Consider the following 144,179-nt stretch of genomic DNA (forward strand, 5'->3'; position numbering starts at 1 on the left):
CCGGAAGTACAATGAACGTCTCCTTTTTCCAGATGAGAAAACTAGAGCTCAGAGACACCGAGACATTTGCCCATATCACATGGCCTGTAAATGGCAAAGCCAGGATTTGATCCCAGCCCATCTGCCTTCAGATCCCTACAGGATGGGGCCTTTGCTTTGCTACAGGGGGCTGCTTTTGCAAAGGAGAGACTCTTGGGTCGTAGCCAATTACCCCACTTACACCTCCACCCCTGCCCCATTCCACAGACCTGAAAAGTGGGGGGTAGGCCACCAGGAGATATCGCCTAGGACTCGCAGCCCAGTGGTGGCTGAGCTGGGGATACACCAGGACTCTGCACAGGTGTTGATGGATGCCCGGAACAGGGCTGCCCTCTCTCTGCACAGCAGAAAGAAAAGATATCCACCCCCAAAGTAAGGCAGCAAATCCAAAAGCCACCAAAGTCTGATGGTCTGAAGTCTTTTCAAGCTCTGATTCTTTCCCCACAAGGGAGAAACATAGGAATTTAAAAAGCGATAGTGAAAGAAAATCAATATTATACATCCAGGAAGGGGAGGCTGGGTACTGTCCTGTGTGTTATAACAGCAAGCTACATTATTATTAAGAAACAGTCATTTACTTAATATTGTATAAATTATATTCCACATTAGATCGAGTGTTATATATTGTTTTTATTATAACGACAGGGTAAAATCTTGACTATGATGTAAATGCCTATTTGACTACTATGTCCCAATCTTTCTAATATATGACCTATACATTTGTGAAGCGGTTTGTGGGTACAGGTGGAAAAGCAGGATTATAGCATCAGGCTGAAGCACATTTGAATCTCACATGGAAGGTATACTTATCTGTCACCTAAACACATCATGCATTTTAATAGTTAACAAAGGACTAGCTTCCTTTACTGAGGCTGCTCCTTCAATCGCGAAGTGACACATACACACATACACACACCCCTGGAAAACTATGCATTTTTCAAGGTCATGCTCAAGTGTAATGTGTTTCAGAAGTCCTGCCAGACACACTTAGGGAAAATTAATTACTTCCTCTGCATACTCATAGATCTTTGTACATACTCCTGCTGTGCTTTTTTCACACTGTGTCATGGTTACATACCTCTACTCCTAGACCAAGAAACCAACAAGAGTAGGAACTGTGTCGACATCTCTGTATTCTCAGAGCCTACCTCAGTGCTAAGCATACAATAGATGCTCAGTAAATGATGAACAGGACTGACTACCTGAAAGGAAATGTTCATTGCCCTTTACACCCTCGTTTCACCACTAGAGGGCAATATGATCAAGATTATAAACATCACTCATGCAGTTCCAGCTGAATAAGAAAAGTAGCTTTTGAAAAGATGTATCTTATTTCTCAGATTCAATGTATATTTTTTGACATGTCTTTTATTCAATTTTGTATCTGAATTTGAGGAAACATTCCAAAAATGTAAAAAGAACACTTGAAACAGAGGGTAAATGCCAGAGTGCCAAGAAGTCAAGGAATTAATTGCCTGGCATAGAGAGAAGAAGCCATAAGCTATCAAGGAGACTGAAGGCGCCCCTTGCTCCTCTCAGATGTGAGAAGCAGCTGTCTTAATAGTAGTGCTGTATCTTTTCACATTTTAAAGTATTTGACCCTTCACATTAACCCCAGGGTGAATGAAGCATCATGGCATTTAAGAAAATGCCGAGAGACAAGAGAATAAGGATTTATGGGGTGAGTGCTGAGAGAATACAAACCAAGCACAGGTTCGTCTAAAACGTTTCTGCCTGTCTATTTCTGAGGCATAGCAACTCTGCACCACAGCTGGTTTTCCTTCTGTCTAGATTTCAGGTCCTTGATGGGACAAGAATTCAAGGGTCAAGTTTCTAATGAGGCATCTCCTTCATAAATGTAAATGAGCCTCAGAAGAGACTCCAGTGATCACCGCCAAGGTGCCAGAGGGTGCCTCCTCTGTGACATTCTCCCCAACCCTGCAGCTACGGCTCTCCACAGGGCTCACTCCCACAGTCCTTTGTGCCTCCCCGACCCCCTACCTCCGTGTCACGTGTATGTCCGTGTGCGCCTTTACTCTCCTCCCCGACCGGCCCTCCTACAAGATCAGCGCATGTTTGTCCATCCTCATCATCCAGAGAGTGTCTATCAGTATCTCACACAGAGTAGGTGTTGAGTACATGTTTCATGAAACTGAGTGGAATTGGGTTTGTGTTCCAACACCTGTGAATCTCAATACTGCTTTATTTTCTTAGTCTGTTTCCACTTTCTCTTCACACACAGCTGATGGAGCAATAGCACTTATCCGCTTTAAACTTCGGTAGATTCTTGTGCCACCAAGAACTTGCCTATCATAAACACTTAAAGCCCATGCCACTGCTTAGCTCCCAGTGACACACAGACACACACCTCAGCGACGCCTCGAGTTGGGCTCCTGGCCCCCATTTGGTAGCAAGTAGTATCACGATGAAGTGAGTTGTAATCTTTTTTGCTGATAGAGGGTCTTTTGTCTATAATTTGTAAAAAACACAACACCGGTGAAGCGCAATAAAATAAAGTGTGCTTGTGCCTTTTTAACCTAACTAGTTTCCTCATCTGTATTTTCAGGGGTAGGGTGTCTAGAAAAATAATGATTTTTTGGAAACAAATTAAAAGCTAGTATCCCTTTTATTACTTCCCTCTGCCTCTGAAGCCTATGTTTTGAATGATTTGGCCGATCTAACTGTATTTATACATACAAATAAGTGTATTATTATCTCTCCAATGAATTCAAAACATAAATAATTGGAAACAGTTGAATATGAAACAGTTGTTGGGAATCACCCTACCTGATTTCAGAAGCTGTAACCACCCCCATGGCTAAGGCTGAGGGAGCGACCTTAGGACCATAGGCCACTAAGGAGACAAAGCTTGTCTCCCTGGCAGGAGCACTGCTTCTGCTCCCTTTTTTCATAACTGGCCCCCAATGCTTGATCAGTTAGCCAATGACAGGTAAGATTCCCCAAGCAGGGAATGACCTAAGACAGGCACGATCATGAGGAAGCCCCAGGGAAGGACTTGGGGAGCTATAGCAAAAGGGGGTGATGGACCCTCACCCCTCAGCTTTGACATAGCCTGAGTCCTCATTCTGTCTGCAAGAAGTCTCTTAAATCTCTTGGCGGCCTTACTTCCCCTGCCTGACTTAAGCCTGAAACAATGCTGGTGGTGGGTGCAGCCCTGTGCTGGAAAGGGCAGGTGCTCTAGGGCGATCAGACCTAGAAAGAACATGAAAAATTCTGGGAAACCTGCTTTGTTTAGAATCCTCTCACTTAAATGATAAAGGTCCAAGCAAGAAGTGAGTTTGTTCTTCAAAGTTTTATGGCTCTTTAGCTATCTGACCCTGACTCAAAATAAGCCCTCAGAGTTCTTTGTATGTTTGATTCTCACTGCCTGACTATGATTCTTGAGCTTTACCTGTATTCCTGTGCAAAACTAACACAATAGAAGCTTGTCAAGGCAAGGGTTGGGGCGCTCTCCCCTTGAGAGAGTAGCCGTGCCATCCCTTTTCCTCCACCAGACTCAGCAGTCCGTGTGAATTTGTCTCACGTCTCATCCCTGATGCCATGGGCACTTCGGACTGGTGTCTGCATCAGTTGGTATCATTCTACCCAAATCATTTATTTGGTTTTTTTTTTTTTCAATAAACCTTGAAGTGCCTACTGGGTATCAGGTTCTGTTCTTGGTGTTGGGGGTAAAGTTAAATAAAGAGAGTGGTACCTGCCCACATGGTCCTGAAGCTTCAGTGGGGTTGAAAACAGTGAAACTTGATGGTTATCAAGACTGAGTGAATCTGTGTAGCAGTGTTTGATCATAAACGGTATGGCTTAACGTGGGCCTTTGAAAGTGCGAAATAGCCCATAGTTTCATACTTCCCTGTGTCTACACCCCCTCCTCTGTCTAGGGAACTGGTGGACTTGAAGCATTCTGAGGACCTTTTTACCTTGAATATTTCAGTTGCATTTTTCCTGAGTATCAGTTTTCTATTGTGGTCTAAAAAAATTAGCACTGCTACAGATACCACCCACTTATATCCTACTGTTTTGTAGGTCCGAGGGCTAGGCAGCCTTGGCTGGGGTCTCTGCTGAGGGTCTCACAAGCTGAGGCCAAGGTGTTGGCCAGCCAGCTCTTACATGGAAGCTCCGGGAAGACCTCATTTATAAGCTCATTCAAGCAGTTGGCAGACCCAGTTCCTTGCAGTTGTACGCTGAGGTCCAGTTCCTGGTTGGCAGTCACTGGGGACCCTCTCTCACTCCCCACCTTTTCATGGCCTCCTCCCTCATCAAAGCCAGCAATGGCGTCTGGAGTCCCTCCCACACTGTGAGTCTTTCTGACTCCACTGCGGGCCAGAGAAGCCACTCCACCTTTCAGGCCCATGTGGTTAGAGTAGGTCCACCTGGGCAATTGTCCCAACTCCAGGTCAGCTGTGCCACCTAACACAGTCAGGGGGTGAGCTCTCCTCACACTCATGGGGGCCTGGATAGCAGGGCGGAGCATCTCTGGGGATCATTCAGAAATCCTGCCTACCCTACAACCCGTGACATTTCTACTTCAAGGGATCAGTCATTCAGAGACCTCTGCTGCCAGACAGGAAGGAAGGTTTCAGACCCCTGACGCAGGGAAGGTTTTGGAATCATATGAGACCATTTTACTTAAGCAAATGGGGGTCTTCTCCACACACACACACACACACACACACACCCTCACCAAATGGAGGTCTTTAAAAAGTGCATGTTGGAATTTGACAGAAACCTTTTTCAGAGTGTTTGGTCCCTTTTCCTTCATGTCCTTTCCTTCGAAAACATTATCATTATAGACTGATCACAGATACAATAAGCATGTTCGAGTACAAAGAATATTACCATCAATGAGCTGTCATTTACTGAAAACTTTTTATGCCTAAACTTCTAAGATGTAGATTGATAAAGGATGTAATTTTTTGGCCATTTTTACCTGCCATTCATTAAATTTTAGTATTTCACTATTTCATCGACAGAGTAAGTTATGGGGAGCTGATAGCTGAAAGGCCAAGATGACATAAGGGTGCATATCAGCTTTTAGAGGACATTATTCTTTTACCTTTTATGGAGCTGAAGAATAAAGGAACTATAAGTTTTGTTTAAACTTTCTGATCTATTGACTATTTGAGGTGACAGGTCCATTTTCACTAAGAAATGATTACTTAAAGCCCATTTTCTTCACTTCACCACATAAGAATCTTAACAAGTTGTCGTGTCTGCAGTGACATCATTTCTATGATAGCAAAGCAGAAAACATATGATTTTAAATTTCAGGAGCATTTATCTATGGCCAAATATATTGACCTTGGCAAATATATTATGAACAAATGACCCAACCCTTCAAAATATAATTCGTTAAATATGACTTAAACATTTCTTATTAAACTACATATTTTCTTTTTTATTATTAAAGATTTTATTTATTTGTCTTTAGAGAGGAAGGGAAGGAGAGAAGGAGAGAAATATCAACGTATGGTTGCTTCTTGTGAGTCGCTTTCTGGGAACTGGCTTGCAACCCAGGCATGTGCCCTGACTGGGAATTGAACTGCGATCCTCTGGTTTGGAGGCCCTCACTCAGTCCACTGAGCTACACCAGCTAGGCCTAAACTACATATTTTCCTCAGGAGTTTTCCAAACTAAGTTTACGAAGCAACACTTCTACCCTCCGAAGGTGATGTCTCCCCAAACATTAGACTAGGCCCATCCCCACCTGCTTTGGAATCACCTGGAATAGCTTGTTCAAAATGAGGATTTTTGCACCCTCCTCAAAGTCACGTAAGAGCAAGGACTTATTTCACTGTAAATAACACAAAACAAACAGATAAATGCAAATGTACACACAAACTTTTTCTCAAAAGAAACAGGAGTTTATGTCAAAGGGGTTGAGTGGGTTGCCAGTGTCATTAAGTACTGGGTTCTTTTTCTTTCTTTCCAGATTCCACGGTGTCAGCTTCATTCTGCAGAGAGGCACCCCCAGCTCCCTGCAGAGAGGTATTCCTATCTCCTCACAGGTTGGCAGAGAAAGGAGCTTGTTCCCCAAAGTTCCCTATGTAACAAAGCATCCTCCCCTAAAAGTCCCCAGAAAACATTTGTTCACCTCTTGTTAAACCGACTTGGGTCATGTGCCCATTCCTGAGCCAACACTGTGATCAAGAGATGGGTTTGTGCTGATGCACCCTGAGCTGTGTGCCAACTCCTGCAACCAGACATGAAGACATGGTTCCACAAGCACATTGGGTGGCCGTGGGGGGTTTGTAGTCAGCAGAAGAAAGGGAGATGGGTGTTGGGAAGACACCACAGTGCCCACTCTACTTTCCAGACTCTACAGTCCCAGGGATGGTGCAGTCACATTCCAGACAGTACCAGTTTCACAGAAGACAAGGTGAGGACCTACTCTCCCCTCCCCGGCCCCAGCACCTGATGATTTTGCGACATGACAGCCCTAATCTCTGGGGGGTCTGAAAGTCTGCATTTCAAGAAGCTACCCAGAGAGTCCACTGCACTGCACTGTGAACTTCCTGGGGGATGGTTTCATCCTTCTGGTATCCTGAGCACCCGGTCCAATCTGTTGCCTGCTACACAGTAATTAACAATGCTGGTTAGTTGGTGATGGAGTTACTGATTCTGTCGCCCAGATAGAGGTGGTCAGGAAGGCCTCCTAGCATGAAAACTTCCAGCGGCACAGAACCTACAGCAGGAGCACTGAGGGTGTCAACACTGGGTCTGGCTTCTCCGGGCTTACAGACAAAGGTCTCAGCAGCAGCCATTGACGACGGAATCTGCCAAGATAATAGAGCCATGGCTGGGAATCCAGACTGGTCTTTAGAAACGGATTTCCAAAAGAGCTTTGTAATGAGTATGATTACAAAAGCCCACGGTTTTCAAGGTAGTCGTGGAGCTTCACGACTTCCACTATGCACTTCTTTGTTGGTGGCATTTTTTTCAAGAAGTAGGTGTTTTAGTGCCATTTAGTGTTCTGCCCCTAAGCGGAGGTCCTTCGTCATGATGTCCAGATCAGAGGTAAGAAACACCGGTCCACGATCATCAGAATGCATCGGTGAGGACTCTGAAGCCAGGAACTTGTACACGTTCCGGGAGGTGTCCGCATGCTGGCAATCCCCATCGCCCAGGACACCCTTTCGTGTGAAGAAAAATGTGACAGACATAGAGTTGCCCCAGCCCTGGCCAGTGTGGCTCCACTGGTGGGGCATCATCCCACAAAGCAAAAGTTGCCAGTTCGATTCCTGGTCAGAGCACATGCCTGGGTTGTGGGCTCAGTCCCAGTTTGTCAGGGTGCATAGGAGATGTAACCAATGGATGTTTCTCTCCTTTCTTCCCCTCTCTCCACCAACAAATAAATAAAGTTTAAAATAATAAAAGTAGAGCTGGCCCAGGAAGTTCTGATGCACCTGCTTTGTTTCAGGAGGAGATTTGCCGTGTATATGCAGCCCATTAGCGCTAACACCTATTGCCTAACAAGTGAAACTGGGAACCCTGATTTCATATTTGCCTGCCCTTTAAAAATCAGCTCTGTGTTTCAGGAACACAGGATTTACTCAAATCTTTCCCGAAGGTCCTCTGTTGCTCTCCTAATCACAATAGGACTGTCACATAGTAACATTCGCAGATTCCCAAACAGCGGGCTCTTGGAAGCATTGAACAGTCAACCATTCAATAACATTTTTTCAGCCTGTGGGCCAGGAGTTTGCAAAAGATGAGGGATCTTCTGTATCAGTTATCAAAACCCTCTGGCGCCAAAGGAATCATTAGCCAAAGATTATTTACTTGGATCGCAACCTTAATAAAGGGTGATTATTTCAGTATCTCCAGGAGAAAACATTCTATCAGGATATTGGGCAACAGGGAGGTGCTGGACAAGCCTTCATGCAGTAACAGGCCTTTGTTGGGACCACATCTGCTGGTTTATAACATCCTGATTGGCATACAATTACAGCTCCTCAAGAATGAAATGCCCATCTATTCCTACCGTCAACAATTTTTAGCAACTATTCTGTGTTTTGTGTGATGAATCTGCACCGTTTACTATGTATCATCCCTTGATTTCCCCATTTTTAAAAGGGGGGTAAATCCCTACTCTACAGCAATATTGAAAGTAGGTTCCTGACAAGAATACGTGAACCAGTCCTTAGAAAGTGCTTGCACTTACTCGGTAAGTGCGCATCAAATTAAATTTATTAAAATGCATCCTAATCTGCAAAGCACTTTTGTGTTTTTTTTCAATTTGTTTCATAACACCTATGCACGAATAAGGAAGCTAACTCAAAGACACAGCGATGCTACCAGGGCCTCATTAATTAGTTAAAAATGGAAGGACCAGAATTAAAAGCCGATTTTCACAACTACTAATTTTACTTTTCAAATATCTTGAGTTGAAATACTGGAGCCTCTTTTCTAATTCTGAGGAAGTTCATATGCTTTTACAGAGGTTATTATAATTTCTCAACTATTAATCCTAGAATTAAGATGACACATTTGATTGCGGTTGTGTCTTAACAGCTGAAACAACAGGGTAAACCAGGCAAAACTCAACCACTTGACCAGTTCTGGGGCTTGTGTGCATACACACTGTGTAACAGGAACGTGTTTGGCTGCAAATGATAGAAAGACCAATAAACATGGATTTAAACAAGATCAGAATTTGTCTAACAAGAAACCCAGAGCTAGGCCGTCCCAGCTGGTGTATCAGTTCCATAACTTCAGAAATGTCCTGGATTCCTTCAGGCTTCCACTATACGCTCCTCCGTGTTTTGGCATCTGACACTGTCTCCAGAGACCCTTAGAAGCCACATCAAGAAAACATCTGGTTCCGTTTTCTCTGAGCTTACTGCGTGCCTCCTGGACAGCACACTCTAGGTACTGCGCTGTAAGTGCAGATTCGAGGAATGGCTAGACACGGCCCTTCCTGTGTATGTGGTGACCTGTTGTGGGTAACAGACAGCTGAGATGTAACGTGATAGGTGTACGAAGGTGTGTGCGGTGTGCTCTGGCAGTAGAAACAATCGATTCTCACTGGGACATTAAGACAATGGCTTTTTTTAAAAAAAAGAATTCAAGTGAATGCTATACTGGGTATTTCAGAGTTTTGCTTTGAAAGATTATCGAAGTGTTTTTAAACAAAGGACTGTCAACAAGTTATGTACTTTGAAAAGGTCATTCTGTTAACAACCGCAGCAGACAAAACACTGAAGGCAAGACCAGCTGGCAGGCTACGCAAACAACCTGGGCTAGAGATTTGAGGGCCTTGAGATCAATGGCTATGGGAATCCGAAGAAAAAGAATCGATTCAAGAGAGGTCTCATTCAAAATATAAATCTTCATGATCACCTGTTCGTCAGTCTTGGCTATATATAACATTGTGCAATTAAAGAAAATCATTCTCTAAAGTCAGATTTTTCACACCACTGGGGGTATTCTAAAGAATGAGTTGTACAGATTCAAACAGTAGGTCAGTAGGTTCTGCTTTCATAAAAACAAACCAAGAAGCATTATGTGTGGATGGACAGATGGACAGATCATACAGATAACAGATTTTGTAAAGCTGTGAACCAAGGTCTTAGTGATTATCTGACATTGGACAGGATCCAGAGTTTATTTTCTTCACTTTGGCCAATCTGTATTTTCTAACTTTTTATATAACAACAATGAATTGTTTATGTAATAAGGAAAAGCTATTTTTAGCAGTAATTTCAAAAAGCTACAGTCATTAAACCTGAGGAACTATAACAATGTTTTTAACAACATCGACATGGCTAAAATAAGTTTATTTCCCCAAGTTCACTACTGTGGGACAATGCTCAAGTTGAAATGTGAGATGTTTCCTTTAAAAAAACAAGTTCACTATTTCATTGCTATTCCTTCTACAGTTATTAGTTATAAAGCACTCCTAAAAGACCTGTCAGAACTTACTCTGCTATCGTTCACTAGATTGGTATCACTGTACATAATTACAATAGAATGTTATCTATAACTTAGACCTTCCATTACCTTGTAATTTGACCCCTCCTTTTCTTCCACGGAAATAACTAGCTCTCTAACTTTCCCACACCTGCCTTCCAAACCCACCTTCCCCACAGGGATAATGGACGAGCGCAGGTCTTCCATCTGGACTCCGGAAAGGTGAAAGGTCTGTCCTGCCTCACCCCCGTGGATGCTTTGATGCCATCACCACTGCACTTCTCGCCGACACCTGGCATAGCCGGAAAGTGTGTTCTCTACACTCTGTATAGCACTTCTGTCTGTCCCGCTCCACAACCCTCTCTCTCCCACCTGGGCCCCCAGGAGCATGTTGGTGGCCAGCTGGGAACACGTCTTTCCAACTCACTATTCCCTGGAGCCATCGCTGCAGCTTCCAGAGCCCCTTCCCGCCCTCCGGCTCCCACACTGGGGAGCATGGGCATGAAGGAAGGATGGGGTGACCCACTGAGAGCAACACGTCTAACAGGGTGTAAAAAATCAACAAACCACTTATTTTTGGTATGTAACTCACAAGCTGGATTCTCTCCTCTGGGGCAGTAGCAGAAATTAAAATTTCTGATTTACCTTATTTTGCCAATATTTAAGTATTTTTTCTACTGAATGTGACTACATATGCAGACAGACACACTTTTATTTTGTCTCACATATGAAAAGAGAAAGCATAAGGCATATAATTCTCATCCAAACATTATAATACGAATTAGTACATCCAGTTGAAAACAATAGGAAAGAGAATACTTTCTCCCCTAGGATCCTATGAACCTAGTTCGGCAGCACAAAATGCCTTCAATTGTTAAAATAGGGGCTTTTATTTACAAAATAGCATTTGAGTTATCACTGTCCTAAAAGATCAGCAAACTGACCTGCTAAACGTGTGAAATAAGTGTACACTTCTCTGTCTAGGATGAGTATTTCTGAGGCTTAAGGAGGAAAGAAAATCCTGAAAAAGAATTTCTAAAAATAGTAAGAAGGAGAAAGCTTCAAAGTAGCTTATGGATACATAACTTCCCTCCAAGACTAATTAGCAACAAAATACCTTTTTGATGACTATTTGGCACTTACTCCCTACTAATTAACATTTTAAAAATTTTGACAGCAACTACATGGAAACAAAAGCTTTATTAGTAAAAGTCAGAATTTTAATTTACAAGGTAATCTTGAATGCTAATTATTATTATATTCATCACATTGTTTGCTTCAGATTTGCTTGTTTCAAATTCCGCGTTTGAAAAACACACAACCTCATCTCATGATGCACTGTAACTAGTATTTAGTTATGCTAGTAACAGAATTACGTAACCCAATAGATTAACATCATCCTTCAGTTTGTTTCAGGTACATTTTTGGTTCTTATATTTGGATCCGGGTATCCTTGATCTGAAAATTCACTCAACCTTGCTTGGAGCGGAGGGTAGGGGAAAAGGACTGAGCAAAAAGGAAAAAAAGACTCATGGACATGGACAACAGTGTAGTGATGGGCGGGGGGACATAAGGAGATGGAATGGTGATGGAATGGTAATGGAAAAAAGAAAAAAACCTCATCCAACCTTGAATCAAATAACAAAGCCACAATCTAAAAATCTGGAGTTTTGGTCTAGAGATTTCTTATTTTTAATAGGGAACACGGCCTATTCCTACTCTCTCCCTTTGCTTAGATCAGCAGGTGTCTCAGCCCCTCCTACAGATTGAGAAAAGGAAAGGAGGTGGCAATAAAAAAGGGAAGGAAATTGTCTTGGGGGCTTGGGGTTGGGGATTTGCTTTAATTTCATGATTAAAAGCTTTCCTCTTGAATTTTAAAGTTCTTACCCATGTGAATGATCTGACATTAAGAATTACGCAGCAGAGTTTGGGTCTGTCCATCTGTAACTTACAAAAAGGAAAGGAATAAGGGATACGACGTAGCAAAGGGATGCAGGAGAGAACAAGACGTAGGCGCGTGGGAACGGGAAGAGAGAGGCGGACTTGGCAGTCAAACGGGCTCCAGAGGAACAGAAATGGAAAGTGTGGCCGGGCCGTCAGGCCCTGTGGTGGAGAAGGTGGAGCCCAGGACGTCTCAGTCTCCCTCCCCCTGCTTTTCTTTTGTAGATGGGGGTACCCTCGGAGCCTCCAAACTGGGCCGGTCGCTTACGAAAAGGAAGACTGTCTCCTGAGGATGGGCAGGCGGGCAGACAGGGACGGCAGAACGCGCAGCCGCCCCTCGCAGACCGCTGGGCGCTGGGGAGGAGAAGACCCCCATCCCAGATCCCGCCGGTCTGGACGCCCTGTGCCCCGGCGTTCGGAGTGGGGGAGGCTGCCACGCTCGCCCCGCCCTACAGGCGCCCCTAGGGCGCGCTCCCTCCCCGTCCGATCTTCCACAGGCTTCGGCTTGCCCCCCGAGTGCAGACCCTCCAATGTGGACCCTCCGCCCCGTTTTCCCCGAATGACGGCAAAGCACAAGGCGGCGCTGCGCCTGCCGCGAGGCCTCGTACCCAGGCCGCCGCGAGGGCGGCGGCACCCCGCGCCCCACACCTTGGAGCGCGGAGCCCGGAGCTGGCGGGGGTGGGCGCGGGGCGGGGGAGCGGCCGGAGCGGCGTCAGCGGCCCGGGCGCGCGCGGGGGCGGGGCGGGGCGGGGCATCCGGGCGCGCGCGGGGCCGGAGCGCGGCGGGGGCGGCGCGGCGCGGCGCTGCGGTGGAAGCGGCGGCCCAGAGCCCTCTCGCGGTCGCGGCGGCAGCAGCGCCCGCCCCAGCCGGAGCCTGGCCGCCGCTGCCGCTTCGCGCTCCCGCCGCCCGGCCCGACATGAGCGAAGCGGATCGGGTGCCCTCGCCCGCCGCGCCGCCGGCGGGTGCGGTGGTGGCGCCGGAGGAGAAGAAAGGGAAGGAGCCGGAGCGCCAGAGGCTGCCGCCTTTCGTGTCGGCGGACGTCGGCGCGACAGCGGTAGGTGCTGGGCGGGAGCCGCGGGGCGCCCCGACGGCGGGCATCGTCAGGGAGGACGAGGGGCACCCGGGGGCCCGAGTCTCCTCCGGGGATCCCCGGGCTACGCACGGCGAAGCGCGCAGTCTCCCAGGAAAGAGTTGTGCCTCTTGGACAGCGGCGGTCACTTGGCCAGCTGCACCTTCCACCCTAGGAAAACCAGGTGGCCGCGTCCACTGGTTGTTTTTTGGTTATTTTCTGGTTTGGGGGCAGTGCGTTTTCTCTAAGGAATTGACCAGCGTCTCGGAGTTGGCGTTATCCGTGGGATGAGGATAAGGTGTCAGGCAGGCGGGAGTGGGTTTTCCGCCGAGCTGCCTGCCTGCCTGCCTGCCTGCCTTTGAAGAGCGGAGACTCTGCCTTTTTTTTTTCTGCTTTTCTCTCCTTCCTCCTCCAAATTGAACGGACTCCGCAGCGAGTTTCCACTTGTGACCCTCCGTTGCTGTCAGGGTAGTGGGAGGTAGATGCCTGGGGTGATGGTTTTATTAATATTTTTTCATATGGTACAGACATGTGACGTAAGGTGGGGAGGCTTTTTTAACCTTTTTATTTAAATTCAAGATATCTAAGCTTGACAGGGCTATTTCCCAGCCGGATTTTCTTGAAGATTATTTGATGAACACTCTCAGGCTTCAAACTACATATTGCCAGATGATGTAATGGCCCCCTTCCCTATATTTGCTGGTGGATATGACTGGTTACTTTGGAAAACACACAAAAAATTAACCTCTGATATTTTGAGATTTTTTTGAAATAATATTTAAATACTGAGAGTTTGCTCTGGTACATTTAAAGACCACTTTGTCAGGCAGCTGTGAGTGACAAAATAATAAAAGTTAGAGAGCATGATATGTCTTCTTTATTTCTATGTGCAATTCATTTCTTAAAACCGCCCTCTTACATGACTAAAAACTTATGAAAATAAGTCGTTCTTCTTTAAAGTATCGGGAATAATGTTTTGATTTGATTTTTCAAAAATAGCTAAGGACTGGTAACTGGAAATCGTTAGAACGAGCTCTTTATGTTGCATCAGTGCAGCAAAGTGGACAGTAATAAAATTAAAATATAGCATTTTAAAATATAGCTACAGTTGATTGGAAAGTTGGGGTTATGGTTAGGAATTACTTTGGCAAATCCTTTAAAGGAATTTGTCACCCATCTGCTGGCAGAACCAGTTTCTTCTGTTAGTCCCCTGGGCTTCCAGAGCTCATCCAGGGAGTTCTTAACTTGCCAATAGCTAGTGTTTCAACAGTAGCTATTCTAAGTCAGTTGTTTTCGACAGTGGAATGCATGCCATTTCAGAAACAGTAGTATGAATGGGTTTAGGTCCTCAAGTGAGCACCTCCTCGAAACATTTATTTGCTGCAGTGTAATTGAAAAATTGAAGGTTTGGCATAAAAGCTTGGAGAAATTGGTACAGTGTGGGCACAGGTCCATATAGACTGTTATCTGAAACCTTTGGGGCTTTGGAGTTAAGAGTTTTTCAGATTTTAGAAAGGCAATTCATATTACCTTTCAGTACATTCATGTAATATCCACAGTGAGGTCCTGTCTAGTTCTCCATAATCAAGTGTATTAATAGCTCTTCAGTGAAATATATGTGTGTTCACACTAAATGAAGTCAGATTATAAATAGCTTAATATCAGTTCAAATCAGGTTGGACTGTCACCAGATGAGCTGTGAAAACTTTCCAGCTTCAAGAGCTTATAGAGTTTGGGACTGTGAATAAAGGATTATGGACTTGTACTACTAGAAGAAGAGAATTTAAGTTTTTTTAAATCTTAAGTCTTGAAAAGACACAGGTTTAACTAGAGAAGGAGGATGGATAGAAAAACTTGAGATTTTGAAGGCAATTTCTGGTGCCTAGAAGGTCTTATGGGGTTGGTAGCTGTTTTGTTCTTTTTTTTTTTTTAAATAAGACATTAAGAATGTATGGCTCTTTGAGTTGACAGGTTTGTCACTAGCACTAGGTTCTGAATCATGACAGGAAGGAAGAGGACTTTTTCTCAGGTTTTGCAGCATGAGTTAGAAGAGCAAGGGAGCCTTGCGTGAGCAGCTCAGCTGTTGGAGCGGAGCATCATCCGTCTGTGCCAAGGTTGCCTTGGATCCCAGTCCGGGCACACGCAGGAAGCAACCAATTAGTGAGTGGATGGGTGGAGCAATGACTGATGTTTCTCCTATTTGACGTGTCTCTGTCTCCATCTCCAAGATGAATTTTAAAAAAAGAGCAAGGGGAAGGTGATGATGATGATGTGTGTACATGTGAATGTGTATATGTACAATATTTGTCAAAGAGAGATGTCTAGATCTGGAATTCTGAGTTATAGCAGTAAAAAGCGCAGGTCAGGGAAGTATGTACTTGGTCCTGTAGAGCGAGGGTGTCAGACTCATTTTCACCAGGGGGCCACATCAGCCTCACAGTTGCCTTCAAAGGGCTGAATGTAATTTTAGGACTGTATAAGTGTAACTACTTCTTAACCACTAAGTGAGAGCTTGACACTGCTGCTGGGTAGAAACAAGGCGGCCAGATGAAACAAGGTGGGGGCCCTTGTGTTTGCCACCTGTGCTCCAGAGGGTGAGAAAGCCAGGATACTGGGATGACGACTGACTTCACTCTAGGGTCGGAAGGCCTTGGTGTGGGGGCAAGGAAAGACAGCTAGTGGCTCCTTCGGTTGTTTTTCAGCCTTCACGTGGATTAGAGTGTCTGGAGGTTTGCTTAGGAACCTGACTGTCCTCAATAACTTTTTTCTTTCATCCAGTTTAGTGATTCCTCCTTTTTACCCCAAGTTAACAGCTCTGTATAGACAGGGTTTGTGACTCAGATAACGCACCGGCCCTAGTCTTCTCCCCAAAACTATTGTGTCACATTTTTATGAGAATTCGAAAATAATTTAAAGTGATAGCTCTCCACAATTACTAGAAGGCCAGGTTATGACGTTTAAAGACAGGTACAGGGGTGAGATTGAGGGTGCTGGAAAGAGGAGACCCAAAATATTTGATCCTAAGATCGCCAAAGTGTGAAGGGAAGTCCATTCTAGCCAGGAGGTATCTAACACAGTGGTCTTAAATCTGACGGACCACAGAGTTACCTTGATAGCCTGTTATAGTCTTAATTTACAGATCTCTCCCCAGAGAACCATTCTTTTCAACCTTTGATGCACAATAGAATCATCAAGGGGAACTTCTAAAGCCATATTTGGCCAGGCTCAAATGCAGGCCCATTACACCAATTTCTGGGCATGGGGCTCAGGCATATTTTTTTCAATTGGCAGGTGTAGCCCAGATTGAAAATTGATGCTCTGTGTACTGAAGAGAAGAATCTCTGTGGAATCTGCATTTTAACCAGCCTGCCCCAAGTCGGTACTTAGTTTAGGGAGCAGCGTTTGAACTGGACTAGCGAAAGCTGTGGAGGCACAGCAGAGAGAGCAGGTGTGGCCGGGGAATGGGGAGAAACGCAGCCTCAGTGGTTCTGTTGGAGATGCCCAAGAGGCTTCAGATAGAGCCCTCGAGGACTGTCAGTGTTTGGGTTTGGCCTCTCAGCTGCGGAGAGGTGGTGCGAGCCCACAGAGTTGAGGGTAAGGCGTTCGAAGTAGTGCATGGGTGCGAAGGTCTAATGATCGAATATGAATCTACTGAGGTTGACAGATTGGAGTGGAGCAGAATATTATAAATTCGTTGCTGATGTAATACAGGAGTTAGAAAAATTTGTGAATGGGGAAGGAGAAAAATAGTCAAAGGAAGAGCAGGAATAACAGTGACAAGTGAGGATGGGTAAATAGGAAAAAGGGAGGTTTTCCATGGGAGAGGGTAGCAAGGAGTGAAGTTGGGTTCAAGGAGGAGCCAGATTTTAACTTAGGTCAGGGAGGTAAAGGGAAACAGAAGAAACCAGTCTCAGATTTTAAAGAGAAATTTGCCCCCAGTGAAGGCTGGGAGACTTACCAAGCAGGTGGAAGGTGAGAGGGAATAGTTGAGGGAAAGCATAAGGTGTGTGGAGAAATGTGACAGGGAGTCAGTAATAAGAATGAGAAGTCTGCCCTGGCTGGTGTAGCTCAGTGGATTGAGCACAGGCCTGCGAACCAGATGATCACAGTTCGATTCCCAGTCAGGGCACATGCCTGGGTTGCAGGCCAGTTCCCAGCGGGGGACACATGAGAAGCAACCATACATTGATATTTCTCTTGCTCTCTCCTTCCTTTCCCCTCTAAACATAAATGAATAAAAGCTTTAAAAATTAAAAAAAAACAATGAGAAGTCTGTATATGTTATGTCAGACATACAGAAATGGGCTGTGAAGTCACTGTGCCAAAACTTAACTACCAATTATGGAACATCCATTATGTTTAGCTTCAGGGTAGATGTTACAGAAAACACAAGGACCAGAGATTTTTGTTTTTTTGTTTTTTGTTTTTTTAGAAAAAGGTTCCAGCTTCAGGGTAGGCAGGGCTAACACATGAAAACATCACAAAGCAAAGCAGTGTGTAAAAGCCACATTGAGCCCCAGAAACAATTTACGCTATAGGAGATCAGAGAAAGGAAGTCAGTGTTCGCAGAATTGTGCAGAAAGGCCTTGAAGTTAAAGTAGTTATTTAAGCTGGCTGGCCATTGAAGGATGATAGGACTTGGATGGGCAAAGGAAAGTGGGTAAAGCAATCCAGTGGGGAAAACAACATGAACAAAGCTGAAAGGGAAGAACTGGGGAGTAATAAGGCAGGCCCAATGGAGGCATGCTGGGAATGTGTGGGAGGTGAGTACGATTGCATGGGGTTGGAGCCAGATCACTAGGCAGAGAAATTTGGACATTTTTTTCTGCAGTTAGTGGGAAGCCATTGGAGTTTCTTAAATAAACAACATAATGAAATCAGTGGTAGTGATTGGAGGTACCTGGACTGGAGGAAAGAGGAGGAAGAGAGCAAAGGGAAGAGCTTTTAGTTCATTCCAGAGATGAAGGGTGCATTCACTAGGGTGGCGGCCAGGTGTTAACACGTAAGGGACGGAAGAATCTACATGACGTGGCATCTAGATAGATCACAGGAATGAAAGAGAAGAAAGTTTTCAGAGAAAGGAGTCTAGCGTTTTCAGACGAGTTCTCTTACAGAAAAATGTTTACATAAAAAGGCAATTCAGCCAACACCACTGCGAATAAACACATGCCTGTGTGAACTCACGTAAACCATGCCCATCTAAGTGCCTGGAACAACCTCCTACGTGGAAAATCCTGTGTGCTTTGTCCATTATGTTCTCAACAGGAGCTGAGACAGCAGAGCATAAAAGCTGTGCTGGCAGAGGTGTTTTAAGCAGTTAAGTAAATCACAGATTATTACAAAAATACATCTATATGTGTATTTCCCTGCTTTTTCTCCTGCTTTCCCCCCCTAGTATTGTAACTTAGTTCTGTGGGTGAGGTAACACTTCTCACATTGCAGAAATGTTAGACGTCTAAGCCTTATGTTAATAACTTCTTGTTCTTCAGTTGATATTTGGCACTTGGTGACATTTTCTAAGCTATCAGAAAACATTTTGGGGGAATAAGTGAACATGCCTCTTAAAAATAGAAATTACTGACATTTTACTAATGGAGTTTAATTGAAGGCAATCTAAAGTTTGAGCCTAATCATTAAGAAAGCTATATTTCAAATAAACTTGGTTCGAACCATATGTTTTTATTAAAGAATAAGAAATTGGTCAAGGAATTGTGACTGCATCAAATCACGCATTTTAAAAATAGTCTTTTCCTGCATATGGTTAGTCTATTGATGCCGTTTCTTCTTTTCCTATGTCGTAAAGTAAGTGACTAAAACTTCCCATGTCACCTTGCCTTCCTGATAAATCCTGAAATTTCTGAGGTCAGACCAACATTTCTTGTATACTAAGTCGGGTTAATTTTCAGTTATTTCTGAGACCAGTTGTATTGTGATTTCTTTTGGTGTCAAGATTTTGCTTCAGAAGCCACTTCCTCATCTCCTAGTCTCCTGTGACAGATGTGATTTATATCACCTAAAGGAAGCAGTTTCACTGGGATTGGTGTTATTTGGTTTGGGAGGGAAGTTCTTACCTTGAAAGTAGCTAATTTTTCACATCTTACTAGAAAGATGTAGAACAAAGTTAGCACTTCTAAATTTATAACCCAGCATCCTAACAGGGAACTGTGAAAAGAAAAAAAAACATACAAGAAAGAAAAACAAAATAACTTTACCCAGTAACGGGGCCTAAAATACCTCCTTTGTAGACAGACTCTCAGTGCCGTTGAGGCCTCTCGTCTGATGTGTCCCTAAATGGTGGTTTAGGTCAGTTTATTTAAAAAGTTGGTAAGGCAGAGTGTCTTAAATGCTTTTTATTTTAACTTACAACATAGAAGGATGTATATTTTTTTCACCAATCTTTTGACACAATAGCCTTTACCCAGCATCTCAGGAAGCCACTCAGTCTTTTGTAAAGTAGTTTTTCGGTGCATTATAGATGGTCCCTGGCCTCAATGAGACTGAAACAATTAACCTACCACTGAAATATTCAAATCTGGATTCAAAAAATAAATTTCAGTGAGGTGTGGCCAGCGGTGTTCAGATTGTCATTGTTACCTTTCTAGCAAGCCCTTCCTAAACACTGCAGGGAAATAGTGAATTGGGTTAATAATTCTCTTTTTTTTTCCTGAGGGTGCATGTTGGGTTGGATCTAGTTTAGGAAAATCTAGATCAGCTCTGTCTAGTTAGAATATAATGTGAACCGCATCAGTAATTTAAAATTTTCTAATGGCCGCATTAAAAGAAATAGTAATAAAGAGATAAAGTTCACTTTAATAATATATTTAATCCAGCATATCCAGAAATGCATCATCTCAACACTTAATCAATATAGATGCTTAATGAGACTTTTGTCTCTTTTTAATACTAAGTCTTTGAAAATTGTGTATTTGACACTTACTAGAGATCTGAGTTTGGACTGGCGCGTCTCACGTGCTCCATAGCGACATGCAGCAAATGACCGTGGTACACGGTGAGCATTTAGATGATGTCTTTTCTTGTCCTTCCAAGATTCTCAGATCCATCCTTTGTTCTAACTAACCTTGATCCGTGTGTGGCAGTCCTCACAGTGGGGTCCTCTACTTCCTTGTAGAGGTCTACAAGGTCACAACTGTTTTTCCCATGATAGGAAGATGTTACTTGTCTTGTCTCCTTCCTGCCTGTTGTCTCATTGTTGGTGATGTCACTTCTGGAGGCCACGTGACACCTGAGATCGCAGAAAAGCTGAGTGCAGAAGCAGGTGTCAGAATCTAGCTGTCTTCCATTAAAGCAAGATACTAAAAATTGATTTGCAAAATGTGGAACAGTACCATTCTTCTCACTAGTTTCGTGTGTTTTTGTTTGTGTTTTGGTTTGGGAAAATAGTTACTTTTCCATAAATGGTTTTGTTATTCTGAAAGGAATTAGTACAGATATACAGTAATTTTAAGATCGAAAAGGAGTCCTGAGACCAGAAAGGGGTACAAACCCCTACCCTAACGTGTGTTGAATTTCCTTTCTGCTGTTACCTTTAATGCTTTTTACTTGGTGTTAATAACAATAGGTATTATATATAAGTGAGTTTTCCAACTAACCAAGTGCTGTTGGACATTTTGGAGCACCCCATTGCTATTTATCACATGGAACATTCTCCAAAGTGCATTGCAGACATTCCTCTCAAACTGAACACATCCTGGGGACTGGATCCCCTGGGATACTTTGCTGGCAGAGCTAGCGGAACCGAAGGGTGGCCCCTCTGCTTATGTGCTTGCTGTATGCTGTCTCTTAAATAAATAAATAAGTAAATAAAACCTCTTTCAGCCTGACCTGTCCAGATAGCTAGAATGCAACATAGTTTTCGCTTCATCTAGTTTAAAATGCAAGCATTTCCATCTTGTTTGCAAAGTAAGTACTTTAAAATGTTACAAATAATGAATTTCATAGACATAGAAATTCCACTCAAAGTATTTTCATTCAGAGACTAATGTAGTGAGAGAGTATGACTTTGTAAAGTTTCATTATGAAACAGAATCAACAATTATTCTTTTATCAAATTTGTTTGAGAATGTGAACAGAAATGTTTATCTCCTAAGATGGCTTTTGGGGATAGAAGGTGAACAAATTAAGTCTTACCAGAGTTTGAATATAATAGAACCTGATGTTCAATACAAAAGCTGTCATGGAAAACCATGAATATTCTCCTTATTGGCATTTGATAGAAAAATATGACAAAACTCACTCCTACTTAAAATGTAACTCAGATGTAGAATATCCCTCAGTAAAGGTTGAAAGTAGGAACTCATGTATTACAATGAAATTTTAAACAAAGTCCATAATATTTAATTATGTGTTAACAGGAACAAAACAGGTACTCTTAAGTATTTGCCTACTTAAATTCTTTGATATTATTTTATATATAATCCATGTGATTATATAGTCAACAGGACTGTTGAGGTCTGTGTTAGGTGCTTGTGAGATATGAACATGAAATTTTTCTGATGTTTACTAAACCCGTGGTCAGCCTTTGATGAGAGTCAAGTGTATTGTTTATTGTGCTGGGTTTAAATATTCTGAGGTTTTTTTCTCAGTGAGTCCTGAAAGTGTCTCCCCCACTGTGTTCCTTGTTTGTACTTATCTTCGATCTGTAACAGCTGGTTGGGTACCCTGCTACTATCTGTTCTCCAGCGCAACCAGCCCGTATCTGTAGACTGGCCACGTTCCAGGACTTCGTCTGTAGTGTTCTTCTTCTGTAGGACTCAGAGATGACGCTTCCCAAACTCCCGGGAAACGAGATGTAGTAACTGGTAGACACAATTCTTAGAAGACTTAATGTTCTCTAGCCTTTAATGCAGTCTGAAGTTTGATGCCATATGAATACCCAATAAATTCTTGATTTGATTCTCTAATTTTTAGTTGGTCAGTTTACTGTCGCACCACATACTGCCCCGCTTTTCCTCACGAAAGTCTCAGGTTATGTGTGAGGTTTCTCCTGGGTGTGCTAGCATGGGGCAGCTGTATTCGGGGGGGGGATGCTCTTACTAATCTGTAATGCACTGTCAGCCTATTAAATTGGGCACGATTAATTTCATGTCATCTCAAGTATAAAGGTATCAAGAGCACAGTCACTTGACAAACAAGAGACTTAGTGGATGAAGGTTTTTATTTCGTGTTGTTTCAGCTTTTTTGATCACAAGGAGCAGAAAATCAGGCCGTTTATGCCTCCTTCTGGAAGAATGAGGTTTAGTGGAATGGTGCACACAGCTTAGAACCAGAAAGCAAGCAAGAACAAAAACCAGCTGCTCTCTGCGCCTGAGCTGTTCTCTCACCCTTGGTCAGTCACTCTTTTCCATGTACCTCCACCTAAAATTTGGGGAGACCTCCTCTAATTGACAGCCTAGGAAGTACCATTGTCCTTCATGCCAGGCCGCCTGTGTGGCCTGCAGAGGGCTGCCTTTCAGCCGAGCGCCCGTCTCTGCTCCGGTCCACGGCCGTTCCTGCACAAAGAGCAGCAGCAGTGATGTTCTGGAAACCAGAGAAGCAAGCTTTGGATTCGGCAGCTGGGTATCTTCCCCCAGACCTTTTCCCCTTCCAGCCACTGGCCTCTCTCCCTTTCCGCAAAGCTTCAGGGCAGAGCGGCCCTGCTCCTTGCTTTCATCTTCTAGGTCCCCGTTCGTTTGCCCGTCCATTTCAGGAGAGTTTCTGCCACCCTATTCCTCTGCATCTGTTGTCTCCACTGTCCCCGTGGTTCCTTAGTTGCTTATTCCCGTAGGCTCATTTGAGAGCCCACTCTTCCTCATTGGACATTGTCGACTGCTATTTTTCTTGAAACTTTATCCTCCCTTAGCTTTTAACAGAGTACCTTCTCGGATACCTTATGTCTTTGGCCATTCATTCTTCATCTTTGTCAGTTCCAATTATACATGCCAATATTTCCCGTAGTTCTGACCTTGTATTAGTTCTGCGTAACAACTGATACATAACAGTAACATGATGACCCTATCAATTAGAAGACTATTGTTATTTTGGTACGAGAAACATGGCTTTGCCTCATGAACATTAGTGCCTTTCTAGTCACTCACAAATCATATATTTATATAATCCACTCTAGAGTTTTCTTCAAGTTTTTACACATTCTAAAATTATCTCTGCCCTCTTTTGGGGGGGATATCTGGTATGTCTATTCTCCTGAAATTTGAAATAAGTCATTTTACTTGGTTTTTTGCAGTTTATGGAAGGGTTCTCTGGTTCTCAGTATGCTTCACACTTGGACCTGAACTAGCTGTTACCATTTGCCATTGCTCTGGTCCCGGCGGTTGTTCTTCATTCCCCGTTACTGTTGTCTCAGTTCAGGCTTCATTTCTTTCAGGACACCTGGTTTAGCTTCTCGTACGAACTCCCCTTCAGTCTGTTCCCTACACCGCTGCCAGAGGAGTTTTTCTGAGGTGTAGATGTGATCACACCGTGCCCTGTTTTATGAGTCCTCACCGATTTTTCTCTGTCCCCTCCCAGGATAAGCCTTCAGGAAAGGTCCCTGCTTGCCTTTCTAGTCTCATCTCACTGGGCCATTTTCGGTTTCTGATTCTATATTCCAACTACACTGTTTCCTGAATCTTATTGTTGATCAGTCTCAGGTAACATCCAGGGTGTTTCTCAATGAAAAAAATGCCCTTGATATATTAAGTTATTGTAGATATTTACAGCAAAGAACAAAGCTCTATTACTGAGGGGGACACTCATCAACCTTGTTTTACACATTGGTTCCTTTTATTAATTAGCACATACAAAGGAATAATTCAGTGTATCTAATCTGGCATTTGTTCCCACTATTATTTAAGACATTTTAATAGAACAAAACATACAAATGAGCAAACTTGGCCCAGTAGTTAAAATCCTTCCTTAAATGTTCTAGTATTTATGGCAAGGAATGATGTACTCTTTCAAATGTATAATTTATTTTGGTTTTATTTACTAGTCAACATTCTAGTTCTGTGAACTTGAGCATATTGCTTCAGTTCACGAAGATTGTGCAAATTATGTTATTACTAAGGCTGTTTTAGAGAAAGGTATTGCTCATCATTGTCTTATTTATCTCTTTCTCCAATTTTCCCTGTTCTCTTTGGGAATCTACGTTCTAAATCTACTAAAGACTAGAACTAATGCTTGTTAAATGGCTTTGTTGATTCAGTCAGTTACTTGTTATTTTTTATCATTGGAGCTTTCACAGGTGAGCTAAGCAATGCTCTTTGGGACCTCCTCTTATTAAGAAGGGGTAGCAGGAGGGGGAGGAAAATGAAATTCTGAGCCTTTCCTAGATTGCTAGGACATCAAAGTTTCCCTGATGTACACTTAGTTTTTCTGCTTCTGTTCATTTTCTCTGGTAAGGTGAGTTGCTCCTAAAGCTATTAGAGTACATTCAGTATATATCTACAAGAGTGTAAAAGATAATATCGGCCACAAAGGTTGCTGTGAAAATAGGCCGATATGTGCAGTACACCAGGTATCCGTGATACACCCTAACGTGTGAGAGTTACTAGAGTGAGAGACCCTGAGATTTCATTGTTTGAGCGCAGATGTCAGGGCCATTCTGACTCCAGTTTGAATTCCCACCTACCAGCTCTGTGGACTTGGACATGGAACTTTCATTTTCTCATTGTTAAAATGGGGTGGGAATACATATCTCATAGAATGTTCTATTAAAGCACCTAATAGGCGACTAGGCATACACCAAGTACTCAGTGAATGACTCGCTTTACTGTGTCATTACCGCAGGAGTGAGCAGCTAGCGACTGCCCGTTGTGTGGCAGGTTCTGTATGAGAACCTGGGTAGGAGATACCGTCTATGATTCTGAAACTTCAGGCTTGTAACTAAAGTCTACTAGAAGACTACTTAATTTCAGTTAGGCACTATGTTTAACTTTTATAGGCTGGATCACGTAGGCTAACCCTAACAGAAATATTAACTCAGATTTCGTTGAGCCTAAATTTACCCAAGAAGCAAGCAGAAGTGAATAAAGCTAACAAAAAACCCCCCAACAAATCCTATGAACAGGCAAAGATGTCACACACACACACAAAATTGTATATAGTATTTTCCTCACGGAAGTATTCCTCAAGTTCTCATCTAATATCCGTCACATCTCTGTTGCTTGTTAGTTGAATGACTTTAGGTGAGTCTCAGATGATCCCAGTTTCCTCATCTGTGAAATAAAGGACTTAGGTAATCAATCTCTAACTTTTTCATTCTGTGTGTACAATATTTGAAATTTATTCTTAATGCTTCTTTTCTATACTAATCTCTGTTATAAAAAGGAAAACATAATAAATTTTCTCTGAAGTGCAGGATCAGTGCATAAGACCCACTGGATGTCATGCTCTGTGATGAGTAAGGAATTCCTGTCCAGCATGAAGGACCAGTATGAGAACAGTTATAATTTCAGTGGAATAGTTTAAATGAATTACAAGCAATAAATAAGAGTAGTTGATTTTTGTGGAAATGGGGACCATAGAAAAGGCCTTGCAGAGGAGTTGCGATAGGACCGTTTATGCTGCATTTACAAAGTAGCCCCAAGTTGCAGTGTTTGAAAACTTTAAATATTCATTGTTAATGGTGTACTCTAACATCGGTCAGAGTGGCAGAGACCCTGGCCAGTGGATGCTCTGACACCTCAGCTTGCGTCCTCCATGGTGTCACAGTGGGGAGAGGGGGTGCTCAGGGTTTTCCCACCTACATGCCTTACATGCATTAGTATTTCCTTGTTCCCAAAAGTTATTTCTGTTTGTGGCCTATTAGAATTAAGCAGATGGCTCCACCTGTCTGGAAGAGAGTGGGGAATGTGGGAGAGCGACTGTTTGGTGAGGGTAAATGTGTTTGATACACAGCACGTGAACTGACTCTAAAAAGACAAGTGGAAATCAAGCTTGTGAATGGGGAAGGAGGAGATGAAAAAGAAAGTCCATCCTATTAAAGCAAAGAAATTACACCAGCAGTAAACAAGTGGATGCTGAGGAGTTAATTACTGTATTCTATTAAGCATCTGGAAGTTAGAACGTACCATAATCTGGAAAGAGCTGAGAGCTGAGAATACGCATAAGGTAACTCTGAAGCTAAAGTACAGATCAGTTTTACCCTATGAGTTTGATAGTTATTTTGTGGAAAGTGTGTTGATGAATAGATTCTATGCTATAGGAAGATTGCTCCATGTTTTTTTAATCCTGGTCTACCCAAAGTATAATCACAGTGCTTAGAAAGAAATGAACTCTTATGGGTTTATCTTTTTATCTGAACTTTTAAAATTGCATCAGAAGGCAAGAAACCTTCAACGAGTTGACCTGAGAAGTATCTCATGTACGTTTTTATTGAAAATATTTGTGGAGGTCAGAGGAATAGTGTTTTCTAAATACATAGTGAGGATGGCAGTCGACTGGAGTGGGTACTTTGTGCAAGGAGCTCTGCTAATTATTTTACACGCATTATCCCAGTTAAACCTCACAATGACCTGTGAGGAAGGTACTGTTATTATCCCCATTTCCAAACTTCATTAATTTGTAAGCAGCTAGAGTATATTATTTTTTCATTTTGTACCTAAAATTATTTGGTCCTAGGAAAGGTAAGTCAATATTATATACCTGTTTTGTCTGCCCTATGTCTACCCTGTTTTGTCTATCTACCCTCTATCTACCGTGAAATTAAAATCTATTATAAATGTTTATGATTTCTACAGTAAAATAATTTAAGTATAGCTGATAGGAATTATGCTGCAATGTTAACTTTTCTGCTTTTAGGGTTTGGACAGAGGATCCAAAGGCCAGATTTCCACTCTCAGCAGTTCTATTTCAACTGTTGGCCAGAAGAAAGAAGCCGCTGAAAACAGAAGTTCACCTACACATCCTGTTTTCCCTAACATCAAGAATGGTAAAAGAAATAAATAAATAATGTGGTCATAGTCATTAGAAGTACACATAATCTGTATATCTTGACTGAAAGTGTACTTGCAAACTATTGAAAAAGTAAATTTTGCTCTGACCAGTATGTCTCAGTTGGTTGGAGCATTCTCTTGTAATCAAAAGGTTGCGGGTTCAATTCCCAGGCTTGGTGCGTACGGGAGGCAAGCAATGTTTCTTTCTCACACGGATGTTTCTCTCTCTCTCTCCTCGCTCTCTGAAAGCAATGAAAAAAATGTCCTCCAGTGAGGATAAGAAAAAAAAGAAAAAGTAGATTTTAATTTTCCAACATTGCCATAATTATTTATGGTAGATCAAGATAATTCATACAATGAAAAAAGAAATAAACTGTGTAAGTATCTACAGAAAGCAGCAAAGTCATTTTAGGTGACTGTTATGTAGAGTAAGAATGAAATACAAAGCTCATGAATAATAAGAAAGTGAGGTTAGGGAGCCAGACACAATGCAAATACATGAGCACTCAGTAGATTCCTTATTTGAGCAGCAGTTAGCAGGCTTAATGGAACATATATTAAACACTTAGAAATAAACCTAAAAGAAAGGGAGCAATACATATGTGAGAAAAACTATAAAACTATCAAAGACTAAAAGGTGGCATGAATGGAAAAACTTAACATAAGTATTATAGCCATGCGAGGTACACTCAGTTTGCTCTCTACCTTTAATAAATTTCAACAGCTTTGGGAGGGAAAACTTAAGAAAATGATTCTGTATTTAATCTATAAGAATAAATGTCCTGGAGGACTCAAAAACAGGAGTTCATTTCTCCATGGTACCATATATTGTAAAGCTGCATAATGATAACACTACACCAAGATAACCAAATAGGTGGAAATGAATAACTAAAGAATACTGGGACTTCCGCCAAGATGGGGGCATAGGTGGAAACATTGTGCCTTCTCCCACAGCCAAGTTTGAATACAACAAAGGTTTGGAGAACAAGCACACACCCAAAGACAAGAAAATTGAATTATACGGAAGTCCGACAACTACGAACCGTTCAACGGGGATGGTAAGAGAGGCGGAGCCAGCAACGAGCAGGGTCGGGCAGGACAGATCCCCTGACCTAGGCGCACAGGCAGCCTGGAACCAGTCAGGGTGTGGGGCAGACTGACCCCGGTCGCACATTCGCGCACAGTGAGAAGGACCACACAGGCCCCAGGGGGCGAACCCAGTGGTGGAGGGCTGACAGCGGTGGCACACTCGCATGCAGTGGAACGAAACGCGTGGGCCTGGTGACGGTGGGGGCCGCGGCGGCAGGCGGCAGACGGGACACAATTGTTCCTCTTTGACCCTGCCCCCACATACAGTGTCACAACCCAGCGACTTAGTTGCCCTGCTCTAGTGAACCCTTTAGGGCTCCGATCCTCTACGGAACAGGCATGAAGGGCCCAAAAGATGGCGCAAGAAGAACTCAAAGTCCCAGAGCCAGTAACTCTAAGCGACCAACAGATTGCCCGCCTCTCAGAAGCACAATTCAAGACACTATTTATCAGGATGCTCACAGAACTGGTTGACTATAGTCACAAATTAGAGGAACATATGAAGGCTAAACTAATTGAAATGAAGGGAGATGTCCAGGAAACCAATAGTGATGGAAAGGAAACTGGGACTCAAATCAATGGAATGGACCAGAAGGAAGAACAAAACATCCGACCAGAAAGGAATGAAGAAATGAGAATTCAAAAAAATGAGGAGAGGTTTAGGAACCTCCAGGACATCTTTAAACGTTCCAACATCCAGATTATAGGGGTACCAGAAGGGGGGAAGAAAGAGCCACGAGTGGAAAACTTATTTGAACAAATAATAAAGGAGAACTTCCCCAGTCTGGCAAAGGAAATAGACTTCCAGGAAATCCAGGAAGCCCAGAGAGTCCCAAAGAAGGTGGACCCAAGAAGGAACACACCAAGGCACATCATAATTACATTAGCCAAGACTAAAATGAAGGAGAGAATCCTAGAAGCAGCAAGGGATAAGGGGACAGTCACCTACAAAGGAGTACCCATCAGACTGTCAGCGGATTTCTCAAAAGAGACCTTACAGGCAAGAAGGGGCTGGAAAGAAGTATTCCAAGTCATGAAATCCAAAGACCTACAGCCAAGATTGCTTTATCCAGCAAAACTTTCATTTAGAATGGAAGGACAGATAAAGTGCTTCTCAGATAAGGTCAAGTTCAAGGAGTTCATCATCACCAAGCCCTTATTATATGAAATGCTAAAGGGACTTATATAAGAAAAAGAAGATGAAAAATATGAACAGTGAAAGGACAGCAAACACACAGTTATTAACAACCACACCTAAAACAAAAGCAAACCAAGAGGACAGCTAGATCAGGAGTGGAACCATAGAAATGAAGAACACATGGAGGGTTAGAAACGGGGTGGGAGGAGGAGAAGGGGGGAGAAGGCACAGAAAATAGCATAGATGGTAGGTAGAAAATAGATAGGGGGGAGAGCGAGAATAGTGGGGGAAATATAGAATCTAAAGAACTTGAGACAGGTGGTTATAAACTAAGGGGGGGAGAATGGTGGAGGAGGGAGTGTGTGGGTGGAGGGGAATGAAGGGGGGAATAGAACAACTGTAATGGTATAATCAATAAAATATATTTAAAAAAATAAAATAAATGTTAATCTCAGCCAGAAACACACACACACACACACACACACACACACACAGAATGATGTTTAGCCAGGAAAAAAAAAGAATATTGGGTACAAATGGTATTAAGTTATTCAAAAAATGGAATTCGGCCAACTGGCTAAACTGTTGAAAACAATAGTTTTAGATTTTAAAACTCCGTAAAAGTACTAAAAGAAAACTTAAGGATATTCTTTTTGTAATAAAATTCTTGGAATAACAATGCCAACAGCCATAAAACAAAAGTTCAGTCAGTTTGAATGTAAAAGAAAAGTTGAAACTTATATAGGAATTTAAAAAAAATCATAAACAGAGTTCAAGAACAAGCATCTCATTGGTAGGAAACACGTCCTTGACTCATTAAGCTCATTAATAGATCTGTAAAATGAACATTCCAGTAGAGAAAAAGCAAAGGATGTGAACAGATGAATCAAAAAAGGAAATATGAACAATTAATACACATGTGAAAGGAAGGTCAGTCTCACCAGCATTTAAAGAAATACAAATTAAAACAAGGAATTAACATTTCCCAACGCAGTTGCAGAAAATAAAAGGATTTGTATTTGCACTGTTTTGTAAAGAGTGTGAAAATTGCCACTTTTATGAGTGAAGGGTTTGAAAATTGATAAAACCTTTCTGGAGGGCAAATTATTGACATATATTCAAATTTTTAAATGTTTATATAGTCAGTGACTCAATAATTCCATTTCTAGGAATGTATTCTAAGGAAATAACAGGTACAAAGATAATATGGGAAGAATGTACATTATGCATAATTGTTATAGTGAAAGCAATCTCAGTGAATAGGTTAACTAAATTATGGCAATCTTATTGTAAATACTATGCCTCTATCAAGAAAAACGTGGTATGTTTATTAAGTATCAAAGAGAAATGCCCACAATACATTGTAAAATGAAAAATGCAAGTTACACACTAGTAGGTACAAAATGATTCCAGTTTTTTCAAGTGTGGGCAAACCTTTTTTACCTTTTTTGAGCACATCAAGAGGTAGCAGAAAACATTCTGTCACTGGCTTCCTCAGGAAGGTATGTTATTAATGTGTTCTGTTTCTACATACTACTCTATATCGTTTTATCACAGGAAATGTACATTGCTTGCATAATTTCAAGTGCCTCCCACTCTGTAACAAAACAAAACAAATCTGTGAAAGTTTAAATGTCCCTTACATCGAAGCAGACCAAAACAAGCCTAGAGAAGTTTAAGGATGTAGTTTCTGGTAAATTGACAGTGTCCGCAGACTGCGTGTGGCATCAGTTATTTCTGCACAGGTTTCCCCTTGACATCCCAAGTGAGCACTAGACCTATGGTCCACTCTCTCGGGCAAGCACGTACATTCTCTCATTTACCAACCTTTGCCTTTGATAACTTCTTCCTTCCTTCATGTGCACACACAGGCGCGCACACTTACTCCATCACCTCAGTCTTACCCCAATGAGGCACCAGCACGGACATGTCACGGTCCCCGAGCAATACACCCTGCAGTTGGGGTACCATCATAGAAATAAAGAAAATGAGCCTGAGGTAGAAATTATTTCCTCATTTTAAGGGTAAGGAAATGAGAGCCACGGAGAGTTTTAAGGGACTTGCCCTGCATGAATTTACAAAGCTAATGAGTGGCAGAGATGGAAAAAAGACAGGAGAACCAGAGGTCATTCTGGGTAATGCCTTCATGGGAAGGAGAGTTGGTGAAAGAAGAAGAAGTGAGCTCTGAAGGAGATAAGAGAACTAGGTCGTCCTGTGACTTGGAAATCGAGGAAAAAGAAAATTCCAAAAAGAGGATTTGGTCAAGAGTGTCATTGCCAAGAGAGGACAAGATGAGTAGGCCATGAGACAAAATAAGGATTCGTCACTGAAGAGAACAGTAACAGGGTGTTATGAGGAGAACTCAGACTGTAAGGAGTTAAAGGGTAGATTAGTGGTGAGGATCTAGCAATAATGCAAGACTCCTTTAGAGCAGCTAGAACTGAGAGGAAGAAGAGAACGGTGGAGTCTTGCAGAGTAGTGTGGTCAAGGGAACGGATCTGATAGAGGGGGCGTGGCCCAAGTTGCGTTAGGAAGGAACATAGAATGGTAAAGTGAACGGATGGAATAAAGAAGTGTTATGAGGATGAGCTCAAGGAAGAATGCGTGCAGTGGAGCTGAGGTGCTGGCTCCAGCAGGAGAAAAGCGCACTTCGTACTCAGACTGCGGAATAGAGAGAAGAGAGGCGGTAGGCGGAGGAAAGGGAGGCCGGAGACCCACTGCTCGCCTTGAATTCAATCATCTCCTTGGAGAGTGTGTTAGTTTCCTGGGGCTGCCCCGTACCACAAACCTGGTGGCTTGAAACAGCAGAAATGTTTTGTCTCATGGTTCAGGATGCTAGAAGTCTGAAATCCAGATGTTGGCAGGATTGGATTCTTTTGAAGGTTCTGGGGGAGAATCTGTTCATGCCTCTCTTCTAGCTTCTGGTGGTTGCCAGAAATCCCTGGTATCCCTTGGCGTTTAGATGCCTCACTCTGATCTCCACCTCTTTTTTCACAAGGCATTCGTTCTCTCCTGTATGTCTTTTGTGTCCAAACTTCTTTCTTCTTACAGAACACCAGTCATTGGATGAGGGCCCACCCCAATCCACTATAACCTCGTCTTAAATTGATTATGTCTACATCTACTCCCTAATAAGGCCACATTCACAGGTCTAGGACTGGGTCTAGGACCGTAACATATCTTTTTGGCAGACACAGTTCAGCCCACAACAGAGGGTTAGGAACCTTAAGAACACTGAGATGTCTGGTGTGCATAAGAATAAGGAGGCAAGAAGAAGGGATGGATAGCATAACCTTCCTTGTTTGGACTGTTCATTCAGATTCCTTAGCCTTTGATTCCACACGGATTCCTGTTCTCCCTATACTGATTTCTTGACCTCTGAGCCCAGCTTGCTATCTTGTATGCACACAACCTGCCTGCTTCCTCCTTGAGTGGATGTATTGACTGAATATGGTCCACTTACCTGAGCTCCCACCATGCGTCTGCTTCCCTCTCATCCGTGCTGCTCCTGTGGAGCTGGGTCTCAGTCCCAACCTGAAATCGGAGCACTGATATACACCAGTCTAGAGGAATAGACCTCTTAGCAGACTTCCTTTACCTCATTGGAACTCCTAGTGCAGACTTCTCCTAGCTGTTCTGTCTGGATGCCACCTGAATTCAGGTGTGGCATGGAATTCATGTGTCAGGGCTACTGTAGCAGGCATTCTTTCTTTGAATGGGAATTAGTCGACTGAGTCTTCCAAATGTAAGCATGTTTATAATTCTTTGATCTTTTGGGAAGCCTCTTTTACTTGCCAATATGATGGCTTTCTCAACGATGCATCATTCTTGGCAGTTAGTACAGTTTTCCTCCCTCTTCTCTAGTAGCAAGACCTATGCTGGGTATTCTCTAACAGCTTGTCTCCCCGTCTGATCTTCAAGTGGTATTAGAGAAGCTTCAGAAGCCCGGCGTGGGCTTGCCTAACAGCTGAGGGATGCCTTTCCTCCCTGTACATCACGTGACTTGGTATGCCTGTGGAGTTGGCTGTCCTTTTCAAGATCAGCGCAGTGTAGGAGTTTTACCTACTATAACAGCTGCTGGAGATGAGGCATCTCCAGAGAAACAATATACATGATAAGTAATGGTGGGGGGAGGGGAGCACTATGTTCTCTTACTGTTTAGTATCCTCCTTGCTAAGTGATTATGCTCCTTTCAGACTTATTTAACACATCTTTAAACAGCGCAGAACATCTTTAAAAGAAATGAAGTGATTTTCCCCCAACCCTTTTAAAATGTCTGCACTCCTGGTAATCTGGGAAAGAGTTGACAGGGCCCTGGCTCCTCTCCCAGCTCAGTCCCTTCCGTGAGTCCCCCCCCGGAGAGCCCCGCTGTGACACGGTGACAGTGCAGTTCTTGCACCCTCTGGGCAAATGCGTCCTTCATCTCCGCCACTCTGAAGTAGCCCAGGGGGGACAGACCAGTCTGGCTCAAACAGTGACTGGATCTGTGTCTGGGGGCCTGTCATCTGTTCGCAGGTGAAGTACCTCAGACTTCTCACAGTTTCTCCAAGACCAGCTTGAAAGGCAGACAGGGAAGAAACCCAGCACAGGACTTGCCACCTGGGGAGAGGAAGGGAATTGGCAATAGTTGCTTTAAGAGTCCTGTCCCGGAAGGATTGTCTCCAGGGCCTCAAATGACCCCATCTCCAGGTTTCCTTGGAGAATGAACTGGTTTTGGACTAAATCTCTAAGATGCTTCCCTAGGTCAGAGTGAGTACCTTGCCCTTGGCTTTTCTTTTTTTAAAATATTTTTTTTTATTTTATTGTTGTTCAAGTACAGTTTTCTCTTTTACTCCCATCCCAGCCCACCCCTCCAGTGCTCCCCACCTCCCTCCCATTTCCACCCGCCCCTAGTTTTTGTCCATGTGTCCTTTACACTTGTTCCTGTAAACCCTTCCCCTTTTCCCCTGAAATTCCCTCCCTTCTCCCCTCTGGTCACTGTCAGCCTGTTCTGAAGCCTGTACTTACTGCATTTTGATGAGAAAAAAATGTTTCAGTACTCTGTGTTTGCTCACCCCCCAGCATCCCTCTTGGGATGAAGCGGAGGTAGATGTTAGTCTCATGGTAGCTCACAAACAGTTTAGTACCCATTGGTTTCAGCACTCATCACGAGTTCTAGAACAAATTAATGACGAGTACCGAGATACCACTGTATTTATTTACTTACCCGTCTCTACTGGTCTGTAAGCTCCTTAAGCTTTTCTTTTGGGGAGGGAAAGGGCTATCCTTTTTATTTTTTATGTTAGTTAATTTTTTGAATAGGTAATGTAGTTACATGTTTCAAATATCAAAACCATAAAACTATGTTTCAGATGTCTCAATTTCATTTCACCCTCTTCCTTGCTGTCTTTTGTATTCTTTCCTGTGTTTTTTATGCACATAAAAACAGTTATATATATATACTCTCATTTTTCACCTTTTCTTAAAGAAAAGATAACTATATACACATTGCCCAGTGCCTTGTTTTTTTAGTTAATGTATCCTGTACATATTTCCGCATCAGTACATAAAGGAGCTTCCTTATTTTTTTCACAACCATGTTACACTGTATTGGACATACTATAACTTCTTTGGTAAGATCCTTTTCAAAGAGTGGTGTTCATTCTTTTGCTATTGTAAACTAAGTCACAGTGAATGACTCTATACATGTGTCATTTTTTTCATATGTAGATGTATCTATAGGGTATTCCTAGAAGTGGGATTTTGGGGTCCAAGAGTAAATGTATTAACAATCTACTTGAGTCTTGAATTCATCTCTGTGTCTTCAGGATCCAGCTCCCATAGTACTTGGACTCTTTACTCAGTAAGTGATTTACTCTATGAGGAAATATTTGGGAGGTACTTTCTCTGCGTTTCTGGCCAGTTTGCCCTGTTGGAATATCAAACCTATCTCAAGGCTGTAATAAATTCTCTAAGATGTACGCAGTATAAGGCATCTATTCCATTAGAGAAAACCTTCTATGAAAAGGACTTGGGATGTTTTTATAACTAGACCCATACACACACACACACACACACACACACATTTAACTCTGTAAGAAAAAATACGTCTTCAGAAACCAGTGAATGCACCACTTTATTCGGCTCTGGTGGCTGACGTCCGATGAGTCAGAGTTTTGTCCTCCCTCTTTCTTCCTTTCTCTCCCACCTCAATTTTATTTCTTTCCAAATGTTAAAAAAAGTCATCCTATAGCCCATGATGTAAACACCACCTGTTATGACTAATTCCCTCCGGTCTCTCCCTGTTTCAGCTCCCCACTGCGACCGAAGTAGCCAAACGCAGTGCCCAAGTGCTGGGATAACTGCTACCAACAACTGTCGTTGTTGCCTTAGACAAACTCAGCTCTCATGAGCTTTCATTCACTCATTTGTAGAAGCAGGGAATGGGGCATTAAAGTTGTAAAGTATCTTCTACACCTAAGGTTTATGATTTAAAGGATTGATTTTTCAACATACTGATTTCGTTTGATCCCTGTTGAGTTTTGTTTTGTTTTGTTTGACATTTCATAATTCACTAGCTCTTACTTCCGTGTAAATTTAGGGTTCAGTTTTACTACTTGTCTTTATATGTGGTAGGTTTTGCATTATTTGATAGTGGAAATAACATGGGTTTTATAACTTAACAGGGTGGGTTTGAACCCTGGCTCTGTAATTTACCAGCTCGATGATCCTGGGAAAGGCATTTGACCTCTCTGTGCCAGTTTTCCCATCTGTAAAACAGGATAGTAATAACTACATCATGAGGTGTGAGGATAAATGAAAAAAACCACTCAGGAGTATTCAGTGTCAGGCCTCATGAGACTCAGCAAATGAGTGACAGTACGCACGCTGAGCAGTGACATTGCAGAGGGAAGGGAGGGTAACAGCAGGCTTTTCCATTACTCTTCACCCATGAGCAGCTGCACAAATTAAAAAATTTGGAACATCCCTGGCTGGCGTAGCTCAGTGGATTGAGTGCGGGCCTGCAAACCAGAGGATCGCGGTTCGATTCCCAGTCAGGGCACATGCCTGGGTTGCAGGCTGGTTCCTTGCAGGCTAACTCCCAGCAGGGGACGCACGAAAGGCAACCGTACATTGATGTTTCTCTCCCTCTCTCCTTCCCCTCTAAAGATAAATAAATAAATAAAGTCTTAAAAAAAAATTTGGAACATGTCACACATAGAATGAACGTAACACTTTTATGTGGTTTTAATAATAATAAAAGTGAAAACTCATAAACTCAGCACTCAAATCAGGAAAAAGAGTGCTACCAGCCTCTTAAAAGCCCCAGTGAATTCATCCCAGGAGCATCACCCTGCCTTTCTGTCCAGAGGTAACTTCTGCTCCCTTGATTTGTTAAAGAGGCTTGGTGTAGTGAACACACAATGCAGTGTGCAGATGACGTGTTGTAGAACTGTGCACCTGAAACCTGGATAATCTTGTTAACCAGTGTCCCCCCAATGCATTCAATAAAAAGGACAAAACAGTTTGTCACCAACTACTAGACACAGATAATAGGAGGATGGTGACCAGGAGGAGAGAGTGGTGGTTAGAGGGGAGGGAGGAAGGGAGGATGAGGAAGGTCGGGGTGTCTAATACATGGCGACGGAAGGAGACTAGACTAGGGTGGTGAATGCACAATTCAACATACTGATAATATATAATGGAATTGTACACTTGAAACTTAATACAATGTTAATAACCAATGTTCCCCAATACATTTAATTTAATAAAAAATAGTTGTGTTACCTTTGTATATTTCCATGAACAAATACGACTGGTTTTGAAAACCTGAAAAGCAAGCACAAACCTGGATATGTAAGATTCAGTACTTGCCACTATTAGGTGAAGATGCCCAGGAAATGACCATCTAAAAAGCATCTCAGGATGAAACGTGGCTCCGTCTTATATGTAGTCCATTCTGCAGAGGTCAGTGGACAAGGTCACAAGTGAGTCATGGGACTCGAGGACAGCGACTGGGATAGCTGACACACTCATGATCTGGACTATGTCTGCAGTAGACGTCTGGCAGAAATGTGGCCTCTCCAGCTGTCAGAGAACCCTGCAGGGTTAAAGCAGTGAAGTGAACTGAGTGTCCTCAGCCGATTCAGATAGCAGAGCAAAAAAATGATTTCCTCGCCCACTGACTAGACAAGCCGAGATGCAGATAATGTGGGGTAGGCTCACCTTTCATTCTATCTTCAGTTAAAAAAGAAGAGTACAAAGGTAGTCAGAATCTTGGTGATGACAGGCATCAAAATTATTCTGTTCTAGTCTATGCAGAGTGTAGCTCTTATCGAAGGCCTTTCCGACCCTAGTTCTTTGTATCTCTCCACTTTTTAGCTGTGTCTCTATGTCTCTGGAAGCTTGTAGAACCATCTCTTTGACTTGGGGCTTTGCGGTTGCACAGTGCTGCGCCTGCGTCTGTTTTCATCCCATGTGCTGTGTGTTTGGTGGGCCCCTTCCACCCAGCAGCTCATGTCCCTGAATTCCAGTAAATTTTCTAGAAATTCTGTATTGATGACTTCCTCCCATCTGCTTTTTCTGTCCTTTTTCCCTCTAGGTCTTCTATTACTCAAAAGCCAGACTTTGTGAACTCCCAATTTTTTTTAATAATTTTTTTTGCATTCCTACTTTTCATTTCTTTGTCCTTTTTCTCTATATTTTAGAGAATTTCCTCAAAACCCTTCTACTGACCTTATGTTGAGGATTTTATTTCTAATACACTTTTAATTAATAAGAATTCTTTCCTCTAAATATTTATTTTTTAGAGCACATCTTATTTCCTGATTGTACTGTCATCTCTCTGAGTAAATTAATGATAGTTTTTTTTTTCTTTCCATTGCATGATTTCTGATTCTTCCAAGTCATTTCCGTGTATTTGTTTTGGTTTCCATCTTCCATACTGAAATCACCTGGCGGCTCGTTCATCGCATACTCTCTGTAGGCCTGGACTTTAGGTGGGTTTTAGTTGGAACACCAATGCCTGGCCTTTTCATTGGCTGTTTGGCTTCCTCACAGCATGGTGGCTGGACCCCAAGGGTGAGCATCCCCCCGGAGATGGACAGGCAAGCAGATTGTATTGCCTTTCATCCCCAGTCAGATAGCATCACTTCTGCAACTTTTATTAGCAGGGAGCCACTATGTCTGGCCCATAGTCAAAGGTAGGAGAATTAGACTCCATCTTTTAATGAGAGGAATACCCCAGAATTTATGGACATATTTTAAAACCATATAATGTGAATGTAAAATGTACATTCAGGAAGAGGAGCCAGGTCTTTGATTCTTAAGAATTTTTTTCTGATACAAAAAGGCGTAACTAAAATCAGGTGCATAGATGGTAAATGCGTGTTAAGTTCCCACGCTTCTGCAGTCTGATAGGTCGTTACATAGTTCACCCCAATGGGTAGCTTTTTAACTTTTTGGTTGGTTTGTAAGTCCCTTGTCTGTTTTTTCTTCAATAGTTGTAGAAGTAGAAGTTAGAAATTATTAAACCTGGTTTTGTTATTTTTTATTTTCATAAAAATAAAAAATATTTATTTATTTTTTATTTCCCATCTGGGAAAATAGTATTTGAAAAGCAAGCGTTTTCTTTGAGCATCATTACATTAAGCTGCTCTGAGTAAACACATCCATACAGCACCATTTCCCTGAGGTGACCCTTGAGGTTCTCCGGAACCTTGGGAGTGACGGGTTTGGGTCATTTCTTTCCTTTTATCACGTCAGAACTGAGGCCTCGGGGGTTCCAGAGATCATGACTGGTCTGAGGCTATGAAAGTTAGTGACTTGTGCACCAGTAGGACCCAGTCCCTTAGGACCCACTTCCAAGGCTGGTGCTTTTTTCAGACAAGATCAGGCGCGTTCAAGTTGGTATGGCCATAGACTGGTGCTTTTCTTCATTACTTATTTAATTACAAATTATTTGAGATGAAATTTAAGGCAAAGCGTTTTGCAAGAGTGTGTCAGCAGCAGCAAACCTTTCCTGTCAGCATTTCCTTTCCGGCAGTGAGGGGATGAGGAGCAGAGGCCCAGGTTCCTGTTCCTGAACACCCAGCCGACACAGAGACTCTCGTTTTCCTCTGATGCTGCTGCTATCACCTGTGCTGGTGACAGGAACAGTCCTCAGTCTCCTAACCATGTGGCCCGTTTCAAATGTCTGTCTTCATTGAAGGCTACAGTGTGGAGAGCTACGTATTACTAGTTTTCAACTAGAGTCAGCCTATAATGTGGCGCCTTGAAAACACTGAGCTGGCAAATGTGCCTGATCATCTCAGACCCTTATGCATAGTTGTATTATGATTGTCACGTTTTTAAAAATATATAGCCAGGCCCCAGCATAACTTTACTCTTCTTGCACTGGCTCCAAGTGTTTTACTTAATGTTTCTAAGCAACCAACTAAAATTGGCAACACTATATTAAAAGACAGGGAAAGTGATTACTGCTTATCACTTTAGCACAGAGCATTCCCATGTATTGGCTGAATGAAAACTAAATGACAGGTTTTCACTGATAAATATATTTCGGCCTTTTTCAGTGTGTTACAATATTCTATATTGCAGAAAAAGCTCATATGGTGGAACAAAGATTTGCCTGTTCTATTTATAATGTTACTTTGAGATTTAATTAATCTCTCACCACCACAGTTATTGATTTTCTCTTTTGAATTAGAGTTTAATAACCATCTGGGAGAACAAGCTGAAAGCCTGTCTCTGGAAACAATGCCTTGATATTCAGGAACATAGAGCAGCTGTGAGCTGTTATTCTTCCTCTCTTAATGGCTGAATGTCACATCCTGTAGTTTGGCTTTCATTCAGTAATGTGAGCAAAGGATTCTGCTTTATGTCTGACTCAGGTTCCATTAACAGAGTACATTAGCACTTTACATTACTCTTCAGTCCAAGTTACCTTCCGAACTGAAGCTAAATCCCATCTGGCCCTGTGGGTCTAACCTCGTCCGGAATCCTCTTGGTGTGGCATCACTATTTCCCCTGTGTGAGAATTTCACCACTCTAAGGCTTTGCCAAAATCCAGTTCTCTTCCTAATTAGATTTCACTCTTCCACCTCAACATGGTATTAATAAAAACGAGTGGGTATAGAAAGGTGCATATATGGTCTGTGAGTGAATAAGGTCATTTCCATTTGAATGAGTCTGCTTGTATCTAATCGTGGGTGTTTCTAGCCAGGTTGGGGAAGGCGTGTGCGGGAAGGTACAGGAAAGGGTAAGTCTGCTGAAGAGGAAGAGGAACTGTAGAGGAACCTCAAAAGACCGTTGTAACGGGGCTGGTTGGGGTTGGGGAGAGGGGGCTGTCCTCTGTGTCTTCCCCATTAATAAAGATCTTCAAACACAATGCGTAAGAAATCAGTTGTTGAAATAGCTAATTGAGCTGAGCCGTCCAATTTGTGCTTAAGGTACAAATTACTAAAAATTGGGCATTTTCATGTTTATTGCATTTCCATGTAACGAAGGTATAAAAACCAATTATAGAACTGAATTAAAGAAATTTAATTATCTGTTTTATATCGTCAGCTCATTGCTGTCTCCTAAAACTGGTGAACAGTGAACCTCAGTGTGATCCCCAGACTAGCAGCGTCAGCGTCATCTGGGAACAGATGCAGATGAATGAGAAATGCAGTGAGAAATGCAGATTCTGGGGCCCCAACCCAGCTCTACTGAATCATAAACTTTGGGGGGAGGGGGCTAGTAATCTGTTTTAACAAGCTATCCAGGTGATTCTGTCCTAAGGTTTGAAAACCATTGCTGTTGAGTATAAGAAATTGGCATCTCTGTACTGTCTTATAATATGAAATTTACTGTACTATATATCCCAACACCAAGGAAGTGTATTAGTCTATCGAAGTCAGTGACAGACCCTAAGGACAGATGCCTGACTGCAAGAGTGGATAAGAAGGGAAGGAAGACCGGGCAGTGATGTTACTGCTGTGATGATTGGAACGGGTGTGCTTGCTTACTCGACAAAACATCCTGATTATATTAGAGTGGAATTAAATTTTGGATATGTACGTTTCATTATTGTAGAGTTTAGAATCCATAAGACATTAATCTATTCTATCGATTTGGAAGTACTGATACTTCAGGAACTATGATAACCAATGCAATAAAATGCTTAGAGGATTTGGGGCTTACCAGCGCAATGAGAGGATAGGAATTAGTGAACTGGAATAGAGAGCAATGGAAATTACCCACTCTGAACAATGGAGAGAAAGTAGATTAGGAAGGAAAACTGAACCGCTTGGAGACCTGCGGGACTGTAATGAAAGATGGTACATTCTTTGGAAGCAGAGGAAAAAGAAAGCAGGCTGCCCAGGCACTCACAGGCAGGACGGGAAGCTTCCTGTGTTTGTCCAAGGGACACACACCGACAGGTTCGGGAAGCTGAGCAAACCCCGTACGGCATAGACCCAAAGAAAGCCACATCAGGACATATAATTAAATCTCTGAAAACTGAAGACAAGAAAAACACTGAAAAATAGCCAGAGAAATATGACACCTTATCTTAAAGGGAAAAACCATTCAGATAACAGCAGATTTCTCATCAGGAACCGTGGAGGCCAGAAGGAAGTGGCTGAAAGAACTCCAGGCCTAGAAGAATCCTATACTAGCAAAAATGTTTTCAGGCAGGAAGGGGATATCAAGATAGTCTTGACGAAAGAAAAGTAAGAACTGGTTGCCAGTAGACCTATGCTAAAAGAATGCATTTAGAAGTTCTCTAAACAGAAAGGAAACTGTAAAAGAAGGAACTTTGAAACATCTAGAAGAGCAAGATAAGCAAAAATTAGGTAAATGCAATAGACTTTCCTTTTCTTTTCATGTCTTTTAAGTGATGGTTAACCGTGGAAACAATATTATAACACTGCTGTGGTTCTACATGTATTAAAGGAAATATTTATCCAGCCAAGATGGAGGCGTAGGTGGACACACTGTGCCTCCTAGCACAACCAAAATTAAGGACAATAAAAATTTAGAAACAAAAAAACAACCAACAGACAGAAAATTGAACTGTACGGAAGTCCGGCAACCATTCATCCAGACTGGTAAGAGGGGCGGAGTCAGTGGCGGGTGGAGAGGCATCACAGCAGGAAAAAGCGGAGGCTGGCAGACCCCAGCGCACATGCGGCTTGGGGCTAGCAGACCCTGGGTGCCGGGAGGAAAAGAGCAGACCCAGTGAGGCATGCAGGGTGGCTGGCGGACCATGATCACACATTTGTGCACAGATAAACCAGGCAAAAATGGGCAGCGAGAGAAATCATGGAACACAGGGCCCCAGCACCAGGAGATAAAGCCTAAAAGCACCGATCGAAAAGACTTGTGGGTGTTGAGGTGCCGAGAGAGACTCCCAGCCTCGCAGGAGAGTTTGTTGGAGAGACCCACAGGGTCCTCAAGAATGTGCACAAGCCCACCCACCTGGGAACCAGCACCAGAAGAGCCCAATTTGCTTGTGGGAAGCAGCAGAGGGGACCGAAATCCGAGAGAGAGCTGAGCAAGCAGCGTTGTTCTCTCTGCCCCAGCCCCCACCTGCAGAGTCACAACTCAGCCATTGGGTTGCCCCGCCCTGGTGAACACCTAAGGCTCTGCCCCTCAAACATAACAGGCCAGGCCAGACAAAAAACAAAAAAGGCTCAAACGGAAGAACAAATCAAAGCCCCAGAGCCAATACTTTTAAGTGACCAAGAGATAGCCAACCTATCAGATGCACAGTTCAAAGCACTGGTGATCAGGATGCTCACAGAATTGGTTGATTTAGGTCACAAATTAGATGAACAAATGAAGGCTACACTAAGTGAAATGAAAGAAAATGCACAGGCAACCAATAGTGATGGGAAGGAAACTGGGACTCAAATCAATTGAGTGGACCAGAAGAAAGGAAGAAATGAACAACCAAACAGAAAAGAATGAAGAAAAATGAGGAAAGGCTTAGGAACCTCCAGGACATCTTTAAACGTTCCAACATCTGAATTACAGGGGCACCAGAAGGGGAAGAGCAACAAGTGGAAAACTTATTTGAACAAATAATAAAGGAGAACTTCCCCAATCTGACAAAGGAAATAGATTTCCAGGAAGTCCAGGAAGCTCAGAGAGTCCCAAAGAAGTTGGACCCAAGAAGGAACACACCAAGGCACATCATAATTACATTACCCAAGATTAAAATGAAAGAATTCTAGAAGCAGCAAGAGATAAGGGGACAGTCAACCTACAAAGGTGTTCCCATCAGACTGTCAGCTGATTTCTCAAAAAAGACCTTACAGGCAAGAAGGGACTGGAAAGAAGTATTCCAAGTCATGAAAGACAAGGACCTACATCCAAGATTGCTCTATCCAGCAAAGCTTTCATTTAGAATGGAAGGGCAAATCGCTTCTCAGATAAGGTCAAATTCAAGGAGTTCATCACCACCAAGCCCTTGTTATATGAAATGTTAAAGGGACTTATCTAAGAAAAAGAAGATAAAAAACATGAACAGTAAAAAGACAGCAAATTCACAGTTATTAACAACCACACCTAAAAGAAAAGCATACCAAGCAAACAACTAGAACAGGAACAGAACCACAGAAATGGAGATCACATGGACGGTTAGCAACAGGGGAGTGGGAGGAGGAGAGGGGGAAAAGGTACAGAGAATAAGTAGCATAGATGGTAGGGAGAAAATAGTCAGCAGGAGGGCAAGCATAGTATGGGAAATGTAAAAGCTAAAGAACTTAAGACACATGGACCTGGACTAGATGGGAGCGAATGTGGGTGTGAGGGCCTGTGTAGAGTGGAGGGGAATGAAGAGAAATGGGACAACTGTAATAGCATAATTAATAAAATACTTTTAAAAAGAAAATATTTAAGATGGTTCTAAACAGACAACAGTAAAGAGATATAAAAGGAGATATGATTTCAACTGATAAAATGATGGCACCAGTAGACTATGATAAGTTAATGTGTATATAATGTAGTATGTGGAGCAGCTTTTCAGAAACACTGCAGATGAATCAAAATGGAATTCTAAAGTGTTCAAGTAACCCACCAGAAGGCAGGAAAAGTAAGAGAAAACCAAAATAGAAATGAAAGACTTAAGTCCTAACATATCAGTAATTATCAAATGGTCTAAAAGGATAAGTGGGACAAATCACCAAAACCATAAGGTCTCCATGGTGTTAGCGCTAGGCAGGTGCGAGCAGAAGGGAGCGTCTGAGAACAGGAGACTGCAACCTGAGCAGCAGGCACTCTTGGAGAGCTCAGGAGGCTGGTCTGACAGCAAAGACTGACCCTGGAGGGGTTCTGCGGAGAGCAGAGGAATGCAGAGGGCCCGTGCTAAAGCAGAAGGGAGCTGGTGAATTCTCAAAACTGACTAACTAGAGCCCTCCTCCAGGCCGGGGTCCCATACTGAGATTAAATTTGATTAATTTAAGAGGCATTGGAACAGTAGAGACTAAGGAATGAGGGAGGATACCTGAATTAGAAGTGGAGCCAGGGGAACGGGGCCTGTAAATTTCAAAAAGCAGGCTATCATGTTTATGGGTTCCACATGAAAACAGAAAGTGGGGCTATATCTCCTTCTACAAGTTTGGGAAAAGTAATTTCAAATAATACTGGCAACAGACAAATCATGGAAAAATTCTATAATTTTTAATTACAAAATTGTGATAAAAGAGAAAATAAGAAACAGCAACAGCCCCTTGAACAATAACCACACATCAGAAACAGCCACAAAAAAACAGATAAAACCCTACTTCAAGAGGGGCTAAAATTCATTAAGAAAATATGGCACCTGAAACAGCACAGAATTGCAAAAACTGAGAAGTGAGGTGATGATAAAAGAATTAGAAACATTTTAAAAAGTAAATTAGTAGGAACACAAAAGTAAACAAACAGAAGTGCCTTAAAGGAATTAGATGAAAAGGAGGAAGTGTTTAATGTGTAAAAAGAAACAAAGAAAGAGATAAGAATTCCAGGAAATTAAAATCGAGACGGGCAGAGTCTGTCCGACCCACCAGTAGTTGGAACAGGGAAGGCCGGCGACCCTGTTTCTTGACTAATCAGTGGTTTCAGAAGGGTTTGCCTTGTGGTAGTTCACTAAGCCGCACATTTGTGTTCTGAGGTTTTTATATATTTGTCTTATTTTATAATTAAAAGGTTATGAAGTACAACAAAAAGATAATGAACTGGCAACTGTTTCCAAAAATTAAAATAAAAATGCATCAAAATTTCATGCAAATTGAAAAATATTTAAAATGCTAAAACTCCCATAAAGAATTACTGAGAATGCTAATAAGTGATTTGAGCATGTTCAAAGAGCTAATGAACATTAAAAACACTGAACCTCAGAAAAATATTCCCTGAAAGACAGCTTTTGGGAAAAAAGAAAGGGTAAGAAACCCTGTATTACATCTGTGGATAACTTTCCCTACACGGTACAGCCTAGTGTCTGTTGTGAGAGCAGTCGGGGTGGGTGGAACAGACCTCCGTGTAAGTGCCCTTCACTATGGTAGGTTTTTCTGTCATGGGGCCCCAAGGTGAATGCAATACAAAATAATTTGGTTTTTATTCATGTTGAATTAGCCTGGCACTTTATAATTTGAAAAATGTTTATGATTAATTACATCAAATACTTTTTTTTATCCTTCACAGTGAAAGACCCACCACCGATTTGCCTTGATGTTAGACAAAAACAGCGCCTCTCTACAGATGATGCGGTCTCATCTGAAATGAAGGCCCCAGCTCCTCCAGAACCTGCCCTTCCTATCCAGCCCAAAACTATGAAGGACTTTCAGTAAGTTTCGGCTCGCTATTACATAAAGATGTATAGTCATCTGCATGTTAGTACTTCATGTTAGTACTTCATAACAATATTTTGTGTAATATTTTGTATGAGAAATTGAATCTGTGGATCATTACAAGGTACTAGCCAAGCGTGAATACACAAAAGACTAGCTGTCTCAAGTGGAAGGCGAAAACAAATGTATAAATAACAGGTATGGGGTAAATAATGTTACAACCAAAGAAGCATTAAATAAGCGAGTGTGATCACAACAGGGAAAGCAGGAGGTAAAGGCAGTGGTAAAATAATGGCGTGCTTCCTTTTTAAAAAGCTAGATTTCAGCTACTGTGTGACACATTAAACTGTTAAAGCCGTGTCGCTACCAAAAAAAGAATCCAGCTGCATGTTTGAAGGACCAAGGCACAGTGAGAAAACTGAGGCAGAATGTAAATACGATCTCTCAAGAAGTTTGGCTCTGAAGTGAAGGAAAGTGTGAATTTTAAGGAGCATGTCAGGAAAGAGCTTCTTAAAAAGCAAGTGAAAGAGCAAGTTGAAGCTGAGTGAATATCCTAATCTAATTAAGTATTATAAGTCCATAGCCCTGGCTGGTGTAGCTCAGTAGATTGAGCACAGGCCTGCGAACCAGAGGATCGAGGTTCGATTCCCAGTCAGGGCACATGCCTGGGCTGCAGGCCAGTTCCCTGCAGGCCAACTCCCAGCAGGGGATGCATGAAAGGCAACCATACATTGATGTTTCTCTCCCTCTCTCCTTCCCCTCCAAAGATAAATAAAGAAATAAAAATTTTAAAAAAATAAATAAATAAAATAAAAAATAAAAAAAAGAATTGTAAGTCCATAAACCATGTTTACATTAACTGGAACATATTTCTGTATTCAGCGCCTGTATTTCAAATTGCATGTTTGGTGACATTTACTTTTGAGGAAGTCATGCTATTTTATCTAAATAATATTTCCTTCCATTAAGGTTAGTGTATGTTTTCATTGCAGGGAAGATGTAGAAAAAGCGAAGTCATCAGGAGATTGGAAAGTGGTACATGATTTTTACCTAAAAACATTCGACTCTTTCCCAGAACTAAATGCTGCATTTAAGGTAATAATACGTAAATGTGTTTTTAATTTTTAATTTTACCCAATACTTTTTCTACCCAATACCAACTTAAGCAGCTGTTTACAAGTATATGTATGTATTACTTTATGAAATTACTTGTATCATAAATAAATATTACTTAAGTGGTATCTCAAAGATAGATTTTAATTGTACTAAATATTAATGTTTAATTCCATTATTTCAGTTTTAAAAGAATGTTATTAAAGTAATTCTTATACATTCATTTTGACTTTTAGCAGTTTTGCTCTAAAAGTTCTTTTTACCATCACACTAAATATTAGAAATTATTAAGGAGCAGGTTCATATATTACTATAAATAGTCCTTAAAATGTTTTATACACTTAATTCTTTGACTGACTTTGCAGAAAGATGCCACCACCTCACTTAATACCACTGAAGACTCTGGGATTAATGCTAAATTTGTGAATGCTGTATATGATGCCTTACTTAATACTGTAAGTATGATTTCTGAACATAAGCAAATAGTATCATTCTTTGTCTCGTGCATTTCAAAAACAGCTACACAGATATAAAAATCACTGATACAAATATTATAAAAATCATTCTGATATAATTTTATAGTAAATCTAGTTAGAATTGTCAGAAAGTTAGATTGTTTTGAGTTTTATAACTAAATGAGAGTTAAGTAGAAAACACATTTATGTCCAGTCCTGGTTTAGGAAGGCTTCCTAAAGTAAAATTATGCTTTACTTAAGCAAAAGGAAGTAAGTTATTTGACTGTATTGGCATTGCACTGACTCTAAAGAGGAGTGTTTGTCAAACTTTATCATCTATCAGAATCACAGGAAGGGCTTCTTAAGTACAGAGTCCCAGATTCAGAAGGTCCGGGATAGAGCCCAAGAATCTGTGCTCCTAACAAGCTCCCGGGATATGTTGATGCTCCTGTTGCAGGGACCCCGTTCTGAGAGCCCCACTGCTAGAGACCAGTGTGTGAGGAACTCACGTCCTTTCAGTCCCTGTGCGTGGTGCTGCCCTCAGTTACGTAGATCTTGTTTAATTTCACTTGGTAATGCTTTGTACTCTTCTGAGTAAAGGTTTGACATCTTGTTACATATATTTCTAAGTATTTGATTTTTTTGCTGCTATTATAACTTCATTTTCTAATTGTAATTAGTATATGGAAATACTTTTGTGTATTTATCTTTATTAACCTTGCTAAATTCATTCATGAATTCTTAAACTATATCACTGGATTTATTTGGAATTCTTATGTAGACAATCATGTTGTTTGTGTAAATGAGAGCTTTATCTTTTCCAATCCTTGAATGTATATACATTCGTATGTATGGTTATAAGTATTTGCCTTATTGCACTGGTTAGAATCTGTTGTACAATTCTGAATAAAGTAAATAATAGCACAGACATCTTTGCTTATTCCTGATCTCAGTACTTCACTATTAAATATATGAAAGGGTAGTTAATAACCTTTGTCATCAGAGAAATAAAGATAATATTGCACACCCATTCAGAATTAGTTAAAAAAAATGTTAAGAACCTTACCAGAGGAGTTCCAGCCAAGATGGAGGCATAGGTAGAAATGCTTCGCTTCTTTGCACAACCAAAAGAAGGAAAACAACCTATTTAAAAACAATAAACAACCAGAAGTACCAGAAAATCAAACTGCATGGAACTCCAACAACCAAGGAGTTAAAGAAATGTTCACATAGACCGGCAGGAAGGGCGGAGATAAGAGACGGGCAGCGAGCAGTGAGGATGCACAGCAAGGAGGTGAACCAAGCAGGCAAGGCAGGGCTGGCTGAATGGGAAACTAGAGACTGAAAACTAGCTGTAACATACTGCAGGGGTTTCCACGGCAGGAGAAACTCTCAGTCTCACAGGAGAGTTTGTTGGAAAGTGGGGCTAGAGCGGAGCAAGTGCGTGGCATTATTGCTTCTCTGGCCCCTCCCCCACAGACAGCAACACAATGCAGCAAAGAGGGTTGCCCCTTCCTGGTGAACACCTAAGGCCCCACCCCCTTACAACTTAATAAGCGCTCTGAGAAACGAAATATGGTCCAAATGAGAGCACAGATCAAAACTCCAGAAAAAGAGCTAAGTGATGAGGAGACTGACAACCTATCTCATGCGGAATTCTAAACACTGGTAATCAGGATGCTCACAGAAATGACTGAGCTCCGCCACAAAATGAAGGAAGAAATGAAGGCTACCCAAAGTGAAACAAAGCAAAATATACAGGGAACCAATAATGAAGGGAAGGAAACCAGGACTCAAATCAACAATTTGGACCAGAAGGAATAAACATTCAACCAGAACAGAATGAAGGAATAAGAATTTTAAAAAATGAAGAGAAGTTTAGGAACCTCTGAGAAAACTTTAAATGTTCCGACATCTGAATCACAGGGGTACCAGAAGGGTAAGAGGAACAGCAACAAGTAAAAAACTTATGTGAACAAATAATAAAGGAGAACTTCCTCAATCTGGCAAAGGAAATATAGACTTCCAGGAAGTCCAGGAAGCTTAGGAGTACCAAAGAAGGTGGATCCAAGGAGGAACAAACCAAGACACATCATAATTACATTACCCAAGATTAAAGATAAGGAGAGAATCCTAAAAGCAGCAAGAGAAAGGGAGAGAGTTAACTACAAAGAAGTTACCATAAGACTATTAGCTGTTCTCAAAAGAAACCTTACAGGCAAGAAGGGGCCAGAAAGAAGTATTCCAAGTCATGAGAGGCAAGGACCTCCATCCAAGATTACTCTATCCAGCAAAGGTATTATTTAGAATGAAAGGCCAGGTAAAGTGCTTCCCTGATAAGGTCAAGTTAAAGTAATTCATCATCACCAAGCCCTTATTATATGAAATGTTAAAGGGATTTATCTAAGAAATAGAAGAAGATCAAAAACTATGAACAATAAAATGACAACAAACATAATTATCAACAATTAAACCTAAAAAACAAAAACTAAAACTAAGAAAACACCTAGAACAGGAACAGAATCAGAGAAATGGAGATCACATGGAGGGTTTTCAGTGGGGGGTGCTGGGGGAAGAACAAGGGGGAAGTACAGGAAATAAGCATAATTGGTAGGCATAGAATAAACGGGGAGGTTAAGAATAGTATAGGAAGTAGAGAGGCCAAAGAACTTACATGTATAACCCATGGACATGAACTAAGGTGGGGGGGTGGGGGGAGTGCTGGAGGGTGAGGGGTCCAGAGTGGAGGGGAGATAAAGGGGAGAAAAAAATTGGAACAACTGTAATAGCATAGTCAATCAAATATATTTTTTAACAACGGAGGGGGAAAAAAGAACCTTACCAGAATTGGCAATATTGTGGAGCAACTAGAACTTTCGTGGCCGGATTAGGGTGGTATAAACTAGAGCAATCACTTTGGAAAACTGCTTGGCATTATTGCTAAAACTTAGCATGTGTGTACTTGTGTCTGGAAAGTTCCACTCCTGGGGCACTTCTCTGACTTCTGACTTGGAATGGTATTAATGTTTTATAGGCACTACAAAACTAAAAATCTATAGCATGAGGGAAAATGGTATACAAACAGAAAAAACCTAGCTGTACTTCACATGAATACTATAACCACACTTAAAAAAAAAAGAAAACTAAGCCAAGTAACTTTTATACATAGTGGTACTTTATATAGCTTCGGTGTAAAGATTTTTAAAAATCTGTAAACAGATCTTCAATTTTTCTTAGTTTTTTGTATTAAGGCATCATAATAATGGGATTTTAGTAGGTGGACATGCGAGTGTGTGTGTGTGTGTGTGTGTGTATTTTCTGACCCTATTCACTCACTGAAAGGGCCTAGAAGCAATAACACCCAGTAGCAATGAGCACTTGAGCGTACATGATTTCTAAACACCATTCCTCACAGAAAGGAATAAGAGCTCCCTGGAAAAATGGCTCATTCCAGGACTGAGGGAAAATACAAGATGAACACATCTAGTTTTTACCGTTAAAACGATGTTGGCTGTCGGGGGTTTTTTTTGTAGATTTTTTAAATCGGATTTAGGAAATTCCCCTGTATTCCTAGTTTTTCTTTATCATGAATGGGCTTTAGATTTTGTCAAATACTTACGCATCTATTGATATGATGGTATGATTATTCTTCTTTGGCCTATTGATGTGGTGAATTACATTAGTTATTGTCAAATGTTGAGCCAACCAGCCTTGCATACATGGAATAAATACCACTTGGTCGTGGTGTATAGTTCTTTTTATACATTGTTGGATTTGATTTACTAATGCTTTGTTGAGGATTTTTACATCTGTGTTCAGGAGAGGTACTGATCTGTAATTTGTTTCTTGTAATAGTATCTTTGGATTGTTGTTAGGATAACGTTGACCTCATAGAATGAGTTAGGAAATATTCTGTCTGCTTCTGTCTTTTGGAAGAAACTGTAAAGAATTGGTATCCTTCCGTTCTTAAATTTTCAGTAGAACCCACCAGTAAAATCTCCTGGGCCTAATATTTTCTGTTTTGGAAGGTTATTAATTACTGATTTCATTCCTTTTATAGACATAGTCCTATTCAAATTATCTACTTTTCCCTGTGTGAGTTTTGGGAGATTGTATCAACCAAAGGCTTGGTCCATTTTATGGACCAAGGTTTTCAAATTGTGGGCATAGAGTTGTACATCATAGTCCTTTGTTACTCTTTTAATTTCCATGGGATCAGTAGTGATGATCCCACTTTCATTTATGATATTAGTAATTATTGTCTTTTATCTTCCTTTCTCGATTAGCCTGGCTACAGGTTCATCAACTTTATTAACCTTTTCCAACTTTATTAACCTTTTCCAAAAACCAGCATTGGTTTCATTGATTTTTCTCTATCAGTTTTCTGTTTCCAATTTTATTGATTTCTGCTCTAACCTTTATTATGTATTTTCTTCTGCTTCCTTTGGATTTGCTTTCTTGTTTTGTTTTAATTTCCTACAGTTGAATGCTTAAATTGTCGATTTTAGATCTTTTTTTCCCTAAAATACGTATTCACTGTGTCTGCTGTACCCCACAAATTTCTGTGAGTTGTGTTTTCACTTTTTACATAGCTAAACATAGGTTTACAATATGACCCACCAGTCGCACCCTAGTTATTTACCCAAATGATTTGAAAACTTAGGTCCACCAAAAACCTGCACACAAATTTTATAGCAGCCTTATTCAAAACTGCCAAAAATTCGAAGCAACCCAGATCTCCTTCAATAGGTGAATGGGTAAACAGTCTTTAAAAAGTCACACAAGTAGTTAATCCTGATTATCTTACGATTTTCTTTTGCCTACAGCCTCAAGACATTCAGAAGACGGTATTAAAGGGGATCATTAACAGCCTGTTACGAGAATGGAAAGGGTAATTTTAGCTAGTCGATATAAATGGTTAATTTACACATCTCGTGCATGTTTTAATACATATGTATGTATTTTATTCTGAGTCAATTTTAGTTGTAATAAAAACATAGAAGAGAAAGAAGTTATAAACCATGTTTTACAGTTTTTTAATTTTCGATTTGTGACTTCTCAGGAGAATCCATAGGTGGGCTTCAGATCTGAACCCTTTAAAATTGTGAATAAAGTCTGTTGTGTACAGACGGATGTGTTAGATAAGCCATGGGTAGTCACATGCAGCCCAGGGTGAAGTAACATGGGCATTCAGTTTAGCCTTGGACTTCCTGGTGGAGCAAATTTTTTTTCTCTTTTTAAAAAAATCCTCACCTGAGGATATGTTTACTGATTTTAGAGAGACAGGAAAGGAAAGAGAGAAAAAGAAAGAGAAACATTGATATGAGAGAGAAGTACCGATTGGTGCCTCCCATCTACACCCTGACCTTGGATCGAACCCGTGGCCTTTGGTGTGTGGGACAGTGCTCCAACCAGCTGAGCCACCGGCCAGGGCCAGAGCAAGTTTTTTTGTTTCTAATATAAGGAAGTGTAAGTTGAGCTACCGAGATTTTTTTTTTGGAACTAAATACTGAATCATCTTATAAGGAATGATGGGCAGTGCAACTGATAATGTTTTGAACTGTGAGTATGTAGAAAACAAAAATATACTTTTGAGAGTCCATATTATTTACATTGATATTATTTAAACAGCATTGTAATTTAAATAATAGCATCTATTAAAGCCATATGAATACCATTAAATTATAATTCAAACATTTATTTTAAGCTACTTTAAAAATATTACCAAACTAAGAATAATGTCAACTGTACCCTATATATTTTAGTAACATTGTTCGGATTTTCAAAGAAATTCCAGATTACAGAAAATGTTAAAAAGAGTAGTATAAAAAAAAAGAAAAAATGTTTACATTTTGCAGATTTTGTCTAGTCATCTTTTAAAATAATTGAAATCATAACATAAAATTTAATGTGATTTGTTTAACTTAAACAGTATTTTTCCTAATTTATCATTCCAGTAATATATTTGCATTTTCCTGGAATTTTATATTTTTGGTTGAACAAATACAAATGAAGAGAGAAATTTAGACTGTAAAGAGAATTCTTAGGAGAATGAGGAAGTCTGGTGGCCTGAAACTCCTGGGCTGTGAGGCCCCTCTAACAGGCAAACCCACAACACTTCCTTTCTCTGCTCTTCAAAAGTGTCCCAGACAGATGAAAGTGATTTGATTTGACTTGTGTATCAGAGGAGCAGGTAGCTTTTACCTAAAAATCTTGTTCTATTTTGGATTTATTATAACAACAACAAGATCTAGTTTATTGAACTATCATGGGCTAGGCACCTTCCTAACAACTTTACATGTATTTCTCGTTGAATCTTTACTACAATACTGTGAAATAGGAAATAGGATTATTTTCATTTAACACTTGAGAAAATTTAATTTATAGAGAAGTTAAGTTAAAATTGCCAAAGTTAACCCAGTAAGTGCCTCAGTCAGGATTAGAACCTAGGCAACTTGGCAAAGAGCCTGTGGTCTTAAGCACAATTCTGTACCCAGAGTTGTGTACTGTACTGAAATACTAGTGCATGGACCAGAAAATTGGAAATTGTAAAGGCACAGCTACTAAATGGAAAAAAGTAGGACTCTCCAATCACTGGGAGTTTTAATCTTTATGAATTGCCTTGAGCTTTTTAATATATTTTCAAATATCATTTCTAAAACAAAGCATTAGTTCCATTGAGAAAGTAGTCTGCACATTATATAGACTATTATGGACAGAAATAGTTTAGATTTGGTTTAAACTTAAATAATTTAAATCGTTATGCAGTTCAGGTAATTCCTCCACAAAGAAATATTACTAATAAAAAATGTTTAGATATAGAAATACGTATGTATTTTTTCTAATTTTAATATATGTAACATATATTTATATTTCAGATTATGTCAATGTTTACATTGTAGTTGTGTTTTGTAAAGGTCATCTAGTATATTGTGGATAGTGATTTATGTTTTCGTGTTTGTTTTATAACTATAGAAGAAAAGGAGATCAATACTTGGCCATTTTATTTTCTTAAGGGGAATTCAAGGAGATACTTCGAGGTGAACCATTTTTTCCCCAACATTTAATATTGGAAAATTTCAAACTACAGAAAAGTTAAAGAAAATGAAAATTCATTCACCCTTTACCTGGATTCACTAGTTGTTAATTTTTGCTCTGTTTTCCCTCCCTCTGTGCATAATTTTTTTAAAGATTTTATTTATTTATCTTTAGAGGGGAAGGGAAGGAGAGTACGAGAGAAGTATCAATGTATGGTTGCCTCTTATGAGTCCCCTGCTGGGAACTGGCCTGCAACCCAGGCATGTGCCCTGACTGGGAATCGAACCGTGATCGTGTGGTTCGCAGGCCCGCGCTCAATCTACTGAGCTACGCTAGCCAGGGCTGTGCATAATTTTTTTAAAGTAAATGAAAGATGTCATAACTCCTTCACCCCTCATTACTTCAGCACGTGTTTCCTAATAATGTTTTTTTCTGCAACCATCATACCGTATCACACCAGACACATTGAATATTCAGTTAATAATAAATACTCTTTAAAATGTAGTCCACGTTTCCATTTCCCCCATTTTCTCAACACTGTTCTTTATTATCTGGGTTTTATTTTTCAATCCAGGATCCAGTCAAGGATCATGAATTGCATCTGGTTATTTATCGTACAGGTGAACCATCTGTTACCAAGAAGTTACCTCCGAGTATTTGCAAGTGTATTTAATAGCTCTTGAGAGAACAAGTAACACTCATCAGCTTTTGGGAATAACAAAACCTAGCTCAAGTGTGAAAATGTGAAAATCCAAATTGACATGGAAAAATCAAAATTTAGGTGTTTTTCAGAAGTATTCAAAATATGATTTTTAAAAATTTTTTTCAATCTCTATTTTTAGAGAGAGGGAAAGGGAGAGAGAGAAAGGGGGAGAAACATCAAAGTGAGAGAGAAACATCAACCAGTGGCCTCTCACAAGCACCCAAACTGGGGACTGAACCTGCAACCCAGATCCATGCCCTGACGTGGAATCCACCTGGTCGACTTTCAGTTTGCAGGACGACACCCGTCTGGGTCACACCAGTCAGGGCCAAAACATGATTCTTTTAATTAGAAACACACTAGATGTATTCAAAGGGTGGTTTGGTTTGCAGGCGTTTCTACATCTGTCCCTTCAGTAATAGACCTATAAACACAAGCATATTTCTTCTTCCAATGCACAAATATTTTTGAGATCTCCGCTACCCTTTGTTAAAACAAAATCATAAGTACTAGAATTGTTCATTATTTTTCAGACTCTTAACCATCTCCAGTTAGTCATGATACTTATCTCATAAAATATAATAGCCTACTCAGTTTGTAGGTATCTTCAGAACCAGCCTAAAGTAGGCACAAAGGACCCTATATTCTCAGCATATTATGGATATGTTACTCTCTGAATAGCAATACATACTAATTTATGTCTAGTTTTTGCCTTTTATCAATTCAATTCTCACAGAAACATTTATTGATCATTTTGATTATATACTGTAACCTCTAATCAATTATGCTTCTTTTTCAGTCCACGAACAAAAGATGATCTTAGAGCATATTTTATACTTTTACAGGTAAGAAGCAAAAATTTCATTGTCTAATTTAGATCTCAATCTATGCATGTGTAAGTGAAATATATCAAATATTAAGTATTATTTGGAGCAACATTACTGATACATTCTAGGTTATAGTTACATGTAACCAGAGAATTAAAGCTATAATAGATAGACAGGTAGACTTCTGGCCTCACTGCTATAGTGTTCAGGAACAAGAAGGTGGATGTATATCTTCCTCTTCCAGTCAGGCTCCTTTCTTGTAATTAGAATCAGTCAGTGGGCTCCAAAACTTTCTTGTACTGAATATTTTCTGTGTATTTTCACTAAATGCTTACATTAAAATATGAATGGAAAAATCAAAATGGTTGTTTGTATTTGTGAAAGCAAACGTGATGAACTTTTTCTTTTTGAGAGCTACAGATTCATAGATAGAAAAAATAAGTTAAGGTCTATACAAATGAAAAGCAATTTTTAGTTCTCTTTTTAAGAATTATATTACCATAGCTAACATACTACATTTGTGTCATTATTTACAATTTACACAAGATGTTCATTATATATTATTATCTCATTTAAAGAAAAAATACTAAGTAAGATATAGTGTTTAGTTCAATATTGTGTCCAATAAAAGGAAACATGCAGGACAGGGATAGAGAAGGGGGGAGAGAGAGGAAAAAATAAAGTGTGGGGGAGGGGAAATAGACAAGAGGTAGTTGAGAGACATAAGGAGGGCAAATAGGAGGAGAAAGACAAAATTAGAAGAAAAAAAAAAGGCAGTGTGTGTGTGGAGACTGTGAGTGCTCAGAAACAACCTGTGGCTCAAGAGCTTGCGTCCTGGATGCCGGCCGTTAGCTCCGCTCTCCCAGACCCACACCTGTCTTAACTCCCGAGCCCGTGCTCTTCCCACTCTACCACAGCGGGCGTCCCAGTCTCCCTGGGTAGTTAAATAATTAAACAAATAGATGATTATTTTAAAGGACTTCACCTAGTTTTTCATAACCTCAAATTTCGTTTTCTGAACTTATCACTTAGCTCATTAAATTCAGTGTTTTTCCTTCACGTGCTAGCTAGCACAATTTTAACACAATTATCTTTAATATCTTTTTCAGAATCCTCAGTTTAATAACACATCTACATATGTCATCTACGCTCACTTGCTGCGACAGATAGCCGCTTTAGTGGAAGCTGACCATCATTTCTTAGTCCTCTGGTCTAAAAAGTAAATCATTCTCTCATATTAAGAACTTTTATAATCTTACAAGTTTTAAGTGTGATGTTAGTAAAATGTATGAAATGTGTTTGGTCTTTAGAAGTGATACTCCTACTTCACAGTGCCTCAAAGGGCACACATAAGTACTTATATTTTAGTACTACGTAGAGGCTAATTAAAAATCTGTTTCTAATGGACATTTTGCTTGTGCAAGCTATTCTTGAGCTTTCCGTCCACTGCTTTTGCTTTTGCACGTTCCTGTCACTGGTTTTTCGTGTATCTCAACAATGGTGACTGCATTCATTCAGACATTAGTATTTTAATTTTTGTCTTCCTATGTCCTCGCTGCGTATCAATAAGAATTTCACAGTTACCACCTGGGGCCTTTTCCTTCCCCAAAGCATCATTGTAAGGTGTCAGTTAGCTATCAATATCAATTTATAAAGGTACTTGTACTTTTATCATAGAACTATACTCACATTAACAATTACTTTTCTCCACGATTGGTAAAAGTTAAAGAGGCAAAATATTTTCAAACTTTAATTTAAAAATGCAGTCAACAAATGCAGTGAATAATTTCATTATTCATAACGGCACGTTCTATAAAATTACTGCGAACAGGGAAGTAGCGAATCCTAAACTTGCTCCTGAAGGAAATGAGGGTGTGGCTTCTGTGAGCTTTACATCACCATTTTCATCAACTAATACAAAACCTTGCTTTATTTGTATTTCTATGGAAAGACACTTATTTAATATGAGTTGTTGTTTCATTAACACTGAATTTATAGCCAACAGCACTACAGCTCATATCTGAATGAGTTTTATCTAATACAACTGTATTTTCTTGGTGGCATATGACAACCTTTTTAGACTTAGGAAGACTAGACAAAACTTCAGCACTGCTTTTGGGCACCACTTTAAAATGATAAAATCATGAAGGAAAAGCACAAAAATTGAAAACATGATTCCAAGAAAGAAAAAACACACACTAAGTGGATTGTGTACAAGTAACTTGCGTACAGCGTGAGTGCTGCCTCCTTCGAGTTCAGCGGGGAATGTGCACGTTGGCAACTACGATTTCCTCCCACTGTTTGCCCATCCACAAATGGCCACAAAAGTGCCACGGTTACTGATTTGGGGGTTACAACTAATTTTAGCAAGTAGGCAAATTTGCAAACAAGAGTCTGCAAATGATAGGGTTGACTGAATGTGGACAGCTTTAAAAGAGGAATGTTTTATACTAACTTTATAGTAATGTTAATGTTTATTTTGTATTCAGTTAAGAAACAATGTTCCAGGTAAGATTTTTCCATCTTTTCAAATGTTTCTAATTTAAGAAATAGAATTGGGGGGAATATTCTAAAAGTTGATGCATGTAGAATGCACTTTACTACCTAACGAATATATTGCCAAAATAGACAATGTGAATTTTGACTGGAATCATTTCAAAATCTTTACCAGATTATCCCAGAAGAGATTCAAACAATTGGTTGAAAGATTGCTACAATTTATTTCTTTACGGCTGTTTCCTGCAAAGCCTGAAGAATTTCCACCTATAACAAAATGTTCCTGGTGGATCCCATCAGCATCTAAAGTGTTGGCTTTACTTAGTAGGTTTTATTCTATCCTCTTTACTTTTCTTTTGTTAAATATTAGAGACATTTCCATTAAGAACTCAAAGTACTATAGAGGCATTTTTACATTTTAAGCCCTTTCTTTGATGAGAAGAGTTGTAATTTAGTTTGATAGAGGAGTTCCTGGTTAATTAATAAGCATGACAAAGCTTTACACTTTTTACTGGGCAGTGTTTTGGGCTGTGGCTGTCGACTGCATATAACCTGCCAAATAGTGGGAGACAAGAACCTCCATGAATTCCCCGGGGGGGTCCTGAGGGGAGAACACTCCTACCAGGGACAGGATGACCAGAAACCCACCTGTGCATTCCCTTTACTACACTGTTACCACCCCCACCACAGGTTCTTTTGGACAGAACAAGAAATTGTTGGCTCCATTTTGACCACAATTATAAAACTGCCTTTTCTGTTGGGAGCTACAATTGCTTAAAATAGGAGTAGATAAAAGCTACCGGGGAGATATTAAAATGTTCTTATTATTAGAGTGACTCCTGTGCATATTGGAAAAGATCATTATGCTAGAATTTACCTTTACAGATACTGCAAACAATTTGGTTCACCCTCCCCTTATTCCTTATACTGATTTCTATAATTCTACATTGGATCACATTGACCTCATGGAGGAGTACCACACCTGGCAGAGCTTTGGAAACTCTCACAGGTACAGATGCGCATCTGGTTACTCACCTACATGAAATACTATTTAAAATAATGACTGGGTTTTAAGTTTGTGTAAATAAATTCAAATATACCATACCTTTACATATAAACTTACAGTTTAAATATTCAGCCTTGAAATCCTGTGTTTGTTAAAGCATTTTCTTTTTCTGTTACATTTTGAATTCATGTGCATGTTAATTTGGTTTTGGTTTTGTTAATAACATCCTTTTACAAAAAGAAAGGTACTGTGTTACTATGCAGGTTCTTAAGGCTTCCTATTCTATATGCTAATGTCCAGGGCAGGGATTAACAAACTTTTTCTGTAAAGTAGTACACAGTAAATATTTTTGGTTCTTTGGGCTATACAACCTCTGGTCTGTAGTAGCACAAAAATGCCTCAGGTGACATACAGTCTTAGGCAACCTTGGATCATAGTATTGTGTCTTTACAAACACATCTCATTGCATATTTACTGCACCAATAAGTATAGTACTAACAGCAACATACTTCTCCCTGACTTTTATTTTATATATTTTTAAGATTTTATTTATTTATTTTTAGAGAGAGGGGAAGGGAGGGAGAGAGGGAGAGGAACATTAATGTGGTTGCCTCTCATGTGGCCCCCACTGGGGACCTGGCCTGCAACCCAGGCATGTGTCCTGAGTGGGAATTGAACTAGCAAGCCTTTGGTTCACAGCCCATGCTCAATCCACTGAGCTATACCAGCCAGGGCTCCCTGACTTTTATTTATTGGTTTAAATTTATTACTTTGCTTTTTATAGTTCTTATAAGATTTCCTCACTTCTGAAGCTCACACATCAGAAATATTCATATAATAATAGATTCTTCCATTAATTTCTGTACTTGGACTTTCCGTCCTGATCCTCCCTCACCAACACTTTTGCCTCTGGGTTTTGGTGCTGGCCGTATTTTTCACAGGTAATAACGCACAGGTGACTAGACAAGAAAGGAAATTATGTTTATGAACACTATGAGTGATTAGCAGGTAGTTCGGAACATTAGATGTAACCTCCTCTAGAAAATATAAGTACTGGACACCTATTAATGATACATACTTCACAGGGTTGTGGTGTTAAAAGAAATAAAGTAAATAAGCTCATTTCGTAAATGGTAAGACACAGTTCAAAGGTAATGTTTGATATTGTTAGAAGGGATACCTTAGATTCCCTTAGTCTAATTTTGCTAAAAATACGCAATTTTGCTTTTTCTGTTTTCACTTGTTGGGCAGGTTTTCCTTCTGTCAGTACCCATTCGTTATTTCTATAGCTGCAAAAAAAATCATTATTCAGAGAGACTCAGAACAACAGATGATAAGCATCGCAAGGGTAAGCCAGCTACATAAGCATATTTATGCTGACTATGAGCAATATAGTAAATACTTTAATGAATAAATTAAATGTTTTGTGACTTGTTGTAGTGTAATTAGGAAATGTTAAAAGTTAAATTCACATTATATTCCCCCCAAAGGGCTTATGATACAAGATAAAGATACCCCTCATCACCTTCTCATTCTGTTACAAATACAGGAGGAAGAGTAAACACCTTTCTTGCACCCAAAGTACTGGGAGCTCTTGGACATCACTTTGTAGGTCCTTTGCTCCGGCATCAGTAGCTAGCAGAACACTCAGTGGCGTAGACTAGAGGGCAAGGAGTGTCCTTAAGAGCAAAGTCCTCAAGCCACTGAAAGATTTTCTTGGTTTTATGAGAATCAAATAGAAACAACCCCAAAATTAAGAGATGTAATAAAAGGTATAATCTTGGAAAACTGAGAAATATGTTCAAAGAAGATAAAAGATATTTTATCACTGCTTAGGAAACCAAAATGCACAGAGTCCCATGGAAAACCAAGGCCGTGGTCAGGCTGGCTTTGGGCAGGTTACGGAGCAAGAGTTGGTCTCCGAGCCACCCATACCCCTGCCTGCCACTCAAGTTTCAGCACAGCATGGTCATGTTATGCCCTTTATCTACTAGGTATCGGATTGAATGAGCCTTTTAATTGAGCTCTGGGCCGTACATACAAATGCACATATATTTTGAGTGTCTGATTTTGTGACATGGTTACTCACAACTTTCAATATTAGAAGGAAGGTTGGTTGTATTCTTTTTAAAATAAAGAGACACACAAACAGAAATGATTTCCATGTCTTGCCCAAGAAGGTAAAAAGAATGCTAAAGCATACATTATATTACTTGTAAATAGCATCACAAATAAGAATTATTTATTCTTTGCTAATTCAGTTTCCAGAAGGTGAGTATTTTTTTCTGTCACAATGCTGGACAAAAGATCCAAGTGACAGTTGACATCCCAGTCAGCTGATATCAAGTATGGGAATATGAGAAGAAACTTCATTGCCTACGTGGACCAAGGGAGTTCCATAGCCACACTACCCTCCCCTCCAAAAAAAAGTACATTTTAACAGGTATATTTAGTACCAGAATTATTAATCTTGGGTAGATATTGGCTCAAAAATTATTCTATATAGCTAGTCATTTTGACTTTTACTATTAGTTGCATTTATGCAGTTTCATATGTGTTTTTAGTATTTTTTTACATTTGTAAGAAAATATCCAAAGAGCTAGAAGTTTTTATGTAAGTTCCTCTGAGCAGTTTTCTGCTGTCACTCTTTACAAGAGACCAACGTCGTCTTTGGTGGAACTTCTCATCACAAGAGGGCGAGTGGCAGCTGTAGCTTGTCAGGGGCTGCCCTCCCCGGAGCGTGGGCATAAATTAGTAGGGGCTGAAGAGTCCATGGCCTCATCAGTTCTTACAGGTGTTTTCCCATCATTTTTAACTTCTAAACTGCCAAACCACTTGGAATTAATGACTGGTGAATGTGTTTACATGAGGACAGCCTTACCGGTAGTTACTGTAAGCAAGAGCTTATATGGTATATGAGGAGGGAACCCCCCAAACCCCCCAATTTTTTATTTATAAAAAATTGTGTATTTTTTCTTACATGTTTAAAATTTAGTCGCCTTCAAAGTACTCTCCATTTGGTACAGTACACCTATTGAGGCATACTTTTTTCCATTGCCCAAAACAGTTTTCGAACTCATCGATTTTGATGTCTTTACCACTTCTGCCATTTTTTTGTTTCACCTCTCCCATATCAGCAAAATGTTTCCCTCTGAGGACTTTTTGATCTGGGGAAACAAATAAATGTCACCCACGGTGAGATCAGGTGAATAGGGAGGGTGGGCACGGGCATATCATGCCATTTATGGTCGGAAACTGCTGAACACTCACTCACACAGCGCGGTGTGGGCAGGTGTGTCATAAATCACCCGTCGTGAAACGGGCAAACACGTTGAGTCTTCAGCGACAATTCACTGGAGCCCAACGCAGCCTCCTATGACAACATCAGCTGCTACACTGACGCAGATGGGTTCCTGGAGCACTCACACAGCAGGGGAAGCCTGTGCTACAAGGGCCCGTCCTCCAGAAGATAATTCCAGTTCTTGTCGGGAGAATGCGCCCTCATAATCTGAAGTTGCAAAAGAGATCCTTAAAATGACTTCCTCAACAGACTATATCTAAAACTCTTCCATTGTTGAGTTCTTTCTTTCATTTGAAGCACTTTTTATTAAATATGAGTTCCTGAAAGGAGGAACAGCCACTAAACCTTGTCTTCCATTACCATCCTAGTGTAAATGTGTGTTGGCTGTTTCCAGTGTCATGGCTTCCCAGGAGGCGGCCTGGGACAGAGGACAGGAAAAGGTAGCAAAACAGGCCTATGACACAGAATACTATCCTGGAAATATATATCTGAGCATGAAAGAAAGGACCCAGAGAAGAAAAAAACTGTTGAAAGCCTTTAGAATTAGATATTAGAGAAATGAAGAAGAGCTCTGAGTTAGAGTGTTCATTATAGTAACTACCGAATCATGAAAGAAGGCTTACTAATATAGGGATTTGGGATGCTAAAATGTTACCTACTGAAGCAAATTACTGCATATATTTAAAATGTCTGAAATGATCATCTTTAATCTGCACAATAATTCATTTTCTTTGCTACCAGAGAGGATGAGATAGGCTAAAAACATTTAGATAAGTACATAAGCATATATACTTTATGTGATAAAGGATATGTATATATTTTTATTTTTGTTTTTAAAGATATTGTTTATTTATTTTTAGAGAAATGGGAAGGGAGGGAGGAAGAGAGGGAGAGAAACATCAATGTGCAAGAGAAACATCGATTCCTTGCCTCTCGCATCCCCCCCAACCAGGGACCTGGCCCACAACCCAGGTGTGTGCCCAGACTGGAAATCAAGCCAGCAAACTTTCAGTTTGCAGAACAACATCCCACCCACTGAGCCACACCCAGTCAGTGGCAATTCCTTATATTTTTGATGTGTTATTTTTTACATACTCAATTGCGTATATATTTTTAAAAACATTAATTTTTAATCATCCATGTTTTCATTACCCAAACATAATTATTGATAATGTCATAGATAATAAAAATTATCTATTATAATAAAAAGTATAGATAATATTTATATTATCTTTTAAGGGTGACAGAGTTCATTATTATATTCACAGTTTTGTTCCCTGCTTTTTTTTGGTTGTGTCCTCCTCAGACATTTTCCATGTTATTCATTGTACATAGTTTTTATGACCATCATTTTTGATAGCTATATTTTATAGAGATACGAGTTTAGGATATTTCTAAAGTTTTGCTCTTATAGTAATGCTATGATGGACATCTCACTATATGCAATATTTTCTAACTTTAGAATTTCTAGAAATGGAATTATTGGGACAAAGGATATGAGAACATCATTACTGTTTCTGATAAATACTGATAAACTGCTTTCTAAAGTAGACTAATTATGCTGATTGAGAGTAATTCTGTATCTAAAACAACTTAAGCCAAATTTATCATCAAAATATAAGCCTTGTTTCAAATGTTCCTACTCTACATTTATATTTATTAAACAGAAAACCTTGCTACTTAAGAGATGAGATGTATGGAAACTGAAATATAACATTCTTTTCTATAGAAAGTGAATTAGTTTGTTCCCCATTTTGGCTCCCCTCTGGGTTACCATTGTTCCAAAATGACATAATTAGGCATTTTCATAAGTCAGAATCTGTATAATTGAGTTTTTAAAATTGTTTATATGAGATACGGCATAGAGGAGAATATGTGATTTTTACTAGTGTCTTTAAATGTTTTAAATAAAATTACAGTTTAAGTAAAAGTGAAAATGTTTGCTTATTTTTAATTAGCAAAGTCTGGTGGACAAAGTATCTCGAAGACAGAGACCTGATATGAATATGTTGTTCCTAAATATGAAAGTGAGGAGGACACATCTGGTTAGCGATTCTCTTGACGAGGTATAGATCATTTATTCCAAAGTGTGATAGTAGTTGATTAAAGCTCTAAATAAAGTCTAAAATCTTAGTGAGCTGTCTTTTATTTCTTTATGCTAGTGAGTGTGCTTCCCTATGTTTTGATACCATAATTAAAATCAGTTCTGAATTCCCATTAAGTTAAGTTAAGTCTCATGCTCATTTGTATATGTTCATTAATGGTTTGCCCTTAATTCTCCAGAAAGGGGTTTTATATAGAACAACTTAAGTAATTCATGTGTGTGTATGACTCTGGAACCTAGATTGCACTCCTACTTGTTTTACTGGCTGGGTGTGTAACAAGTCATTTTAACTTCTCCAAGCCTCAGATTACTCATCTAATAAAATTAGAAGTCTAATCTGCAGTGTATATTGGTCTGTCTAGGGTCAAGCATACATCATATGTATATGTATTACAGAGTTTCATGCATGTCCAGTTTTCAGCCAGATCTGCACATGGCTATTACAAGATAAAGGCTGATTTAGCTTTGTGATTTTTTTTAAGTTTAGTATTGAAGGCAACTTAAAGAAAAGGAAATGAACTACTTTATATTGTAAACTGCTAACTTAAAACCTGGGAGACAATATGAACCTGGGAGGCAGTAACCTTGGGCCAGTACCTGACCTCTCTAATTCTGTTTCTTGCTCTAGAACAGCAAGCAAACGTAATACCTAGTTCACGCAGCGTCTGGCAGATGTATTGGGTGGATGAATGGGTGGGTGTTTTGTGACATTGTAAGTAAGATTCTGACTGCCTAACACATTTCCAAGAATTAAAAAAAGTTAATTTCCCTTTTCTGCCATTTGTTCTCCTCGACCGTATAATTTCCTTAAATAGTTAACCCGGAAAAGAGCAGACTTGAAAAAGAAGTTGAAAGTTACATTTGTAGGGGAAGCTGGTTTGGATATGGGCGGCCTGACTAAAGAATGGTTCCTTCTTCTGATTCGCCAGATTTTCCATCCGGATTATGGTGAGTATTTAATTTTTACAGACAGTATTTCTTTGTAATTGTTAGATTCAAGTAGTTACTCTTATTTTTACTTTGCCCTATGGTTTTACAGAGGTTTTGTCAATCATAAATCTTGAATAATTTTTTTAAGACTGTTATTTCTACTTTAAAAACTGACCAAATTGATGATCAAAAATGTTCATTATTTTATTGGGAATCCTACACAAAATACATAAAGACTTAAAAGTATACATTTGTAGGGGAGCACCCACTTCTTCCCTGAATAAGCTAAATGCATGAAAATATGTCATTGAAATAAAGAACATTTAAAGTTAAAAAAGCTATAGTTTATCTGAAGTTTCTTTCATTAAATTAAAAGCCCTTTTAATAAATGAGTTCATTCATTGTTAAGACAAAACTAAACCTCTGAAATTTAAATTTGGTTTTATTTTATTTAGAGAAAACATCTATCTGATCATTAACTTTGGTTGTTTTTCTTCAGAGGAGAGTTTTAAGTGTTATTCTTTATTTGTCTATACTTTGTTTATGTATGTGTGTATATTATATATATCACGCTTCTTGTAGTGGGAATTAGGGATGACATGGAGAAATTGAAATCTCCACAAAATCCTTAAAATTAATTTTGGTCATAGCTAGTAAATTATAAAACTGTATTTTTATAGGAGAAAATCAACTGATTTTCTGAGTTTCTGTCTTCTTACTCTATGGTTCCACCCTTGGTTTAGGGTACCACTGAACAGTAAAGTGCGCCTACATGGTCTCTATACATATAGATGTATATTTTAATATGAAGGATGGTTTGTAACAGATTACTGAACTGTTTTCCTTCTAACAGATAACATGTCATGTATATTTTCACTGCTCTGATTTTCAAATCAGTCACATTAATGGAATTATGTTTCTTTTTTCAGGCATGTTTACATATCACAAAGATTCACACTGCCATTGGTTTAGCAGCTTTAAATGTGACAACTATTCGGAATTCCGATTGGTTGGAATTGTATCCTTTAAACTTTCCACTAGGAGGTGCTAGTGGACTAGAGATTTTTAAAATAATTTTCTGAATTTTAGAAAACTATACTTATTAAAACATTGTATTCAAATTAAACATTCTTGTTAATGACTAAGATTTTCAATAATCTTTCTTATTTGTAATATCATAGCTATATTATGTCAGCAGATTTAATTAATTGAAAGGAATGACCGAATATTTTATATTTCCGAAAACCTTATCTTGAAATAAAAATGTTTATTTTCTATTTCATATATTGTCAAATTTATCAGAAAAGTAGCACTTTTTAGAAATCAATGTATCTTTTCTATTTGTAATGAACTACTTTTCTGTTCATAGTACAAAGTGAAAAGACTAGCAAAAAATAGTTTACTTCACTCTGTTTACTAAATTAAAATTGTGGAAATTAAACCTAGGTCTTTTATATGCCCCCTCAAATTCCAAGGTATTTAATAAAAACTAAAAATTGAAAGCAATTGGATTATTTAAAATACATGGCATTATTTTACAGTGTTTTTAAAATCATATAATTCCCTGTGCCATCCTGTGATCCCTATCAGGTGTATTGGAGAGGCCATGCCTGTATTGGGTGGGGGATTGGACAAGATACCTTCTCCATTAGCCTTTTTAACTCTCCACAGTATGATTGTGGAAGGAAGGGTGAAAGAGGAAATGAGCAAGCACTGGAGACACGTAGATTAAAACAGGAAAGGAAGTATCCACCTTTAAGTCGTTTACCATTTAGATGGGCAGATGACCACTACGCAGGTAGTCTGTTCTCAGTCAAAAGACCATTTGACGTTAAGAGAGACGGGTTCTGAGAAGACAAAGATTCAGTGTAGTCTTCCCACAGGAGGAGGACACGTAAAAGTGAACCATTCCGTCTGATTAACATGGGCTGCAGAGAACGGGACATAGGGTGACAGGACCCCCGGAAAACAGGCTGCATTGTGCTGGACCTGGCACAGTGCAGTGTGGAGGGCCACTTGACTGACGCAGTGGACACACTGGGAGTTTCGAAGACACCTGCAGAAGAGTTTGAATATCTGTCTTTGTTGCATTTGTTGAAATTAATCCTGAAGAACGTATATGGAAATTGAGACACTAGGTGGAAGAAAAGCTTGTAGAGAGAAAACTATACATTGAAAGGATAAATTTGAAATTTTGTGTATATTGTCATGTCTAAAGGTCCAAAGTGCCAAGTTCCACAGTATAAAACACTTAGCAATTCTTAGACTTTTGTTTTTATTGTATTATTTACAGAAGTCATTTGTTACATGTTACTTCACTGAAAGCCTGAGTTACTGATGCTTCTCACTATACTCAGCTGTCTGGATTTTCTGATATATATGATTTCATACTTTACATTCTTATCACAATCTCGATTTGGGTGATATTTTGACTTACTAATATTTGTATTGCACTCTTAGATCTTACTTAGCTATCACATTTTAAACTAGTGTTATACATAAGGTCATGAATTTGCTAATTGTTTTCTTTTGCAATAGACATTAGTTTCTATTCAGTCATTAACCAGAAGAGCATACTAAGCATATTCACATGTTACATATTTCAAGTTAGACAATTACAGTTAAGTTCTCACTTAACATTAACAATAGGTTCTGTGACTTCAAATGAAATGATGTACATGTGATGAAATCACTTCTACTATAGACTAATTGGTAGAAACAAGAGTTAAGTCCCTGCAGCATCTCATCAGCATAGCGAAACAACATTGAATAAAATGTTGTTCAAGGTCCTGCTGTAAATCTAAAACTATTATAGCCACCACGTCACATTGTTGGTGTGCACTTGCTCACAAAAAGTAAGCTGTAGCAAATAAGACCGATGCCCCCACAGCATAACGTCGGAGACATGTGAGGGGATGGGGGTAGTGATGATGGAAGTGGTTGGGAGACCTGCGGAAGGTGAGGAGAACTAAAAGTTGAGGACGGGCAGGCGATGGAAAGAATTTAGTTCATTCTGGACACATCCCCAGTTTTTAAATTTCAGCATTAAGGATGTGTTGTTCTCGTAGTTCCAACAGTCGTGTTTCTAATACTTCATTTTCAAATTGTGAAGGCCTTGGAGTTTCCATGAAATGTTATAGTAAAGCCTGTGATAAGTGTAATTTTTTAAGATTGCACGATAAGACATAAATATAACTCTTACCAAGTACAGTTGCTCGTACCAGAGGGGGCGCTGGGACTGAGAGCAGGAGCAGAACAGTGTCGGCTGGGCTGGCACACTCGGCGCTGTCTGCACCACCCGGCGCCTCAGTGGCTGCGGACGAATTCCTCATCCCCATTTGTGCCTCACCCAGAGCTCGCTGATTTAGTGTGAAACTAAACGATGCAGTCTGCTTCTGGAAGTTTCCTGTAGAAATCCCTGTCTGCCTACGTCCTCACCTGTTAAAAACTCACCTTCACAGTTGTAATTAAAAGAACTTCTCAAAATGAAAAGTGCTCAGAACTATAGCAAATGATCCTAAACGGGAACTACAGTAGTATTGCGGTTGTCATTATGACCATTACACAGTTAGAGCCTCTTTTTAGTGTCTGTCCCTTGAAAACACTGCTCAGTCCCCGTTAATGTGGTTGCCTATAAAATAGCCCATCTGTTTCTTAAATTATTAACCTCACTCTGCTTTAGCAAATGGAAGCGCTGGCTATCTTCTAGTATTAAAAATTGTTTGCAATAGTTTGTGCAGCCCGTATTTTGAGATTTCCCTTTGAGCCTATAAAATTAATGGCTTCTTTAATAACTTGACATAATAATCTTATTTGGTGGTTGAAATATGAAATTTGTTCTTAAATCCCTCTTTCAGCAAATGGATGTAACATTCTGCCATGTAACTGAGAAATAAAATACAGTTGGACAAAGTCTACACGTAAATATTTGTAGCTTGTTAACTGTAGCCCTTTGAGTAAATTCCCAAGCAATAAAGGCCCTTCAGATATTGCCGTAGGAAATTGTCCTGTTAACTTATCAACAGTGTGCATATAACTCTTTGTGTGTCTTCATGTTTATTCAGGTCAGCTCTCTTTATGTAGTCTGTATGTAATTTTAAAATACTTAAAATGGTCCCCCAAATTAGTAGTGTGTTCTGCAGTGAGTTCTGAATGAATTGCTGCTGCTGCTTATAACATCACCATCTTGGTTTAAATTTAAAAATTCATATTTTGAAAATGTTTTATATGTTAAGTAATTTACAGATATGTCTGAAATTATCTGTTGTGATCTTAGCTAAAATTTTTCAGGGAAATCATTAAGTACTATCAACTGAACCCCTCCCTTTTACGTGACTCTTTGTGATCAAGTAATTATATTATGTAAAAAAAGGGGCAGATAAATGAAAGGAATGGAAGTAGGTGGGATTAACTGGAAAGTCAATGTAAGATCTGAAAGAAGTATGCAAGAAATAGACTGATGTATTATTCAAAACTCATTTGTTGTCATGGATTTATGTTAATACTTAACTTTTAGTACGCATAGCTTATGGGATTAGCTGTTTATAACAGCATTACCTTGGATATTCGCTTCCCCCCCTGCTGTTACAAGAAATTATTGAGCCCTCCCATCGTTCCCACGGATCAGAGTACGCCAGTAGGCATCTGCAGTGTCACCACTGACGACTTATGTCAGATTATGCCTGTAAGTATAAAGTTACTAGCATCTTATTCCTTAATGCCAGTCTCTTCTGCCTACACTGTCTTTCTCCTCCTAATGCTATTTTTATTTTTAAATATGATTTCTCTCTACTTTGGTAACCCATCTAGCTTTCTCCTTCCTTGTGGAGACACATCTCCCACTTTGCAGCACTTTTTAGCTCTTACAAATATTGGAGCTTTGAAGTCAGAGACAGAGATTTGAACCCCAGCTCTGCCATTTATCAGCTCCATGACGTTGGCTAAGTTCTTTAAAGTTTCTGAGCTCTACTTTTCTTCTGGGAACAATGAGCAGTAAAACTCATGTATTGGGGGATTGCATGAAATAACGAAGCACTTAGTAATTGATTATTTCTGTCAATCCTCATTAAGATGATATTATGTGATACCATTAACAGTATATGCAACATCATCTCTAAAATCAATACAACATGAATTTCATGGGATTATCTCATATCAGTCCTCAGTTCAAAATTCAGATTTCCAAACAAATTTAATACAGTTAAAATTTAGAGAAATGGAATATACACACATCCTCCTGATAATATACAGGTGTGTATAATAAAATATACACACATCCTCCTGATAATCCCTTATAATAATATTTTCTACTGCTTGCAAAATGGCATAGGCTCTGTTTAAGAAAATGAAAGATTTTCCTTCTGTAGTCTTGTATCTGCAACACACTTAGCTTTGACCCTGAATGATTCACTTAATTTTCTTATCTATAAAACCATGGAAATAGACTAATCTCTGAGTTACCTTCTCATGTTAGATTTTTTTGGTCACATTTTCATTTTTGCTAAATTTCTTACTAATTTCATAATTTTACTATTGATTTTTGTCAGTAAATTGCCTCATTTTGTAATTGAAGCTATTTGAATTTGGCTCACTTAGATCCAGCTGTTTTTAGTTCATAATGGATATTTTATGAATGACTATGAGAATACGCTGTTTTATATTGTGGAGCTGAAGATTTCACTGAGCTAATATTCTTTTATTAGCTCTTTTTGGGGAAGATTATTTATTTACTTCTAGAGAGAAGGGAAGTGGGGGAGAAAGTGAGGGAGAGAAACACCGACGTGAAAGAGAAAACATCTGTTGGTTGCCTCTCACACACGCCCTGACAAGGGACTGAACCCACAGCCCAGGCACATGCCCTGACCAGGAATCGAACCGGCGTCCTTTTGCTTTGCAGAACAGCATCCAACCAACTGAGCCACACTGGTCAGGACTTACTAACTCTTTAATAACGAATGTAGGTTGTGCATATACTATGAGATCAACTATTGAAAATAAGTTTCTGTGTACGTGCATCTATAAAGATTGCAAGGAAGCAGAAAAACTGTTGCTGTGTTAAGATAGTGGAAACTGGGTAATTTTTAAAAACATTTCATAAATAGATTGTTCATTTATTAATAGCATCAGTTGAAAGTTAGCACCTAATTTTCACTTCATATATGTGAAGAACATATCCAAAAATTGTTAAATGCTTTTTTATTTAGTTCTTTACTATATGTATTTGTATAGTAAAGGAAAGTGAACAGGAAAGTGAAGAGAAGCATATAGTAAATGTCTTTCTTAAAGATAAAATCTGTGAATATGGGACAGAAAGTACAGAAATTAATCAAAATATTCCTCCATGGTGCGTTCAATTTTGTGTTAATAAATGCAGTAATTTCCCACGACCACTCTCTGAGAGGTGGTCTGTGACTCAGAGCATCAGAATTGTCCAGTAATAGCATTAAGAAACCTTCCCGGCAGTGTGAAAATTACACTTGAGGGTTTTTGTTGAAAGTGGAGGAGAGGCAGGTATAACCTGGAATCGGTAACGATACGGTCTCTTAGTTCTGCTTAAGCCACTCTCAGTTATGCTCTGTGAAATATAACCAGGGTGTATAAACCGTGCAAAAACACCATTCTGTATTTTCACCTACTCCTTATAGGTTTACAAAATCATTTAAAAAGTTGAACTGTATCAGTAACAAATAAAATTTGAGATAGCATCTTACAGTTAAGAGTCTAAAATTGACAGTATCAGTGAAGACAATTCTCAATAAAAATTGGGGTTTGAAACTACAAGGTCTGAGGGGAAAGGTCTGCAGTCCTGAATGAGGCAGATCTGAGTATCTGACTTCATGACTTCCTGACACTGTGTTTTGTCACTGAAAATTTAATTTTTGAGAGATGGTAAGCCCTTTACCTTGGACTCCTTCCCTTGAAATTCTTAATAAAAATCACGAATCTCCTAATTTCAGTTTTCAGCATCCATAATTTTTATTAGTAATTGCAAATGTATGCCCATCTAAATCTGTATAAAAGTTTGCTTTTCATAGGACAGAAAATGTATTATGTCTGTAAGTGTGTGAGATCATTCTAACCTTGCTCTTCTTTATCTTGTTATAATTTAAAATAAATTAAAACTTTTTGTAAGTTTCAGATTTTTGTCAGTCTGAAAGAAAATGTTAATACTTGGTTGTTCTATTTGTAAGTCTTTGCTCCTTGGTGACATGACTTGTAACATAAAGCAGGGAAGTGTTTTTCCAGGGTTCCCAACTTCCTGGGAAGGAAGGGCGCTGTGACTGCAGTGTACAACCCATTTACATGCAGGAACTCTGTGTTTATGTTTGGAAGATGTATCCTCAAACATTAGCGTATTTTTAGGAATACAAATTGAAAATGAGAAATGCTACAAACTGACAAATAACAATGTTGCAGAAAGCAGTGGATTACATGAGAACTATGCTCTTAGCTTGCTGCCTAAGAATAGTTTGAACTGGATATTTCCCTCTTCTATGACTTTTTCCAAAGAAAAGGTAGGTAATCGAAATTATTAACAAGCATTCTGTGCTCCAGAAAATACGTCTCAAATATTATGTTGATTTCAAACTCTGGAAGTTTCACTGCTCTGTCTGACAGGTAAGCGAGCTGTAGTAACCCTGCTTAACTATTTCAGTTAATACTATTTGGTTTAAGAAACACAGGTAACAGATCTATGTTTACAGGAGCTGGCCCACGGGTTAAGTGAACTCCTGTCCTATGAGGGCAATGTTGAAGAAGATTTCTACTCGACATTCCAGGTACTGCTGAGGGCCGATAGCTTTCTGCCAACCACGTGTTTCACGTGTGAAAATGGCCATTTGTAATGAAACACTCATTATCAGAAAAGATGAACAGGATTAATTAACCCACACCATCCCCTATCTTAAAGGAGCTTAACCTGACAAAGTAGACAATGAAGGAGACCCGAGTAAAGGAGCAATCGAGGTGTCAGTGCTTAAAGAAATTCACTGAGGGTAAGGGTGCTGCTCCACCAGACAAAGGGCACATTCCCTTGATTCCAGAACTTTCTCAGAGCTTTTCAACCTCTAAAAATTAGCCTCTCCTGTGGCTTCAGAACAAGAAGTCGGGAGCAGAGACTAATGGATCAGACCAAAGCGCACCCATTTCCCCTCCCCTAACAATGACTGGGAGACGGGAACTGGGGTAACCCACACAGCTCCAGAGGGTAGCACTGAGGCAGCCTCAGAGGTTTTTGTGAACATCCGTCAAGTACTTAACTGTCCAGCAGTTAAGTTAAATACCTACTTTTTGACCTCACAGTAGTTTCATGACACTTCATTTTTAATCCACATATCAGAAGAGCTTAGTGTTTCTGTAGTTTGTGTATTTCAGTGGGGGAAAACTGCTTTTTAAATTTTACAAAACTGTTCACTGAAGCCTGTCAGTATATCAGCCATACCAGTAAATACCTTGTGTTGGAATCTCCCATCAGGTTTTTCAAGAAGAATTTGGAATAATTAAGTCCTATAATTTAAAGCCAGGTGGTGATAAAATTCCAGTTACCAATCAAAATAGGAAAGGTAAGTTAGACACCATTTCTTAATTAAAATGCATTAGTATTTACCATTTCCTTCTACTTTGTAACAGATGGAAAATTGCTTTTCAGAATATGTACAGCTTTATGTTGACTTTCTTCTCAACAAATCCATCTATAAGCAGTTCGCTGCGTTTTATTATGGATTTCACAGTGTGTGTGCTTCAAATGCCCTTATGGTGAGTTTAAATCTTTAAGTTACACTTTCAGTTAGGTTTTGTAATATGGTAATAACTGACAGTTCCTTAGATATTTTAGCAGATAAGCTTTTAAAATAGAAAATATTTTCTCCCCTCTGGTCCCTGTCAGCCTATTCTCTATTTCAGTGTTTTTTGGTTATCTTTTGCTTGTTTGTTTGTTTTGTTGTTCAGGTTCCTGTTAAAGGTGAGATCATATGGTATTTGTCTTGGAATTTCAGGGGGAAGGGTTTGCAGGAACAAGTATGAAAGACACATGGACAAAAACTAGGGGGGTGGAAATGGAAGGGAGGTGGGGAGCACTGGGGGGTGCTGGGATGGGAGTAAAAGACAGAGAACTGTACTTGAACAACAATTAAATTTTAAAAAATATTTTCTACTTTTTAAAGGTAGAGCTAGAAATAAAAATAGTCCTCCCATTTCAGCCTTAACTCTCCAAAGGGAAAAAAGACCAGTCAGCTCCATTTTTCTCCCCTCAAATTATGTCTTATACTATGTCTTTTAAAGTTTTAAAAAATGTCCCCAAGTATAGTAGATGAAGAAAACCTGTGGGCTCAAGTCTTAATACTGAGGGACAAAGCACAAAAAACAGTTCACACAAAAGCTCCAGAGCAAAAGCCACCTCTTACTGACTAATGAAAATATTTATGGCTGCTGCTTCAAGGGTCCCTCTGTAACTCTGAGTTGACCTTTCCCCACAGGAAATAGTTTGTCTCCAGAGTCAGGAAGGACTCTGATTGGTTTGAGCTACGTGAACCATGTGACTGTGAGCCAGCTGCTGTCTAGAACGCCAAGCTGAAATAAGAGGAACACATGGTTTCCTAAAGAACTGGTGCTCTTCACCCCAGCTACCCAGGGCACACTCCATCACACCACTTTTGTTTTCCCTCGGCTTTATTATGAGGGTTTGGAGTAAGGTCTTCCACCTGAATTTATTTTTCATAGGAGAGCTTGTTTTAGAGTAACCACTGTCACATGTTTGTTGTTGAAAGTACCTTTGAAAACGGAACATTTCGTTGAGTTCTGAGTTTTGTCTGTGACACTTTGGTGATCGTGGGGGTGGAAGAGGGGGGGTAAGAATAAATGGCATAGCTTGTCTTCTCTTTTTCAGCTTTAATCTCTTTAAGTGGAATACAACATATGTAGGTAGAAAAGGTATACAACACAAGCAGACTGTAACCAAGTGCCTGCACGCTACAGGGCACACACCCGGTGCACTGTTGGAAGGGACACTGGGACACGAGGCAGGCGGGTGGATGAGTGTAGGTGCTGGGGTAGCTAAGACAGTTTCAGGCTGGGTTTTGAGCAAGAGTCGTAATTTGGATTCGTGCTTAGTCATCTGCTGGTTTTTCTGGCAAAGTGCTAATTACTGTTTGCAAAAGGGAGCACCCTAGTAGTGCGACAAGATTTATAAACCTTTAAAAGCAAAAATATCTTACCTCAATAGGAAAAATGCAGGTGGAGGATTTCTCTTTACAAAAATGGTTTCATTTACCTTTAAGTCATGATTTTTTGGAGTTTGAGTCGATGAAAACAGTTCCAATTTAACTTCTTAACTGTCACTTTTGATAAATGCATATCGGCAGCTGCTTCGTCCAGACGAGGTGGAGATTCTGGTGTGTGGAAGTCCCGAGCTGGATATGCACGCCCTGCAGAGAAGTACTCAGTATGACGGCTACGCAAAAACGGACGTGACTATAAGGTGAGCGCTTCATACCTCGGGCAGCAAGGCTGCAGAAGGGGGAGTGAAGGAGAAGGTGGTTCCTTTATTTGTGTAACTTACAGTCTTGGAGTCAAGTCAGCTGAAATACGGTAGCGTTCCACAGTGAACAATAACCAACTGAACACAGTGCCTTATTTTACTCCTAAAAAGTACTGTGAGAATATTAAATAGGAAGTAATTTAGTAGTCCCCTTGGGAGAGAGTGGTATAAATAGGTTTCTACAAAAGTATAGAAACTTTGCATTTTAAAAAATGACTTTGGTTCTAGAATTTTAGGAACTTTAATAGCACTGAGCTGAAAAATAAGACAATTGGCTGTTGTACAATCCACTCTTGGGCTACTTTTATAATTTTATAAATATGCATTTTTATAATAATGTTAGCCAAAAATCAAATTCATAGATAGAAGCTTGTCATTCCTTAATTTCACAGTGGGGGTGTCACGCGGTTTTAAACTTTCTTCATCTCGTGGCACACATAAACTAATTACTAAAATTCTGTAGGACACCAAAAATATATTTTTTGCCAGTCTTACAAAAAAGGCATCATTTTGACCCATTCACCCAGGACAGCTGTTGTCGTGTTGGCTGTTGTCATTTTTTATTTGACAATCTAAGGGAAAAAAGGTCAGTGTCCCTGACTAAATAGTCAGGTACTGCATGTTTTAAAAATCCTTGCGGCACTGTTTGAGAATCACTGCTTTATTCTAATTTGCAGGGTTTTTTCAGGACGTTTTATATACATCTCCTTTGGTGTTCTCTAGATACTTTTGGGATGTTGTGCTGGGGTTTCCTCTTGACCTTCAGAAGAAGCTGCTGCATTTTACTACGGGAAGTGACAGGGTCCCTGTCGGGGGAATGGCTGACCTGAACTTTAAAATCTCAAAGAATGAGACCTCTACTAATTGGTAAATTTCCAGAGTATAATTTTATTTTTAATCTGCAGCTTTTGCTAATAATAATAGGTTTATAATTGGAAGCTTCTTTCATTTTGAAGTCAACTTCATAGAAAAACCTTGGTCTTGAATATGGTCTTAATCTAAATATGATCTTGAAATGAAAGAGGCTGTTGCTTAAGGCCTGGTATTAATTTTTCAGATACACTAATACTAACTGATGATAACTCCTTTCCGTTAACTTTTTGCTTTGCTAAATCTATTGCTTTGTAGTCTCTTTTAAAACTAGCTTGCTTTTAATAGTGTATTGCCTAACCTTCATTTTTATTTAAAGGTGTTTTTCCCTGGCTGGTGTAGCTCAGTGGATTGAGTGCTGGCCTGTGAACCAAAGGGTCGCTGGTTCAATTCCCAGTCAGGGCACATGCCTGGGTTGCAGGCCAGGTCCCCAGTCGGGGGTGTGTTAGAGGCAACCACACATTGATGTTTCTCTCTTTCTCCCTCCCTTCCCCTCTCTAAAAATAAATAAATGAATAAAATATTTTAAAATAAAGGTGTTTTTATCAAAAATACTAAGGTGGGGGTTGGGGCTATAATAATTAGTCCTAGAAGTGCCTGTAGTACTAATCCTCTTTTTTCTTTTTTTAATTTAGTGCTCTTTGTATATGAAAGTGGTGATGATAATGATGGCTTTAAATTATTTCCTAATAATGTTGATGGATTAATACTGACCTACTTACTTCTTTTCCCAACCGTGTCATTTCTAAAGCTGAAATGATACGATCATGTTGTTCTGCTGCCCCTTAGGTCCCCTGAGTTCTGTCTGTTCTTCCTTCCATTTTGGAACAGGAATTCCTCCTTTCCATTCCCACTGCTACCGCTGACAGCTGGTCTGGTGGGGGGGGGGGTTCGTAAAGCCAGGAGTCTAAGGAACCTGTAGAAACCTTGAAGAAAGATAATGATGCCCCAGGTGCAGGGTTTGGGGAGCTGAGCCAAAGGATCCGGAGGACAGTGCTGCGTGCGTGTTGAGGGCAGCACGTGGAAGTGTGGGGGTCAGGTGTCTCAGAAGTGTTCTTCTGTGGTTTGTTTTGTTTTTTACAGTCAAGACTGAAATGGTAGTGACAGTTATACTCTGTACTATGCTGCTAGGTGTTTTATGTAAAAGGCTCTTTTACTCTTCCAAACAACCCAGTTGGATAGTTTACCCTGTCGTGGTGGTGAGGGAACTGAGATTTGGAGACACGAAGCCACTCGAATGAGGCCCCACAGCTGAGAAGGGAGGAAGGCAGTGTGTATTCAAGTTTAGATTTGTCTGAACTCAAAAATAATGCCTCCAGAATGAAAGTTGCATGAGAGCAGAGACAGTGACTCTCTTATCTGTAAACCCAGCCTCCTGTCTGGGAATGGGCCTGACACATAGTAGGTACTTCATACGTGTTTGTTCAGTAAAGGAAAGCATGAGTCTTCTCTTGGGAAAGTAACAGAGATTTGAATGTGTGTGTCCTGGTATTTTGAAAGTTGCTTAGCAGTCATTCTACGTGTGTTTTAATGCTTGGTATCTTTTTAAAAATTTTTTTCCTAGGTTGCCTGTGGCTCACACCTGCTTCAATCAACTTTGCCTTCCCCCCTACAAAAGCAAAAAGGACCTGAAACAGAAATTGATCATTGGAATTTCAAATTCAGAAGGTTTCGGACTTGAGTAACCTAGAAGACTTGAAACATATTTTATATGTAGCATTCACTTCCCTCTTATTGTGCCTTTAACCTTTTCATGTTTTTGTCTCAAAACAACTTAACAGAGCTCACCAACTTTAAAATACTGACTTTAAAAAAAAATCAAATATGAAGTATGTTGGTGGAGGCATGATTTTCTAAAACCACAGACACTGCTTGAGTGGGGAAAAGACCAGGTGGCAGGTGTGGGTTCGGCCCTTCTTTTTTACAGCCTTTTCTCCTTCTCCGTTAGTGGTTCATCTCGGGTGTTCCGCTGGGGAGGGAGGGTGCGGTAAAGAAAGCACTGATGGTACCGTGGACCCCAGTATAGAGTGTGCGCCGCTGGGACACGGTAGCAACACAGAGAGCTACATTATCGTTCATGTAAGGCACGTAGTCATATTTTCACGTAGAGGTAAACAACAGTACAATTGCAAATGCAATTTACAGGGTTTTTCATATACTGGTTCTGGTCCTATAAGATACTTTTCAACTATTGCTGCAAAGCATGTAAATAACTACAGAATAGGGTGAGAATAATGGGATTTTGATAGTGCAATTTATTGCTAAAGATTTATTTTTACAAAGTAAATTCAGGGTTTTAGATGTGTATACAGCTTTTACAAATCAATAAAGAGGACTGTACAAGAGTGTAACTATTTTCAGACTAATTGGATTCAGGTTATATTCTTTTTAGTATTGTTAGTCTGCATGCACATTGGCAGTAGTAACTTTGAGTACTCTGTAATATTTGTATAAAGATCATTTCTTCTCAAGGGTTGGGATATTAAAAAAGAAATCAGATAACTAATCGATAAATTAAGTCAGTTACAAGCACAAAAGAAAATGTTTTTATATATACTTTGATTGATGTACAAGGCTTATTTGTAATATTTTTGATCATCAGTTGTACTGAAACACTAATTTTTGGAAAAGGTTAGGATAAGATATTTGACAAAAGTGAATACACAACATTTCTGTCAAAATGACATACTTGGTGTAAAATAATCAAGTTCAACATTTTGATCAAAATGTTTGTTTTTCACTGGATTCTGAATATAGTAAATTCAAAAGTACCCCTTTGGGAGTTTCTAATAAAGTACCATGTAAAAAGGAAATGTATTTTAAATCAGACAGTAAATGGTTTTCTTTTTGATTTACAGCCAATGAAGCAGTTTTATTAGCATGCTATAAATATTTCCTAGACTTCTCTGTGTTCCTTCAGAAAACTCTGAAGATATGTTTGCAATAATAAGGAAGCCAGCATTTAGTACCAGCATATGGTTCACATGCAAATAATACTTTCCCACCATTTCTTCTGAGCTACGTTATTTTCTTATCACAATGCTTCCTCCACCCAACCAGCAGAATCCTTGTAGGGTGAGGGAACTAACTCAGCTTGTTCTCCTGCGGTTCTGAAGTGAGGCCATGAATCTTGGTGTACTGTTCTCTTTGAAACAGATGTTTCTGCTTTTTCATTTAGATACACTAGTTAAAGGATTTTCTTAAAAATCTTGGAAAGCCTAAGAGAATTCACGGCCTGTTGGTTTCATTTTGTTTGCTCTGTTTTTAATCTATATGCAAATAAAACTGCTTCTCTCTTACACTGCTTGAACTAGAAAGTAAGATGTTTAATGTAGGTTACTACTAACTAATAAGCACAAAAGAATCACGTACAAGAAGCCGGATTGAAGTGTTTTAAATAAAAATGAAAGTAGAGTTTTTATTTGGTAGAGATGGGAAATTGTAGTGGCTTCGTCTGCATGTTTAATGACGTGCTTGTATAGCAATAGGTATGTCATTTTAAATAAGAAGCACACAAGCAAGCCAGATTTTTAAATGACAGAGTCCATAAGTAACTGGAAAACTTTTGTTGTCTGTTGTTAAGTTGAAATTGATAACCATTTATCACTTAATTTCACATTGCCTTTATTTATTTATGCTGTTTTGGGTTTACAGTGTAATAATACCTCATTTTTTTAAAAAACACACTACTGTTATATTTTGTTAATTTAAACAGCTAAAAATCCATGTTATTGCTCTTTTATATCATCTGTTAATGATTTCTTGGTTTTTTGTATCTGCCACAGTAACTTAAATCATTACGCAGTATTTATCATCATTTACAAAATGTCCTGCCCTTTTTTAATCTTTGCTTAGTCACATTTTTGTCTGTATGATCAGAGGTTTTTAACCTGTTTTTTGTACAAATCTGTATTGTATTACGTTGTTAACTTCTGGGTAAAGTTTTTCAAATATTAAAGTTACACAATCAGCCAGGTTTCAGTTTATTTTTAAAATATCAGGCAATTAATTAAAACCATAATTTAAAATGTTTTATAAATGCAAACATTCTCTTCATTCTGTTGTCTCTTGAACTAGTGCTTAGGAAAATTGCTTCAAAAATGTGTGTTGTGATTGACCACAAATATAACCAAGTTCTTTACCATGATTTTCATTCTGAAACAGTGTCCTATGTCCTTTGTCTGGATGGTCACACACATCTTCCACCAAAGTGGTACGAGGCCACCCAGGAACAAAAGTGTGACATTTCACTCGCCGTAGATAGACGACTTCAAATCTTAAATATTTCTTACCAAAACTATTAGTGTGGCCTTTTTTTCCTTGCCCACATTGCCAGTGCTTAAGAAAAAAAGAGAGTATGAGAATGAAAGAAGAAAATGTCATGAGTGGAAGAAGACAGGTGGCTGAATGGAAGAACAACTACGGTAGGTTTTCACAGGGGAGGGTACAAGATCAGTTCACCCAGATGGCCCCATAGCCTTTAGTCCAGAGTAGTGGTTAAGAATTGCGCTGTGGCCCTGGCAAGTTAGCTCATTTGGTTAGAGCGTCATCCTAGTATGCCAAGGTTGCAGGTTCAATCCCCAGTCAGGATGTATAAGAATCAACCAATGAATGCATAAATAAGTGGAATAACAAATCAATGTCTGTCTGTCTCTCTCTCTGTCTCTTTTCCTACCTCTCTCTGCTGCTGCTGCTTCTGCTGTTTCTCTGTGGTCTTCCTCTCTCAAATCAATAAATTTTTTTTTAAAGTCATTAAAAAAAGGAATTTTGCCAGACTGCCTGGGTTTGGGTTTACTGTTTCCTGGTACAAGTTACTTTATGTCCCTGTGCCTCAATTATCAAGTGAAAATAATTTGTAAAATAGAAATAATAAACCTACTTATTTCATATAGGGGCTTGTAGGGAGGATTAAATGAACATATGAAAAGCACTTGCATGTTGCCTGGCCTGTACAGTAAGCAATATAATGTGATACCATCTTACAACCACTGCTTCTGAAGCCTTCTGGAGGTTTTTGACTATGAGACATTGAATGCAACTACAGATACCAGAACACAAAGTGTTTTGGGGGCATTAAAATTGTGTTAGGATGTTTGTTACTTGAAACAGTGCTTTAGAATTTATCCTTACAGATGTCTCAGTAGGAAAGAGTTTTTGATACTGTTTTACAGATGGGTAATGAATGATACAATTTTAAAATTCAAAAATAAATGAGTTTATTTTTTAAAAAACATTTCAAATGTAGAGAAAATTTCCAGCGAGTAACATAATAAACCATGTTTCTACTATTTATGTCTATCAAATGTTAACATTCTGCAAGAGTTTTTAAAAATAAAATGACAGATGGAGTAGAAGCCCCTTCCTGAGCACTTCTTCAGTTTCAATATACTCTCTCTCTTTTCCCCATTGAACTGTGTCTGGTGTGAATCCTTCCCACAGAGTCTTATATTTGTATTACAAATGTGTCTCTGTAAACACTACACCATATCATTACAGTTGCATATCTAACATCACACTCTACCTTTACAACCTTTTTACACAATATTGTCTTTTTTAGGTTTATTCCTGACTGTACATTTCGATATAATTCACCAATTTTATTGTCAGAATAGAATCCTATTAAGTGAATATACCACCGTTTGTTGGCGTGTCCCCCCACAGACAACACTGAGATCTTTTCTCCATTGTGAACCAGTCACTGATGAGCACCTTGCCCGTGGTGAGTGTGCATGCACCAGCATCCCTACTTTATAGCCCAGATGTGGAATGGCTGAACCACAGGGTTCACATCTCCAGCTTTACCAAATATTGTCCAATTGCTCTTCCCGGAGTGGTGGTGCCAGCATTAATTTCCACCACGTTGTAAGAGTTGTCATTTCTCCACATTCTCCTCAACACTTGGCTTTAGCGAACCATTTCTTGTTAGACCAGTGTGTTTGCATTTTCATCTCCATAATCGAGCACCTTTTGTGCATTTACAGGCTATTCCAGTTTCTCCTGTGAATGGCCAGCGCGATGTTCTTTGCCTAATTTTTTTCTACTTTATTTTCCTCATTGGTTTTTAGTTTCATTTTTTTTCTTGATATTGATCCTTTGTTAACAGGAGCAGCATTGCTTCAGTGTGAATTCAAGATCTGCCAACAATTATATGACTTTGGACAAATAACATCTCACCTCAGTTTACCCATCTGTAAAATAAAGAAGTGCTACATAATTCATACAGAGGTTTGTCCAGAAAAAGTCCAGCCACTATTAATATAATGAGAATAGTTTGCATGACATCAGTGTAACCTGGCAGCCAAGGAGAGTGGATTAGAGTGCACATGACTGAACAAGGACAACTTCACTGTACTAGACAGTGGGAGCGGTAGATACCATTGAGTGAGCATGTGTACTGTGTGGTCGTGGCATTCAAAATGACCGAGCGAGAGATCCAAGGTGGCAGAGAAGTAAATGGAAGCTACACTGACCTCCTCCCAGCACTAATCTGGAATTACAACTAAATCGTAGAGAAATCATCCTGAATAACCAACTGAACACAGTGGAGAGAAGCTATAGAATGAAGGACAGAAGAAACCACTTCACCACAGTGAGACTGGTAGGGAGTGTGGAGGAGGCACAAGATGGCTGGTGAAGCTGCCACTGGCAGCAGCTGAAGTTCTGGAGGGATATTTCAGCAGCCAGGCAGTTCCCCTGAGAAGCATGGGGTCTAAACCTTAAGTTGGGCTCTCTAGCCTACAGCACCTGCACCTAAAAGGAACCCAGGTAACATCCAGTTGTGAAAAGCAGCAGAGTTTCCATCTGCCAGGGAAACATGGCTAGGGATGCAGAGACACTTGAAGGGTCAATACACAAAATTTTACTTGCAGCCACTTACCCTGGACTCTGGCAGAGGGAAGGCAGAGTGGACTAGAGATGCTTGAGGAGAATCTGAGTCAGTGGCTCTAGGGAGAGAAGTGAAGGAACAGTCTCCAGGGTCCCTATGCTGAGTCATTCACCATACTGCAGAAGCCATCTTTCTCAGGCAGAGCACTCCTCTCCAAGTGGCATCAGCCTGAGGGGAAGCAAGAGCTCTGCCTGCAGCAATTACTCTGCCCCACCCTGTGGAGCTTAAGCCAGGCTGCTGATTACAGCTTGATTAGTTTAATAACTAATTAGTTTAATGATTAAGGCTGAAAATACAAAGAAGCAGCCAAAGTTGGAAGACAAAACAGACCCCAAATGAAAAAACAAGACAATTCTGAAAGAAAACTACATGAAATGGAGGCAAACAATTTAGCAGATAGAGAGTTTAGAATGAAGATTATAAGAATACTCAACAGCATGAAAAAAGACATAGAAACCATAAAAAAGGAGCAATCAGTAATAAAGAATGCAATATCTGACATAAATAATACACTGGAAAGAATAAACAGTAGGTTATGTGAAATAGAGATTCAAATCAGTGATTTGGAAGACAAGATAGAACAAAACATGCAGCCAGCAAAAAGAAAAAAAGTTGAAAAAATAAGGAAAGCTTAAGAAACATTTTGGACAACATAAACTGTAACATCCATTTTGTAGAAATACCAGAAGGAGAAGAGAGTGAGCAAGGGATAGAGAATCTATTTGAAGAAATATAGACTGAAAATTTCCCTAATCTGGTGAAGGAAAAAGACATACAAGTCCAGGAAGCTCAGAGGGCCCCAAACAAGTTGGACCCAAAGAGATTTATGCCTAGACACATCATAATTAAAATGAAAAGGCTTAAAGACAAGGAGGGAATCCTACAAGCCATGAGAGAAATGCAGGCAGTTACCTACAAGGGAGCACCAATGAGACTGCCATCTGATTTCTCAACAGAGACATTGCAGGCCAGAAGGGAGTGGCATGAAATATTCAAGGTGATGAAAAGCAAGGACCTACAACCAAGGCTACTTTACCCAGCAAGGTTATCATTTAAAATTGAAGGAGAAATAAGGGGCTTTCCAGACAAGAAAAAGCTAAAGGAGTTTAGCATTAAACCAGTACTGCAACAAATGTTAAAGGGCTTGCTTTAAGAAGAAGGAAAAAGAAAGAAAGAGAGAGAGAGAAAAGAAAGAAAGAAAGAGGAAAACAGTCTAACAATAAAATGGTGCTACATATATATCTATCAATAATCACCTTAAATGTAAATGTTTTAAATGTTCCAGCCAAAAGACATAGGGTAGCTGAATAGATAAGAAAACAAGACCCATATATATGCTGTCTCCAAGAGAACCATCTCGAATCAAAGCATACACACAGGGTTAAAAGTAAAGGGATGAAAAAGACATTTAATGCAAATGAAAAAGGAAAAAAATCTGGGGTAACAATATTTATATCCAACAAAATAGACTTTAAAAACAAGGCTGTAGTAGGAAACAAAGAAGGATGCTACATAATGATAAAAGGAACAAGCCAACAAGAGGCTACAATCCTAGCAAACATTCATGCACCCAACATAGAAGCACCTAAATATGTAAAGCAAATCTTAATAGACAAAGGGAGAGGTCGACAGAAATACAGTCATAATTGGGGATTTTAACACCCCATTGACATCAGTGGATAAATCTTCCAGGCAAAAAACCGACAAGGAGACCATGGCCTTAAACAACACACTAGATCAAATGGATTTAATTAATATCTATGGAGCATTTCACCCCAAAGCAGCAGAATATACATACTTTTCAAGTGCACATGGAACATCTAGGATAGACCATATGTTAGGACACAAAAGAAGTTCTCAATAAATTTAAGAAGATTGAAATCATATCAAGCATCTTCTATCACAGTGCTATGAAACTAGAAACCAATCACAAGAAGATTGCTGAAAAATACACAAAGACTTTGGAAGCTAAATAACATGCTATTAAACAATGAATGGGTCAACAACAAGATCAAGGAAGATGTCAAAAGATACCTCGAAACAAATAAAAATGAGGACACAACAATCCAAAATCTGTGGGACACTGGGAAAGCAATCCTAAGAAGAAATTCATTACAGATCTATCTCAAAAAAGAAAGAAAGAAAAAGTTGAGGTAAACAATCTAACTTTACACTTAAAGGAACTTGAAAAAGAATAACAAAGCCCAAAGTGAGTAGAAGGAAGGAAATAAGATCAGAGCAGAAATAAATAAAATAGAGTCTAAAACAATGGTATAAAAGATCAATGAATCCAAGAGCTGGTTCTTTGAAAAGATAAACAAGATTGGCAAACCTCTAACCAGACTCATCAGGAAAAAAAAAAAAGAGAAAGGACCCAAATAAATAAAATGAGAAATGAAGGAGGAGAAATAACTGACACCAAAGAAATGCAAGGGATTCTAAGAAAATATTATGAACAATTATATGCCAACAAACAGGACAACCTGGATGGAATGGATAAACTCCCCAAAACATACAATCCTCCAAAACGTAATTGGGAAGAATCAGAGAATCTGGATAGACAGATTACACCTAGTGAAATTGAAGTAGTGATCAGGGTACTAACAACAAAAGCCCTGGACCTAATGGCTTCACAGGTGAATTTTACCAAACATTCTGAGAAGAACTAACACTTTCACTTCTCAAACTATTTGATAAAATTCAAGAGGAGAGAAGGCTCCCAAACTCATTGTATAAGGCCAGCATTATCCTAATTCAAAACCAAATAAAGAGACACTACAAAGAAAGAATATTGTAGGCCAATATCCCTGATGAATATAGATGCTAAAATATTCAACAAAATATTAGCAAACTGAATACAGAAATACATCAAACAGATCATACACCATCATCAAATGGGATTTATTCCAGGAATGCAAGGTTGGTACAATATTTACAAATCAGTAAAAGAGATTCACTACATACACAAAATGAAGGCAAAAAATTACATGATTACATCAATAGATGCAAAAAAGCTAATAAAACCCAACACCCATTTATGATAAAAACACCAGCAAAGTGGGAATAGAGGAAACATACCTAAACATAATAAGAACCGTATATGACAAATGTACTGCCAGCATCATACTCAATGGGCAACAACTACAAGCATTCCCCTTAGGATTGGGAACAAGAGAGGAATGTCTGCATTCACCTCTCTTATTCAACATAGTTCTGGGAGTCCTGGTCACAGCAATCAGACAAGAAGAAGAAACAAAAGGCATCCAAATGGTAAAGGAAAAAGTAAAACTGTATTTGTTTGCAGATGACATAATACTGTATATAGAAAACCTCAAAGGTTCCCCCAAGAAATTACTAGAACTGATCATTGAGTTCAGCAGAGTAGCAGGATACAAAATTAATATCCAGAAGTCAGTTGTGTTTTTATATGTAAATAATGAACTAACAGAAAAGGAAATTAAGAAAACAATCCCACTCACATTCCTTCAAAAAGAATAAAATACCTAGGAATAAATCTTACCAAAGATGTAAAAGACCTGTACTCAGAAAATTATAAGACACTGAATAAAGAAATGGAAGAAGACATAATAAGTGGAAGCATATACCATGTTCATGGATAGGAAGAATTAACATCTTTAAAATGTCCATACTATCCAAAGCAATCTATAGATTCAATGTAATTCCTATCAAGATTCCAATTACATATTTCACAGCACTAAAACAAATATTTCAAAAACTTTATATGGAACCAGGAAAGACCCCACATAGCAACAGTGATCCTGAGAAAGAAGGACAAATTTGAAGGAATCACAATACTTAATATCAAACTGTACTGTAAGGTCATAGTAATCAAAACAGCATCATTCTGGCATAAAAGTAGACACATAGATCAATAGAACAGAATAGAGAGCCCAGAAATAACCCAACACTTTTATAGTCAATTAATATTTAACAGCGGAAGCAAGTACATACAATGGTTAAAGATAATTTATTCAATAAATGATGTTGGGAAAATTAGATACATACAGAAAAATGAAACTAAACCACCTTCTTACACTACACACAAGAATAAATTCAAAATGGATCAACAACTGACTTATTATACCAAAACCATAAAAATCTAGAAGAAAACATAGGCGGCAAAATCTTGGGCATTGTTCATAGCAACTTTTTAATCTGATATATCTCCCCAGGCAAGGGAAACAAAAAATAAACAAACAGGACTACATCAAACTAAAAAGTTTCTGCACAGACAAGGAAATCTCAACAGAGTAAAAAGACAACCCACAGAATGGGAGAACAGATTCACTGGTACATCTAATAAGGGGTTAATATCCAATATTTATAAAGTATTTACAAAATTCAACACCAAAAAAGCAAGCAATCAGATTAAAAATGGGCAAAGGACCTGAACAGACATTTCTCCAAAGAGGACATACAGATGGCCAATACATATACGAAAAGATGCTCAACATCACTAATCATTAGAGAAAGGCAAATGAAAACCACAATGAGATATCATTTCACACCTGTCAGAATGGCTATCAATAATAAATCAACAAATAACAAGTGCTGGTGAAGATGTGGAGAACTGGAACCCTTCTGCACTGTTGGTGGGAATGCAGACTGGTGCAGCCACTGTGGAAAGCAGTATGGAGACACCTCAAAAAATTAAAAATGGATCTTACCTTTTGAGCCAGTGATCCCACTTCTGGGAATATATCTGAAGGAACTTAACACTAATTTGAAAGAATATATCCACCCCTATGTTCATATGAGCATTATTACAATCACTGAGATATGGAAGCAGCCCAAGTATCCATCAATGGATGATTGGATAAACAACTATGGGACATTTACACAATGGAATACTTACTCAGCCATAAAAAAAGGAAAAAATACCCTTTGCAACAGTATGGATGGACCTGGAGAACATTATGCTAAGTGAAATAAGCCGGTCAGAGAAAGACAAATACTACATGATTTCACTCATAGGTGAAATTTGATGAATAAACTGAGCTAATGAGGAAAATGGGGACAGACTCAAAGATGGAGCACAGGATGACAGCTAGTGGGAGGGAAAAATGAAGAAATGTAGGGATTGAGCAAAAAGGAAAAGCACTCATGGATGTGGACAACAGTGTGATGATTGCTGGCTGGAGGGGTGTATAAGGGAACTAAATGGTAATTTAAAAATACAATAAAGATAAAAAGAAAAGAAATGACTGAGTGAGTAGAGCAACGAATCTGCATCAGATTTTGTGTAAAGCTTTAACATTCCTCCTCAGAAACTATTCGGATGATTCAGCAGGCCACAGCTGTGGGCACTGGTAATTGGCAGCTTCATCACGACAAAACTCCCACTCATGCATCAGGTCTCACGAAGAGTTTTTTGATGAGACATCAAATCACCCAGGTGACTCAGCTCCCTACAGCCCAGATTTGGCACCCTGTGACTTCTGCCTTTCCCCCAAACTAAAATCACCTTTGAAAGGGGAAAGATTTCAGACCATCGATGAGATTTAAGAAAATACAAAAGGGCAGCAGATGGCGATTGGGAGAACTGAGTGAAGTCCCAACGTGCCTACACCGGAGGAAATTGAGGCTCACTGACCTATGTACAATGTTTCTTGTACCTTCTGTTATCTTCAATAAATGCCTGCATTCTTTATATTAAATTGCCGAATACATTCTGGACAGATCTTGTAGAGTTATTAAACAAACCTAGGTATAAGTATATCTAAGTATGTGTGTGTATATTTATATGCATATATCATAAAAATATATGTAATATGTAAGTTAAATAAGTTTATAAATTTATGTGTATATATGAAGTATATGTATATATACATATACATAAAATATATATATAATGCATTTAACTTACATATATATAAATAAATGAGTATATTTATGCCTGACCCATAATAAGCATTATGTGTTTGGTTATTACTATTACTATTATTGTTATAACTCATGCATTGCAAAGATCTACTAGTATGTGGCCTGACCTTTATCTTTTATAATAGAATTTTAAAATTTTAATGTAGTCCACAAAAATGAAACATGTTTGTTATAGTTGATGTTTGTTTAGATCTAACTATGCACAGTCATACCTCAGTACACATTGGCTTCAGAATGTGTCAAATCCTATACTGGTCGATTTTGATGAGAAAAAAATGTTTCAGCACTCAGCTCCCAGCACTCAGTGCTCAGCTCTTGCTGGAGCACTGAGCAAGAGTGCTAATACTTGCTCAAACTTGTGTGAGTGGGTTTAGGCACTCATTGGTTCTGGCACTCATCACAAGCTCCAGAACAAATAAACGACAACTACTGAGTACCGCTATATTTACAACGTCTTTGCATTTCCTCATTTATTGTTCGTTACACCTAACTCTGGGATCAATCTTCTTTCTCTAATTATATTTATGAGAAGTTCCTTTATGAGAATTTTTAGTAGTAAATTTTTTTTCATTTGCTTGGAAATCACTTTATTCACCTTTATTCATGAAAGATTCACTAAACATGCATTTCCCTGTTGATAGTTCATTTCCTGTTAGGACTTTTACTATTTCAATCCACTATCTTTGGGTTTCATTGTTGATTATGAAGTTAGTTATCAGTATAACTGTGATTTCCTGGTAGATATTCTCTTTTTCTCTGGCTACTTTTAAGTATTTCTTTTCTCATGAAACTGCAGAACATCAAAGACAATGTGTATATTGTGTATTTTTATCCCACTTTGGATTCATTATGGTTCTTGAACTTGTATCTTCCAAGTCAAGAAAGTTCTTTAGCCATTTTCCCTTTGACTACCATTTTCCCTGTTCTCCCTAATCTCCTGTTCAACATATGTTGGACCAGGTCATCAGCCATTCCATGCGTTACCTAATCGGTTGATTATCAAACACCCTGAGCTTTGTTTTATTTCAGTGGCCATATTTGTCATTTCTAGAAATTCTTTTGATTCTTTTTCAAGTCCATCTGCTCTTTTTTCATATTGATCTTTCATATGTTTTTGCTTCTTTAATAATTTTCAGCCTACTTGTTTGATACTCACTTTTAGATTGTTCTACTCCCTTCAGTTCTTGAAGTATAATTCTTTATATGTTCATATACTGGCTCTCATAGTGATTTATGTTCTTACGTATTTGTAACTCCATATTTTTGCTCTTTCAATTTAATTTTATGTCTTGAATAGTACAAATACCTTACCAGAGGTTCACATTATTCTCAACCAAGGCCCTTCAGGTCTCCCACACCATTTTTATGTTAGCTTCTTGGATTAGGTTCCTTTTCAACTTGTGTAACATTGTGACCCCTCACCTAGAGTGGAACAGCTTGGAGGTATGAGTAAGGTTTTTCTGTCCCCATTTCATAGGCACAGAAACCCTTTTAAACTCTAGGCTGTATGAGCCGAGATCAGTGTTGGCTCCTCACAGTGAATCAGGCCTGAGGAACGCCTGCTGAACTCATGTAGGCATTAAAATCCATCGGAGCGTTCGCCATCCTCATGAGTCACCTAACTCTGCTCATTACTCGTGGCTTTTTATTTCTTCCTCATTTCCTATAAGTGATGATTTCCCTTCTTTTCGATCTTAGACAGTTATATTTTAAGATTTTTGTAGATACATGTTGTCCAAAATTTATAAAAGTTAATAGCAGTAAATGGCCTTTTCCATTGCAGCACAGGCTGTACAAGCATGTCCCGTATCCTTTTTCCCCTAACCAAGGTATAAAACTTTTGAGTTTATTGTTCTCTGTAGATTAGTTGTTAGTTGCACCAGTGTTCATTAAAATTTGTTAATTTAACGTCTTTTTTAATCCTCGCCTGAGGATATGTTTCTTGATTTGAAAGAGAGACATCAATGTTAGAGAGAAACGTCAATCAGTTGCCCCCCGTAAGTGCCCTGATGGGGGATTGAACACGCAACCTAGGGTATGTACCCTGACCAGGAATCAAACCCACAACCTTTTGGTGTACAGAATGATGCTCCAACCAACCGAGCCACCCTGCCAGGGCTAATACAAGGCAATGTTTCCCTGGAGTGTGGATCTATGTACAGAAAAGCCGCCCCAGGCCTTGCTGTTCTCTCTGGGTCTCCAAGTATTTCAGGCCTGCTTGAGCCTAGGCACAACGGGCGTGTGATCTTCAGATCCCCCTATGTCGGTGGCCACCCCCACAGATACCCACCATTTTCCACCTGCTCCATTTGCCTGTGGGGAAGTAAGTGCTAAGGGGAGATAAGTCAGAAAAGACTAAGCTAAAGTTACAAATAGATGCCTCAAACTCAGTGGCTTTGTATAACTGTCCACATCTAACTCACTTACCATATTTTTCAGACTCTAAGATGCACTTCCCTCCACCAAATTTGGGAGGGATAATGGTTGTTAATGCTGCTGTTGAGCTCTGTTTACATTTACATTGATGAAATATTATGTTATTTATGTTATTAAATATTTTACCACATTTTTTTGCTTCAAAATTTCTTTCCGATTTTCCTCCTCTAAAACCTAGGTACACCTTATGGTCCGAAAAATATGGTAACAGTTCTAGAAGGATGTTCAGATCAGCAGGGCAGCTCTCTCCTTCATAATGCCCAGGCTCTTTCTATCCTACAGTTTCACCATCCTCGAGGGCTTCATTGGCACCTGTGTCCAGTGGGCTGAAGAAGAAAGTATGATGACTTATTAGAAGGTTTTTATGGACCAGGGCTGAAAACGGTGCACACTGCGTCTGCTCACAGTGCACTGGAAAGAACTTAAGAGAGTTGCAGACTGGATTCTTAGGAAGTAGGCACTGACATAAAATTTGGGGCTGCACAAAATTTATTAGGAATCATGACCTGTGAAGAGAAGGGGGAGGAAACAGAATTGGGCGAAGGGAGAAGTCAAGCTGCAACACAATCCTGACAGAAGCAGTGGCCAACCCAGTGGGCAGCTCTAGAGCAAACAGTGCCGGTCTCCCTTCCTCTATTGGGTCAAGATGACCAGGCTTCTCTGTCCTGTCTAGGCAGTGAGACAGAAAGCAGTCACACCTTGGAAGGGTGTGACATTGGGCAAGGCAGCTTACTGCAGCTGAGATCTACCCGAAAGGCGCTGACAGCCAGAGATTATCTCCTGACTGCACTTTCTACCCCTAAGCAGCAAGACCTTTCTTGAGTGACTCTCTGCAGACACACCTGCATGTCTACCATACCTGACCACACCTAACTGCAAAAGAATCTGAAAAATATAGTCCAGCCCTGGGCCTAAGAAGAGGGGGAAGCAGTGTGGTGACAGCTAGCAGTAGCAGTCAGGCATGATGCCAACGTGTCTTCTAAATTGATTTTACAGAGGAGCCTGTTTGTGGGAGTTAAAGGACACAGCATGTAGCCTGATTCCAGTTAGCCCAGTGTGTTTACTGCATCTGCTAGATCCCCGAGGGGAGCAGCCCAACAGCGGTGGCAGGAACCTAACCCTAGCATAATGGCCAACAAGTGCCCGGACTGGAGGGGCTAGGTCAATGTGGCTTTTGTCTCCAGCTTCTATTGGTGAAATCAGGCTTCTCTGAGAGTGTGAACAGCCCAGCTCATCCGTGCCCTGAGTAACAACGGAGCTGAAAATGGCCCCTGTGTTACACAACTGCCCTTGTTTATATGTGGGCCTGTCAGCCTTGACCTCTAAGGTACTGAGGCCCTACGATCACTTCCTGAGCCCAAGACAGAAATCTAGAGACCTAGAAAAGAAACCCAAACTTTGTAGCAAGCGACCTACTTTTCTCTTTTGACTGCCACTTCTGAGCTTCCAGTGATCGAAAGAAAAGTTGGGAAGCTTTCTGTGTGTGTCCCAGCTAAGGACACGGCCTCCATCCCCTAACGTGAAAGCACTAGGAAATTCAAACCAAACACAAGTTCTGAACAGCCAGGGAGCTCCTGATCATTTGGAACCATGGGGAACCAGAACTGGGTACCACCCCACCTGCCTGAACAGGGGAACTGCCAAGATGGGTAAGGGTCAGAAGAATTGCGAAGGAGGGCCTGGCTGGATGAGCAAATCTGGGCCCCGTCTCCTCCTGCCATCCCTCAGTGATGCCAAAAGCCTGGTACTCTCTTTAAGGAACAGAGGATCTATCATAGAACCAAAGGTAAAAGACCATGTCAGGGTCCAGGCATGTCCTCCTGGACACCAGTGGGCTCCCCTCTGTTATTTTCCTTTTTGATTTTGAGAACCTAAATGACTTCTGCAAGCTGACTTTGGCCTACCCAAGGGCCATGTTATACGGAGTTCCATGTTAGTTCCTGAACATCTGGAACCACAAATGCGTCATGATGTTAGACAGTATTTGTATTTGGATCCAAGGGAGACCAATTGCATCTCAGCATGCAAGACACACAAGTGAAGGTAGGTATACTAGTTATCACTACTGTAACAAATCACCACAAGCTTAGAGCCTTCAACAACATACATTTATTACAGTTCTGGAGATCGAAGTGTGAAGCTAAGCTAAAATCAAGGTGTGAGTGGGCCGCACTCCTTCTCCAGGAGGCTCCAGGGGAGAATCTGTCTTTTCCAGTTTCCAGAGGCTGCCTGCATTCTGTGGCTCATGGTCCCCTCCCTTTATCTTCAAAGCCAGCACTGCAGCATCTTCTGGTCTCTCACTCGCCCCTCCTGCTCCCTCTTTCTCTTATAAAAAAGCCCCTGTGGTTATGGTGGGCCCACCAAGATAATCCAGGATAATCTGCCCATCTCAAGGTCCTTAATTTACTCGCATCTGCAAAATCCCACTTGGGACAAAAAACGACCATAATCACAGGTTCCTGGAACTAAGACATGGACATTTTGGGGGGGTCATTACTCTCCCTTCACAGGAAGTCTTCCGTTTGTTCAAACAGTCCAGCCGCAGACAAAACAGACATCACAGTAAGGAGTGGTCAAAATGGCGAAGTGAGTCTTTTCCATTGATGCACTGATCTCCTGACCCCCTGTCATTGCTGTGGTCTTCAAATTTAACTACATCTAAAGTGTTGAAAAGTAACTTCATATGTTCTCTTCCTAAACACGGCAGAAATGATATTGAAAATAAAAGAAAACAAGCTTTATAGACTTCCTGGGTTCCTCCCTTTTCTGGCTTCCCCGATGCCTTAGGAAGACATCTTCTTATTGAAGGGAAAGAAACGGGCAGGCAGGTGCTGACAGGAAAGATGTCCAAAATGCGAAGTTAAGTATGAAAAGCAACCTTCAGAGCAGCAAGTAACTCGCTAAGAGTGTGATCCCGTTTCCATAAAATAACAGATGTATGTTTGTTACCACACAGAAAATATGCACAAGAATCCACACCAAGCTACCAACAGTGTTACCCTGTGGGCTGCAGGCAGGAGGGAAGAGGCGGCGATGGAATCCTTGGGGAGTTTTACTTTCTAAATCATAATTTCTGTCACGTTTGATTGTACTTATATTGTATGATACACATATTATTATACAATTATTATTTTATCTATTATAGCTAATTATTACATTGTATTTTGTCTATTATATCACGCATTATGTATAAAATACTATATATAACTATATACAATAAACACTTGTAATCATGAAAAAATAGGACAGTTCTGATTTATGTTGAAAAATTAAGGGGTTCTTCTGAAATAGAACTTTTTCTGGAGAATAGCAACCAACACTTCAGGATTCTGCCCGATGTACTTACTTCTGAGCACTACCCACTCCCTCCTTTCTTTCTTAGAAAACTCAGACCCGCCCCCTGCCATTGCAAACACAGGGAATGTAGGTCAGGTAATAAGTAACCATGCTTTATTTTCTTTGAGAGTACCTGGCACATTCAAGCAAAATAGGCCAGTTGCCATTTTCAGAGCAGAATCTGAGAGCTTTGTCCAGGGGCAGGACGCCGAGGTCACTGAAAGCAAGCCCCTCATCATACGCTGGGGCCCAGCACTAACTAGGTCACCCGCCAGTAAACAGAAGCACTGGGGTCGAAGCCAGCTCTGTGGGGCTCCTGAGCCACGTCCTTTTCACTCCACTGCTGCACCTGGTCATTCCTGGGGTTTCGAGCTAGGCTCCAGAGAGCTGGCAGGGCTCGCGTATGAGGTGATGGCTCCACACATGCCCCACTTGGCCTTGAGCTGGGACACTGGTGACCATGGGGAGTGACCTTGAACACCTATCACCCAAACAAGCAACCCAGAGATGTGTGTCACAAACAGATCAAAGGTTTTGGGGGTGGGGGAACGTGCGCTGCTCTTGCTGCGATGTGGCACCACCTTTGTTAACTCCACAGTCTTAATGATCTGTTAGGTGGCCTTTGGCTCTTTAACACTCAGGCCATGCTTTAGAGGGAACTAGATGTGATATGTGTCACAGACCCCAGGATGGTTCTGGCCAATGACACCATGAGTGCAGACAAACGGGAGCAGCTTCCAAAAATTACTGGGAGTATTTACATCACCCACCAAGCACTGGGTGAACTGGAAGAGTCTCGTGCAGAAAAAGCCTGAGATCCACACCAGGGGTTAGGACAGGAGGTTATAAGGTACAGCAGCTTCTGCCCCAGGGCTCACCAAGGAGCAGGACGGAGAGGCAGTCCAAATGCTAACCACCCTGGAAATGCTACCTGGTGTTTTCTTACCAGAGTCTTTGCTGGCGTTGGTGTGGCCACCACACTTTCCCCCCCCGGCCAGGCAGGATACGCAGTGGAGGATGGTAAGGACACATCGCTTTGGTGAGCAGAGGAGAACTGCTTCTTCCGTGTGACACCCCCAGGGTGTTACCACCTGTGAGCAAAGCATGACCTGGAAAGTCACCAAGCTTCGTCTTCCAGGACCCTGAATCCCAGTGCCATGCCACACGGATCCAGCCACTGCACTGCTCCGTTCTCTGGAAAGCTAGAAAGAGGCGCTTTGTTCCACAGGGTGAAATGAATGAGAACTGGAGCACCTACTCCGGCTCAGCATTTTTTCACGGCCAAAGCCAATACCTCCAGAGTCATCTAGAATTTCATTCTCATCAGACCCAGCCCTCAAGGGCTAACCAGTGGTTTACATAATTAGTGGTTTCCTGTGTCAGAGGGGTGGTCTTATCCCACCCAAGAGCAGAGAGGGCCTTGGAAAAGAAGCCACTCTCCCCGCCCCACTTGCTATGCACCACCAGCTGCGTATATGCCTGTGCTTCATAAGTGGTCCTCCACCGAGAATCCTATTTGGGATGGCAAGTATTGGAGTGTAGGATGGACGTGAGACCAGATCTCAGACACCAAGAAGCTCTGTCTTCCAAATGGGGGCACTTTATTCCTTCTGAGTTCTGATGCTCAAAGGCCTGGAGACTGGAGTGAGATGATTTCTGCACCACTGAAGCTTGACTTTGTAAAGGCCTGCTTCTTTCTTGCCTCTCTTACTATGGCCAATTATCACAACCTGGCTGCAAGGAAGAACAGAGCACACAGGACCTTCTAAGCCGAGTCAGACCTCAGAGACCACCTAGGAAGTGTCAGAGTCACACCATTGGGGGATTTGTATGCAAGAGCACAAAAGATATGAATGATCTTAGGGACCTCGGAGCTCTGGGAGGGGAGTCATCTCAGGACAGTAACCGCTTTTGTGCCTCAAATTTTCAGTTTTACTACCCAGAGTGTGCCAGAAAGCAAGAAAAGGCAGGCAGCACCCGGGGCCCAGCCTCCTTGGCAGTCTCCCTCCCTCCCTCCACCTCCTGGAGAGCAGTGACTCATCCCAGCACCTCCCTTCCCTTCCTAAGGCTTGAAGATTCCTCCGTATTGCAGCGTGAGCTATGGAAGGAGCTAAAATAGGCCAGGAGCCAGGCTGGGAGCCAAAGGTAGGGCAGAACAAGGAGAGGAGATGGGAAAGATGAGGACAAGGACAAGAAGAGCAACAAGCAGAGGAGAGGATAGGAGAAGAGGTCGTATACCCACCCCTTTAAATACAACACCATGAATGTACAATAAAGAACTAAGTGGACACCCCTCACAGTCTTCTGCCTGTATGTGCATGAGTGTGTGTGTACGTGTGTGTTTGTGTGCACCTGCCTGTGGCCTCTGCTGCAGAGAGAAGAGAGATTTCCACTCTCTCTGAGGAGACCTGGACTGCACCAACAGGAAGGAGCCTTCCCGCAAAGTATGGAAATCAGCTAAGAGACAAACTGCTTTGTTTGACACTGGCCGCCTGGCCTGGGCCTTGCAATTCCCCCATGCCTCTTCGCAGAACCTCCAGGCTTCCAAAACCCTAAGTAGCAACAGTCACCTGCCCAAACCAACCCCTTCAGGAGAAGAGGGACAACCTGCCCCACACTGTCACATACCCACTAGGGCCAGGCAGAGCTCTGCTCTGGCTCCCCGGCAGCTGGGCCTTTACCAAGCCACTCTTCCCCTTTTCAAAGTTTCTTAGAACTCTGACAGCTGTGTCATGAGTTCTGTGTCAATTCGCAGGAAGGACTGTGGTTGCATCATAACTGATGCAACCTTGACAGTTTGCACAAGGATTTGGAACTCCTGGCTCCCCAGAGCTGGGTGGCCCAGAGCTGAGGCAAATGATAGGGATGGAGGTCCCCCTTCTGTCTCTCACGCCTCTAACCAAGCAACTGCACAGCATCGACAAAACACTCTGTGGCCAGAGGCATGACTGGGGTAAGGGAGGGTTCGATGGGCGGGCCAGTGGCAGGTCTTTCTGGTGCCTCTGAAAGGACAGTCCAGACAAGAACATGGGAGTGATGGATGTGTATAAAGCATTTGAGATTTGGTTACTGGTTGGCATCAAAGCCTCTTATATCTCTTGTCCACTTCACTGACCTTCCTCCTCCTCCCTAAGTCCCTGTCCAGGCAGTTAATACCCAAAGCACTAGGATCTCTATCCCATAACATCCACTCGTGGGACATTTGTCCCAATTCACCGGCCTCTGCCTGTAAGACCTCAGGATCCTTCCTGCTAAGGGAAGCCCCCAAAACTCTGCCCAATGGCTCTACACCCACACTTGTCTATATAGTCCAGCTCGGGGCTGCCTCCTCTGCTTGCTTGGCATGTGGGCATGGAAAACACAGGGATGAACTAAGACCCCCAGCCCCACCCTAGCAAAGCTCTCCACCTGGTAGAGAGCTAGGTCTCTATGCACTGGTCCCCTAGAATTTACGGCACCAGGTGCTGTAGGAGAGAATTACCAAAGAGCCATGGAACCCCAAGAAGGGAACCAACATTTCTAAGTAAGCAGACCCAGGACAGCTAAGGAAGGGTCAGAGGGTGAAAAGACGATGAGCAAGGACTTTTGGTAAGGCAGAGTAGGTAACTTCCACTTCCTGCTGTGTGACTGTGTACGTGTTAACATCTCTAATGTATAGGGATAATACCCGCCTCATGGGGTTGTGGAAGACCTGAAGATTGTGTCCTTGGTGCTTGCCCCCTTGTGGATGCTCCGTAGGCATTATTTCCATGGAGGGGGAAGCAGTGTAACTTCTCAGAGGCTAAGGCCTGCAATAGAGTTTAGGACATGAGCTATGGAATCAGAGGAACCGAGTTTGAATTCTGACAAAGTATGTGGCTTTCCTCAATTTCAATGTCCTCATCTATAAAATGGGAATGATAATAGGACCCAATTCAGGGGTCTGTTGGGAGGGCTAATTGGAATAAGCATGTAAAAAAATTAGTTCAGGTCCTGGCATTTAATAAGTACTTAATGAATGTCGAGGACCATCACAGCTTATGGCCTCATGCAGCCTGGGCCAGCTGGTACATGTCACTCACTGGCCCAAGTGCCTATTGGGGGAACGTGGAGTGAGAGTCTCTTTGAGGCCACAGAGAAAACCAGCAGAACCATGGGCTTCTGATGGGTCCTTTTACAAAGGGACTGCTCTGCCAATGTCGCATGGGCTCAACTGATTTCAACAGCTTGCCTGTTGGCGCCTCCGTCCCATGAATTCCAGCCTCTGTTTGTCTGAAACTTTCTTCCTGGTGGATGGTTTACCAGTTCAGCTCTGAGTAATTATCATCAATATAGTCCCCCAATTCTTCCATTTAGTCACTCTAAAGACCAGTGAGGTTGGATCTTTCTTCTGAGCTGTTATAACACAATAGGAAATAATGTGTGTGCAGCATATGCAGCATTTTTGCCACACACTGTCACACTCAATTCTCACAACTCTCCCATGAGACGCATGGGGCAAGGATGTCCCAGCAGGTTAAGAGCAACTGAACCTTCAGCAGCTGCTCTAGTTTTTCTAAATTGCCTCGGGGCAACAATCTGGAGAGGGGATTACCTTGAAAATTGGTGTTCATAGAAACACCCTGCTGTGGGTTGATTTTCAGGTGGCTTGGGGAACCAATAACCGCCCCTGGGGAACACCAGGCCTTCTATATCATCAACTTTCTCATTGCACAAATGCAAGAAATTAAGGCCCAGAGAAGGGAAGCAACTTAGCCAGGATCACAAGGCGGTCGATGTAAAGCTGGGAACAGGATCCTAGCATTGTGTTGACCACCTAGGAGGTGTCCAAATTAGATAGCATGTACAATGTTCCTTTATTGCAGAACTTTATTGTCAGTCTTGATTACAATAATGGGCATTAATTTCTACAAGAAAGGAAGATTATTTTTAAAGTTGTTCTAAAATTTCTAAAGGACTTTTCTAAAGTCCTTCCCCCCCATAAACACTTATTAGTGTCTTGATAAAGACACTAATAAGTGGGGTTGGTATCATCTTGCCTATTATTTGCATTTAAAAAGAAATTATTTCTCAAGCCAAAAATCAATAATGATTAAGAAGACAAAAACAGAGACTTCCTCTTGAAAAGAAAAGATAAATTCCAAGAAAGATTTGGAATTTATTTTTAATATTTATTTTTAATATTTATTTTTAAGATTAAGATGACCTTGGCTCCAGCTCGTTCTCCAATACCCAATGCCTGGAACTTAGTTACTCACCTATCAGCAGGTAAAGCTTGAGGGCATATGCCGGATTGTATTCTTCAAAGATGGCTTCAAAAACATCTCTTCTCCCTACTCATTCTCTCTCCTACAAAGCAACTTTGCTATGCCCTCATTAGAAGACAGAGTCGGTTTCCTTTCTCCTTCAATCTCAGCGGCCTTGTGACTGCTTCGACCCATAGAGTATGGCAAGAGATAACACTGAGTAACTTCTGGAGCTGAGTCATAAAGAGCGATTCGGCCTCTGCCTTGCTCACTGGCATACTCAGGGCCATGTAAGAAAGTCCAACTACCCTGAGCCTGCCATCCTGTGGAGAAACCCAAGTCACATGGAGAGGCCCATGGAAATGCTCTGGTCAGCATTCCTGGTCTTCAAGTCATAGCAGCCAAGGCACTAGACACATCAGTAAAGGCACCTGCAAATTATTATAGTCTCTGCCTGTCTAATCACACACCTTTGAATCTTCCCAGCTGAGGTCTCAGATGCCATGGAGCAAAGACAAGCCATTTCCTTTATTCGCTGTCTAAAACCCTGACCCAAAGAATATGGAAGCACAATAAAAATGGCTGTCGTTTTGAGCCACTAAGTTTTGGGGTAGTTTGTTATACAGCAATAGTAATTGGAATACAGAGAGTTTGTATATAATATGGCCACATGTGGGTATATTTAAGTTGGTGTAGGTTGGAATCAATATTATCTTGAATATTAATAAGTTATTTTCTCCAGTATACTTTTTTTGTTGTTTTCAACATTTTGATTGAGGACCCATTTATCCAACAATACATATTAAGATCCAGGTATTTATGAGATCAAAGGGACAAAGGAACAGATGTGGTACCACCTCCATGGAGTTTGTGTTCCATGTGGACACTTAGTCAAATGCTAGTAACATGCAACTGGAAATACTCAACAGGAGGGAAGGACTGAGGGTGGGAAAAGACAGAGAACCCCCTTGGTAACCAGGAGATAAATAAAGCTCTGGGTGCTTGAAGCCATAGAGACAGCAAATCAAATGGCTTAAAGTCGGAAATGGTTATCCAACCAGCTGCAAATTTGAAAATCCCATATGTGGTACAACATTAAGCTGCTATTTTAGAAATTCTTTCATCTTTTTCAGAGGCATCTCAGGAGCCCTTCCTTCCTCTTGGAAAGCAGCCAGTTCTCTGCAGAAATCACTTCATCAGCAGGAGCTGAGGCATTACGTATGCAACTGTATAATTGTGGAAGTGCAGCTTAAAAAATATCTCCTCAGAAAATACATCACAGAGCAGTGTTTCTGTGAGCTCCAGCTGGGCAGCCTTGAATGCACTTTTTCTCCTTGTTTCTCTCCTTTGAAATGTCAGAATTCTGGCACCTGCAGGTGAGTGTAATTCAGCATTGCTGATTTTCTCAAAAGATTGATGACTTCGCTTCTGGGTTACTGGGATTTTTTCATCATCACCAGTGTCCATGGTGATGGACACCTGCAGAATGCACCACTAGCATTCTCCTAGATGTTCAACTGAACTCAGATATTCATTGAGCATTTGTGTGAGTCATTGCCTCAGGAGTTGAAGATGGAGTTATGAGCGAGGCAATCATAATCTCTGCCTCTACATAACCCACACTCTAACAGGGACAGCAGACCTTAGACAATTGTAAGAGGAACGACTACTACAAAGGGAGAGGAAGATGCAGGGCGCAGGCAGGGGCTGGGGACGTTTGCTCTAAGCAGACCCTAGAAGAAGGAGTAGGAGGTAGCCAGATGGAAGAGGGGAGCACAGCTGGTGGAGGAAAAAGCATGGCCATTAGAGAGAACTGGAGGTACTTAAGGAAAACCACTGGATGGGGATAGGAGGAGGAGCAGCAGGAGATAAGAGCAGGGCTGGACTCAGGCAGAGTCTTTGAGCATGTTGATCATTTGGATGTTGTCTGAAGCACAATGGGTCAACACTGATGTATTTTAAACAGGGTAGTGGAATGAGCACACACTAGTGTCTTGGAAATAGCACTCTAGCTTCAGTCCAAAGTATGAGTGGGCTAAGAATGATGGCAGGCCAGGTAAAAGGTGATAGTCCAGGTGAACAACTGTGCTGGTCTGGACTTGTAGTGTGAGGCCATAGAGGATATAGAAATAGGAGCTGAGAAGCCAGGAACTCTGATTTGTTTAACAAAACACTCTAATGGGCCTTTTCATTGTAGTAAGAGGTGGTCCAGAGGTGGAGGAGTCAGACCAAGCGATCTGGGTTCCTGGCCTAACAATGTAAGAAGCCGAAGTCTCCATGGGCAACCTCAAGGGAAGGGATGAGGAAGCACAGGAACGGGCAGGCACTGACACTGACAAGGGAGTAGAGGGGGGCCGAGCAAGATGGCAAGAGGCTAGGATTCTGGGGAGAAGCAAAGACCAGTGAGAAGTCTTAGGAGACAGGGAGAATACGAGGACATTTAAGGATATAGTTTTTGTACCGTGCTGCTATAGTTTAACAAGCTCTCCACCCACACCACCCCTGCTTCCTATGCCCGCAGAATCTCCTGAGAGCTACGTGCAAGTAGTGTTTGGAGGAAATGAAGGGAAATGGGCCGTCATCCACACGTGGGTGGGGACTTGAAGGAGAAAGGCCAATGGCCTTGAAAAGAGGATGTTGAGACTTTACAAAAGCAGGAAATTGGAACAAGAGGGAACCATGAGTACTATCCAGAGAAGGGCACAGGGCGCCAGGGTTTTCCACAGTGTGTGCAAAGGGGGGTTGAGGCATCCATAGTCATATACTACCAGCCTGCTAAAAATATATTTGCAGACTTGGGATTCTAATTTGAAAAACAACTCTATGAGAAGTAATTGAGCTTTCTGGCCGTGGTGAACGCCCTACAAGAACACGCCTCTCACAAAGGATCGCCTTCGTCCCTTCATTCCTCTCCAGAAAAGGAAACACAGGAGGAAGTGCCTCGTACACAGCCCCAGTTCTTATGTAATGGGTGTGAAATGCTCAGATGCTATGAAATCACCCACCCATAGCCATGGGCACTAGGGTTTGGTGTGTCGGCTGCTCCACTGTCTCTACCAAGTACGAGAGGAAAAGCAAGGCTTACAGAAAAGTGCCCCCTCCAACGGAAGCAGCTCTAAAAACACCCTGCATCAGAGTGAGTGGGAAATGATCCTAATTTTTTAAAAAAGCAATTGAGAGAGTCAGAGAAGTTTGAATATGAACTTGATATTAGCAACACTTGGAAATTTACTATACTTATTATGTGATAATGGCATTGTATATGGATGGGTTGTTTGCAGGGGGCTTGGTTCTAGTTCTTTTCTGTTATAGCCATATGCTGAGGCATTTATGGGTGAAATAATATATTACATCTGGGATTTGCTTTTGAAATGTCTGGGGGTTGGGCGGGGAAACACACACAGAAAAGTCCCAGACCCAGATGGCTTCCCAAGAGTGTTCTCCCAATTCTTCAGGGACAGATCATTGCAATGCTAGTTAAGTTGTTCAGAATACTGAAGATGTACTCAGTCATTTCATCTTTGCAACAACCCTCTGAGGCAGGTAGTAAGTATTCTTAGTGTACTCATGAAACCACTAACTCACAGAGACTGAAGAATCTAGTCCAAGGCCACACAGTTGGAGATCGTGGAGGTTTGAAACCAGGTGATGTGATCCCGACACAAGTGCCCCAACCTAGGGCTGCCACACATGGTCCTCGTGAATAGCACCCCATGGAGTTGTGCAGAGCACAGCACGAACTTCAAGAATGTTCATGTGGGCTTACTTTAACCATATGCCATTCAGCCTTTCATAAATCAATAAATGAGTGAATAAATACGTGAACAATGAATGAATGAACTCTCTTCTTTGATTCTTACTACTTTCACTCTCAGCAGACGTGTTCCCTAAACACATCCCTGCCTTATTCTGAAGAAGGCTGCATGCAGAGCTTTCCACGCCAAGACTGTAGCGATTAAGTTCCAGCAACCTCNAGGTAGTAAGTATTCTTAGTGTACTCATGAAACCACTAACTCACAGAGACTGAAGAATCTAATCCAAGGCCACACAGTTGGAGATCGTGGAGGTTTGAAACCAGGTGATGCGATCCCGACACAAGTGCCCCAACCTAGGGCTGCCACACATGGTCCTCGTGAATAGCACCCCATGGAGTTGTGCAGAGCACAGCACGAACTTCAAGAATGTTCATGTGGGCTTACTTTAACCATATGCCGTTCAGCCTTTCATAAATCAATAAATGAGTGAATAAATATGTGAACAATGAATGAATGAACTCTCTTCTTTGATTCTTACTACTTTCACTCTCAGCAGACGTGTTCCCTAAACACATCCCTGCCTTATTCTGAAGAAGGCTGCATGCAGAGCTTTCCACGCCAAGACTGTAGCGATTAAGTTCCAGCAACCTCTTAGCTAACTCTGTTTTACTGCTGGGGAACAAATCAATTGTCAAAATTGCCTGTTGAGAAATGAAGTGATGTTGGCCTAGTTCCTTTCAGCTATCCTGGCTTTCTCTAACTGACAGGGACAGTAGTCAATCCCCTGTCAGAAGCCCTGGCCTGAGATCAAGGAAAAAGCCACCAAGACAGCGGGGTGCAAAAGAAGGGAGAGGCCTCCCCATCCAAAATTACTTAACTCCCTGGATTTCTTCTGTGCCTGAAACTCCTGCCAGTGGCTTCTCTTGCCTGGATTAAGGCCCAGTCAAAAAAAATGTGAATCTGTAAGCTGAGGGTAAAAGCACATGGATAAACCTTGGTAACGCTTGAACATAAATACACTGATGATTTCTTCATCAATGAACTAAGAGAGCGTAGGACCAAGAAGAATGGTGTCCAGATGCATACGATGAAGGGAGAGAGGAGCCCCGAGAGTCTCAAGTCTGGAGCTATTTGTTGAGAGGGACCTGCTTCTGTCCAGTGCCATTGTGGAGGGAGGGATGGCCTGGGAAGATGGGAGACCAACAGAAGAGGTTCTGGGAGACGGGGTACTATAAGAGAGAAGACTGAGAGACGGTCATGACGGATGTGTTGGTTTCATTTTTGCACGTCCAGCACACTTTCGCACGCTCTTCCTGTTGTCTTCTTGGGGAATTCCTCCCCATTTCATAAGTCCCTGGTGAGACTGTCCACCACAGTGTCTGAGCTCATTCAGTGAAGTGACTGTGGTATGTGTTGCAGGCCAACCACTCTTGCATGAGATTGCTACACGGACACTGAGAGATCAAGGTTTGCCATTAACACCTTTTCTGTTAATTTTTAAATTTAAAATTTCCAAATAATTTAAATTTATAGAAAAGTCACAAGAACAATACAATGAACTTAGTATGCCCTTCACCTAAATTAACATTTTGCCAAAATTGCTTTATTATTTTCTTTTTATATTCTCCTTCTCTGCCTATTCTATTCTATTTTGTGCTATTATAGTATTTTTGTTACTATTGTTTTAACTATTACTGTATTTGGGAGTAAATTACAGACATCTGGATTCCTTATCCCTACATACATTGCATTTATCTCTTAAGAACAAGGACATTCTTTTACATAACCACAGTACAAAGATCAAATTCAGGAAGTTTAACTGTGAAGCAATACTATAATCTAACATACAGCACATTCCTTTATAACAGTTTTTTTCCATCCAAGATCAAATCCAGGGTCTATGTTGGCATGTTTCATTTAGTTTTCATAAGTGAAAATGAGTCTTTAGTTTCATTTAATTTGTAGAGCTTCTTAGCCCTTCTCTGCCTTTTATAACATTGGCATTTAAATATATATATATATATATATATATATATATATATATATATATATATATATTCCAGTTATTTTGTGGAACGTTCCTGAATTTAGATTTGTCTCATCTCTTCCTCAGGATTGGATTCACTTTTGGCAGGCTTAATTTTCTTAACAGTCAAGTAAGAACAACCAGTTGGAGAAATGAAGCCTTACAGAGACCAGATGAACAGAGAGGTAGAGAAAGAAAACCAATCCTGATAAGCTCCTTGGTCCAGTATAATTGAAGTTTCCTGAAGCTCTGGACATTCTAGTTACATAAGCCAATACACTTTCTTTTCTTTTCCTTTCTTTCTTTCTTTTTTTTTTTTTTTTTTTGTTTTCTTTATTAATCTGAGTTGGGTTTGTGGCTACTCTGACTTAACTCATACCTTAGCCAATAATCTTGGGCCACACAGTATTTTCAAGAAGCCCCAGATCGACAAGACCAAATGAAATCTGACCAGAAGGATGTAACCAAGGCATCCCATGTGAAATTGATCATAACCTCTGCAACAAGTCAGGGGCCACAGTAGCAGGAACTACTTTTACTTGATTCCCACCCAAGGATCCTTGCCCCTGGGGAAAGCTCATAGCCTGCCACAGTCTGTCCAAAATCGAGTGACACAGAGAGGAGTCTAGCCTATCTATGGTCCATGGATATGGTCTTTCTCTTCTCTCAGCCTCGGCTTCTTCTCCAGAACCTCCCCATAGGGGCCTCACCTTTGCCCACAAACCTGTGGTCACCAGATGTCCTATCTCCATTTACTTCATTATGTCTCATTACTATCTCTTTATAATCAGTACAGTTATACAGTAGCCTTAGCCTCTGGAAGACGAGATTGAGTGGGTGTAGCCTCCTCTCCTGCAAAGGCATTGGTCTAATCTATCCTCCTGCCTCACCCTATTGGGACCACCAGGTTGGACCATTTTTTCTGAGTTTCTGCTTTGTCAGTTATAACTTGCTATATTTACCTATATGTCAGCCATATGTCAATATGTCAATATGGAAAGTATATTAGTTTCCTAGGACTCTCACAGCAGACTGGGTATCTTAACCAAAATTTATTTCCTCACAGTTCTGGAACTAGAAGGCCAAAATCATGGTGTTGGTAAGTTTGGTTTCTTCTGGGACCTCTCTCCTTGATTTCTCAATGGCCTCCTCTCTTGCCATGTCTTCACATCTTTTTCCTTGTACATGTCCATGTCCACATTTTCTCTTCTTACAAGGACACCACCAGTCATACTAGATTAGGGCCCACCCTGACATCCTTCTTTTAACTCGATCACCTCTTTACAGGCTCTGTCTCTGAATATGGTCACATTTTGAAGGACGAAAGGTTAGGGATTCAACACATAAGTTTTGAGGGGACACAGTGCAACCCATAACAAAGAAGAATGCCTATTATATTACTTAGAAATGCATGCAACCTGCATTTAAGTTCACAATTACTTACACAATCAAGGCATTTTATTATCTCATGACAAAAGAAATATGGAGGTATTTTGTTCCCAGAATGGTGCATTGGATTAGATATATTACCAGGGACCTACCATATGTTTGGACCATAAGACATACCTAGGTTTTAGAGGAGGAAACTGGGAAAAAAATTTGAAGCAAAAAATGTGGTAAAATATTTTGTAACATAAATAACATAACACTTCACCAATGTAAAAGTAAACAGAACTCAACAGCAGCAGTAACAACCATTATTCCTCCCAAACTGGACGGGGAAAAGGTATGTCTTATAGTCCGGAAAATACAGTAGTTCCTTTTCACCTGTCCCCATGCTATCTTTGATGTATTGGAGTTTTGTCCTTGCACGTGTCACACGAAGGCTACCACAGCTACAGATGCTATCAGGGCACTCTACTCTTGCACTTTATCGGCCAGAACTGAGTCCTGGGGCTAGTCGCAACTGCAAGAGAGGCTGACAAAGCAAGCATCAGACAAAGAAGAATGGACAGTGTGCAGAAGAGAGTTAACTTAGCAGGCTTGAGACCATATCCTTTGGAAGGCCTGCTTATGAGGCTAGCCCTTGGCTAACCTCTAGAAACTTGGATTTTGAGAACACTGCCACCATTCTCAGAGCTTATAAGAGTGGCTTACCATGCTCACTGTGCCAAAACTGTACATGCAAATAACATGGCTTTGCTGGACACCTGCTTTCCTTCCAGGAGTGTGGAATGTTAGTACATACTAGGCAGAGTGTGCCTACGTGAGCAGCCCCCAATAAAAACCCTGGGCACTGAGTCTTTGATGCTCTGCACTGGTAGACAGTGGGTCACATAGACGGTCACAACTTGCCGGAGGAATTAAGCATGTCCTGTGGGACTCCACTGGTAGAGAACTCCTGGGTTCCTCTGGACTTTGCTCCATACACACTGCCCTGTTCTGATGTGACTTTGTAGACTTTCGCTGTAATAAACCTTAGCCATGAGTACAACTATGTGCTGAGTCCTGTGAGTCTTTGCAAATCTCCGGACCTGGGTGTAACACAGGTGCTCCTAACCAAGGAACTGCATCAGTGTACGTAATATTCAAAAAAATCCACCCAGAGGACCAGCAGATGCGAGCATGAGAGCATGCCATCTATCACTCATGTTACAGGGGAGTGCCCAGTGGCAGGGAGTCGGGCAGGAGAGACGGCACCACACTTCCAGCCTTGGTGCTACTTTTAGGGTCAGAGGGGGAGCAGTGGCAGCAAGAAGGGAGCCACGGTAGCGTGTGAAAATGCTACAGGGTTTGATAAACACAGGGGCCTTGGAAGGCTGGGACTCCAGATACGAGCTGCTGTCCTCACACTTTAGGGCTGCTGGCCAGGCAGCCACCTGTCCTCTGAGGTGGAGGGGCCATGTCTTGAGCTACCCCACACTGGGGTGGGCTTGGGACCTCTGACACAGGTAGCCACCGTGATCATAGATTCATCACCTGGAGCTGGTCACCTTGGAGGTTTGTCAGTGGAGAAAAGGAGTGGAATGCCTGCAGGAAATGACAAAATGGCCCATCAGACATATTAATACTTCAGCGCCATACTGACTGAAAACACCTGGACACCTAAAGATGTCTGGAAAGCTTTTGTCACTCACGACCAGTGATTCGTGACTCATTACAAAGGTAATAAAGATACATGTCACAATTGGAACAGAAATCTAAATTGTAAGGTACCTTACAGATAATGTCATTCAAATCTACCTTCTCTGGTCTTTTATTATTGAAAGGAAGTATAGGAGAAAATTCCAGATGCCAGTAACATGATGACTAGCGTATTAACCCATTGGAGGTAGGTTCACACTCTGAATGACAGTGAGTGGTCCCACACTTGTAAGTGTGTTGGAGGTTCAGTGGATATCCCTAAGAGGCACAGGGTTTCCGGTCTCTGAAATTGGCTGGCGGTTCAGTAGTTAATTCTTATATCACAGAATAATCGGGAGAGATGACTCTCAAATCTGTTTTCATGCTGGTGTTTTCTGACTCTGAATAACCAACCTTGTTTGAAGAAGAAAACAGAAATGACTCCATACAGTGGGACATCCGAGTGTTTTCCACAGGGTTGGCAAAAACCAGCATGACAAAATATGAACATAGACACAGAGAATGATGTTTGGCTAACAAAGACCTTGGAGGAAAGTTCTGGAGTATTGAAGTACTCTGCCTCTCCCAAATCTCTTTGGCTATAGTTTTCCCACATCAACCAATTAATAATCCCAGTTTTGGTTTGAGACAGAGAGAGAAGAATGTGAAAGGCATGGTCTGTGCCCTCACAGAACCTGCACAGAGCTGAGGACAAAAGCAATTAGAAGCAAAACTGTGGGTCCTCCAAATGGCGTATGCAGTGGGGGTCAGGGAAGGGGGTAGTTGCTGTGGGCTGAAATTGCCAAGCAGGCTGGCTGTGGACAGGAGTTGAACTAGATCTTGAGAGATGAATTGGCTTTAGATGAATGCAGGAGGGAATGGGAACTGTGCAGCAAAGCAAGACCCGGAGGCAGAAATCAAGCCAGAACAGTCAGGGCTCACCAGGGAGGCTTCCATCGGAAGGAGCAGGAAACCTGGCCAGTAAGTAGGATGAGGCCAGGGAGAGAGGATATTTAAAACAGATGGAGAGTAGAGCGAGGAGTTTGAATTTGATGGGCCCTGCCAGCCACAGCGGGAGGCGGTGCAGGGAGTGGGGCAGTGGTCTGGCTGAGGTCCAGCTGAGGTACACAGGGAGAACTGGGACAAAGAGAATCGCCAGGGCATCCCCTGAGCCCAAAACAGAGGCCTGGATTTTGGAGGCTGGAGGACGAGAGTCAGCCGGGCAGATTAAAGAAGCTCAAATAAAGGCTGAAGGGCAGAGCTGCAGGTTTAGGCACAGAGGACAGACTCGGAGACCAGGAGGCCTGACTCTAGGGCAGGAGACCAGCATCCCCGCCTTGGGCAGGTGGGGGGACGCTAACAGCTGCTCCCCATCTGCATTAAAATCACATTTACACCCTGGGGTGGTTAGGAAATGGCTTGGCAAGGTCCCCCCCTGGCTTTTTGGAAATCCCTCTGAAGAAATGCCTGCTTCCCCTCCCCCCTCCCCTCCTTCTTATCATCCCCAGGCTCTCTCCCCGGATCCTCATTTCCCACCCCTCTTCTCTGTCTCTCTCTTTTTTCCTCCTCCTCTTGGAACTTTGTAGCTTCTAGAGGAAAAGTAGCCACAGCCCCCTCCCACTGTGCCCCCAGTTCCTTGAGGACAGACCCACCCTCTCATGGCATCCAGAAGACCGCAGAAAGATATCAACACACTCTGCCTACTGCTCCCACCAGCCTGGCTCCTGCAGCCTCGCCCCAGAAACTTCCCAAAGGAGAGAGTCCAGTGACTCAGAGAGCCCCTATTCTTCTCAAAACTCCCCAAGCTGCTGCCAACCAACTTGGGAGGAGAGGGGACACAGTGGCATTTAAGGCACGAAGGACATCAGCTCACTAGGACAGCTGGCTTCTACTGCAAAGGGACCAAGCGGTTTTGATCTCATAAATATTTTTTTGTTTCTTGTTCATCCAATGAGGATTTATGGAGGCCCCGCCATCGAGCAGGCCTGTGCTGATTGCCGAGCAGGATACAGAGGCATGACAAGGCCGCAGCCTGGAGGAGTGGTTGATCCCACGGCTCAGAGTCTATGGCCAAGTGCAGCCCTCTGTTTGACTTGGTAAGTCGCCTCAAGGGGGCAGGGCTGCCTCTCCTTACGCACATGGTATATAACCCACCCAACATCAGAAAAAAATCGTTTTATTGCCCAGTTACTAGAAATGGACTCTTGCAGCTCTAGATGGGAATGTAAAGCTCCAGGTCAACACGGAAACAGTGAGCCATAGTTGACCCAATGAATAAATCCTGGTGCTTGCGAAATCCTGAGGGCGGAGGGGAGGGGGGGGAGGGAGAGAGTAATTGCTCTGCCTGTGGAAGGCATCTGACCTACATAGGCTGAGATTTGTCAGCCTCCTTCCTCGTGCAGCTGTCCTCCCAGAGAAAAACATCCCCTACTGTACACAGTGCTCTGCACTCTAGAGGTGCCCCACAAACGCTGTGCAGAGGGATGTGGATTTTCCCAGGGAAGCCTCAAACCACCATCTGCCTTGGCTGCAGGGTGGCAGTCTCTACTCCAGCCTGTCCCATTGGTTAATTTGCCCAAAGCCATTTTGGTTAAGCAAGAAGCCCTAAAAAAGCGCATACCTGCAATGCAGGTGATGTTTATTTCAAGACTTGCAAGTAAAGGCCACATCCTTGAGGGTTCTTTCCAAAGATCAAGGGTTGGAGGCCGTGACCAGTGTCTGGAATTTGCCCCCAAAGTACTGCTCTCCCTGGAGACTTCCCCTCCCATACACACACATGCACAGAAACACTTAGACACATATGTACATGTGTGCACATGTTTTACCATATTCAGATGCATGCATAATGACACACACTTTCTCCTTTTTTATTTTATGCAAGCTTTTTATAATTAGGTAACAGGCTTTCCGCCATAAGGCAACTATCACAGAGATCCTGCTTTAAGGTAATAATCTCCATCCCTCTATGTAATCAGTGTTGGCAGTGTGGGGCGTATCTTTCTCAAACATATAAACATTCATCAAGGATTTTTAGATCTAAAAGCAGGATCATTGCTTAACTTGTTTTTTCAGCAATGTGCATCTTTAACACTATGTTTGGGCATTTCTTCCATTCAGTACATGTGGATCTAACTCTGTTCAGTGGCTGCACACACACACACACAACCCACCTCTGCTTGTGCTGACACAGACACGTGAGTGTAATATACACAAAAACAACCCATCCCCCCCAACCCCAGGGCTTCTCCTGCTGGCACTGCCCCCAGCCTGCCAAACCTGAGGTTACTGCGGTGTGATTTCCCCCTCGCACCCACCTTCCAGACCTCACTGGCTAGACACTCTCATAGGTGGTTAAAGGTGGTCCACCTGGCCCAAGCTGAGCATCTAAAGAGGCTGCTTGTGTATCTTCTCCACCCCTACTCAGACTTCCAGGGATAAAATCTTTAACCTGCTAACACGGACCAAGCTCAAGGCCAGGCAAACACATTTGGAGGCTGCTGTGGTGATGGGAGGGAAGAGAGGAAATTCACCAGCCCAAAAAGAAACAGGGGTCTCTCCTGGAGCAGCAGCAGGCCGCCCAAGCCTAAGGATAAGTTGCCTGGGTTCCAACTCTGGCCATGACATCAATTCACTGTGTGACCTTCAGCAAGCCTTTACCCTCTCTGAGCCTCTGATTCATCCTCCATAAAACAAGAATGTTAGGGCTGATGGATGTTCCCAATGCCCTTCCAGCACAAACACTGGGTTTGACCAGCGAGTCTTGCTTCTCCCTCTGTGCTTCCTGGGAACTTCTTCTGACATCTATCTTCCCCTGGTATTCTGCTCCCTCTGCCCTCAAGTTTGAGGGTCACTGGGAGGGAGCCAATGAGGCCAGGGGAGAGGCTGGGCCTGACCACATAGGGTGGCAGAGAGCCATCTTGAAGGCCAGAGCCAGAGCAGGGTTTCCTGGGCCGGGGCAAAGCCTCACCAACTGCTCCTGTAGCAGGAGCGCTCTGCGCTTTGGAACAACGCTGCACGGTAATTACACAGGTGACCCTCTGCGCTTCTTCATCTTAACTTTTAAAAAACGTAAGATTTCAGCCAACTCTGAGCACTTCCTACCTTGCTAAGTGAGTGCTTGTCTGACCTCCCGCATCGAACTGCGGGCCCCTGAGTCCAGCATCTGCTACTCACTCGTCTCTCTGTCTCCAGGGTCTAGATTGTTCCTGAGATGTACTAAGTGTGCGGTAAATATTTCTGTCATACTAATCTATTCTAATTACAAATGCAATACACTTATGTTGTTTAAAAATCCCAGTAATTGGACTTAGTATGTGGCAAGTTTCCCAAAATGTTTCTCTCCCTCTCTCATAAATAAAACTTCCTGTTTCTGATTTTCTGGTTCCCAGTTTTCTGTGGTCATAGTCCATTCACTCATTCTTTCCTTCACTCACCAAGTAGTTATTAATTGTTTATTATGTGCTAGGAACTGTGTTCCTAGGTATATTTAAAATACCGAGCTAGAACTAAATTTTCTACCACTGCCTTCTTCCCAGGTATTTTCAACCCCCACGATGAAGACAGAGAGAGAGAATGAGTCATCCTCGGATTCAGACAGTTGCACCTCAATGTCCCACGGGTGCTGACTGGCTCCCTCCCTAGCCCCTGCCCACACACCTCCATCTGATTGGCAGCCATTGGGCTAGGAAGAGAGAAAGGGGTAGAAAAGAGAAGGAAAAAAGCAAAAGGTGTTGGCAGGTGACCTTGGCTTTCCTTGTCATGGAATAAATTATACCCAGAAAAACTAGGGCTCTGGGTCCTCTCAAACCCACTATACCCAGGACCACCAATGCCAGACCTCTGAGAGAAACCTCTGAGTACTTTTCGAGTGCCCACCCACCTGGTGCATTTAATTTCAGTCTTGCCCAACTGATCTCAGCCTTAACTGTTTCCCTGGGCTGGTTTCTGAGTAGTGTCTGTGGCTGCCCTGAATTCGGGTTACTGGCACAGCCTCCAAGTATTGACTGATTCAAAGAATATCATTGAGCAAACAGGAGCATGTTAATTTTTAATTTCACTTTGTTGATTGATGGTCAGGCTTCCTCTTTCTCCTGTAACCTATAATTACCTGGTCAGAAGAAACAGACGATCATTGCCCTGCAATGGAAGTCCGCTCATCTGGCCCTCTGGGCCCAAACCGGACTTGTTAAAGCAGCTTCCATATAGATTTGGCCTCAGTCAGCAGTTAGAGAATTAAGAGATTCCCTCTGAGCTGGGCAACCTGGAGCAACAAGAGATCAAAGCTTAGGCTCCTCTAAGGATTAAAGAGGAATTCCCAGTGGAGGACTTTGAGCCTTGGACTTTAGGGTAGGGATGAGGCCCTTCTTCTAACAAAGGAGAGGATGTGACAGGAATGTTTTTCTCTATGGCCCCCAATTAATGGTAAGTCATTTTTTCCATAGACACCCTCATGTTCTGGAGCCCAGGCTGCTCTCAGCAGACTCGCCCACAGCGCAATGTGAGGGCAGAAAACAGCAGTGATGTTTCTCTCACCCCATCCTCACAGGAGCTCTGCTCTCCCCTGCGTCCCTCAGTTCACATCAATCTCGTGCAGTCCCTGGGAAGTCACGGTCAGCACGCCATGGGGTGGAGGAGGAAATGGGAACTGGCCTGCCCAAGGTGACACACCTCATATTTTCAGGGGGCACAGTCACTTCATGCAAAGGTCAGCCACACAATTCTCTTTCCTCTTTGTTTTTTGGGGCCAAAGTGGTTTCAGTTTGGAAACCATGATGAATTTAACATAGATCAAGCAAAGCCACAGAAGCAAATTTTCCCATCTTATANCACATCAATCTCGTGCAGTCCCTGGGAAGTCACGGTCAGCACGCCATGGGGTGGAGGAGGAAACGGGAACTGGCCTGCCCAAGGTGACACACCTCATATCTTCAGGGGGCACAGTCACTTCATGCAAAGGTCAGCCACACAATTCTCTTTCCTCTTTGTTTTTTGGGGCCAAAGTGGTTTCAGTTTGGAAACCATGATGAATTTAACATAGATCAAGCAAAGCCACAGAAGCAAATTTTCCCATCTTATAGGGAACAGATTCTTCTATTTTATGTCATTCATCTACCCTGGCTATGGAGAGAACATTGTCCTTTGTGGCCTCAAGCCATTTTCCTGTAGGACAAAAAAAAAAAGGCAGAGGAATGAAAAATGTGGTCAGAGTCTAAGTAAAACTTAAATGCTCGTCAGAGACCCACTGAGCAGGGATTCACTCGGTTATTTTAAATAATGCAGCCTAGAAAAAGACTGGTCGAGCACATGTGATATATATATACCTCTCAACTTCATTCACAGATGTTGGAGAGCGACTAAAAAAGGAAGGGAAATTTTGGTCAGTGTTCAGAGATGAATATACCAAATTATACAAGCCCCACAGGATTTGAGAACTAAAAGAAGACTAAGAAATCGATAAAGTCAAAACTTGTAACCTCTTTCTGGTGAGCTACTTCTGAGTTTTCTTGAATTTTAAAGTCACAAGAGATGTAAATCTTGGTGTCTCTGGAGAAGAAAAGGGTGGAGTTTATGGAGCACATAAGGCTATCATTACCCGTTTTCAAGTCTGGCGAGTCTCCCACTGCCTACAGGAGCATTTTGGTGGAACAGCGAATTCTCCGGGTTCTCCTCTACAAAGTTCTGACTGGTCACACGTGTCTGGGAGATGCTACATGTCCTACCTGTTCTCTTGGATATTTATAATGCATACCCACAGAAGAAGCCCTGGAATAAAGGATACCTCATTAACGTTATTTAAACCAAGCCTTCGGCCTTATTTTGTGATTATATCAGGTAGCATACAGCTGCAAGTGACAAACTCTGTCTTGAAACTGCGATAAACAGTAAGGATGGTAATGGTTCACAAAATAGATGTTCAGTGAGGTAGGACAGGCTGTGAAGGCGTTTGCTCAGGTTTTTCTTCTCTGGCATCCCCACTGTTGGCCTCCTCTCCAGGGGGACGCTGCGGTGACCATGCCAGGTGCCATGCTCGGGCCTGGTACGTGGCAGAGGAGGAAGACACCATGTGTTCACAAGGAGGAATCTTCTCATAAGGCATCTGGTATGTATTCAGGCCTCATTGGCCAGAACCAGGTCCCACAACCACTCCCGAATCAACCATTGGCAAAAACAATGGCATTTCTCTCTGCTCAGTCCCCCTTGAGCTGGGGGGTGGGTTAGCTTCCCTGAAGCAGGTGTCTGCATGGAGCAGAAATGCATTTGTGAGCAAAGTCTCTGGATTTGCTCTGGTACAAAATCCAGTGCCAACCACAACCACCAACCCCGTTTTACACCTGTCACTTGTGATGGTTAGTATTATGTGTCACCTGACTGGCCCGCAGCGTGCCCTGACATGAGCTCAGACATTATTCTGTGTCTCTGTGAGGCTTTTCTGGATGAGATGGATATTTGCATTCGTAGACTCAGTAGAGCAGGTCGCCCTCTCTGATGTGGGTTGTTACGAGGGTTTTGAACAATGGCTGGCACATGTTCAGTGCTCAATAACTGTAAGGGATCATTCTGGAATCCCACCACATTTTGCATATCCCTCAGGGAAAGCACACTCCACATGGTAATGAGTTACTTGCTTACACGTCTTCAAAGACAGGAGCTCTATGGTGTTCCTCCTTGAGACTTAGCACAACAGTACTTGACACGTGCTCAATAACTGCTTTGTAAATTAACGGTTGAATGATCTCCACACTCCAGGAGACTGAAATCCCAAAACAGTGAAGTGCATTTCACAACATAAGACAGGAAGTACCAGAATTCAGAATCTGGGTCCCCCGACTTCTGAATTCAGGAGCTTTGCACAACACCTCGAGATTACTTCCCGCCACCAGAATGACTGACTTCTCAGTCTTACAAGATCCAAAAGCGTGACCTCCCAGGAATAGTGTGCATACTCCTGGCCTGCTGCTGTGGCAACCCGGCAGGCTCACGTCTGACACCTGGCCGACTCTACCCTTCTCACATGTAGAGTGAGGCTCCTTTACTTCCTCACAAGCCACAGGGCAGACTAGTTTGCATCTCTACAGCTCTGCCGAACTTCCTTTTACTTCTGTCTGTAACTGGCATTATCTACTTCTTTAGCTTGGAGTCTGAACATAGTCGCTCCTTTTTTTGTTTTTAATTTCAATTAATCCCTGGAGGTCCTATATACTTTTATGCAAACCATAGTTCTATCCTACTCTCCTAAAACCTATGTAAGAATCCTAGGGGATTTCTAAGTGTAAACGAAACAATTTAAGTTTCCCTAAATCACATGGAATATTTGTTTAGTCTGGGGTTATATCCCTATCCCATACCTTTACCTAAAATAGAGATTATAACTCCTAGAACTATACCAATTTGATGAACCATACTCTCAAGTGGTTTTAATGATGCTGAAGTCATAGCTGTACCTTGTGTTGAGCCTAAGTTACAAAGTCAGACTCCCCATTTCCTTATGGTAAGCTCCTATCTAGAGACCTTCGTGTGATTTACTGCCAGTCAGTGAAGGTCCTGGCCACCCTGGGCCACCCCAGACCAATATGCAAAATGATCCAATATGCAAAATGATGCCAACTGAGGACGGACACAGCTGCCAATACACCACAAAAGAAAACAAGTCCCCGTTACACCTTTCTTCCCGGCCAATAGGTGGCTGCTGTATTTGCTTAACTAAGAGACACCATTTGGGTGACTCTCCAGAAACCCAGGTGACCAGCTATGTTCTGTGTTCATCTTCTCAGAGGTGTGCTGGCAACTTCCCACTCTAAGGTGTTTTTAAACTTGTTCCCTACCTAGTCACATATCACATACCTTACCCTTCAAAGGCCCTGAAAAATCTAAAGCCCCTCCTCTAAAATTTCTATGGTGTTTTATATAGTCCATCTCCCTACTTATTCATTTATCGAACAAATGTTTATTGAACACCAAGCCACTGGAGATGCAAAAGTAAATGGGCCACAGTTTCTGCACCCAGAACGTGCCTAGCAATCAGACTTTATATTGGCCTATGGTGGCGAGGGTGACAGTTGCCAAAGACTTGTGCCCACAGCTGTAATGCCAGAAGGCCACTCACTCTATTACAGTTAATCTGCTGGGTGATAGATAATGTTGCAGCTTCGATCAAATTGCAGCCCAGCTTCTGCCTACTCATGATCATTAATATTACTTCTTTCTGCCTCCCAGCCTGTCAATACCTGCTCCAGTTGAAAGGACTGTGAAAAACGATCTCCTGGCATCCTACAGAAATATTTATAAGTGATAAGCCTGGAAGCATCTTAGCTGAGACCTACACACTCAAGATTGGGTTGGATTTCTGAGAAGGATATATAGCCTGGTATATTCAATGAAAAACTAATTCAATTCCACAAATGTTTATTTAGCAACTGCTACATGAGGAGTCAATTCCAATCATCATTTTGGGCTTTGCTTCTTTTTTTGTTAGTTGGGACTAACAATAAACCTATTATACAGAGAGTAGTTTTGTAAATATAAATTCTTTTTTTTAACATTTTATTTATTTATTTCCAGAAAGAGGGGAAGGGAAGGAGAGAGGGAGAGAAATATCAATGTGTGGTTGCCTCTCATGTGTCCCTCACTAAGAACTGGCCTGCAACCCAGGCCTGTGCCCTGACTGGGAATCGAACCATGATCCTTTGCTTCACAGGCCCGCGCTCAATCCACTGAGCTACACCAGCCAGGGCTGTAAATATAAATTCTTCTTTGAGTGAATGGGAAGTAAAAGAAAAAGAAATGCCTGAGAGTGTAGTTGAACGAGATGGTGGGCATTGATAAAACTTTCCCTGGGCTTCAGGGAGCCAGGTGGAGGAAATATGGCAGGTCGCGGAGTGAGTGCAGAATTCAGGAGAAGCAACCATAGTGCTTAGTGGCCACAAAAGAGCTGAACTGAATGTCCAGCCAGAAAGGATCCATTTCACCCAAAAGCTGGCGCTGAGCAAACGAGCTGGCCAGGCTGGACAATGAGTGGATTACACTCAGCCGTGACAAGCTGGACTCTGAGACACTGGAGCGTACCTGTAAATTGCCGGTTTACATAGCACATAGGCAAAGAAATTCCTCTCGGGGCATCAAATTCAGCTCTGAAAAGGTCGTAGGCTTCGGCTGACTCACCACAGAACAAGTTTAAGGGAGAGAGAGGAGCAAGAGTCACGTCTTAGGTCTTAGCTCCCAGGCAAGAGAAGGAAAAGGTCTCAGTTCCTTTGGGGCTGGAAGTGGCCAACAGGGAACGGGGTAGCCCCTCGTTTGAAGGTGTCCCAGGTAGCGTTATCATCCAGGAATTAATCAAGAGCTAAGATAAGAATTGTTTGTCTACTGGGGGAGTGACCTCGAGGTATCTGATAAGGGGCCTGTTGTCGGGGACAAAGCAATCACACCACACCCCTGGCAGGGTCCCAGCTGCAGCCTGTCTCTGCTCTAAGTGGTGGATCCCACAGACGCCCTCACGGTCCTGAACTGACTGGCACTGGGGGGCTGAGAGCCAGACCCTGCCTGCGTGAGCACTGAGGCAAAGCACAGCTCTGAAGTCTTAGCTCATTGTCAAGGGTCCCCCACAAAGAACCCTGGAGGAAGGACTGGCCAGGACATTTGGCCTGGCCAGGACTGGCCTCTCCACATTTGACAAATGAGGGGACAGACTGAGAGAGAGCAAGCTGCCCCCGATGCTAGTAAGTGGCCGGGGCAGGGTGCAGAGCCAGCTGCCTTTATTTTTTTCCCCCCAGAGTCTGTGTTTTTCCCAATTAGACTGAAACTCTAAGTCAACAACAATAACAACAACAAATATTAAATGTCTACTGTTTAATAAGGACAAGACCGGGGCCCTGTGGGCACATACCACTATGAGCAGCACACAATCCCTGAATCACGACAGTGGGGAACTAACAGCACTTCAAGCAGTCCCTGCTAACACCTCCTCAACCTCGTCTTGCACTCCTCTCCCTGGGTCTCCAGGTCAGACCGGACTCCACTTCCTGCTGGTCCACCCAGGTCTGGCTCACTCCCGCCTTGGAGTCCCCCTATTGGCCCTTCCTTTTGCCGATCCAAAACTTCCCAGTTCATGTCACTTTCTCAGAGTCCCTCCCCCGTCTTCTCTGCCCCTATACACACACACACACACACACACACACACACACACACACACAAGAATCCCCACTCCCTTTGCCTGTTCCTGGTTTTAGTTTCTTCCTAACCCTCAAGCAGGTTTTGAAGCCTTCCTGCCTGGATTCCAGTCCTGGTTTCACCACTTTCAAGCTATGTGATCTGTGAGCTGTGCGATTCAATTCTAGAGCTGAATTAGTAACTCCCCCAGCTACAGTTCTGCCTGTCAGCAGATACAAAACTAATTGTACACAGTGCAGAGTGAATGCTATTGTTTTTATTTATTAATGTGTCTATTGTGTTTCCTCCTCACTAAAATGTAAGCTCCACGAAGGCAGGGATTTGGACTGTTCACCACGACATCCTCAGGGCACGACACACATAGGCCACATTAAACATTTGTTGAGCGAATAGCTAACTTTCTATGTGCCACACATGGTTTATCCAACTTAAGTTTCACAATAACTCCATAGGGAATGAACTATTTCCATCCTCATTTTACAGATAAGATTCGGGAAGGTTAACTATGCCTCCTGAGACCACAGGGCCAAAACACAGGGAGCCAGGATTTGGACCAAGGAGCTGCACAGCGTTATGCCACTAGCTCCTAAGCCAGGGACGCTGCGAGAGCGCAGGGAGAGAGAGAGATGAGCAAAGGGCTGTGGGCACTCAAAGAAGAAGGGGAGCTGGCTGTCCTGTGACCTTCAGTTTAGGTGTTCAGGCCAGGCTGGGTGAAAGGAGGGAAGTTCTGAGTGGGTCTCTGAGTGATCGGTAACATTTATAGGTGAAGATCGAAAGGAAAGCATTTCTTGATGAGAGCATGAAGGAGACGGAGTACAAACCTGAAAACAGGAAAGCTCTGAGCATGTTTAAGAAACAACAAGTTGCCTGACCAGGACATGAGTATGTCAGGGTGTGACATTTTGACTCACTGCGGGCCACAGTAACTGATGGAGTTAGTGCGTATTTGTGGAGTGATGCCTGGAGGTGGGATTGTGCAATAACAGCCTCTTCTGTGTCCAGAGGTAGCAACAGCAAGTTACCTTGGAGCAGATTTTTATATTTACAAGAAAAATTACTTGAGGGACCATTTGTCCATGGAAAAGAAGGAACAGGGAATTTTTCCTGGAGTCTAGCCAAGGCTGTCCCCTTCCTTTGCCTTGTATGTGGAGTCCAGGGCACTGGGTGAAGAAGAGGATGAGAAGCAGCTTGCAAAGAAGCCCTTCCAGGGGGGAGGAAGCACAGCCACACCCAACTTCCCAGAGAAGAAGGCTAAAATTGAATAGCCCAGATTAGGGACCACCCCCCCACCCCAGTAAGAAAGAACACCAATAGTCCCTGGGGGAATTTGCCACAAGGTAGAGACAGCTCTGGGCTGGTGTCCTGGATTTCATAAAAAGTTAAGGCTGTTGGTGTGTTACAGGGTGAGGGCACAGGACACAGGGTCCCGTGGACCCCAGCCACCCTGACCAGGATAATGCTACAGAAGCATCCGAGGAGAACTGTGACCCTGGGACCAAGAGTGCTGCCCACTGCGCTCACTCAGAGCAATCTGCACTGTGGGACAAATTTCCGTGGTCAATGGGAAGAAAGTTATAACCAAAGCAGTGGCACTGTTAAAATAATGGACATTCCAGTCCTCTGTCTGCCTAGATTTGGGAGTGGTATTGATAGGCACTTGTGATTTTTGGCTAATTGTGGAGGAGGTGAGCTTCAAAAGGGGGCTGGAGCAACTAATTGAAAAAATATATATATTCTCACATCTGGGAATATACCCCCAAAAGCTCAAAACACTAATTCGAAAGAACATAAACATCCCTATGTTCCTTCCAGGGTTATTTACAATTGCCAAGATATGGAAGTTGCCTAATGTCCATCAGTAGATGAGTGGATAAAATGACTATAGGACATTTACACAGTGAAATATTATTCAAATGTAAAATAGAAAAAAATTTTTACTCTTTGTGACAGCATGGATGGACCTGAAGAACATTATACTAAGTGATATAAGTCAGTTAGAGAAAGACAGATACCGTATGATTTCACTCAGGGGAATCTAATGAGCAAACTGAACTAGCAAGCAAAGCAGAGACAGGCTCATAGATAGAGAATAGGCTGACAGCTATAGTGGGAAGGTTAGGGATGGAGGGACAGAGCAAAAAGGAAAAAGGACTCGTGGACATGGACAACAGTGTGGTGATCACAAGGGGAGGAGGTTGAAGGGGGGTTAATAGTAATGGAGAGAAATAGAAATTTAAAAAAAGGAAAAAATGCAATTGAGATGTGACCCTATTTATACTTCAACCTAATAATGTGGTTAAGGTCTTCCAAAAATGAGAAAGACATGCACCAGTAACATCCTACAGCAATAAAGCAGGTGACCAGGGAGTTGCAATATGATAGGGAGAGGGAGGAGCCTGAGAGAAACTGGTCTTGGCTACAAAGAGGGTGTCGGGTGGGAGGGACCCCTGGATGAGGAACAGTGCCGGGGACAGCAGGAAGGAACACCCAAGTGGGTTGATGTCACGGAAGAGACACTTCATCCATGAAGAACACCCTGGCCATCAGCAAGTCCCCCTCTTTCAGTTCAAAGATTATAGAGATATTTAGGACAGACTTGAATGGTCACACAGGGATTTAATTTTTCTGTAAGGCAGATTATCCTAACACAGATGATCTAGGAAGGTTGGGAGGTCCCATTCCATGAAGATAAAATAACAATATGAAGACTGATTCTCACTGGTCATCAGAAAAGGTTCATGCAGGGGCAGTGGTTGTCAAACAGTCTTAGTCACAGAAATATTTAGTAGAGTAAAATTATACATAGAATCTCAATATTGAAACTAGGGAAAGATGAGCAATTTGGAAGGAACCAGCGGCAAGATCCACGGAGCCGCAAATACCAAGACCTTCCATTGTACCTCCCACCTCCTGCTTCAGGGGCCCTGAAGGGCCTCGTAGGACCACCCGGTGCTTTGTAACATACAGTTTAAAAGCTAGTAGTGTAGGAGATACAGTGTAGCAAAATAGTCCCTAAGTCTAATTCCCTTCTTTCTCACGAATCTTTACTTCTAACACGGGTTTTCAAAACACGGTTTTTGCCTTCAACAGAGAGGGTTCCTGTGCTCGGCTGCTGTGTCTGACCCAACTAGAGCAATGGGTCACAAGTCTCCTGTGGGCCTCTCTCTGGCCACTTGCTGGTGTCCATATGAGCAATCCCATGTCCATTAGCTAATGCCCAGTGTTCCTAGGCTCAGCCATATCTTGGCATTGTTCCCAGTCTGAGAAACATCCTCAGTGATGGGCGAACTGAAGCGGTATCACTCCCACACATTCACACCTCCTGCAGCCAAGCTCCTCTTGAACCACTCCCAAAGCACCCTCAGAGAGGACAGCCTCTTTAGAGTCCCGCTGTGCCAAGTGCCAGAGATGCCATCTCAAAGGATGACTATGGAGAGCCAGACTCTGCCCGCAGGGTAACAAGAGATGAAGGGACAGACACTAGCTTAGACCCCAGTGACGAGGCCCAGATGAATGTCCAATAACTCCGCACTCACTATAGCTTGTTCACCATGGGATCTCCCAAGCCTGGCTCAGCACTCGGCACATACCGATGCTCGGTAGATTCTTGCTGAATGAATAAAAGAATCACCAAGTCAGGAGATGAGGCTTTCTCTGGTCTGTCATTAATTAATGCATGACTTAGGACAAGTCATGTCTCTTTGGACTTCAATTGCCCACTTACAAAATTAGATAGTGAGATCGTATAAGTTGTCCTATAGTACTGAGAGTTCCTGAAGAAATGAAATATTGCCCCCCTAAAAAATGAATATTTAAATTCCTAGAAATCCATTCATTTTTGTTATTTGGGTTTTTCATAAGTTTCTTTTTTAACTTTATTTCCTGAACTATTCTTAGCCTATTCCAAAAGGATGATAAAATCAAACTGAAAAAAGTGAAGTCAATTGCCACTCAGTTCCACGTTCAGGTAAAACTGTGACAGAGACTAAGATGGGTCCCCAAGTCCGCTGCAGATCCCTTACTCGGACACTACGGCCCTTAGACGCACTGCTGAGTTGGGACAGGAGACAGCTGGAACACAGTCCGGGCACAGGCCTCCACACCAAATCCGTTTTTCGTCACTTCCCCCTGAGAACCTATTGTGTCAGCTGGTCTGTTGGATTAACCAAGCCGAGCTCTTGCCTTAGGATCACATGGCCTGTATCCAAGGCCCAGAGCGGGAGAGTGATTTGCCCAAGGCCAGAGTCTAAATCCAGGTGTCCCAGTTCTCAGCCAAGGTTCATTCCACTAATGAGCACTCCAGACCCTGGATAGTTCATGAAGCTCTCCCGGAGGGCTGTGTAGACGACTGTACTCGGGCTCCACCCTCAGGGTCAGGTTTAATTTGTCTGGCGTCAGGTCCAGGCACCACTCATTTTTTAAAAGCTGTCTATCAAAGTCCAACATATATGCAGAAAAGTGAATAAGTTATAATATACATGATAATGAATTTTTACAAACACTCACTTACATAGACCAAGAAACAGAAGGTCTCCAGCACCCACAACTCCCACTAAGGAAATTGCTATCATAATTTCCAACACGTAGATTACTTTACGTAAGGGAAATATGCAGAATGGTCTCTTTGTGTGCTTGACTTCTTTTGCTCAGAATTATGCTTATAAGATTTATCCATATTATTCACTATGATTATAGTTCATTCATTCTTGCAGTCCATTATTTTAGGGTGTGAGTATAACACAGTTTGTGATCCATTCTATTGCTGATGTGTCCACTGTATCAACACATCACATCTGAGTCGTTTCCAGGTTGGGGATATTATAAATAGTGTACATTTGCACACATACCTTTTGATGAACACATGTACACATTTTTTTAGTGTGTACCTAGGAATGGAATTGCTGTGTGACTAGGTGTGCCTATATTCAGTTTTAGTAGATACTGCGAAACAATGATCTAAAGTGACTGTGTCAATTTATACCCCTAACCTGAATTTTATGAGAGTTTCAGTTATTTCTACCTCTTCATCCCCACTTGGTATCACCAATTTCATTGTGTTATCCTTCTGGCGAGCGTGTGAGTGTGAGACATCGTTTTCAGTCCCCCTAGTGATTCTAATGGACAACAAAGGATCAGAACCTCTATTTTATCTCTCAAGTCATGACCACTTGGGGGTTTATGAAAATAATATTCTTCCTTTTATAATTCAGTGCCTCTACGATATTCTACAAACCACCCCAAAAATGTTAGTCCACTACGATCAATGTTTTTAGAAAAACTTTTCCTAACGTATACAAAAAGGAAAATTGGTGGATAAAATGTTGCTGACTTTTAAGTTCGCCAGTAAATTTTTTCTTATATTTTTGGCACCCCCCCGCAGCCTTCCACTAGTGCATGTTAGCAGTCAACAAAATGAGCAAATAGGAAGTGAAACAATAACCTCTTCCAGGGAATTCTAGAATATGCAACTTGCCTCCGTAAGTTTCTTTGGTGACCACAAGCGTTCCTGCTAAGTGTACAAGTTTCTCTGTGCTAAAGATATCCTCAGGGTCCCTCACCTTCCTCTGTCAGACTTCACGTGCCTCACAGCGAGGAAAAGGCAGCCCTATGCACCGCCTGATCCCCTCCCAACTGTGGCGGCTTTGGTCCAAAGCGAACACCTGACTCAGTTCGGGCTGGCCAGGTCCTCTCCCTTTCACTAATTAGGAATTACAATTTCGAAGGTGATCATGTATTTGAAGCCGTACAGCTATGTGAAATTAGAACCAAAATTGACACCAGGTTATTTGAAAGCCACATAAAAGCTGGTATGACATTTGTATGAGCAGAGCTTAGGAGTATGCTGACAAGAGATCGTAAGAGGAAAATTAAATAGCAGTTGTACAAAATAATTTCAATCTCAAAAGCCAAGTTAGTTTAGTTCTCTGTTACCAGGGCAGAGCTAAGGAAGATGGATGTCAGCCACTTCCTGTCATTAAATCAAAAAGGCATGGAGTCTGAAAGAGAGAACCAGACTCAGGAAAAAACTCCTGGTATGTTAAGAATAGTGATCATGAAGAGGTCCTCTTAAGTAAGGAAGGGAAATGGAAATAAGGGGTTTAGACACCACTGATAGTAATTTAACACACATTAAACATCACTGATTACGGTATTTGACATCGTTGAATATTACATATCATGATTCGGTCATTTGTGTTGTCTTTATGGTCTACTTTAAGGAATGCAAGGCGATTCATTAGTTTTCATCTGCAATCATTGTCATTTAGTGTCGTTTTTCTCATATTGTTCTAAATTCTTCAAATATGAATTCTCCAATCATGAGGCTGCTTGGTAACTATACCTCCAAAGTTGGAGGTACTGCATTAACAGAGACGTTATGACACAGTCAGCAATGGTCCATTTAACAGCTTACTGGTTTACTTTCGGTAAGTGTCTGTATCAGTCAGGATAGGCTAGGTTTTGCTACAACAAAACTCCAAACTATGAATGTCTTAACTAAGCAAAGAGATATTTTTTGCTCATGCTACATTTGATGTAGGTGGGGGAAGAGCTCTGTTTTCACACCAGCCCCGGGACTCTGGCGCACAGAGACTCCGTCTCAAGGTGGACTTCCACAAAGACTGCAGCTGGGAGAGGGGGAGGAGGGGATTCGTAGGCTGATTTTAAAAACTTTCCACTCACATTTCTTTGACTAAAGCCCATTATGTGGCCATGCCTATGACTGGCAATGGAGAAGTACAAGTTCATTGTGTACCTGGAAACCAGAATATGTGTGGCTAGTCTTAACAGCGAATGCAGTGTGTGTGATCACAGTGTTGTACTGTGTGCTTATAACACAGCTAGCTTTTCTGCTGGTAACATTCCTTCTTATTTGTATGATGGAATTAGTTCATGGTGTTCCACAGGTGCACTGGAACCTGAGTTCATTTGAAAACTGCTGGCCTAACCTGGGGTGGGAATTCCATTTAGATGGGAAGCTCCTGGGGGCTGGCTGAAGCTCACAGGTATCATCACACCATACAGGTACCCTTGTCCACCATGCCCTAGGCCAGTCCACCTCCCAGCCATGGTGTAATGGAAACTTGTAAAGCCCCAGTTTGGGTTTTGGTGAGGTTGTAACTAACTAAATGGAGCAAAATAAAGAGGCCACTCTGAGGGAAAAGAATCTAAGTCTGATGTTTTGAGTCCTGTTGACCAGCCACCATGACACCATACCTGGGGGGTGGGGGTGAGTGGTGGGGGTGAAATTACACCGCAAAACAAACAACAGTCCCTGAGAAAACCTTCACATAGAATCTTCAGCGCTCCAGAGAACATGACTTGAAAATGTCAGGATTATGCAACCTCAAAGGTCCTTTCCTATGTTAGCTCTAATGCCAGCACACATTACATCTAAATCCCAAATCTAAAGAAATGGCCAGGGCACAATCCTTCTTCCCTGATCCCATGCGTGGCCCCACCTGGCCCCGGCCCCATCACCCCTCCCTACACCAAGAAGTCCTTCCCCGCCGACTCCCCATGTCCTGAAAATCAAATTGCAGTCCTAAATCTCAGTCCCCCAAACTGCCAACAATGCTGACATCTTTTCCCTCTGCGTACAAGGTGGCAGGCCCTGTCTAGGATTTAGAAATCCCACAAGCCCACAGCCTTCTGTTTCTGTGCCCAAGCTCCATTTCCACTTCTTTCTTCATCAAGCACAGCCTTTTTGTCATCCAAGTGTCAGAAGGGTTAGGAAATAGCTGTGTAAAGAGGCTTTCGTCCCATCTGAAAACCCCTTGGTAATTCTCCAGGTAAATAATGAGGACTCTGGGGGACACTGGGAATGCCTCTGGAATGTTAAACAAAGTGGCTTTCATTCTGGCTGCCTTGCTGCTGCTGCTTCTGCTCAATGAAGGGGCTGATTGTGCTGTTCTTGGGTGTGTCTGGGACATCCCTTGCCAAGACAGCCCCAGGCCTCCCCTTGGCCAGTTGAGTTGGTCTCCTGTCAGGGTGTTTCTGGTGGAAGAGGAACAAGACCTTTATTTTAAGACTCTCGTAACAATCAGAAACACCCTTTTCAGTCACTGGCACTTAAAATGCTGTACTATTTGCCAGTAAGCCCTCTGTTTATCTAGGTCATCTGCTTTGTCTTCCCTGAGCCATTCTGCAGCTGCTTTCTATTTACTCACAGAGTGGTTGGGACCCTCCCCAGACTCGGTAGATCAGAACCCACATTTTAACAAGGGCCCCAGGTCATTATTCTGCAAAACTGTAAAAGTTTGAGTGCCTTGGTCAATGGTGAGAATCTAGCTGTTTCAGAAAAGCATGTGACAGAGAGGGTGCTGGTCCAAGGTGGGGACAGCAGGCTTCCTGTTCTGACTTGGCCACTAACTCACCTAGTGACCTTGGCCAAGTCACTTAACCAGTCTGGAATCTTGAATGAGCTGCACTCCTGAGTCTCTAAGTTCTTGCTCTGAGGACAGAAAACAGAAAGGCAAGCTCTTTCTCCCATGTGCTGATGACGTGGTTTTATTGCCAAACACTTAACAGAAAATTGTCCCCAAGATATCATTACTACCAAAAAGAAGCTCTCCAGAGCAGCTACCGCAATCATTTTGTTTTGTTAACTGTCCTTCAGCATTTAATTATTTTATCTCATGTGAGTCTCTCTATGGCAACTCACTTCATTCGTCTACCTGAGGGTGCCTTTGGTCACCTCTTTGCAGTGGAGCTCACTTGGCTTCAAAATATGAATAATCATACCTATCCTGCCAATCACACAGGGCTGCCACGAGGATCTGCTGAGAAAGCACGTGGCAAAGTCGGAGGGGCTACCACACACACTGCAAACTGATGGAGCCTTTGGGGGAAGGCATTTGGCCACATAAAATTTTTAAATCTTTAAAATATACGTGCCCTTCCCATCCCATCGGCCACTGGGTGTAGACCCTGGGGAAAAATTAGGGATGAGTGAGAAGGCTGTTCATCACCATAGCGCTGTTAGTAATGGTGAACAATTGTAAATGACCTAAACGCTCAACAGCAAGGAACTGGTTAAATAATAAACCAACTGTAATAGAATAAGCGAGAATAATATAAATACATAATAAATAAATAAATAAATAAAACATTTCTCCTGGGAAGAGAAAAATATAATTTTTGTTCTGGAAAATACTTTAAACAAATATATTTTAATTCCTGTGAACAAATGTACTGTATTTTGCCACATGTAATGCACTCCTATGTATATACTACTCACCTATGCTTTTAGCCCAAACTTTCAGGAAAAAGTTTTTCATTTTAATTTTTTATTCAATTTGTAATTTATTTATATTTAGCAACAAAACCAATTGTCATATTACAGGATATTATTTTGGATATGGGTATCATTATTGCTTTCTAGAGTTACATTTCTAATGCATAAACATAAAAGAATTAAAAACACTCATATAGATACAAAATTAGTACTACCCATGTATAATGCACATCCTTATTTTTCCCTCCAAAGTTTGGGCAAAAAGTTCTCCTTATACATGGCAAAATACAGTAAGTCATTATGTTAACATATAGTCATTTTTTAAATTAATAAACCAACATTTTTAAAGTAATAATAATAAACCATTAATAACAAATAGTAAACGGTAGTTCTCCCCGTGACAGAATTCCATGAGCCATGGAAACAAATGAAGTTGAAGATAGATATCAAAAGACATGGATAGCTGCTGGTAATTTCTCACTCATTAATGAAGATATACTGAAGACTAGTATGAAGCATGATTACACTCCATTCAAAAATAAAGTGTATGAACATGCATAGGAAAAAGACCGAAAGCGTGCGCGCTGCTGCACTCTAATTACGGGTAGTTTTACGTTACTCATTTTCCTTATCTGTGTTTTCCATGGTGCAGGTACATTCCAATTTTAATGAGGAAAAAGTATTTTTAAGAAAGAAAGCCGTAACAGTCCTTGCAAATGTGAAGCACTGTTTATCATTGCAAATGTGAAGCACTGTTTATCACCATTACACTCATTAGTGGAGAGAGCCCCCTCTGACCGGGGCAGAGGGGACTCAAAGGACAGAGTCCCGCATTGGCCACATCGCTATCCTCACACCCACCATGTGAACAGATTTTGTTGTTTTGTTTTGAGGGTGTTTTTTTTTTGTATTTGAGACTTTACATTTTTAATGATAGCACGATAGACTAAAAAGTCCACATTTATTTATGCATCACCAGATGAAACCCTTACATATAGTTGGTTTACATACTTTGCATGATACCCATGCAGCATTTGCAGGGGCTAAAGGGAGCTTTCTCTTACATTCAGAGACACAGGCAAGAGGGGAAACTAGGAAGGAAATCATAAATTCTTCGTGGAGGACAGAGACAGAAACCCACAGCCCTGCAAGCAGAAAGGTAGCAGAAGGAGGTGGCATGCCTCCTGCAAAGCCATCAAATCCAGTGTATTACTCTGAAGCCAGGTCCGGAGGGGGAGCAGGCGGCAGCATTTCTCCTGTCTCCCTGGGCCAAAACAGTGAAGGCAGTTCACCAGCCAGATGGCCCTTCTAAAACCCAAAGGAAGGTGATTTATTTTCCAGAAATCACTTTTGTAATTTGATTCCATGTGTCTTCCCTCCTAGTTCATCAAAAAGTAGGTTTTTCTTCTTCATTTAAAACACCTTTATCTGGAAGAAAGGAGAACTAGCAATGAAGGGGAAGCTGCTTTACCTTTTCTATCACAAATAATGGCGGTGTTGGTGGTGGTACTGGAGGTAATAGAAGAAGCAGTAGTGATGGTGCTAATAGTAGTGATGTTAATGGTAGTGGTAGTAGAGATGGTAGCATTAGTAATAATAGGTGCCAGGTATTTTGCCCGTGTGATTTTGCTTAAATCTTCATAACACCCTGTGAGATTTGAAGTATTATAAAGGAGAAAACCAGGACTCAGAGAAACAGAGTACTGGCCCAGAGTCACATAGTAAGGGCTGGAAGCTGGATTCCAACTAGATTTGTGAACTCCAGAAATACCACACTATGAAATTAAAGTGCTACTAGTCCAAGTTATATTTATCAAAAATGTGATGATTATAGGCTAATGCAGCCCTTGTTTTGCACCTAGACATGGCCTGACTTACCTACAAGAGTCCAATTACAGTCAGCAAACTCAGCAGACTTTAAAAAAGAATCAATGTTTTCTTATGCCAATGGTTAATGAGACTCTTAAAATAATTTTTTCTCCACTAAAGAGCCACTTCACTTTCCAGTAGATATTACTCTCCAGCCTGGATAATGTGTCAGCCAACATTCCCCGGTTCAGCTACCACCAAGGGGGAGGCCCGCCGTGATCTCACCTCTGCTAGCTCACTGTCTGCTGATGAGCACAATTTGATACAAGACTATTCCCCTCTGACTCTAGCCAAGACTACTTGGTTTGAAAGGAAGAAAAGAATTTTTTTCAGCTTTTATAGAGTGATTTGATATCTTCCTCTTCCCAGTAATGAAATTGTGAGTTGAAGGACATTCATTATATAGCACAGATGTTTCTGCAGTGGCCTAGGTATTATGAACCCTGTCCAGGGAACTTCCGCCTCTGCTGAGCCAGGAAAGTGGAGATTGTCTGAGAATCAGAAAAGAGGTATCCCGCAAAGGCTAAAACTCTTATAGAGAAGCTCTAAGTATCTAAAACAATACTCATTGATTCAGCTTATTTATTATCAAGTGCCTTCTGTGTCCTAGGCATGGTTCTCAGCACCAGTGATTCAATAGGAAGTGTATTAGACAGAGTCGCTGCACCCACAATGCTTAAGGAGAAGCAGAAAATGCATCAGGAGTGCTCTCAGCTGCAAGTAACAAAACACTCAGCAAGTGGTAACTTTTTTAAAAGTAGAGTTATTTTTCTCCATAATAAAACGTCTATGGGCAGACAATCTGTAGCTGTTACAGCAGCTCAGTAATGTAACTGGTGTCTTTGTGGGTTTCCCCCTTCACTCCAAATCTTCAGCATGATGCCTTCTGAATTTTGTTTACCACATGTCTCAACATGGTAGCCACAGCTCTAAATATTGTATCAATGTTTAAGACAAAAGGGAGGGTAGTGTGGTGCCAGTAGTATCTGATTATTTATTCAGAATATAAAGACTTCCTACAAAGCCCCTCAGCTGACTTTTGCTCAGATTACATTGGCCAGAATGGCTATGTGAACCAGCCCTCCCTGTAAGGGACACTGGAAATGTATCTGGTGAGTGGCAGTGAATGACTTAGACTAATCATGATTCAACTTCTTCAGCTAGGCCATCATCATCCTAAACAAAACCAAGGTAATCAAAAGAGCTAAAGAAAATCATGGTATGTGGGAAGAAAGGCAGGTAGCTGACTAAAACTGCCTGTCATGATGAGTAAGATTCAAAGCAGCGTGAAAAGACCCTGTTGGAGTTTAACGATGCTGTGAACACTTGACCATCCAGGTGCACATCAGACTGAAAACGAACCTTTGGGTCCCAGGTGCACCTCACTCATGGGAGCACAGGACCAGGGGCTGTGCTCCTGGTGATCTCAGACAGTGAGCTAGCAGAGGTGAGATCACGGAGGGCTGACCAGGGGCAGCAAGAGCTGCTCTGCGGTCAGTGACTGACCATATTGTATATTAGTGTTCTTGTGCAAACAACTGTCAACATGTGTTCTGGGCTTATATCCTGTCTGATCACCTGGAATCTACGGGTTTCTTTGCTCCCTGCCACCATTTCTAGTTCCTTGGAATTTAATACTTAGAAGATTTCTTTGGACTATGGATCTCTAAGAAATGCCATTTTCATTACTGAGGCCATTGCTCTCTGCACAGAAAGAAAAATATAGCTATATGACCACCAAATGGGGGAGTGGTTAAAGAAACTATGGTATATCTTTACAGTGAAATGTCATTTGACAGAAAGAATGATGCAATTCTATATGTGTTGTTTTATTAGATGAAAAAAACAGATTGCAAGATAACACATAGAGCAAAATACCATGTCTAGAATAAACTCTGTGGTGCTTGTAAGACACACCCATACTGATCAGCACGGGAGTTTTGACCTGCTCCATTTCCGACCTGGGCCGGTTCACCCCTCCTTAGGCAACCTGCCCCCCCCCACCCCCACCCCCCCGCTCCCGGGAGGTCACCATATTGATGCTGAACTTAGTGCAGACACCCGATTGGCATAGTGCACTACAGCCCAGAACTCCTGGACAGGGACCAGAGGGGAGAGGGGAGAGAATCACAGGGGAAAAGGGGAAGGACTCACATGAACAAGTATAAAGGACACATAGACAATAACTAAGGTGGGGGGCAGAAATGGGAGGGAGGTGGGGAGCGCTGGGGGGCAGGGCTGGGAATATAAGACAGAAAACTGTACTTGAACAAGAATTAAATAAATAAATGAATAAATGAATAAATAAAATATTTTAAAAAACACGCCCATAAACTCTGTAATATAATCCCTTCAACCCCACTCCCCTGGAGTGTGAGTTAGATTTAGTGACTCATTCCTACTGAGCAGAAGGAAGCAGAAGTAGTGGTATCAACACCAGAGACCAAGTCTTGAAGGGTATTGTGGCCTCCTCCTCACTCACTCCCTTGTTTGCTCACTCTGGGGGATGTTAGTTCCCATGTCATAAGGACACTTAAGCAGCCTATGGAGGTATCCATGTGACAAGAAGTTGAAGCCCCCTGACAACAGCCATATACGAGAGCTATCTTGGAACAAGTTTCCGCATATCCAGTCAAGCCTTAAGGTGATTGCAGTGCCTGCCAACATCTACACATGCAGTAGACCCTGAGTTATAACCACCCAACTAAAGCTCCTGAATTCTTGACCCACAGGAGCTGTGAGATCATAAATGTTTGCCATTGAAAGCCACTAAGATTTGGTATAATTTGAGATGCAATAATATATAATTAATATGACCTCCTTATTTGCATATGTAATAAAACTCAAACTGTTACTCTGTGTTAGTCATTGTTTTAAAAATACCAAAATTTAGTCCTCACAACACTCCTGAAAACTAGAGACCAATATTATCTTTATTTGACAGAGAAAGAAACTAAGGCACTGAGAAGCAAAGTAGTTAGTCCAAAAAGGTAAAGCTAAGGCAATTTAGAATGATTACTTGTAACCTTTTATACTATACTATATGAAACGACACGATACGATATGATACCATAGGATACTCTTAGACTATGTAGGTCTTCACAATGTTGTCAGTAGTTTCTTGGAACTGTAACCCTAAGAGAAATGACGTAATGAAATCAATTTTATCATAGGCTAATTGATATAAACAAGAGTTAATTTTCTATAGCAGCTGTCTGGTCACAAAACACATCACCAAATTTCTAAATAAAGATCCAATACATTCTGATATTAAACATTGAAATAAATGTGAGCTATACATACATTTAAGAGATATTAATACAAACAAGATCATTATTTTCCAATCTGCTTATTCCAGTTCAGGGTCCCAGTGGCCGGAGCCTATGTGAGCAGCCCAAAGTGCAAGGTGGGACCCACCCCGAGCAAAATGCCCTTTCATCACAGGACCACTCACACACATACCGCACTCACTCAGATTGGGACAATGGACACACACCGATTCATCTCACATGAACATCCCTGGGATGTGGGAGGGGGCCGGAGTACCAAAGAAAACCCATGCAGACAAGGGTGAAAGTGCAAATGCCACCCAGACCATGGCCCTGGCCGCCCTTTTTTTCTCAGCAATGTTATAATGAAATGATGTTTGAGGACCTGCTCAATGTACCAATCTGCTGAACTGTACTGTACTAGATTGTGTGCGTTGTAGGTATTGTGCTGTGTGCATAGAAAAAGTGTAGAAGCTACGTATCAAATTGTGGATCACAGTTACTTCTGGATAGAGGTACAATTGGAGAGAGATAAAAGAAAAAATGAATTTTTTTCTCGACTTACTTCTGTATTGTTTGAAGGTTTTTACTACAAAAATTATTAACGTAATACCTGTGAAGTTAAAATTTTAACAGAGCTGGCTAACAGATGCGTGCTTATATGAAGAAATGAAGTATTAGGGAAGGAATGGGCCTCTGACCACTTACAAGTCCTCAGCCACTGACTTGCTTAGGAGTGAAATAGATTGGCACCTCTGCAGACTGGCAGGAGCCGAGGGAGCACTCTCAGCCCCATTCCCCTCCAGCCCCTCCAGCCCAGAGCTTCCTCCCTTCCCCACAGTCCAGGAGGCAGGTAAAAAGTACACCCATGCTGATGCAAAGAATTCCCTCACAACATGCCCAGGNGGGCCTCTGACCACTTACAAGTCCTCAGCCACTGACTTGCTTAGGAGTGAAATAGATTGGTGCCTCTGCAGACTGGCAGGAGCCGAGGGAGCACTCTCAGCCCCATTCCCCTCCAGCCCCTCCAGCCCAGAGCTTCCTCCCTTCCCCACAGTCCAGGAGGCAGGTAAAAGGTACACCCATGCTGATGCAAAGAATTCCCTCACAACATGCCCAGGAGTCCTGCCACGTCCTCCACAGCTTCCCACCTGCGTTTTAGTACGTAATACATGGTGTCCTATCTGGAGACCACAAGTAGGGTAGGTGGCCGAAACACAGGGAATCTATTTTCAATCTGGGCCTTAGCCTGGTTCAGGAATATACTCCAAGGGCACAGTGGTTCGGGCTTTTCCCATTATGACTGGGAAGAATCATGTGACTGGTGTGCTCCCAACACTCTCCTTGCCACTGTGAGGAAGCTATATTTAGCACCTGGCCTGTGACAGAGCTGTCACTGGAATTCACTGTCTTGGCAACGCCAGGGCACTGATCACAGCCTAATCCTGGCTATATTTACAAGTTCCGTTTGTGGAGTGATGATAAGAGTTATCTTTCTTATGCAAGGCGGTATCAAATGGGCCTGCCCCAAGTGCCTGTTGCATTCTGGACACGAGGCAACGGGTGGCCTTGAGCTTCTGATATGTGAGCAGTCACGCCACTGCCCACTCTACTCCCAGGTGACTGCAGTGTGGTAGGAGGTTCACTTGGCTTGTAGGAACAGGGCTGTCACGTGTCAGTGCCATGCACATCATGAAAAAGTCCAAGCAGGCTTTTCCTTCACCCCTAAAAGAAAAGAAATCAGGGTTCAGAAAACAAATTTTTGCCCCAAGAGTCTCCATTTCTTGAGCAACGGCCACAATGATGTCATTTATTGAGCCCAGTAATCTTTCCCACTGAGCCTTCAAAATCTTCTCCAGAAGCCTCTACCAACCACTCCTAGTTACTCCCTCAGATGAAAATTATGAGTGATCCTTGGGCTGGAGGGACTAAGAAAGATATTAGTAGAGACTATGAGGAAAGAGGGTGAGATAGTGCCAGTTTCAGAGGCTGGTGGTGAGGCAAGAACACCTGGGTGCATCACAATGGCAGGAAGGAATCAGTGAGGACCAAGGGCTGAGACATGGACATGAACAAGAGTTGGTAGAGGCAATGGATGCAAGACAGAATTAGAAGGACTGCTTTTTTTAAAAAAAATCATACCACCCTGGGCAAATCTCTTTGTTACTATGAACCTCAAATGCCCTACCTGCAAAGTGAGTGAATTGGACTGGAAGGCTTTATGACGGCTTCTAGCTCTGACATACCATGGTACGTACTATTTACTACAGCACGGAATTCAGTGACAGCCAACTATAATGCCCTTAACTTTCTCTTCAGGGTCATGTGGAAGGAACTGCTAGTCGCTCCCCAATACTTTTCTCCACTTTTTCATTAGTAAAAGAACTTTAGTTTTTAGCCAAGCGATACCATCACACTAAACGACTGTCTTTCCAGAAAGATAACTATGTTCCACCCACTGAGCTATAAGTGGGAGCATCACATGGAACTTTGGAAAACTCTCCTTTAAAAGGAAGGGGCTGATAGAAGGAATAACACAATTTCTGCCTTTCAGTTGCTTAAACTCCACTTTGAGAGAGAGAAATAAAACACTGGAACAATGAATATATACATGACAAAGACGTACATGACTTTGACTTTTACCAGTTGTTCTAGATGTTTCATTCAGTCCCCTGGGAGGAAGCAATTGGAAAATCCTTTTTTTATTGTTATTCAGTTACATTTGTCACCACTCCCTCCCCACTGTCGCTCTCCCCTGCCCCATCCAACCCCCTCATTCAACAGATATTATGTCCCCATTATATTCAGATTCTGTCTAATTAATCAGAAACACATTTTGACCTCAAGGTGCTACCAACCCAACATGCACACAATATTGATCTAATATTTAAAAACATGTAATAGCAAAATACATTTTTTAGCTTTTATGGAATAATGCAGAAGTTAGTAACATGGAACTTGTATTCCTACCTGGCAACAATTTGCTGGAGCTAAATAACAATGCCTCCTCTCAAGGGGGTTGTGTTCTTCAGTTTATGACAGTTGTCATTTTTCTTACACCAAACTAGAAGCTGGAATGCATAGGATGTCATATGTTCTTATCATCAGAAATAAACATTTATCAAGCACTAATACATCAGAATAGTACATTCGAAATATATTAGGCTCTAAACCCTACTTTAGTGGCTATGTTAGTATTTGAGAAAAGAGAGAGAGAAAAGAGAGAAGAGATAAGAAGGGGCAGTACAAAGAACAATAAAATCCTATTTCATCCTACTTTTGTATTTGGCTGTCAGGATGTGGATTTGATGATGGATCTCTCAGAGCAACCTTGGACGTGAAGGTTAAAGCTACACCCTAGAAACAATGGATCAAAGACGTGGTCTCAGGAGTCTGAGTCCCTGATGACTCTTGGAACTGCCACAACCAGTATTATGTGAAAGAATAAAATCCTGGAGGTGAAAACTATTATTTTGCATTTCCTGTCTCATGAAGCCAACCCTGATATTACTGATTCCAAGGTTCAAGTTCAAACAAAGCCCCAATTTTATGCAGGAGCCTAAGCTAGCTGCTACTCAGTAGACAATCCTGAACAGTTTTCTATACCCACATTAGGTGGAGTGATCCCAAACACTGAATTGGAAATCTGATCCTACCTGGTCATGTGTATCAGTAAGGATACTTTGGGTGACAGATAACACAAAATCCAAGCAAACAATAAGGACACTATGTTATCTCAATTGTCAAGAAGTCCAGAGGCAGAGCAGTGTCAGGGTTGGTAAATCCTCAGGGGCACCACCACGACCTCAGGCCCTTTACATCATTCCACTTGGCCATCCGCAGTGTGTCACTGGTCCTCCACATAATCTCTCTTGGTTGTAACAACTCCAATAAACTCCAAAGCCATCAAGACTAAGACTGTAGCCTTTACTCTCATTACTCAGAGATAGAAGAAAACTTCTCCAAAAGCTTCTGTGAACAGGCTTCCCTTCATGTTTCTTTGGTTAGAGTTGTATCACATTGTCACATACTAATCCCCAAACAAGTCACTGACAAAGAGGGTAGAATTATTATGACTGGTTTAAACTAATCAAGAATCATTCTCTGGGGACAGAAAATGGTAGGTTACATCTTCCCTGAAACCATCACTGCTCAATATCTAATAAAATTGAGGTCCTGCTAGGAAGGAACAAGGAGCAGGAAACTAATGTTGGGTAAGCAATGAAGAATTCCATTAAATCATGTAACCTTGGGTCATTCATTTTTCTTCTCTGCGCCTGAATTTGTAAAATGGGAAGCATGGACTAGAAGACCGCTAGGGTCCTCCAAGTTATCTTCCCAACTGACTATGAGCACCCAGGGTTAGTGGCAGAAGAGGCTGCTATTTAGGGATCACAGCACCAACAATAATAGCCTACGAAGGTCTAGAAAGAATGTGGTAAGATTACTAGTCAAACCATTGGCCTTTCCAAAGGAATACTGATGCCATCACTGATTTCAATTCACTCATTTGCCAGAATGTCTAAGAATGGACCACCTATGCATCCTGAACTCTTCAATGGGCCCCTGCTCTGCTCTCCTAGGGCATAAAGAGAGAAAGGATTTCGGGGCAAAGGGCAGGGGATGGTTGGAGGAAGAGCTGTAAAATCCAGGTTCCAGATTTTCCTCTGCCACTAAGTTAAATTCTATTCCACAACTCACCCTTCCAAGGAAGCTTATGAGCATTCCTCCAGCTTTCCTGGAATCTGTGTGCCCATGTAGTCTGCCAGAAGAATGGGAAGTCACAAAGCAAATAGGATGCATCTTTCAGAAGTGTCGGTTAACATGACAATTAGAGGAGATGGTGAGGTAAGTTATTAAACTGGTCAATGGTTTAAAACACTAATTCAGGCTGAATTAACTGTGGGCATAGTAGAAAGCAAAGATGGTATGGATTTTTTTTAAAGAAATTAAGATTTTTAAGAAATGTCAAGTTTCCAGCGATGGCCCACAAATCGCTTAGAGAATGACGTTCATCTTCCTCAATCACTTCTGAAAACTCATTCATTCAAACCTTTGGCTCTTCCACTTACAAGCTCGATAGCTCAGTGTAGTTGGGCAAAGTGTGTAACATCTAGAAGACTGTTTTCTCTTCTGTTGAAGGAAATCTCACTGTTCAATGTCAGTGTTAACTTTACTTACTTCACCAGATGAGTGTAAGGACCAGAAGTGATACTGACTGGAAATGTTTAGCATGAAGCCTCAATAAATACTGGTTTTTATTAAGTAATATGTGCTTACTAGTAAAAAAACTGACGTGTTATTTTTTTAAGCTACTACGTGTTAAGCGCCTCCTATGTGCCAGGCACTGTGACAGGCATTAGGGAAATAAAGGTAAGAAGGGAGTACCTTGCAATCAAGTGCCTGCTCTGTGCCAGGCACTGGGCAAGGAGAACCAAGCCGGTTGCTTTCACATACACCGGCAAGTAAAACGCAATCCTGTCTTTCAGGTGCAAGGCGGCGGCCTGAGAGCACAGAATGGCTGGTAGGTGGAACTCTACTTCACTGGATAATCACGATTATGACGGTTATTTGTGCTGCTCCGGGTGTCTCCTCTTAAATTCCACTTCCTTTAACTTATAACAAGGCCCACTGTGAATTTCCGGTAGATGTGTGTTAGAGTCAATTATGAAAAGCAGGGGACCAGAGACAAAGTGGGCAACTGCCAGGCACCAAAACCCTACCACCACCAGTTCACTTGAGCCGTCTCTTCCAGCCTCCGACGTCACTGGATCGCTCTGTGCACTTTCTGTTGCTTTTGCACTCAGACCGTGTGCGACAGCTAGAATTCTGCCTGTCCTTTGCCAGCTGAGTAACCCTGGGCAAGCCACTTGCCCTCTCCAAGTTTCACTTTTTTTTTCACTCATCAAATAGAAATAAAAGTAGTTCCTTCCTCATAGGATGGAGTGGTTGTTTCCCTATGTGTTACAGAGGACAAAATAAGTTCCAACCTTATGCAGCTGAACAAGGTAATATACTTGAACCCTTAATACATTGTCTGGGATGTAGAGAATATAACGTAAAATAAATAGTGGCTGTTATAGAATTATGATTAGATTCTTACTGCTCTACCTTTTACCAGAGCTAGCACACTGGCTTATCTTGCTCCTTGGTATGAGTCACCTCCTGTCATCTCTGCTGGGATAAATATGAGAAACCAGTGGGAGTCAGTGAACCATGGAAGCGAGCGAGTCCTCAGCTAGAATAACCCATCTTCAGGGATGCTCACAGAACTACCTCTGATTGTGCTGGACCCTTCACATGTCTCCTCAGAGGTAGCCCTCACATTGCTCTGTAAGGAGGATGTCCAGCCCACCACCCCACCGTGACTCTTCGTCAGCCACTTATTCTTCCTACGGAATCTGAAGGGGGAAATGCCTCCTCTTACATGAACAGCTCTGACCCCAGTATTGTGTCTCCCTGGCTAGCCGAGACTAACAGGATGATATCATTTTTTATAATCATTCCTTACCCACGTGTCAGCCCGTTTTAATTTTTTCAGGGGGTTTATATGTGCATCTGCCTGTTTTCCATGTTCAGCCTAAGTAAGCAAACTGTCCTTTAGTTTATTAGGGTGCACGTTGGATATTTTTGGTGCTGTAATGCTTCAGAACAGGAAATAGTCCTTCTTCCTAAACAAAAAGGCAGACCATTACCATATGCTGGTTTCAGAGACCCCTGAGAATTGAAGAAGAAGCAACTAGAGAAAGAGCTCATGGCAGGAGGATGTCTGGCACTAGTGAATTGACATTGGCCATCTTAACACTTCTGGGTCTCAGTTTTCTCCTCTGCAAAATGAAGACATTGGCCCCCATGATCTTCAGTTTGCTTCATTTACCCATTAAACAAGTATGACTAAGCTCCTGCTCTACACCAGGCACCCGGGGTGCTGTGATGGCCAAGACAGGTGCTTACATTCCAGTCACAAAGACAATAAACAAAGAACTAACTTCAGACAGTGAGGAGTACTAAGGAAAAGGTAAAGGACCACGAGGAGCTAGACTGGTGCCTTGGGCAGGGTGGGTGGAGCCACTTTCAACAGGACGGCCAGACGAGGCCCCTAAGGAAGCCACACTCGGGCTGTGAACTGAATGAGGAGAAGCAGCCAGCCACGAGGAGGAGGATGCCAGGCAGAGGGAAGAGTTGTAAAAGTCGTAGAATTTTCCTTGGGGAAGAATGTGGGTCTGCTGCAGATAAGGAACTGCTGTTTTCACGTATGCAGTGATGACATAGGCCCCAGCCCCTGAGAGGAGGCATGGCCTGACAACTCTCTGTGTAGACCTTGGAGAGAGCTACTGCCCGTGAGGCTCAGCCACCAAGTCTGAATCACCGCTGAGAGCCAAGTGGCTGGAGGCAACAGAGATTAATGCATGCTGACCTTACCGAGCAGCAATGACAATGATAAATGAAGGAGGATTTGGATGCTGGCCCTTGACTATAAGAGGAAACAGGCAGATTGTAAACTGAGGTTGATGTTCTGAAGCTTAAGTTTCACCAGCTATGCAGTTTCTAGAGCCGTTTGCTCCCACAGAGCATGTCAGGCATTTGGGCTGGCCTTCTGGACTTTTGGATTAAGCTATCAGCCCAAAGCTCAGAGCCGGGAACACATGCAGATAACCTCACAAAGCTCTTGGCCTCTGCTGGGGGATGGGCCAGCCTGGTGGGCACAGGGGTGCCTGGGGCAAGGCCATGCTGGGAGTAACAAACACCTGACCAGCAGTCCCAATAGCACCCACAGGAGTCAGGTAACCTCTCCAGCCATCCTAATAGAATCTGCTGGGACCAAGCATGGGGTGGGCTCCTCGCAAACAAGATCTCATTCCCTCACAACCCCTTAGGAAGAGTCCTGCCATTACCCCTTATACACAGATAAGACTTCAAGAGGTTTTGCCACTTACCGAAGGTCACGCAATGGCAAAAGTGGAATTTCAACTTGGGTCAGGCTAATTTCAGGTTGCCGGTTCCATTCTCTTCAGCAATGCATCAATTACATGGAAATTGTAATTATATGTGTCCTAGCCTCATTACATAGCTGCTAAGAGACTCAAACTAGGTGAGGACGTGTTTTGTAAACACTGATAAGCTATTCCAGGGTCTTCTGGTCCCAGCATAGTTCCTACCAGCATTGTTGTCTGCACAGTTTCCTGCCCACCCTCCTACCACACACCTATTTTCCACCCTCCACTCCAGTACGGAACACCCACCTGTGCGACTGCGGCAGCTACCCCTGAACTTGCTGCCCATGCTGCCCCTGGGGGGATGGTGTGTGCCTGTCTCCTTCCAGAGCGGCAGTGGCCCTTCCCCAGCCTTGCTGGGACATCCTGGCATTGGGCCAGCGGGATGCGGTGGGTGTGTGGAAAATCTGAGGAGACGTCTGTCTTTCTTGGGAAGAAAGCCAAACTGCAGTTCCCTGGAATTCTATAAATTATGCACCCAGAGAGGATTTAGTTTAGAAAGAAAAGGGGGAGAAAATCCCTTACTATTTGCTTAGGGAGCTGGGTTGGCTGAGCTAGGGCCAAACCCCACATACTTGGCCTAGTTTACTGTGTTGCAAAAGAGGTTCAGCTTCCAGGAGATGGCTGGAAAGGCCACAGAACAACCTCCATTTCTCTGCAGAACTTTCTTCAGCCTACTTGTCATGCCCTTGACCGGCCTGGGCCTAT

The 144,179-nt window shown here is 41.6% G+C and overlaps 1 protein-coding gene and 1 long non-coding RNA gene across 2 annotated transcripts; one reads left to right on the plus strand and one right to left on the minus strand.

Moving 5' to 3' along the window:
* Positions 1–7,369: 7,369 nt before the first annotated feature.
* LOC118988025 (uncharacterized) lies at positions 7,370–12,605 on the minus strand. The gene is made up of 5 exons (XR_005066697.1): positions 12,519–12,605; positions 11,857–11,910; positions 10,914–10,990; positions 8,901–8,993; positions 7,370–7,802 (listed from the first exon to the last, which is right to left on the minus strand). It is a non-coding gene; the product is annotated as an uncharacterized LOC118988025 (long non-coding RNA).
* A 128-nt stretch (positions 12,606–12,733) lies between these two features.
* Positions 12,734–81,281, plus strand: HECTD2 (HECT domain E3 ubiquitin protein ligase 2). The gene is made up of 21 exons (XM_037047332.1): positions 12,734–12,964; positions 26,777–26,906; positions 45,788–45,929; positions 46,926–47,028; positions 47,412–47,501; positions 52,328–52,392; positions 56,042–56,087; positions 57,179–57,288; positions 58,741–58,889; positions 59,451–59,574; positions 60,823–60,919; positions 64,831–64,938; positions 65,792–65,924; positions 66,836–66,924; positions 70,432–70,590; positions 73,610–73,684; positions 74,380–74,467; positions 74,554–74,660; positions 76,265–76,380; positions 77,164–77,307; positions 78,875–81,281. Exons 1-21 carry the CDS (start codon positions 12,827–12,829, stop codon positions 78,993–78,995), a joined length of 2,334 nt encoding a protein of 777 aa, XP_036903227.1. The 5' UTR covers positions 12,734–12,826; the 3' UTR covers positions 78,996–81,281.
* The last annotated feature ends 62,898 nt before the right edge of the window (positions 81,282–144,179 follow it).

Source organism: Sturnira hondurensis, unplaced genomic scaffold (assembly GCF_014824575.4).
Source record: "Sturnira hondurensis isolate 20B ecotype Veracruz unplaced genomic scaffold, ASM1482457v3 Scaffold0005563, whole genome shotgun sequence".
Classification (NCBI taxonomy): domain Eukaryota; kingdom Metazoa; phylum Chordata; class Mammalia; order Chiroptera; family Phyllostomidae; genus Sturnira; species Sturnira hondurensis.

What these genes read in the sequence shown, in the direction of transcription:
- HECTD2 (XM_037047332.1), top strand. Translation starts at nt 12,827, where the DNA reads ATGAGCGAAGCGGATCGGGTGCCCTCGCCCGCCGCGCCGCCGGCGGGT. An exon ending in TTTCCCTAACATCAAGAATG is followed by an intron (nt 26,907 to 45,787) that starts GTAAAAGAAATA and finishes TATCCTTCACAG; the next exon opens with TGAAAGACCCACCACCGATT. An exon ending in AAAACGGACGTGACTATAAG is followed by an intron (nt 76,381 to 77,163) that starts GTGAGCGCTTCA and finishes GGTGTTCTCTAG; the next exon opens with ATACTTTTGGGATGTTGTGC.